The sequence below is a fragment of the Hemiscyllium ocellatum genome, chromosome 13, assembly GCF_020745735.1.
Source record: "Hemiscyllium ocellatum isolate sHemOce1 chromosome 13, sHemOce1.pat.X.cur, whole genome shotgun sequence".
NCBI classification, from domain to species: domain Eukaryota; kingdom Metazoa; phylum Chordata; class Chondrichthyes; order Orectolobiformes; family Hemiscylliidae; genus Hemiscyllium; species Hemiscyllium ocellatum.
This window is the reverse complement of record NC_083413.1, coordinates 79621142-79765320: the sequence shown is the minus strand read 5'-3', so window position 1 is coordinate 79765320 and position 144179 is coordinate 79621142. Positions and strand designations below refer to the sequence as shown.

The 144179-nt window shown below is 44.7% G+C and overlaps 2 protein-coding genes across 2 annotated transcripts; both read left to right on the top strand.

The window, feature by feature from the left end:
- The first annotated feature begins 72527 nt into the window (after positions 1–72527).
- LOC132821957 (single-pass membrane and coiled-coil domain-containing protein 1-like) lies at positions 72528–118401 on the top strand. Its single transcript, XM_060834979.1, has 3 exons — positions 72528–72897; positions 85925–86074; positions 114487–118401. The coding sequence occupies exons 1-3, from the start codon at positions 72764–72766 to the stop codon at positions 114932–114934; spliced, it is 732 nt and encodes a 243-aa protein (XP_060690962.1). The 5' UTR covers positions 72528–72763; the 3' UTR covers positions 114935–118401.
- A 4876-nt stretch (positions 118402–123277) lies between these two features.
- rnf168 (ring finger protein 168) lies at positions 123278–143306 on the top strand. Its single transcript, XM_060834335.1, has 6 exons — positions 123278–123815; positions 127479–127555; positions 131752–131928; positions 135360–135496; positions 138564–138636; positions 141604–143306. Exons 1-6 carry the CDS (start codon positions 123485–123487, stop codon positions 142708–142710), a joined length of 1902 nt encoding a protein of 633 aa, XP_060690318.1. The 5' UTR covers positions 123278–123484; the 3' UTR covers positions 142711–143306.
- Positions 143307–144179: the final 873 nt, after the last annotated feature.

Here is a 144179-nt window from a genome sequence, read left to right as displayed (position 1 = left end):
CTCAAAGACTAACTCCACGGAAGGGATCATTACCTCCATTCTCACAGACGGAACTCTGGTAAGGGATAGGCACCTCCATTCTCACAGACTGAACTCCATGTAAGGGACAGGCACCTCCATTCTCACAGACGGAACTCCATGTCAGGGATAGGCACATCCATTCTCACAGACTGAAACTCAACGAAAGGGATAGGCACCTCCATTTTCACAGACAGAACTCCACGTAAGAGATAGGCACCTCCATTCACACAAACTGAACTCCATGTAAGACATAGGTACCTCCATTCTCAGAGACTGAACTCCATGTAAGTGATAAGCACCTCCATTCTCACAGAGAGAACTCCATGTAAGGGATAGGTACCTCCATTCTCACAGACTGAACTCCACGTAAGGGATTGGCAACTCCATTCTCACAGACTGAACACCATTTAAGGGATAGGCACCTCCATTCTCACAGACGGAACTCCATGTCAGTGATAGGCACCTCCATTCTCACAGACTGAACTCCACGTAAGAGATAGGCACCTCCACTCTCACAGACTGAACACCATGCAAGGGATAGGCACCTCCATTCTAACAGACTGAATTCCACGTAAGAGATAGGCACCTCCACTCTCACAGACTGAAATCAATGTAACGGATAGGCACCTCCATTCTCACAGACTGAAGTCCATGTAATGGAAACGTACCTCCATTCTCACAGACTGAACTCCACGGAAGGGATAGGCACCTCCATTCTCACAGACTGAACTCCAAGTAAGGGATAGGCATCTCCATTCTCACAGACTGAACTCCATGTAAGGGATAGGCACCTCCATTCTCACAGACTGAACTCCACGGAAGGGATAGTTACCTCCATTCTCACAGACTGATCTCAATGTCATGGATAGGCACCTCCATTCTCACAGACTGAACTCCATGTAAGGGATAGGCACCTCCATTCACACAGACTGAAATCCACGTAAGAGATAGGCACTTCCATTCTCACAGACTGAATTCCACGTAAGGGATAGGTACCTCCCTTCTCAAAGACTGAACTCCATGTAAGGGATAGGCACCTCCATTCTCACAGACTGAACTCCATGTTAGGGATACGCACTCCATTCTCACAGACTGAAACTGAAGTCCATGTAATGGATAGGCAACTCCCTTCTCACAGACTGAAACTCCACGTAAGAGATAGGCATCTCCATTCTCACAGATTGAACTCCATGTAATGGATAGGTACCTCCATTCTCACAGATGGAACTCCACGTAAGGGATAGGCACCTCCATTCTCACAGACGGAACATCAGGTAAGGGATAGGCACCTCCATTCCCACAGTCTGAAATCCACGTAAGAGATAGGCACCTCCATTCTCACAAACTGAACTCCACGTAAGGGATAGGCATCTCCATTCTCACAGACAGAACATCATGTAAGGGATAAGCACCTCCATTCTCACAGACTGAACACCATGTTAGGGAAAGGTACCTTCATTCACACAGACGGAACTCCACGTAAGGGATAGGCAACTCCATTCTCACAGACTGAAACTCCACGTAATGGATAGGTACCTCCATTCTCACAGACGGAACATCATGTAAGGGGTAGGCACCTCCATTCTCACAGACTGATCTCAATGTCAGGGATAGGCACCTCCATTCTCACAGACTGAAGTCCAAGTAAGGGATAGGCACCTCCATTCTCACAGTCTGAACCCCATGTTAGGGATGCGCACTCCATTCTCACAGACTGAAATCAATGTAACGGATAGGCACCTCCATTCTCACAGACTGAAGTCCATGTAATGGAATCGTACCTCCATTCTCACAGACTGAACTTCACGGAAGGGATAGTTACCTCCATTCTCACAGACGGAACTCTGGTAAGGGATAGGCTCATCCATTCTCACAGACTGAACTCCATGTAAAGGACAGGCACCTCCATTCTCACAGTCTGAACTCCATGTAAGGGATAGGCACCTCCCTTCTCACAGACTGAACTCCACAGAAGGGATAGGCACCTCCATTCTCACAGACTGAACATCATGTAAGGGATAGGCACCTCCATTCTCACAGACGGAACTCCACATTAGGGATAGGCATCTCCATTCTCAGAGACTGAACACCATGTAAGGGATAGGAACCTCCATTCTCACAGACTGAACTCCATGTAAGGGATAGGCACCTCCATTCTCACAGACTGAACTCCATGTAAGGGATAGGCACCTCCATTCTCACAGACTGAACTCCATGTAAGAGGTAGGCACTTCTATTCTCACAGACCGAACTCCACCTAAGAGATAGGCACCTCCATTCTCAAAGACTGAACTCTATGTAAGGGATTGGCACAACCACTCTCACAGACAGAACACCATGTAAGGGATAGGCACCTCCATTCTCACAGACGGAACTCCATGTCAGTGATAGGCACCTCCATTCTCACAGACTGAAACTCCACGTAAGAGATAGGCACCTCCACTCTCACAGACTGAACACCATGCAAGGGATAGGCACCTCCATTCTAACAGACTGAATTCCACGTAAGAGATAGGCACCTCCACTCTCACAGATTGAACTCCAAGTAAGGGATAGGCATCTCCATTCTCACAGACTGAACTCCATGTCAGGGATAGGCACCTCCATTCTCACAGACTGAATTCCACGTAAGGGATAGGTACCTCCATTCTCAAAGACTGAACTCCACGGAAGGGATAGTTACCTCCATTCTCACAGACTGATCTCAATGTCAGGGATAGGCACCTCCATTCTCACTGATTGAACTCCCTGTCATGGATAGGCACCTCCATTCTCACAGACTGAACTCCATGTAAGGGATAGGCACCTCCATTCTCACAGACTGAAATCCACGTAAGAGATAGGCACTTCCATTATCACAGACTGAATTCCACGTAAGGGATAGGTACCTCCCTTCTCAAAGACTGAACTCCATGTCAGGGATAGGCACCTCCATTCTCACAGACTGAACTCCATGTTAGGGATACGCACTCCATTCTCACAGACTGAAACTGAAGTCCATGTAATGGATAGGCACCTCCATTCTCACAGACGGAACATCATGTAATGGATAGGCACCTCCATTCTCACAGATGGAACACCATGTAAGGGATAGGCAACTCCATTCTCACAGACTGAAACTCCACGTAAGGGGTAGGAACCTCCATTTTCACAGACAGAACTCCACGTAAGAGATAGGCACCACCACTCTCACAGACTGAACACCATATAAGGGATAGGCACCTCCATTCTCACAGACTGAACTCCACGTAAGAGGTAGGCACTTCTATTCTCACAGACCGAACTGCACGTAAGAGATACACACCTCCATTCTCACAGACTGAACTCCAAGTAAGGGATAGGCACCTCCATTCTCACAGACTGAACTCCATGTAAGGGATAGGCACCTCCATTCTCACAGACTGATCTCAATGTCAGGGATAGGCACCTCCATTCTCACAGACTGAAGTCCAAGTAAGGGATAGGCACCTCCATTCTCACAGTCTGAACTCCATGTTAGGGAGGCGCACTCCATTCTCACAGACTGAATCAATGTAACGGATAGGCACCTCCATTCTCACAGACTGAAGTCCATGTAATGGAAACGTACCTCCATTCTCACAGACTGAACTTCACGGAAGGGATAGTTACCTCCATTCTCACAGACGGAACTCTGGTAAGGGATAGGCTCATCCATTCTCACAGACTGAACTCCATGTAAGGGACAGGCACCTCCATTCTCACAGTCTGAACTCCATGAAAGGGATAGGCACCTCCCTTCTCACAGACTGAACTCCACGGAAGGGATAGGCACCTCCATTCTCACAGACTGAACTCCATGTAAGGGATAGGCACCTCCATTCTCACAGACGGAACTCTGGTAAGGGATAGGCACCTCCATTCTCACAGACGGAACTCCACATTAGGGATAGGCATCTCCATTCTCAGAGACTGAACACCATGTAAGGGATAGGAACCTCCATTCTCACAGACTGAACTCCATCTAAGGGATAGGCACCTCCATTCTCACAGACTGAACTCCATGTAAGGGATAGGCACCTCCATTCTTACAGACGGAACTCCATGTAAGGGAAAGGTACCTTCATTCTCACAGACGCAACTCCACGTAAGGGATAGGCAACTCCATTCTCACAGACTGAAACTCCACGTAAGGGGTAGGAACCTCCATTTTCACAGACAGAACTCCACGTAAGAGATAGGCACCGCCACTCTCACAGACTGAACACCATATTAGGGATAGGCACCTCCATTCTCACAGACTGAACTCCACGTAAGAGGTAGGCACTTCTATTCTCACAGACCGAACTGCACGTAAGAGATACACACCTCCATTCTCACAGACTGAACTCCACGGAAGGGATAGTTACCTCCATTTTCACAGACTGATCTCAATGTCAGGGATAGGCACCTCCATTCTCACTGATTGAACTCCATGTCATGGATAGGCACCTCCATTCTCACAGTCTGAACTCCATGTTAGGGATACGCACTTCATTCTCACAGATTGAAATCAATGTAACGGATAGGCACCTCCATTCTCACAGACTGAAGTCCATGTAATGGATAGGCACCTCCATTCTCACAGACTGAACTCCACGTACGAGGTAGGCACCTCCATTCCCACACACTGAACTCCACGTAAGGGATAGGCACCTCCATTCTCACAGACTGAAACTCCACGTAAGGGATAGGCACCTCCATTCTCAAAGACTGAACTCTATGTAAGGGATTGGCACAACCACTCTCACAGACAGAACACCATGTAAGGGATAGGCACCTCCATTCTCATAGACGGAACTCCATGTCAGGGATAGGCACCTCCATTCTCACAGACTGAAACTCCACGTAAGAGATAGGCATCTCCATTCTCACAGATTGAACTCCATGTAATGGATAGGCACCTTCATTCTCACAGACTGAACATCAGGTAAGGGATAGGCACCTCCATTCTCACAGACTGAACTCCATGTTAGGGATAGGCATCTCAATTCTCACAGACTGAACTCCACGTAAGGGATAGGCACCTCCATTCTCACAGACTGAACTCCACATTAGGGAGAGGCACCTCCATTCTCACAGCCCAACACCAATTAAGGGGTAGGCACCTCCATTCTCACAGACTGAACTCCACGTGAGGGATAGGCATCTCCATTCTCACAGATCGAAGTCCACGTAAGAGACAGGCACCTCCATTCTCCGAAACTGAACTCCACGTAAGGTATAGGCAACTCCATTCTCACAGACTGAACTCCACGAAAGAGATACGCACCTCTACTCTCACAGATTGAACTCCATGTAATGGATAGGCATCTCCATTCTCACAGATCAAACTCCACGTACGAGATAGGCACCTCCATTCTCACAGACTGAACTCCATTTAAGGGATAGGCACCTCCATTTCACAGTCTGAAACCCACGTACGAGATAGGCACCTCCATTCTCACAAACTGAACTCCATTTAAGGGATAGGCACCTCCATTTCACAGTTTGAAATCCACGTAAGAGATAGGCACCTCCATTCTCACAGACTGAATTCCACGTTAGGGATAGGCATCTCCATTCTCACAGACTGAACATCATGTAAGGGATAGGCACCTCCATTCTCACAGACGGAACTCCACATTAGGGATAGGCATCTCCTTTCTCACAGACTGAACACCATGTAAGGGATAGGCACCTCTATTCTCACAGACTGAACACCATGTAAGGGATGGGCACCTCCATTCTCACAGACTGAACTCCACGAAAGGGATAGTTACCTCCATTCTCACAGACTGATCTCAATGTCAGGGATAGGCACCTCCATTCTCACAGACTGAAGTCCAATTAAGGGATAGGTACCTCCGTTCTCATAGACTGAACTCCATGTCAGGGATAGGCACCTACATTCTCACAGACTGAACTCCACGTAAGAGGTAGGCACTTCTATTCTCACAGACCGAACTGCACGTAAGAGATACACACCTCCATTCTCACAGACTGAACTCCAAGTAAGGGATAGGCACCTCCATTCTCACAGACTGAAGTCCAAGTAAGGGATAGGTACCTCTATTCCCATAGACTGAACTCCATGTAAGGGATACACACCTCCATTCTCACAGACTGAACTCCATATAAGGGATACGAACCTCCATTCTCAAAGACTGAACTCCACGGAAGGGATAGTTACCTCCATTTTCACAGACTGATCTCAATGTCAGGGATAGGCACCTCCATTCTCACTGATTGAACTCCACGTAAGAGATAGGCACCTCCACTCTCACAGACTAAACACCATGTAAGGGATAGGCACCTCCATTCACACAAACTGAACTCCACGTAAGAGATTGGCAACTCCATTCTCACAGACTGAACACCATTTAAGGGATAGGCACCTCCATTCTCACAGACGGAACTCCATGTCAGCTATAGGCACCTCCATTCTCACAGACTGAAACTCCACTTAAGAGATAGGCACCTCCACTCTCACAGACTGAACACCATGTAAGGGATAGACACCTCCATTCTAACAGACTGAATTCCACGTAAGAGATAGGCACCTCCACTCTCACAGATTGAACTCCATGTAATGGATAGGCACCTCCATTCTCACAGACGGAACTCCACGTCAGGGATAGGCACCTCCATTCTAACAGACTGAACTCCACATAAGAGATAGGCACCTCCACTCTCACAGATTGAACTCCATGTAGTGGATAGGCACCTCCATTCTCAAAGACTGAACTCTATGTAAGGGATTGGCACAACCACTCTCACAGACAGAACACCATGTAAGGGATAGGCACCTCCATTCTCATAGACGGAACTCCATGTCAGGGATAGGCACCTCCATTCTCACAGACTGAAACTCCACGTAAGAGATAGGCATCTCCATTCTCACAGTTTGAACTCCATGTGATGGATAGGCACCTTCATTCTCACAGACTGAACATCAGGTAAGGGATAGGCACCTCCATTCACACAAACTGAACTCCACGTAAGAGATTGGCAACTCCATTCTCACAGACTGAACACCATTTAAGGGATAGGCACCTCCATTCTCACAGACGGAACTCCATGTCAGCTATAGGCACCTCCATTCTCACAGACTGAACTCCATGTTAGGGATAGGCATCTCAATTCTCACAGACTGAACTCCACGTAAGGGATAGGCACCTCCATTCTCACAGACTGAACTCCACATTAGGGATAGGCACCTCCATTCTCACAGCCCAACACCAATTAAGGGGTAGGCACCTCCATTCTCACAGACTGAACTCCACGTGAGGGATAGGCATCTCCATTCTCACAGACTGAACTCCAAGTAAGGGATACGCACCTCCATTCTTACAGGCTGAACTCCACGTAAGGGATAGGCACGTCCATTCTCACAGATCGAAGTCCACGTAAGAGACAGGCACCTCCATTCTCCCAAACTGAACTCCACGTAAGGTATAGGCAACTCCATTCTCACAGACTGAACTCCACGTAAGAGATACGCACCTCTACTCTCACAGATTGAACTCCATGTAATGGATAGGCATCTCCATTCTCACAGATCAAACTCCACGTACGAGATAGGCACCTCCATTCTCACAGACTGAACTCCATTTAAGGGATAGGCACCTCCATTTCACAGTCTGAAACCCACGTACGAGATAGGCACCTCCATTCTCACAAACTGAACTCCATTTAAGGGATAGGCACCTCCATTTCACAGTTTGAAATCCACGTAAGAGATAGGCACCTCCATTCTCACAGACTGAATTCCACGTTAGGGATAGGCATCTCCATTCTCACAGACTGAACATCATGTAAGGGATAGGCACCTCCATTCTCACAGACGGAACTCCACATTAGGGATAGGCATCTCCTTTCTCACAGACTGAAAACCATGTAAGGGATAGGCACCTCTATTCTCACAGACTGAACACCATGTAAGGGATAGTTACCTCCATTCTCACAGACTGATCTCAATGTCAGGGATAGGCACCTCCATTCTCACAGACTGAAGTCCAAGTAAGGGATAGGTACCTCCATTCTCATAGACTGAACTCCATGTCAGGGATAGGCACCTCCATTCTCACAGACTGAACTCCACGTAAGAGGTAGGCACTTCTATTCTCACAGACCGAACTGCACGTAAGAGATACACACCTCCATTCTCACAGACTGAACTCCAAGTAAGGGATAGGTACCTCCATTCTCACAGACTGAAGTCCAAGTAAGGGATAGGTACCTCTATTCTCATAGACTGAACTCCATGTAAGGGATACACACCTCCATTCTCACAGACTGAACTCCATATAAGGGATACGAACCTCCATTCTCAAAGACTGAACTCCACGGAAGGGATAGTTACCTCCATTTTCACAGACTGATCTCAATGTCAGGGATAGGCACCTCCATTCTCACTGATTGAACTCCATGTCATGGATAGGCACCTCCATTCTCACAGTCTGAACTCCATGTTAGGGATACGCACTTCATTCTCACAGATTGAAATCAATGTAACGGATAGGCACCTCCATTCTCACAGACTGAAGTCCATGTAATGGATAGGTTCCTCCATTCTCACAGACTGAACTCCACGTACGAGGTAGGCACCTCCATTCTCACAGACTGAACTCCACGTAAGGGATAGGCACCTTCATTCTCACAGACTGAACATCAGGTAAAGGATAGGCACCTCCATTCTCACAGACTGAACTCCATGTTAGGGATAGGCATCTCAATTCTCACAGACTGAACTCCACGTAAGGGATAGGCACCTCCATTCTTACAGGCTGAACTCCACGTAAGGTATAGGCATCTCCATTCTCACCGATCAAACTCCACGTACGAGATAGGCACCTCCATTCTCACAGACTGAAACTCCACGTAAGGGATAGGCACCTCCATTTTCACAGACAGAACTCCACGTAAGAGATAGGCACCTCCACTCTCACAGACTGAACACCATGTAAGGGATAGGCACCTCCATTCACACAAACTGAACTCCACGTAAGAGATTGGCAACTCCATTCTCACAGACTGAACACCATTTAAGGGATAGGCACCTCCATTCTCACAGACGGAACTCCATGTCAGTTATAGGCACCTCCATTCTCACAGACTGAAACTCCACTTAAGAGATAGGCACCTCCACTCTGTTAGGAAGCATTATTAAGGTTAGGTTGTGTTCAGAAACTTTATTGTTAGGTAGTGCTCACGTAAGGTAGTACTAGCAAGTCTGGAAACTGTTAGCTTCACTAGACAACAGTAAGCCATTATGTTACACTAAGAACAGACTGAAACACTGATGGCATGATGGGGCCACAGGGAGGGTGAACAGATAACAGGACATTGAAACCGTGTTAGATTGCACGTAGCTCATACTGAGGTAACTGAATCTTATCTCTTCTGGAACCAATACTATTAGAGAATACCGTTTCTTACCAAATAAGGATGTAGCACTGGGATGTGAGGGGCTAAAAGCTAGACAAAGAGAACAATAGCTCAGAACGCGCCTTCTCCAGTGAAGAGTAAATATCTCACTGTAATTTTGTGTACGTCTCTCTCATTAAACCAGCTTATATTTTGAATCAGATCCAGTGTCTCTCTCCTTCAAACGAACACGGGGACGGTAGCCCCGTCCTAACAACTCTCACAGACTGAACACCATGTAAGGGATAGGCACCTCCATTCTAACAGACTGAATTCCACGTAAGAGATAGGCACCTCCACTCTCACAGATTGAACTCCATGTAATGGATAGGCACCTCCATTCTCACAGACGGAACTCCACGTCAGGGATAGGCACCTCCATTCTAACAGACTGAACTCCACATAAGAGATAGGCACCTCCACTCTCACAGATTGAACTCCATGTAGTGGATAGGCACCTCCATTCTCACAGACTGAACTCCACGTAAGAGGTAGGCACTTCTATTCTCACAGACCGAACTCCACCTAAGAGATAGGCACCTCCATTCTCAAAGACTGAACTCTATGTAAGGGATTGGCACAACCACTCTCACAGACAGGACACCATGTAAGGGATAGGCACCTCCATTCTCATAGACGGAACTCCATGTCAGGGATAGGCATCTCCATTCTCACAGACTGAACTCCATGTTAGGGATAGGCATCTCAATTCTCACAGACTGAACACCATGTAAGGGATAGGCACCTCCATTCTCACAGACTGATCTCAATGTCAGGGATAGGCACCTCCATTCTCACAGACTGAAGTCCAAGTAAGGGATAGGTACCTCCATTCTCATAGACTGAACTCCATGTCAGGGATAGGCACCTTCATTCTCACAGTCTGAACTCCATGTTGGGGATGCGCACTCCATTCTCACAGACTGAAATCAATGTAACGGATGGGCACCTCAATTCTCACAGACTGAAGTCCATGAAATGGATAGGTACCTCCATTCTCACAGACTGAACTCCACGGAAGGGATCGTTACCTCCATTCTCACAGACTGAACTTCACGGAAGGGATAGTTACCTCCATTCTCACAGACGGAACTCTGGTAAGGGATAGGCACATCCATTCTCACAGACTGAACTCCATGTGAGGGACAGGCACCTCCATTCTCACAGTCTGAACTCCATGTAAGGGATAGGTACCTCCATTCTCACAGACGGAACTCCATGTAAGGGAAAGGTACCTTCATTCTCACAGACTGAACTCCACGAAAGGGATAGGTACCTCCATTCTCACAGACTGATCTCAATGTCAGGGATAGGCACATCCATTCTCACAGACTGAACTCCATGTAAGGGACAGGCACCTCCATTCTCACAGTCTGAACTCCATGTAAGGGATAGGCACCTCCATTCTCACAGACGGAACTCCATGTAAGGGACAGGCACCTCCATTCTCACAGTCTGAACTCCATGTAAGGGATAGGCACCTCCATTCTCACAGACGGAACTCCATGTAAGGGAAAGGTACCTTCATTCTCACAGACTGAACTCCACGAAAGTGATAGATACCTCCATTCTCACAGACTGAACTCCATGTAAGGGACAGGCACCTCCATTCTCACAGTCTGAACTCCATGTAAGGGATAGGCACCTCCATTCTCACAGACGGAACTCCACGTTAGGGATAGGCACCTCCATTCTCACAGACTGAACATCATGTAAGGGATAGGCACCTCCATTCTCACAGACTGAACTCCACATTAGGGATAGGCATCTCCATTCTCAGAGATTGAACACCATGTAAGGGATAGGAACCTCCATTCTCACAGACTGAACACCATGTAAAGGATAGGCACCTCCATTCTCACAGACGGAACTCCATGTAAGGGAAAGGTACCTTCATTCTCACAGACTGAACTCCACGAAAGGGATAGGTACCTCCATTCTCACAGACTGATCTCAATGTCAGGGATAGGCACATCCATTCTCACAGACTGAACTCCATGTAAGGGACAGGCACCTCCATTCTCACAGTCTGAACTCCATGTAAGGGATAGGCACCTCCATTCTCACAGACGGAACTCCACGTTAGGGATAGGCACCTCCATTCTCAGAGACTGAACACCATGTAAGGGATAGGAACCTCCATTCTCACAGACTGAACACCATGTAAGGGATAGGCACCTCCATTCTTACAGACGGACCTCCATGTAAGGGAAAGGTACCTTCATTCTCACAGACGGAACTCCACATAAGGGATAGGCAACTCCTTTCTCACAGACTGAAACTCCACGTAAGGGATAGGAACCTCCATTTTCACAGACAGAACTCCACGTAAGAGATAGGCACCGCCACTCTCACAGACTGAACACCATATAAGGGATAGGCACCTCCATTCTCACAGACTGAACTCCACGTAAGAGGTAGGCACCTCTATTCTCACAGACCGAACTGCACGTAAGAGATACACACCTCCATTCTCACAGACTGAACTCCATGTAAGGGATAGGCACCTCCATTCTCACTGATTGAACTCCATGTCATGGATACGCACCTCCATTCTCACAGACTGAACTCCATGTTAGGGATAGGCATCTCAATTCTCACAGACTGAACACCATGTAAGGGATAGGCACCTCCATTCTCACAGACTGAACTTCACGGAAGGGATCGTTACCACCATTCTCACAGACTGAACTTCACGGAAGGGATAGTTACCTCCATTCTCACAGACGGAACTCTGGTAAGGGATAGGCACATCCATTCTCACAGACTGAACTCCATGTGAGGGACAGGCACCTCCATTCTCACAGTCTGAACTCCATGTAAGGGATAGGCACCTCCATTCTCACAGACGGAACTCCATGTAAGGGAAAGGTACCTTCATTCTCACAGACTGAACTCCACGAAAGGGATAGGTACCTCCATTCTCACAGACTGATCTCAATGTCAGGGATAGGCACATCCATTCTCACAGACTGAACTCCATGTAAGGGATAGGCACCTCCATTCTCACAGACGGAACTCCATGTAAGGGACAGGCACCTCCATTCTCACAGTCTGAACTCCATGTAAGGGATAGGCACCTCCATTCTCACAGACGGAACTCCACGTTAGGGATAGGCACCTCCATTCTCACAGACTGAACATCATGTAAGGGATAGGCACCTCCATTCTCACAGACTGAACTCCACATTAGGGATAGGCATCTCCATTCTCAGAGATTGAACACCATGTAAGGGATAGGAACCTCCATTCTCACAGACTGAACACCATGTAAAGGATAGGCACCTCCATTCTCACAGACGGAACTCCACGAAAGGGATAGGTACCTCCATTCTCACAGACTGATCTCAATGTCAGGGATAGGCACATCCATTCTCACAGACTGAACTCCATGTAAGGGACAGGCACCTCCATTCTCACAGTCTGAACTCCATGTAAGGGATAGGCACCTCCATTCTCACAGACGGAACTCCACGTAGGGATAGGCACCTCCATTCTCAGAGACTGAACACCATGTAAGGGATAGGAACCTCCATTCTCACAGACTGAACACCATGTAAGGGATAGGCACCTCCATTCTTACAAACGGAACTCCATGTAAGGGAAAGGTACCTTCATTCTCACAGACGGAACTCCACGTAAGGGATAGGCAACTCCATTCTCACAGACTGAACACCATGTAAGGGATAGGCACCTCCATTCTTACAGACGGAACTCCATGTAAGGGAAAGGTACCTTCATTCTCACAGACGGAACTCCACATAAGGGATAGGCAACTCCATTCTCACAGACTGAAACTCCACGTAAGGGATAGGAACCTCCATTTTCACAGACAGAACTCCACGTAAGAGATAGGCACCGCCACTCTCACAGACTGAACACCATATAAGGGATAGGCACCTCCATTCTCACAGACTGAACTCCACGTAAGAGGTAGGCACCTCTATTCTCACAGACCGAACTGCACGTAAGAGATACACACCTCCATTCTCACAGACTGAACTCCATGTCATGGATACGCACCTCCATTCTCACAGACTGAACTCCATGTTAGGGATGCGCACTCCATTCTCACAGACTGAAATCAATGTCAGGGATAGGCACCTCCATTCTCACAGTCTGAATTCCATGTTAGGGATGCGCACTCCATTCTCACAGACTGAAATCAATGTAATGGATAGGTACCTCTATTCTCACAGACTGAACTCCACGGAAGGGATCGTTACCTCCATTCTCACAGACGGAACTCTGGTAAGGGATAGGCACCTCCATTTTCACAGACAGAACTCCACGTAAGAGATAGGCACCTCCACTCTCACAGACTGAACACCATGTAAGGGATAGGCACCTCCATTCACACAAACTGAACTCCATGTAAGAGATAGGTACCTCCATTCTCAGAGACTGAACTCCATGTAAGGGATAGCTACCTCCATTCTCACAGACTGAACTCCACGTAAGGGATTGGCAACTCCATTCTCACAGACTGAACACCATTTAAGGGATAGGCACCTCCATTCTCACAGACGGAACTCCATGTCAGTGATAGGCACCTCCATTCTCACAGACTGAAACTCCACGTACGAGATAGGCACCTCCACTCTCATAGACTGAACACCATGTAAGGGATAGGCACCTCCATTCTAACAGACTGAATTCCACGTAAGAGATAGGCACCTCCATTCTAACAGACTGAACTCCACGTAAGAGATAGGCACCTCCATTCTCACAGTCTGAACTCCATGTAAGGGATAGGCACCTCCATTCTCACAGACGGAACTCCACGTTAGGGATAGGCACCTCCATTCTCACAGACTGAACATCATGTAAGGGATAGGCACCTCCATTCTCACAGACTGAACTCCACATTAGGGATAGGCATCTCCATTCTCAGAGATTGAACACCATGTAAGGGATAGGAACCTCCATTCTCACAGACTGAACACCATGTAAAGGATAGGCACCTCCATTCTCACAGACGGAACTCCACGAAAGGGATAGGTACCTCCATTCTCACAGACTGATCTCAATGTCAGGGATAGGCACATCCATTCTCACAGACTGAACTCCATGTAAGGGACAGGCACCTCCATTCTCACAGACTGAACTCCATGTAAGGGATAGGCACCTCCATTCTCACAGACGGAACTCCACGTTAGGGATAGGCACCTCCATTCTCAGAGACTGAACACCATGTAAGGGATAGGAACCTCCATTCTCACAGACTGAACACCATGTAAGGGATAGGCACCTCCATTCTCACAAACGGAACTCCATGTAAGGGAAAGGTACCTTCATTCTCACAGACGGAACTCCACGTAAGGGAAAGGTACCTTCATTCTCACAGACTGAACTCCACGAAAGGGATAGATACCTCCATTCTCACAGACTGAACTCCATGTAAGGGACAGGCACCTCCATTCTCACAGTCTGAACTCCATGTAAGGGATAGGCACCTCCATTCTCACAGACGGAACTCCACGTTAGGGATAGGCACCTCCATTCTCACAGACTGAACATCATGTAAGGGATAGGCACCTCCATTCTCACAGACTGAACTCCACATTAGGGATAGGCATCTCCATTCTCAGAGATTGAACACCATGTAAGGGATAGGAACCTCCATTCTCACAGACTGAACACCATGTAAAGGATAGGCACCTCCATTCTCACAGACGGAACTCCATGTAAGGGAAAGGTACCTTCATTCTCACAGACTGAACTCCACGAAAGGGATAGGTACCTCCATTCTCACAGACTGATCTCAATGTCAGGGATAGGCACATCCATTCTCACAGACTGAACTCCATGTAAGGGACAGGCACCTCCATTCTCACAGTCTGAACTCCATGTAAGGGATAGGCACCTCCATTCTCACAGACGGAACTCCACGTTAGGGATAGGCACCTCCATTCTCAGAGACTGAACACCATGTAAGGGATAGGAACCTCCATTCTCACAGACTGAACACCATGTAAGGGATAGGCACCTCCATTCTTACAGACGGACCTCCATGTAAGGGAAAGGTACCTTCATTCTCACAGACGGAACTCCACATAAGGGATAGGCAACTCCTTTCTCACAGACTGAAACTCCACGTAAGGGATAGGAACCTCCATTTTCACAGACAGAACTCCACGTAAGAGATAGGCACCGCCACTCTCACAGACTGAACACCATATAAGGGATAGGCACCTCCATTCTCACAGACTGAACTCCACGTAAGAGGTAGGCACCTCTATTCTCACAGACCGTACTGCACGTAAGAGATACACACCTCCATTCTCACAGACTGAACTCCATGTAAGGGATAGGCACCTCCATTCTCACAGATTGAACTCCATGTCATGGATACGCACCTCCATTCTCACAGACTGAACTCCATGTTAGGGATAGGCATCTCAATTCTCACAGACTGAACACCATGTAAGGGATAGGCACCTCCATTCTCACAGACTGAACTTCACGGAAGGGATCGTTACCACCATTCTCACAGACTGAACTTCACGGAAGGGATAGTTACCTCCATTCTCACAGACGGAACTCTGGTAAGGGATAGGCACATCCATTCTCACAGACTGAACTCCATGTGAGGGACAGGCACCTCCATTCTCACAGTCTGAACTCCATGTAAGGGATAGGCACCTCCATTCTCACAGACGGAACTCCATGTAAGGGAAAGGTACCTTCATTCTCACAGACTGAACTCCACGAAAGGGATAGGTACCTCCATTCTCACAGACTGATCTCAATGTCAGGGATAGGCACATCCATTCTCACAGACTGAACTCCATGTAAGGGATAGGCACCTCCATTCTCACAGACGGAACTCCATGTAAGGGACAGGCACCTCCATTCTCACAGTCTGAACTCCATGTAAGGGATAGGCACCTCCATTCTCACAGACGGAACTCCACGTTAGGGATAGGCACCTCCATTCTCACAGACTGAACATCATGTAAGGGATAGGCACCTCCATTCTCACAGACTGAACTCCACATTAGGGATAGGCATCTCCATTCTCAGAGATTGAACACCATGTAAGGGATAGGAACCTCCATTCTCACAGACTGAACACCATGTAAAGGATAGGCACCTCCATTCTCACAGACGGAACTCCACGAAAGGGATAGGTACCTCCATTCTCACAGACTGATCTCAATGTCAGGGATAGGCACATCCATTCTCACAGACTGAACTCCATGTAAGGGACAGGCACCTCCATTCTCACAGTCTGAACTCCATGTAAGGGATAGGCACCTCCATTCTCACAGACGGAACTCCACGTTAGGGATAGGCACCTCCATTCTCACAGACTGAACACCATGTAAGGGATAGGAACCTCCATTCTCACAGACTGAACACCATGTAAGGGATAGGCACCTCCATTCTTACAAACGGAACTCCATGTAAGGGAAAGGTACCTTCATTCTCACAGACGGAACTCCACGTAAGGGATAGGCAACTCCATTCTCACAGACTGAACACCATGTAAGGGATAGGCACCTCCATTCTTACAGACGGAACTCCATGTAAGGGAAAGGTACCTTCATTCTCACAGACGGAACTCCACATAAGGGATAGGCAACTCCATTCTCACAGACTGAAACTCCACGTAAGGGATAGGAACCTCCATTTTCACAGACAGAACTCCACGTAAGAGATAGGCACCGCCACTCTCACAGACTGAACACCATATAAGGGATAGGCACCTCCATTCTCACAGACTGAACTCCACGTAAGAGGTAGGCACCTCTATTCTCACAGACCGAACTGCACGTAAGAGATACACACCTCCATTCTCACAGACTGAACTCCATGTCATGGATACGCACCTCCATTCTCACAGACTGAACTCCATGTTAGGGATGCGCACTCCATTCTCACAGACTGAAATCAATGTCAGGGATAGGCACCTCCATTCTCACAGTCTGAATTCCATGTTAGGGATGCGCACTCCATTCTCACAGACTGAAATCAATGTAATGGATAGGTACCTCTATTCTCACAGACTGAACTCCACGGAAGGGATCGTTACCTCCATTCTCACAGACGGAACTCTGGTAAGGGATAGGCACCTCCATTTTCACAGACAGAACTCCACGTAAGAGATAGGCACCTCCACTCTCACAGACTGAACACCATGTAAGGGATAGGCACCTCCATTCACACAAACTGAACTCCATGTAAGAGATAGGTACCTCCATTCTCAGAGACTGAACTCCATGTAAGGGATAGCTACCTCCATTCTCACAGACTGAACTCCACGTAAGGGATTGGCAACTCCATTCTCACAGACTGAACACCATTTAAGGGATAGGCACCTCCATTCTCACAGACGGAACTCCATGTCAGTGATAGGCACCTCCATTCTCACAGACTGAAACTCCACGTAAGAGATAGGCACCTCCACTCTCATAGACTGAACACCATGTAAGGGATAGGCACCTCCATTCTCACAGACTGAATTCCACGTAAGAGATAGGCACCTCCATTCTAACAGACTGAACTCCACGTAAGAGATAGGCACCTCCATTCTCACAGTCTGAACTCCATGTAAGGGATAGGCACCTCCATTCTCACAGACGGAACTCCACGTTAGGGATAGGCACCTCCATTCTCACAGACTGAACATCATGTAAGGGATAGGCACCTCCATTCTCACAGACTGAACTCCACATTAGGGATAGGCATCTCCATTCTCAGAGATTGAACACCATGTAAGGGATAGGAACCTCCATTCTCACAGACTGAACACCATGTAAAGGATAGGCACCTCCATTCTCACAGACGGAACTCCACGAAAGGGATAGGTACCTCCATTCTCACAGACTGATCTCAATGTCAGGGATAGGCACATCCATTCTCACAGACTGAACTCCATGTAAGGGACAGGCACCTCCATTCTCACAGTCTGAACTCCATGTAAGGGATAGGCACCTCCATTCTCACAGACGGAACTCCACGTTAGGGATAGGCACCTCCATTCTCAGAGACTGAACACCATGTAAGGGATAGGAACCTCCATTCTCACAGACTGAACACCATGTAAGGGATAGGCACCTCCATTCTTACAAACGGAACTCCATGTAAGGGAAAGGTACCTTCATTCTCACAGACGGAACTCCACGTAAGGGATAGGCAACTCCATTCTCACAGACTGAACACCATGTAAGGGATAGGCACCTCCATTCTTACAGACGGAACTCCATGTAAGGGAAAGGTACCTTCATTCTCACAGACGGAACTCCACATAAGGGATAGGCAACTCCATTCTCACAGACTGAAACTCCACGTAAGGGATAGGAACCTCCATTTTCACAGACAGAACTCCACGTAAGAGATAGGCACCGCCACTCTCACAGACTGAACACCATATAAGGGATAGGCACCTCCATTCTCACAGACTGAACTCCACGTAAGAGGTAGGCACCTCTATTCTCACAGACCGAACTGCACGTAAGAGATACACACCTCCATTCTCACAGACTGAACTCCATGTCAGGGATAGGCACCTCCATTCTCACTGATTGAACTCCATGTCATGGATACGCACCTCCATTCTCACAGACTGAACTCCATGTTAGGGATGCGCACTCCATTCTCACAGACTGAAATCAATGTCAGGGATAGGCACCTCCATTCTCACAGTCTGAATTCCATGTTAGGGATGCGCACTCCATTCTCACAGACTGAAATCAATGTAATGGATAGGTACCTCTATTCTCACAGACTGAACTCCACGGAAGGGATCGTTACCTCCATTCTCACAGACGGAACTCTGGTAAGGGATAGGCACCTCCATTTTCACAGACAGAACTCCACGTAAGAGATAGGCACCTCCACTCTCACAGACTGAACACCATGTAAGGGATAGGCACCTCCATTCACACAAACTGAACTCCATGTAAGAGATAGGTACCTCCATTCTCAGAGACTGAACTCCATGTAAGGGATAGCTACCTCCATTCTCACAGACTGAACTCCACGTAAGGGATTGGCAACTCCATTCTCACAGACTGAACACCATTTAAGGGATAGGCACCTCCATTCTCACAGACGGAACTCAATGTCAGTGATAGGCACCTCCATTCTCACAGACTGAAACTCCACGTAAGAGATAGGCACCTCCACTCTCATAGACTGAACACCATGTAAGGGATAGGCACCTCCATTCTAACAGACTGAATTCCACGTAAGAGATAGGCACCTCCATTCTAACAGACTGAACTCCACGTAAGAGATAGGCACCTCCACTCTCACAGATTGAACTCCATGTAATGGATAGGCACCTCCATTCTCACAGACTGAACTCCACGTAAGAGGTAGGCACTTCTATTCTCACAGACCGAACTCCACCTAAGAGATAGGCACCTCCATTCTCAAAGACTGAACTCTATGTAAGGGATTGGCACCTCCATTCTCATAGACGGAACTCCATGTCAGCGATAGGCACCTCCATTCTCACAGACTGAAACTCCACGTAAGAGATAGGCATCTCCATTCTCACAGATTGAACTCCATGTAATGGATAGGTACCTCCATTCTCACAGACTGAACTCCATGTTAGGGATAGGCATCTCAATTCTCACAGACTGAACACCATGTAAGAGATAGGCATCTCCATTCTCACAGACTGAACTCCACGTACGAGGTAGGCACCTCCATTCTCACAGACTGAACTCCACGTAAGGGATAGGCACCTTCATTCTCACAGACTGAACATCAGGTAAAGGATAGGCACCTCCAATCTCACAGACTGAACTCCATGTTAGGGATAGGCATCTCAATTCTCACAGACTGAACTCCACGTAAGGGATAGGCACCTCCATTCTCACAGACTGAAACTCCACGTAAGGGGTAGGAACCTCCATTTTCACAGACAGAACTCCACGTAAGAGATAGGCACCTTCATTCTCACAGACTGAACATCAGGTAAGGGATAGGCATCTCAATTCTCACAGACAGAACACCATGTAAGAGATAGGCATCTCCATTCTCACAGACTGAACTCCACGTACGAGGTAGGCACCTCCATTCTAACAGACTGAACTCCACGTAAGAGATAGGCACCTCCACTCTCACAGATTGAACTCCATGTAATGGATAGGCACCTCCATTCTCACAGATGGAACTCCACGTCAGGGATAGGCACCTCCATTCTAACAGACTGAACTCCACATAAGAGATAGGCACCTCCACTCTCACAGATTGAACTCCATGTAATGGATAGGCACCTCCATTCTCACAGACTGAACTCCACGTAAGAGGTAGGCACTTCTATTCTCACAGACCGAACTCCACCTAAGAGATAGGCACCTCCATTCTCAAAGACTGAACTCTATGTAAGGGATTGGCACAACCACTCTCACAGACTGAACACCATGTAAGGGATAGGCACCTCCATTCTCATAGACTGAACTCCATGTCAGCGATAGGCACCTCCATTCTCACAGACTGAAACTCCACGTAGGAGATAGGCATCTCCATTCTCACAGATTGAACTCCGTGTAATGGATAGGTACCTCCATTCTCACAGACGGACATCCACGTAAGGGATAGGCAACTCCATTCTCACAGACTGAAACTCCACGTAAGGGGTAGGAACCTCCATTTTCACAGACAGAACTCCACGTAAGAGATAGGCACCTTCATTCTCACAGACTGAACATCAGGTAAGGGATAGGCACCTCCATTCTCACAGACTGAACTCCATGTTAGGGATAGGCATCTCAATTCTCACAGACTGAACACCATGTAAGAGATAGGTATCTCCATTCTCACAGACTGAACTCCACGTACGAGGTAGGCACCTCCATTCTCACAGACTGAACTCCACGTAAGGGATAGGCACCTTCATTCTCACAGACTGAACATCAGGTAAAGGATAGGCACCTCCATTCTCACAGACTGAACTCCATGTTAGGGATAGGCATCTCAATTCTCACAGATTGAACTCCACGTAAGGGATAGGCACCTCCATTCTCACAGACTGAACTCCACATTAGGGATAGGCACCTCCATTCTCACAGCCCAACACCAATTAAGGGGTAGGCACCTCCATTCTCACAGACTGAACTCCACGTAAGGGATAGGCAGCTCCATTCTCACAGACTGAACTCCAAGTAAGGGATACGCACCTCCATTCTCACAGACTGAACTCCATGTAAGGGATACGCACCTCCATTCTTACAGGCTGAACTCCACGTAAGGGATAGGCACGTCCATTCTCACAGATCGAAGTCCACGTAAGAGACGGGCACCTCCATTCTCCCAAACTGAACTCCACGTAAGGTATAGGCAACTCCATTCTCACAGACTGAACTCCACGTAAGAGATACGCACCTCTACTCTCACAGATTGAACTCCATGTAATGGACAGGCATCTCCATTCTCATAGATCAAACTCCACGTACGAGATAGGCACCTCCATTCTCACAGACTGAACTCCATTTAAGGGATAGGCACCTCCATTTCACAGTCTGAAACCCACGTACGAGATAGGCACCTCCATTCTCACAAACTGAACTCCATTTAAGGGATAGGCACCTCCATTCTCACAGACGGAACTCCACATTAGGGATAGGCATCTCCTTTCTCACAGACTGAACACCATGTAAGGGATAGGCAACTCCATTCTCACAGACTGAACTCCACGTAAGAGGTACGCACTTCTATTCTCACAGACCGAACTGCACGCAAAAGATACACACCTCCATTCTCACAGACTGAACTCCAAGTAAGGGATAGGCACCTCCATTCTCACAGACTGAAGTCCAAGTAAGGGATAGGTACCTCCATTCTCACAGACTGAACTCCACGGAAGGGATAGTTACCTCCATTCTCACAGACTGATCTCAATGTCAGGGATAGGCACCTCCATTCTCACAGACTGAAGTCCAAGTAAGGGATAGGTACCTCCATTCTCATAGACTGAACTCCATGTCATGGATAGGCACCTCCATTCTCACAGTCTGAACTCCATGTTAGGGATGCGCATTCCATTCTCACAGACTGAAATCAATGTAACGGATAGGCACCTCCATTCTCACAGACTGAACTCCATGGAATGGATAGGTACCTCCATTCTCACAGACTGAACTCCACGGAAGGGATAGTTACCTCCATTCTCACAGACGGAACTCTGGTAAGGGACAGGCACCTCCATTCTCACAGTCTGAACTCCATGTAAGGCTTAGCTACCTCCATTCTCACAGACTGAACTCCATGTAAGGGATTGGCAACTCCATTCTCACAGACTGAACACCATTTAAGGGATAGGCACCTCCATTCTCACAGACGGAACTCCATGTCAGTGATAGGCACCTCCATTCTCACAGACTGAAACTCCACGTAAGAGATAGGCACCTCCACTCTCATAGACTGAACACCATGTAAGGGATAGGCACCTCCATTCTAACAGACTGAATTCCACGTAAGAGATAGGCACCTCCATTCTAACAGACTGAACTCCACGTAAGAGATAGGCACCTCCACTCTCACAGATTGAACTCCATGTAATGGATAGGCACCTCCATTCTCACAGACGGAACTCAACGTCAGGGATAGGCACCTCCATTCTAACAGACTGAACTCCACGTAAGAGGTAGGCACTTCTATTCTCACAGACCGAACTCCACCTAAGAGATAGGCACCTCCATTCTCAAAGACTGAACTCTATGTAAGGGATTGGCACAACCACTCTCACAGACTGAACACCATGTAAGGGATAGGCACCTCCATTCTCATAGACGGAACTCCATGTCAGCGATAGGCACCTCCATTCTCACAGACTGAAACTCCACGTAAGAGATAGGCATCTCCATTCTCACAGATTGAACTCCATGTAATGGATAGGTACCTCCATTCTCACAGACGGACCTCCACGTAAGGGATAGGCAACTCCATTCTCACAGACTGAAACTCCACGTAAGGGGTAGGAACCTCCATTTTCACAGACTGAACTCCACGTAAGAGATAGGCACCTTCATTCTCACAGACTGAACATCAGGTAAGGGATAGGCACCTCCATTCTCACAGACTGAACTCCATGTTAGGGATAGGCATCTCAATTCTCACAGACTGAACACCATGTAAGAGATAGGCATCTCCATTCTCACAGACTGAACTCCACGTACGAGGTAGGCACCTCCATTCTCACAGACTGAACTCCACGTAAGGGATAGGCACCTTCATTCTCACAGACTGAACTCCATGTTAGGGATAGGCATCTCAATTCTCACAGACTGAACTCCACGTAAGGGATAGGCACCTCCATTCTCACAGACTGAACTCCACGTAAGAGGTAGGCACTTCTATTCTCACAGACCGAACTCCACCTAAGAGATAGGCACCTCCATTCTCAAAGACTGAACTCTATGTAAGGGATTGGCACAACCACTCTCACAGACTGAACACCATGTAAGGGATAGGCACCTCCATTCTCATAGACGGAACTCCATGTCAGCGATAGGCACCTCCATTCTCACAGACTGAAACTCCACGTAGGAGATAGGCATCTCCATTCTCACAGATTGAACTCCATGTAATGGATAGGTACCTCCATTCTCACAGACGGACATCCACGTAAGGGATAGGCACCTCCATTCTAACAGACAGAACTCCACGTAAGAGATAGGCACCTCCACTCTCACAGATTGAACTCCATGTAATGGATAGGCACCTCCATTCTCACAGACGGAACTCAACGTCAGGGATAGGCACCTCCATTCTAACAGACTGAACTCCACGTAAGAGGTAGGCACTTCTATTCTCACAGACCGAACTCCACCTAAGAGATAGGCACCTCCATTCTCAAAGACTGAACTCTATGTAAGGGATTGGCACAACCACTCTCACAGACTGAACACCATGTAAGGGATAGGCACCTCCATTCTCATAGACGGAACTCCATGTCAGCGATAGGCACCTCCATTCTCACAGACTGAAACTCCACGTAAGAGATAGGCATCTCCATTCTCACAGATTGAACTCCATGTAATGGATAGGTACCTCCATTCTCACAGACGGACCTCCACGTAAGGGATAGGCACCTCCATTCACACAGTCTGAAATCCACGTAAGAGATAGGCACCTCCATTCTCACAAACTGAATTCCACGTTAGGGATAGGCATCTCCATTCTCACAGACTGAACATCATGTAAGGGATAGGCACCTCCATTCTCACAGACTGAACACCATGTTAGGGAAAGGTACCTTCATTCACACAGACGGAACTCCATGTAAGGGATAGGCAACTCCATTCTCACAGACTGAAACTCCATGTAATGGATAGGTACCTCCATTCTCACAGACGGAACATCATGTAAGGGATAGGCACCTCCATTCACACAGACGGAACTCCACGTTAGGGATAGGCACCTCCATTCTCACAGCCCAACACCAATTAAGGGGTAGGCACCTCCATTCTCACAGACTGAACTCCACGTAAGGGATAGGCAGCTCCATTCTCACAGACTGAACTCCAAGTAAGGGATACGCACCTCCATTCTCACAGACTGAACTCCATGTAAGGGATACGCACCTCCATTCTTACAGGCTGAACTCCACGTAAGGGATAGGCACGTCCATTCTCACAGATCGAAGTCCACGTAAGAGACGGGCACCTCCATTCTCCCAAACTGAACTCCACGTAAGGTATAGGCAACTCCATTCTCACAGACTGAACTCCACGTAAGAGATACGCACCTCTACTCTCACAGATTGAACTCCATGTAATGGACAGGCATCTCCATTCTCACAGATCAAACTCCACGTACGAGATAGGCACCTCCATTCTCACAACTGAACTCCATTTAAGGGATAGGCACCTCCATTCTCACAGACGGAACTCCACATTAGGGATAGGCATCTCCTTTCTCACAGACTGAACACCATGTAAGGGATAGGCAACTCCATTCTCACAGACTGAACTCCACGTAAGAGGTACGCACTTCTATTCTCACAGACCGAACTGCACGCAAAAGATACACACCTCCATTCTCACAGACTGAACTCCAAGTAAGGGATAGGCACCTCCATTCTCACAGACTGAAGTCCAAGTAAGGGATAGGTACCTCCATTCTCACAGACTGAACTCCACGGAAGGGATAGTTACCTCCATTCTCACAGACTGATCTCAATGTCAGGGATAGGCACCTCCATTCTCACAGACTGAAGTCCAAGTAAGGGATAGGTACCTCCATTCTCATAGACTGAACTCCATGTCATGGATAGGCACCTCCATTCTCACAGTCTGAACTCCATGTTAGGGATGCGCATTCCATTCTCACAGACTGAAATCAATGTAACGGATAGGCACCTCCATTCTCACAGACTGAACTCCATGGAATGGATAGGTACCTCCATTCTCACAGACTGAACTCCACGGAAGGGATAGTTACCTCCATTCTCACAGACGGAACTCTGGTAAGGGACAGGCACCTCCATTCTCACAGTCTGAACTCCATGTAAGGCTTAGCTACCTCCATTCTCACAGACTGAACTCCACGTAAGGGATTGGCAACTCCATTCTCACAGACTGAACACCATTTAAGGGATAGGCACCTCCATTCTCACAGACGGAACTCCATGTCAGTGATAGGCACCTCCATTCTCACAGACTGAAACTCCACGTAAGAGATAGGCACCTCCACTCTCATAGACTGAACACCATGTAAGGGATAGGCACCTCCATTCTAACAGACTGAATTCCACGTAAGAGATAGGCACCTCCATTCTAACAGACTGAACTCCACGTAAGAGATAGGCACCTCCACTCTCACAGATTGAACTCCATGTAATGGATAGGCACCTCCATTCTCACAGACGGAACTCAACGTCAGGGATAGGCACCTCCATTCTAACAGACTGAACTCCACGTAAGAGGTAGGCACTTCCATTCTCACAGACCGAACTCCACCTAAGAGATAGGCACCTCCATTCTCAAAGACTGAACTCTATGTAAGGGATTGGCACAACCACTCTCACAGACTGAACACCATGTAAGGGATAGGCACCTCCATTCTCATAGACGGAACTCCATGTCAGCGATAGGCACCTCCATTCTCACAGACTGAAACTCCACGTAAGAGATAGGCATCTCCATTCTCACAGATTGAACTCCATGTAATGGATAGGTACCTCCATTCTCACAGACGGACCTCCACGTAAGGGATAGGCAACTCCATTCTCACAGACTGAAACTCCACGTAAGGGGTAGGAACCTCCATTTTCACAGACAGAACTCCACGTAAGAGATAGGCACCTTCATTCTCACAGACTGAACATCAGGTAAGGGATAGGCACCTCCATTCTCACAGACTGAACTCCATGTTAGGGATAGGCATCTCAATTCTCACAGACTGAACACCATGTAAGAGATAGGCATCTCCATTCTCACAGACTGAACTCCACGTACGAGGTAGGCACCTCCATTCTCACAGACTGAACTCCACGTAAGGGATAGGCACCTTCATTCTCACAGACTGAACATCAGGTAAAGGATAGGCACCTCCAATCTCACAGACTGAACTCCATGTTAGGGATAGGCATCTCAATTCTCACAGACTGAACTCCACGTAAGGGATAGGCACCTCCATTCTCACAGACTGAACTCCACGTAAGAGGTAGGCACTTCTATTCTCACAGACCGAACTCCACCTAAGAGATAGGCACCTCCATTCTCAAAGACTGAACTCTATGTAAGGGATTGGCACAACCACTCTCACAGACTGAACACCATGTAAGGGATAGGCACCTCCATTCTCATAGACGGAACTCCATGTCAGCGATAGGCACCTCCATTCTCACAGACTGAAACTCCACGTAGGAGATAGGCATCTCCATTCTCACAGATTGAACTCCATGTAATGGATAGGTACCTCCATTCTCACAGACGGACATCCACGTAAGGGATAGGCACCTCCATTCTAACAGACAGAACTCCACGTAAGAGATAGGCACCTCCACTCTCACAGATTGAACTCCATGTAATGGATAGGCACCTCCATTCTCACAGACGGAACTCAACGTCAGGGATAGGCACCTCCATTCTAACAGACTGAACATCATGTAAGGGATAGGCACCTCCATTCTCACAGACTGAACTCCACATTAGGGATAGGCATCTCCATTCTCAGAGATTGAACACCATGTAAGGGATAGGAACCTCCATTCTCACAGACTGAACACCATGTAAAGGATAGGCACCTCCATTCTCACAGACGGAACTCCACGAAAGGGATAGGTACCTCCATTCTCACAGACTGATCTCAATGTCAGGGATAGGCACATCCATTCTCACAGACTGAACTCCATGTAAGGGACAGGCACCTCCATTCTCACAGTCTGAACTCCATGTAAGGGATAGGCACCTCCATTCTCACAGACGGAACTCCACGTTAGGGATAGGCACCTCCATTCTCAGAGACTGAACACCATGTAAGGGATAGGAACCTCCATTCTCACAGACTGAACACCATGTAAGGGATAGGCACCTCCATTCTTACAAACGGAACTCCATGTAAGGGAAAGGTACCTTCATTCTCACAGACGGAACTCCACGTAAGGGATAGGCAACTCCATTCTCACAGACTGAACACCATGTAAGGGATAGGCACCTCCATTCTTACAGACGGAACTCCACATAAGGGATAGGCACCGCCACTCTCACAGACTGAACACCATATAAGGGATAGGCACCTCCATTCTCACAGACTGAACTCCACGTAAGAGGTAGGCACCTCTATTCTCACAGACCGAACTGCACGTAAGAGATACACACCTCCATTCTCACAGACTGAACTCCATGTCAGGGATAGGCACCTCCATTCTCACTGATTGAACTCCATGTCATGGATACGCACCTCCATTCTCACAGACTGAACTCCATGTTAGGGATGCGCACTCCATTCTCACAGACTGAAATCAATGTCAGGGATAGGCACCTCCATTCTCACAGTCTGAATTCCATGTTAGGGATGCGCACTCCATTCTCACAGACTGAAATCAATGTAATGGATAGGTACCTCTATTCTCACAGACTGAACTCCACGGAAGGGATCGTTACCTCCATTCTCACAGACGGAACTCTGGTAAGGGATAGGCACCTCCATTTTCACAGACAGAACTCCACGTAAGAGATAGGCACCTCCACTCTCACAGACTGAACACCATGTAAGGGATAGGCACCTCCATTCACACAAACTGAACTCCATGTAAGAGATAGGTACCTCCATTCTCAGAGACTGAACTCCATGTAAGGGATAGCTACCTCCATTCTCACAGACTGAACTCCACGTAAGGGATTGGCAACTCCATTCTCACAGACTGAACACCATTTAAGGGATAGGCACCTCCATTCTCACAGACGGAACTCCATGTCAGTGATAGGCACCTCCATTCTCACAGACTGAAACTCCACGTAAGAGATAGGCACCTCCACTCTCATAGACTGAACACCATGTAAGGGATAGGCACCTCCATTCTAACAGACTGAATTCCACGTAAGAGATAGGCACCTCCATTCTAACAGACTGAACTCCACATAAGAGATAGGCACCTCCACTCTCACAGATTGAACTCCATGTAATGGATAGGCACCTCCATTCTCACAGACTGAACTCCACGTAAGAGGTAGGCACTTCTATTCTCACAGACCGAACTCCACCTAAGAGATAGGCACCTCCATTCTCAAAGACTGAACTCTATGTAAGGGATTGGCACCTCCATTCTCATAGACGGAACTCCATGTCAGCGATAGGCACCTCCATTCTCACAGACTGAAACTCCACGTAAGAGATAGGCATCTCCATTCTCACAGATTGAACTCCATGTAATGGATAGGTACCTCCATTCTCACAGACGGACCTCCACGTAAGGGATAGGCAACTCCATTCTCACAGACTGAAACTCCACGTAAGGGGTAGGAACCTCCATTTTCACAGACAGAACTCCACGTAAGAGATAGGCACCTTCATTCTCACAGACTGAACATCAGGTAAGGGATAGGCACCTCCATTCTCACAGACTGAACTCCATGTTAGGGATAGGCATCTCAATTCTCACAGACTGAACATCAGGTAAAGGATAGGCACCTCCAATCTCACAGACTGAACTCCATGTTAGGGATAGGCATCTCAATTCTCACAGACTGAACTCCACGTAAGGGATAGGCACCTCCATTCTCACAGACTGAAACTCCACGTAAGGGGTAGGAACCTCCATTTTCACAGACAGAACTCCACGTAAGAGATAGGCACCTTCATTCTCACAGACTGAACATCAGGTAAGGGTTGGCACCTCCATTCTCACAGACTGAACTCCATGTTAGGGATAGGCATCTCAATTCTCACAGACAGAACACCATGTAAGAGATAGGCATCTCCATTCTCACAGACTGAACTCCACGTAAGAGATAGGCACCTCCACTCTCACAGATTGAACTCCATGTAATGGATAGGCACCTCCATTCTCACAGACGGAACTCCACGTCAGGGATAGGCACCTCCATTCTAACAGACTGAACTCCACATAAGAGATAGGCACCTCCACTCTCACAGATTGAACTCCATGTAATGGATAGGCACCTCCATTCTCACAGACTGAACTCTATGTAAGGGATTGGCACAACCACTCTCACAGACTGAACACCATGTAAGGGATAGGCACCTCCATTCTCATAGACGGAACTCCATGTCAGCGATAGGCACCTCCATTCTCACAGACTGAAACTCCACGTAAGAGATAGGCATCTCCATTCTCACAGATTGAACTCCATGTAATGGATAGGTACCTCCATTCTCACAGACGGACCTCCACGTAAGGGATAGGCAACTCCATTCTCACAGACTGAAACTCCACGTAAGGGGTAGGAACCTCCATTTTCACAGACAGAACTCCACGTAAGAGATAGGCACCTTCATTCTCACAGACTGAACATCAGGTAAGGGATAGGCACCTCCATTCTCACAGACTGAACTCCATGTTAGGGATAGGCATCTCAATTCTCACAGACTGAACACCATGTAAGAGATAGGCATCTCCATTCTCACAGACTGAACTCCACGTACGAGGTAGGCACCTCCATTCTCACAGACTGAACTCCACGTAAGGGATAGGCACCTTCATTGTCACAGACTGAACATCAGGTAAAGGATAGGCACCTCCAATCTCACAGACTGAACTCCATGTTAGGGATAGGCATCTCAATTCTCACAGACTGAACTCCACGTAAGGGATAGGCACCTCCATTCTCACAGACTGAACTCCACGTAAGAGGTAGGCACTTCTATTCTCACAGACCGAACTCCACCTAAGAGATAGGCACCTCCATTCTCAAAGACTGAACTCTATGTAAGGGATTGGCACAACCACTCTCACAGACTGAACACCATGTAAGGGATAGGCACCTCCATTCTCATAGACGGAACTCCATGTCAGCGATAGGCACCTCCATTCTCACAGACTGAAACTCCACGTAGGAGATAGGCATCTCCATTCTCACAGATTGAACTCCATGTAATGGATAGGTACCTCCATTCTCACAGACGGACATCCACGTAAGGGATAGGCACCTCCATTCTAACAGACAGAACTCCACGTAAGAGATAGGCACCTCCACTCTCACAGATTGAACTCCATGTAATGGATAGGCACCTCCATTCTCACAGACGGAACTCAACGTCAGGGATAGGCACCTCCATTCTAACAGACTGAACATCATGTAAGGGATAGGCACCTCCATTCTCACAGACTGAACTCCACATTAGGGATAGGCATCTCCATTCTCAGAGATTGAACACCATGTAAGGGATAGGAACCTCCATTCTCACAGACTGAACACCATGTAAAGGATAGGCACCTCCATTCTCACAGACGGAACTCCACGAAAGGGATAGGTACCTCCATTCTCACAGACTGATCTCAATGTCAGGGATAGGCACCTCCATTCTCACAGTCTGAACTCCATGTAAGGGATAGGCACCTCCATTCTCACAGACGGAACTCCACGTTAGGGATAGGAACCTCCATTCTCACAGACTGAACACCATGTAAGGGATAGGCACCTCCATTCTTACAAACGGAACTCCATGTAAGGGAAAGGTACCTTCATTCTCACAGACGGAACTCCACGTAAGGGATAGGCAACTCCATTCTCACAGACTGAACACCATGTAAGGGATAGGCACCTCCATTCTTACAGACGGAACTCCACATAAGGGATAGGCACCGCCACTCTCACAGACTGAACACCATATAAGGGATAGGCACCTCCATTCTCACAGACTGAACTCCACGTAAGAGGTAGGCACCTCTATTCTCACAGACCGAACTGCACGTAAGAGATACACACCTCCATTCTCACAGACTGAACTCCATGTCAGGGATAGGCACCTCCATTCTCACTGATTGAACTCCATGTCATGGATACGCACCTCCATTCTCACAGACTGAACTCCATGTTAGGGATGCGCACTCCATTCTCACAGACTGAAATCAATGTCAGGGATAGGCACCTCCATTCTCACAGTCTGAATTCCATGTTAGGGATGCGCACTCCATTCTCACAGACTGAAATCAATGTAATGGATAGGTACCTCTATTCTCACAGACTGAACTCCACGGAAGGGATCGTTACCTCCATTCTCACAGACGGAACTCTGGTAAGGGATAGGCACCTCCATTTTCACAGACAGAACTCCACGTAAGAGATAGGCACCTCCACTCTCACAGACTGAACACCATGTAAGGGATAGGCACCTCCATTCACACAAACTGAACTCCATGTAAGAGATAGGTACCTCCATTCTCAGAGACTGAACTCCATGTAAGGGATAGCTACCTCCATTCTCACAGACTGAACTCCACGTAAGGGATTGGCAACTCCATTCTCACAGACTGAACACCATTTAAGGGATAGGCACCTCCATTCTCACAGACGGAACTCCATGTCAGTGATAGGCACCTCCATTCTCACAGACTGAAACTCCACGTAAGAGATAGGCACCTCCACTCTCATAGACTGAACACCATGTAAGGGATAGGCACCTCCATTCTAACAGACTGAATTCCACGTAAGAGATAGGCACCTCCATTCTAACAGACTGAACTCCACGTAAGAGATAGGCACCTCCACTCTCACAGATTGAACTCCATGTAATGGATAGGCACCTCCATTCTCACAGACTGAACTCCACGTAAGAGGTAGGCACTTCTATTCTCACAGACCGAACTCCACCTAAGAGATAGGCACCTCCATTCTCAAAGACTGAACTCTATGTAAGGGATTGGCACCTCCATTCTCATAGACGGAACTCCATGTCAGCGATAGGCACCTCCATTCTCACAGACTGAAACTCCACGTAAGAGATAGGCATCTCCATTCTCACAGATTGAACTCCATGTAATGGATAGGTACCTCCATTCTCACAGACGGACCTCCACGTAAGGGATAGGCAACTCCATTCTCACAGACTGAAACTCCACGTAAGGGGTAGGAATCTCCATTTTCACAGACAGAACTCCACGTAAGAGATAGGCACCTTCATTCTCACAGACTGAACATCAGGTAAGGGATAGGCACCTCCATTCTCACAGACTGAACTCCATGTTAGGGATAGGCATCTCAATTCTCACAGACTGAACACCATGTAAGAGATAGGCATCTCCATTCTCACAGACTGAACTCCACGTACGAGGTAGGCACCTCCATTCTCACAGACTGAACTCCACGTAAGGGATAGGCACCTTCATTCTCACAGACTGAACATCAGGTAAAGGATAGGCACCTCCAATCTCACAGACTGAACTCCATGTTAGGGATTGGCATCTCAATTCTCACAGACTGAACTCCACGTAAGGGATAGGCACCTCCATTCTCACAGACTGAAACTCCACGTAAGAGATAGGCACCTTCATTCTCACAGACTGAACATCAGGTAAGGGATAGGCACCTCCATTCTCACAGACTGAACTCCATGTTAGGGATAGGCATCTCAATTCTCACAGACAGAACACCATGTAAGAGATAGGCATCTCCATTCTCACAGACTGAACTCCACGTAAGAGATAGGCACCTCCACTCTCACAGATTGAACTCCATGTAATGGATAGGCACCTCCATTCTCACAGACGGAACTCCACGTCAGGGATAGGCACCTCCATTCTAACAGACTGAACTCCACATAAGAGATAGGCACCTCCACTCTCACAGATTGAACTCCATGTAATGGATAGGCACCTCCATTCTCACAGACTGAACTCCACGTAAGAGGTAGGCACTTCTATTCTCACAGACCGAACTCCACCTAAGAGATAGGCACCTCCATTCTCAAAGACTGAACTCTATGTAAGGGATTGGCACAACCACTCTCACAGACTGAACACCATGTAAGGGATAGGCACCTCCATTCTCATAGACGGAACTCCATGTCAGCGATAGGCACCTCCATTCTCACAGACTGAAACTCCACGTAGGAGATAGGCATCTCCATTCTCACAGATTGAACTCCGTGTAATGGATAGGTACCTCCATTCTCACAGACGGACATCCACGTAAGGGATAGGCAACTCCATTCTCACAGACTGAAACTCCACGTAAGGGGTAGGAACCTCCATTTTCACAGACAGAACTCCACGTAAGAGATAGGCACCTTCATTCTCACAGACTGAACATCAGGTAAGGGATAGGCACCTCCATTCTCACAGACTGAACTCCATGTTAGGGATAGGCATCTCAATTCTCACAGACTGAACACGATGTAAGAGATAGGCATCTCCATTCTCACAGACTGAACTCCACGTACGAGGTAGGCACCTCCATTCTCACAGACTGAACTCCACGTAAGGGATAGGCACCTTCATTCTCACAGACTGAACATCAGGTAAAGGATAGGCACCTCCATTCTCACAGACTAAACTCCATGTTAGGGATAGGCATCTCAATTCTCACAGATTGAACTCCACGTAAGGGATAGGCACCTCCATTCTCACAGACTGAACTCCACATTAGGGATAGGCACCTCCATTCTCACAGCCCAACACCAATTAAGGGGTAGGCACCTCCATTCTCACAGACTGAACTCCACGTAAGGGATAGGCAGCTCCATTCTCACAGACTGAACTCCAAGTAAGGGATACGCACCTCCATTCTCACAGACTGAACTCCATGTAAGGGATACGCACCTCCATTCTTACAGGCTGAACTCCACGTAAGGGATAGGCACGTCCATTCTCACAGATCGAAGTCCACGTAAGAGACGGGCACCTCCATTCTCCCAAACTGAACTCCACGTAAGGTATAGGCAACTCCATTCTCACAGACTGAACTCCACGTAAGAGATACGCACCTCTACTCTCACAGATTGAACTCCATGTAATGGACAGGCATCTCCATTCTCACAGATCAAACTCCACGTACGAGATAGGCACCTCCATTCTCACAGACTGAACTCCATTTAAGGGATAGGCACCTCCATTTCACAGTCTGAAACCCACGTACGAGATAGGCACCTCCATTCTCACAACTGAACACCATGTAAGGGATAGGCAACTCCATTCTCACAGACTGAACTCCACGTAAGAGGTACGCACTTCTATTCTCACAGACCGAACTGCACGCAAAAGATACACACCTCCATTCTCACAGACTGAACTCCAAGTAAGGGATAGGCACCTCCATTCTCACAGACTGAAGTCCAAGTAAGGGATAGGTACCTCCATTCTCACAGACTGAACTCCACGGAAGGGATAGTTACCTCCATTCTCACAGACTGATCTCAATGTCAGGGATAGGCACCTCCATTCTCACAGACTGAAGTCCAAGTAAGGGATAGGTACCTCCATTCTCATAGACTGAACTCCATGTCATGGATAGGCACCTCCATTCTCACAGTCTGAACTCCATGTTAGGGATGCGCATTCCATTCTCACAGACTGAAATCAATGTAACGGATAGGCACCTCCATTCTCACAGACTGAACTCCATGGAATGGATAGGTACCTCCATTCTCACAGACTGAACTCCACGGAAGGGATAGTTACCTCCATTCTCACAGACGGAACTCTGGTAAGGGACAGGCACCTCCATTCTCACAGTCTGAACTCCATGTAAGGCTTAGCTACCTCCATTCTCACAGACTGAACTCCACGTAAGGGATTGGCAACTCCATTCTCACAGACTGAACACCATTTAAGGGATAGGCACCTCCATTCTCACAGACGGAACTCCATGTCAGTGATAGGCACCTCCATTCTCACAGACTGAAACTCCACGTAAGAGATAGGCACCTCCACTCTCATAGACTGAACACCATGTAAGGGATAGGCACCTCCATTCTAACAGACTGAATTCCACGTAAGAGATAGGCACCTCCATTCTAACAGACTGAACTCCACGTAAGAGATAGGCACCTCCACTCTCACAGATTGAACTCCATGTAATGGATAGGCACCTCCATTCTCACAGACGGAACTCAACGTCAGGGATAGGCACCTCCATTCTAACAGACTGAACTCCACGTAAGAGGTAGGCACTTCCATTCTCACAGACCGAACTCCACCTAAGAGATAGGCACCTCCATTCTCAAAGACTGAACTCTATGTAAGGGATTGGCACAACCACTCTCACAGACTGAACACCATGTAAGGGATAGGCACCTCCATTCTCATAGACGGAACTCCATGTCAGCGATAGGCACCTCCATTCTCACAGACTGAAACTCCACGTAAGAGATAGGCATCTCCATTCTCACAGATTGAACTCCATGTAATGGATAGGTACCTCCATTCTCACAGACGGAACTCCACGTAAGGGATAGGCAACTCCATTCTCACAGACTGAAACTCCACGTAAGGGGTAGGAACCTCCATTTTCACAGACAGAACTCCACGTAAGAGATAGGCACCTTCATTCTCACAGACTGAACATCAGGTAAGGGATAGGCACCTCCATTCTCACAGACTGAACTCCATGTTAGGGATAGGCATCTCAATTCTCACAGACTGAACACCATGTAAGAGATAGGCATCTCCATTCTCACAGACTGAACTCCACGTACGAGGTAGGCACCTCCATTCTCACAGACTGAACTCCACGTAAGGGATAGGCACCTTCATTCTCACAGACTGAACATCAGGTAAAGGATAGGCACCTCCAATCTCACAGACTGAACTCCATGTTAGGGATAGGCATCTCAATTCTCACAGACTGAACTCCACGTAAGGGATAGGCACCTCCATTCTCACAGACTGAACTCCACGTAAGAGGTAGGCACTTCTATTCTCACAGACCGAACTCCACCTAAGAGATAGGCACCTCCATTCTCAAAGACTGAACTCTATGTAAGGGATTGGCACAACCACTCTCACAGACTGAACACCATGTAAGGGATAGGCACCTCCATTCTCATAGACGGAACTCCATGTCAGCGATAGGCACCTCCATTCTCACAGACTGAAACTCCACGTAGGAGATAGGCATCTCCATTCTCACAGATTGAACTCCATGTAATGGATAGGTACCTCCATTCTCACAGACGGACCTCCACGTAAGGGATAGGCACCTCCATTCACACAGTCTGAAATCCACGTAAGAGATAGGCACCTCCATTCTCACAAACTGAATTCCACGTTAGGGATAGGCATCTCCATTCTCACAGACTGAACATCATGTAAGGGATAGGCACCTCCATTCTCACAGACTGAACACCATGTTAGGGAAAGGTACCTTCATTCACACAGACGGAACTCCATGTAAGGGATAGGCAACTCCATTCTCACAGACTGAAACTCCATGTAATGGATAGGTACCTCCATTCTCACAGACGGAACATCATGTAAGGGATAGGCACCTCCATTCACACAGACGGAACTCCACGTTAGGGATAGGCACCTCCATTCTCACAGCCCAACACCAATTAAGGGGTAGGCACCTCCATTCTCACAGACTGAACTCCACGTAAGGGATAGGCATCTCCATTCTCACAGACTGAACTCCAAGTAAGGGATACGCACCTCCATTCTCACAGACTGAACTCCATGTAAGGGATACGCAGCTCCATTCTTACAGGCTGAACTCCACGTAAGGGATAGGCACGTCCATTCTCACAGATCGAAGTCCACGTAAGAGACGGGCACCTCCATTCTCCCAAACTGAACTCCACGTAAGGTATAGGCAACTCCATTCTCACAGACTGAACTCCACGTAAGAGATACGCACCTCTACTCTCACAGATTGAACTCCATGTAATGGACAGGCATCTCCATTCTCACAGATCAAACTCCACGTACGAGATAGGCACCTCCATTCTCACAACTGAACTCCATTTAAGGGATAGGCACCTCCATTCTCACAGACGGAACTCCACATTAGGGATAGGCATCTCCTTTCTCACAGACTGAACTCCAAGTAAGGGATAGGCACCTCCATTCTCACAGACTGAAGTCCAAGTAAGGGATAGGTACCTCCATTCTCACAGACTGAACTCCACGGAAGGGATAGTTACCTCCATTCTCACAGACTGATCTCAATGTCAGGGATAGGCACCTCCATTCTCACAGACTGAAGTCCAAGTAAGGGATAGGTACCTCCATTCTCATAGACTGAACTCCATGTCATGGATAGGCACCTCCATTCTCACAGTCTGAACTCCATGTTAGGGATGCGCATTCCATTCTCACAGACTGAAATCAATGTAACGGATAGGCACCTCCATTCTCACAGACTGAACTCCATGGAATGGATAGGTACCTCCATTCTCACAGACTGAACTCCACGGAAGGGATAGTTACCTCCATTCTCACAGACGGAACTCTGGTAAGGGACAGGCACCTCCATTCTCACAGTCTGAACTCCATGTAAGGCTTAGCTACCTCCATTCTCACAGACTGAACTCCACGTAAGGGATTGGCAACTCCATTCTCACAGACTGAACACCATTTAAGGGATAGGCACCTCCATTCTCACAGACGGAACTCCATGTCAGTGATAGGCACCTCCATTCTCACAGACTGAAACTCCACGTAAGAGATAGGCACCTCCACTCTCATAGACTGAACACCATGTAAGGGATAGGCACCTCCATTCTAACAGACTGAATTCCACGTAAGAGATAGGCACCTCCATTCTAACAGACTGAACTCCACGTAAGAGATAGGCACCTCCACTCTCACAGATTGAACTCCATGTAATGGATAGGCACCTCCATTCTCACAGACGGAACTCAACGTCAGGGATAGGCACCTCCATTCTAACAGACTGAACTCCACGTAAGAGGTAGGCACTTCCATTCTCACAGACCGAACTCCACCTAAGAGATAGGCACCTCCATTCTCAAAGACTGAACTCTATGTAAGGGATTGGCACAACCACTCTCACAGACTGAACACCATGTAAGGGATAGGCACCTCCATTCTCATAGACGGAACTCCATGTCAGCGATAGGCACCTCCATTCTCACAGACTGAAACTCCACGTAAGAGATAGGCATCTCCATTCTCACAGATTGAACTCCATGTAATGGATAGGTACCTCCATTCTCACAGACGGACCTCCACGTAAGGGATAGGCAACTCCATTCTCACAGACTGAAACTCCACGTAAGGGGTAGGAACCTCCATTCTCACAGACTGAACTCCAAGTAAGGGATACGCACCTCCATTCTTACAGGCTGAACTCCACGTAAGGGATAGGCACGTCCATTCTCACAGATCGAAGTCCACGTAAGAGACGGGCACCTCCATTCTCCCAAACTGAACTCCACGTAAGGTATAGGCAACTCCATTCTCACAGACTGAACTCCACGTAAGAGATACGCACCTCTACTCTCACAGATTGAACTCCATGTAATGGACAGGCATCTCCATTCTCACAGATCAAACTCCACGTACGAGATAGGCACCTCCATTCTCACAGACTGAACTCCATTTAAGGGATAGGCACCTCCATTTCACAGTCTGAAACCCACGTACGAGATAGGCACCTCCATTCTCACAAATTGAACTCCATTTAAGGGATAGGCACCTCCATTCTCACAGACGGAACTCCACATTAGGGATAGGCATCTCCTTTCTCACAGACTGAACACCATGTAAGGGATAGGCAACTCCATTCTCACAGACTGAACTCCACGTAAGAGGTACGCACTTCTATTCTCACAGACCGAACTGCACGCAAAAGATACACACCTCCATTCTCACAGACTGAACTCCAAGTAAGGGATAGGCACCTCCATTCTCACAGACTGAAGTCCAAGTAAGGGATAGGTACCTCCATTCTCACAGACTGAACTCCACGGAAGGGATAGTTACCTCCATTCTCACAGACTGATCTCAATGTCAGGGATAGGCACCTCCATTCTCACAGACTGAAGTCCAAGTAACGGATAGGCACCTCCATTCTCACAGACTGAAGTCCATGTAATGGATAGGTACCTCCATTCTCACAGACTGAACTCTGGTAAGGGACAGGCACCTCCATTCTCAGAGACTGAACTCCATGTAAGGGATAGCTACCTCCATTCTCACAGACTGAACTCCACGTAAGGGATAGGCACCTTCATTCTCACAGACTGAACATCAGGTAAAGGATAGGCACCTCCATTCTCACAGACTGAACTCCATGTTAGGGATAGGCATCTCAATTCTCACAGATTGAACTCCACGTAAGGGATAGGCACCTCCATTCTCACAGACTGAACTCCACATTAGGGATAGGCACCTCCATTCTCACAGCCCAACACCAATTAAGGGGTAGGCACCTCCATTCTCACAGACTGAACTCCACGTAAGGGATAGGCATCTCCATTCTCACAGACTGAACTCCAAGTAAGGGATACGCACCTCCATTCTCACAGACTGAACTCCAAGTAAGGGATACGCACCTCCATTCTTACAGGCTGAACTCCACGTAAGGGATAGGCACGTCCATTCTCACAGATCGAAGTCCACGTAAGAGACGGGCACCTCCATTCTCCCAAACTGAACTCCACGTAAGGTATAGGCAACTCCATTCTCACAGACTGAACTCCACGTAAGAGATACGCACCTCTACTCTCACAGATTGAACTCCATGTAATGGACAGGCATCTCCATTCTCACAGATCAAACTCCACGTACGAGATAGGCACCTCCATTCTCACAGACTGAACTCCATTTAAGGGATAGGCACCTCCATTTCACAGTCTGAAACCCACGTACGAGATAGGCACCTCCATTCTCACAAACTGAACTCCATTTAAGGGATAGGCACCTCCATTCTCACAGACTGAATTCCACGTTAGGGATAGGCATCTCCATTCTCACAGACTGAACATCATGTAAGGGATAGGCACCTCCATTCTCACAGACGGAACTCCACATTAGGGATAGGAATCTCCTTTCTCACAGACTGAACACCATGTGAGGGATAGGCAACTCCATTCTCACAGACTGAACTCCACGTAAGAGGTACGCACTTCTATTCTCACAGACCGAACTGCACGCAAGAGATACACACCTCCATTCTCACAGACTGAACTCCAAGTAAGGGATTGGCAACTCCATTCTCACAGACTGAACACCATTTAAGGGATAGGCACCTCCATTCTCATAGACGGAACTCCATGTCAGCGATAGGCACCTCCATTCTCACAGACTGAAACTCCACGTAAGAGATAGGCATCTCCATTCTCACAGATTGAACTCAGTGTAATGGATAGGTACCTCCATTCTCACAGACGGACCTCCACGTAAGGGATAGGCACTTCTATTCTCACAGACCGAACTCCACCTAAGAGATAGGCACCTCCATTCTCAAAGACTGAACTCTATGTAAGGGATTGGCACAACCACTCTCACAGACTGAACACCATGTAAGGGATAGGCACCTCCATTCTCATAGACGGAACTCCATGTCAGCGATAGGCACCTCCATTCTCACAGACTGAAACTCCACGTAGGAGATAGGCATCTCCATTCTCACAGATTGAACTCCATGTAATGGATAGGTACCTTCATTCTCACAGACTGAACATCAGGTAAGGGATAGGCACCTCCATTCTCACAGACTGAACTCCATGTTAGGGATAGGCATCTCAATTCTCACAGACTGAACACCATGTAAGAGATAGGCATCTCCATTCTCACAGACTGAACTCCACGTACGAGGTAGGCACCTCCATTCTCACAGACTGAACTCCACGTAAGGGATAGGCACCTTCATTCTCACAGACTGAACATCAGGTAAAGGATAGGCACCTCCATTCTCACAGACTGAACTCCATGTTAGGGATAGGCATCTCAATTCTCACAGATTGAACTCCACGTAAGGGATAGGCACCTCCATTCTCACAGACTGAACTCCACATTAGGGATAGGCACCTCCATTCTCACAGCCCAACACCAATTAAGGGGTAGGCACCTCCATTCTCACAGACTGAACTCCACGTAAGGGATAGGCATCTCCATTCTCACAGACTGAACTCCAAGTAAGGGATACGCACCTCCATTCTCACAGACTGAACTCCAAGTAAGGGATACGCACCTCCATTCTTACAGGCTGAACTCCACGTAAGGGATAGGCACGTCCATTCTCACAGATCGAAGTCCACGTAAGAGACGGGCACCTCCATTCTCCCAAACTGAACTCCACGTAAGGTATAGGCAACTCCATTCTCACAGACTGAACTCCACGTAAGAGATACGCACCTCTACTCTCACAGATTGAACTCCATGTAATGGACAGGCATCTCCATTCTCACAGATCAAACTCCACGTACGAGATAGGCACCTCCATTCTCACAGACTGAACTCCATTTAAGGGATAGGCACCTCCATTTCACAGTCTGAAACCCACGTACGAGATAGGCACCTCCATTCTCACAAACTGAACTCCATTTAAGGGATAGGCACCTCCATTCTCACAGACTGAATTCCACGTTAGGGATAGGCATCTCCATTCTCACAGACTGAACATCATGTAAGGGATAGGCACCTCCATTCTCACAGACGGAACTCCACATTAGGGATAGGAATCTCCTTTCTCACAGACTGAACACCATGTGAGGGATAGGCAACTCCATTCTCACAGACTGAACTCCACGTAAGAGGTACGCACTTCTATTCTCACAGACCGAACTGCACGTAAGAGATACACACCTCCATTCTCACAGACTGAACTCCAAGTAAGGGATAGGCACCTCCATTCTCACAGACTGAAGTCCAAGTAAGGGATAGGTACCTCCATTCTCACAGACTGAACTCCACGGAAGGGATAGTTACCTCCATTCTCACAGACTGATCTCAATGTCAGGGATAGGCACCTCCATTCTCACAGACTGAAGTCCAAGTAAGGGATAGGTACCTCCATTCTCATAGACTGAACTCCATGTCATGGATAGGCACCTCCATTCTCACAGTCTGAATTCCATGTTAGGGATGCGCATTCCATTCTCACAGACTGAAATCAATGTAACGGACAGGCACCTCCATTCTCACACACTGACGTCCATGTAATGGATAGGTACCTCCATTCTCACAGACTGAACTCCACGGAAGGGATAGTTACCTCCATTCTCACAGACGGAACTCTGGTAAGGGACAGGCAACTCCATTCTCACAGACTGAATGCCATTTAAGGGATAGGCACCTCCATTCTCACAGACGGAACTCCATGTAAGGGAAAGGTACCTTCATTCTCACAGACGGAACTCCACGTAAGGGATAGGCAACTCCATTCTCACAGACTGAAACTCCACGAAAGGGGTAGGAACCTCCATTTTCACAGACAGAACTCCACGTAAGAGATAGGCACTGCCACTCTCACAGACTGAACACCATATAAGGGACAGGCACCTCCATTCTCACAGACGGAACTCCATGTCAGGGATAGGCACATCCATTCTCACAGACTGAACACCATGTAAGGGATAGGCACCTCCATTCACACAAACTGAACTTCATGTAAGAGATAGGTACCTCCATTCTCACAGACTGAACTCCACGTAAGGGACTGGCAACTCCATTCTCACAGACTGAACACCATTTTAGGGATAGGCACCTCCATTCTCACAGACGGAACTCCATGTCAGTGATAGGCACCGCCATTCTCACAGACTGAAACTCCACGGAAGAGATAGGCACCTCCACTCTCACAGACTGAACACCATGTAAGGGATAGGCACCTCCATTCTAACAGACTGAATTCCACGTAAGAGATAGGCACCTCCACTCTCACAGATTGAACTCCATGTAATGGATAGGCACCTCCATTCTCACAGACGGAACTCCACGTCAGGGATAGGCACCTCCATTCTAACAGACTGAACTCCACATAAGAGATAGGCACCTCCACTCACACAGATTGAACTCCATGTAATGGATAGGCACCTCCATTCTCACAGACTGAACTCCACGTAAGAGGTAGGCACTTCTATTCTCACAGACCGAACTGAACGTAAGAGATACACACCTCCATTCTCACAGACTGAAACTCCACGTAAGAGATAGGCATCTCCATTCTCACAGATTGAACTCCATGTAATGGATAGGTACCACCATTCTCACAGACGGAACTCCACGAAAGGGATAGGCACATCCATTCTCACAGACTGAACATCAGGTAAGGGATAGGCACCTCCATTCTCACAGACGGAACTCCACGTTAGGGATAGGCATCTCCATTCTCACAGACTGAACACCATGTAAGGGATAGGCACCTCCATTCTCACAGACTGAACTCCACGTACGAGGTAGGCACTTCCATTCTCACAGACTGAACTCCACGTAAGGGATAGGCACCTTCATTCTCACAGACTGAACATCAGGTAAGGGATAGGCATCTCAATTCTCACAGACTGAACACCATGTAAGAGATAGGCACCTCCATTCTCACAGACTGAACTCCACGTACGAGGTAGGCACCTCCATTCTCACAGACTGAACATCAGGTAAAGGATAGGCACCTCCATTCTCACAGACTGAACTCCATGTTAGGGATAGGCATCTCAATTCTCACAGACTGAACTCCACGTAAGGGATAGGCACCTCCATTCTCACAGACTGAACTCCATGTTAGGGATAGGCATCTCAATTCACACAGACTGAACTCCACATTAGGGATAGGCACCTCCATTCTCACAGCCCAACACCAATTAAGGGGTAGGCACCTCCATTCTCACAGACTGAACTCCACGTAAGGGATAGGCATCTCCATTCTCACAGACTGAACTCCAAGTAAGGGATACGCGCCTCCATTCTTACAGGCTGAACTCCACGTAAGGGATAGGCACGTCCATTCTCACAGATCGAAGTCCACGTAAGAGACAGGCACCTCCATTCTCACAAACTGAACTCCATGTAAGGGATAGGCACCTCCATTCTCCCAAACGTAACTCCACGTAAGGTATAGGCAACTCCATTCTCACAGACTGAACTCCACGTAAGAGATACGCACCTCTACTCTCACAGATTGAACTCCATGTAATGGACAGGCATCTCCATTCTCACAGATCAAACTCCACGTACGAGATAGGCACCTCCATTCTCACAGACTGAACTCCATTTAAGGGATAGGCACCTCCATTTCACAGTCTGAAACCCACGTACGAGATAGGCACCTCCATTCTCACAAACTGAACTCCATTTAAGGGATAGGCACCTCCATTCTCACAAACTGAACTCCATTTAAGGGATAGGCACCTCCATTCTCACAGACTGAATTCCACGTTAGGGATAGGCATCTCCATTCTCACAGACTGAACACCATGTAAGGGAAAGGTACCTTCATTCTCACAGACGGAACTCCACGTAAGGGATAGGCAACTCCATTCTCATAGACTGAAACTCCATGTAATGGATAGGAACCTCCATTCTCACAGACGGAACTCCACGTTAGGGATACGCACCTCCATTCTCACATACTGAACATCATGTAAGGGATAGGCACCTCCATTCTCACAGACGGAACTCCACATTAGGGATAGGCATCTCCATTCTCACAGACTGAACACCATATAAGGGATAGGCACTTCCATTCTCACAGACTGAACTCCACGTAAGAGGTAGGCACTTCTATTCTCACAGACCGGACTGCACGTAAGAGATACACACCTCCATTCTCACAGACTAAACTCCAAGTAAGGGATAGGCACCACCATTCTCACAGACTGAACTCCATGTAAGGGATAGGCACCTCCATTCTCACAGACTGAACTCCACGAAAGGGATAGTTACCTCCATTCTCACAGACTGATCTCAATGTCAGGGATAGGCACCTCCATTCTCACAGACTGAAGTCCAAGTAAGGGATAGGTACCTCCATTCTCATAGACTGAACTCCATGTCGGGGATAGGCACCTCCACTCTCACTGATTGAACTCCATGTCATGGATAGTCACCTCCATTCTCACAGTCTGAACTCCATGTTGGGGATGCGCACTCCATTCTCACAGACTGAAGTCCATGTAATGGATAGGTACCTCCATTCTCACAGACTGAACTCCACGGAAGGGATCGTTACCACCATTCTCACAGACTGAACTTCACGGAAGGGATAGTTACCTCCATTCTCACAGACTGATCTCTGGTAAGGGATAGGCACATCCATTCTCACAGACTGAACTCCATGTAAGGGACAGGCACCTCCATTCTCACAGTCTGAACTCCATGTAAGGGATAGGCACCTCCATTCTCACAGACTGAACTCCACGGAAGGGATAGGTACCTCCATTCTCACAGACGGAACTCCACGTTAGTGATAGGCACCTCCATTCTCACAGACTGAACATCATGTAAGGGATAGGCACCTCCATTCTCACAGACGGAACTCCACATTAGGGATAGGCATCTCCATTCTCAGAGACTGAACACCATGTAAGGGATAGGCACCTCCATTCTCACAGACTGAACACCATGTAAGGGATAGGCACCTCCATTCTCACAGACGGTACTCCATGTAAGGGAAAGGTACCTTCATTCTCACAGACGGAACTACACGTAAGGGATGGGCAACTCCATTCTCACAGACTGAAACTCCACGTAAGGGGTAGGAACCTCCATTTTCGCAGACAGAACTCCACGTAAGAGATAGGCACCGCCACTCTCACAGACTGAACACCATATAAGGGATAGGCACCTCCATTCTCACAGACTGAACTCCACGTAAGAGATACACACCTCCATTCTCACAGACTGAACTCCAAGTAAGGGATAGGCACCTCCATTCTCACAGACTGAGCTCCATGTAAGGGATAGGCACCTCCATTCTCACAGACTGAACTCCACGAAAGGGATAGTTACCTCCATTCTCATAGACTGAACTAAATGTCAGGGATAGGCACCTCCATTCTCACTGATTGAACTCCATGTCATGGATAGGCACCTCCATTCTCACAGTCTGAACTCCATGTAAGGGATGCGCATTCCATTCTCACAGACTGAAATCAATGTAACGGACAGGCACCTCCATTCTCACAGACTGAACTCCACGGAAGGGATAGGTAACTCCATTCTCACAGACGGAACTCCACGTTAGGGATAGGCACCTCCATTCTCACAGACTGAACATCATGTAAGGGATAGGCACCTCCATTCTCACAGACTGAATTCCACATTAGGGATAGGCATCTCCATTCTCAGAGATTGAACACCATGTAAGGGATAGGAACCTCCATTCTCACAGACTGAACACCATGTAAGGGATAGGCACCTCCATTCTCACAGACTGAACTCCACGAAAGGGATAGGTACCTCCATTCTCACAGACTGATCTCAATGTCAGGGATAGGCACCTCCATTCTCACAGACTGAAGTCCAAGTAAGGGATAGGTACCTCCATTCTCACAGACTGATCTCAATGTCAGGGATAGGCACCTCCATTCTCACTGATTGAACTCCATGTCATGGATAGGCACCTCCATTCTCACAGTCTGAACTCCATGTTGGGGATGCGCACTCCATTCTCACAGACTGAAATCAATGTAACGGATAGGCACCTCCATTCTCACAGACTGAACATCATGTAAGGGATAGGCACCTCCATTCTCACAGACGGAACTCCACATTAGGGATAGGCATCTCCATTCTCAGAGACTGAACACCATGTAAGGGATAGGCACCTCCATTCTCACAGACTGAACACCATGTAAGGGATAGGCACCTCCATTCTCACAGACGGTACTCCATGTAAGGGAAAGGTACCTTCATTCTCACAGACGGAACTACACGTAAGGGATGGGCAACTCCATTCTCACAGACTGAAACTCCACGTAAGGGGTAGGAACCTCCATTTTCGCAGACAGAACTCCACGTAAGAGATAGGCACCGCCACTCTCACAGACTGAACACCATATAAGGGATAGGCACCTCCATTCTCACAGACTGAACTCCACGTAAGAGATACACACCTCCATTCTCACAGACTGAACTCCAAGTAAGGGATAGGCACCTCCATTCTCACAGACTGAGCTCCATGTAAGGGATAGGCACCTCCATTCTCACAGACTGAACTCCACGAAAGGGATAGTTACCTCCATTCTCACAGACTGATCTCAATGTCAGGGATAGGCACCTCCATTCTCACAGACTGAAGTCCAAGTAAGGGATAGGTACCTCCATTCTCATAGACTGAACTAAATGTCAGGGATAGGCACCTCCATTCTCACTGATTGAACTCCATGTCATGGATAGGCACCTCCATTCTCACAGTCTGAACTCCATGTTAGGGATGCGCATTCCATTCTCACAGACTGAAATCAATGTAACGGACAGGCACCTCCATTCTCACAGACTGAACTCCACGGAAGGGATAGGTAACTCCATTCTCACAGACGGAACTCCACGTTAGGGATAGGCACCTCCATTCTCACAGACTGAACATCATGTAAGGGATAGGCACCTCCATTCTCACAGACTGAATTCCACATTAGGGATAGGCATCTCCATTCTCAGAGATTGAACACCATGTAAGGGATAGGAACCTCCATTCTCACAGACTGAACACCATGTAAGGGATAGGCACCTCCATTCTCACAGACTGAACTCCACGAAAGGGATAGGTACCTCCATTCTCACAGACTGATCTCAATGTCAGGGATAGGCACCTCCATTCTCACAGACTGAAGTCCAAGTAAGGGATAGGTACCTCCATTCTCACAGACTGATCTCAATGTCAGGGATAGGCACCTCCATTCTCACTGATTGAACTCCATGTCATGGATAGGCACCTCCATTCTCACAGTCTGAACTCCATGTTGGGGATGCGCACTCCATTCTCACAGACTGAAATCAATGTAACGGATAGGCACCTCCATTCTCACAGACTGAAGTCCATGTAATGGATAGGTACCTCCATTCTCACAGACTGAACTCCACGGAAGGGATGGTTACCTCCATTCTCACAGAGGGAACTCTGGTAAGGGATTGGCACATCCATTCTCACAGACTGAACACCATGTAAGAGACAGGCACCTCCATTCTCACAGACTGAAGTCCATGTAATGGATACGTACCTCCATTCTCACAGACTGAACTCCACGAAAGGGATAGGTACCTCCATTCTCACAGACTGAAGTCCAAGTAAGGGATAGGTACCTCTATTCTCATAGACTGAACTCCATGTCAGGGATAGGCACCTCCATTCTCACAGACTGAAGTCCAAGTAAGGGATAGGTACCTCTATTCTCATAGACTGAACTCCATGTCAGGGATAGGCACCTCCATTCTCACTGATTGAACTCCATGTCATGGATTGGCACCTCCATTCTCACAGACTGAAGTCCATGTAATGGATAGGTACCTCCATTCTCACAGACTGAACTCCACGGAAGGGATCGTTACCTCCATTCTCACAGACTGAACTTCACGGAAGGGATAGTTACCTCCATTCTCACAGACGGAACTCTGGTAAGGGATAGGCACATCCATTCTCACAGTCTGAACTCCATGTAAGGGATAGGCACCTCCATTCTCACAGACGGAACTCCACGTTAGGGATAGGCACCTCCATTCTCACAGACTGAACATCATGTAAGGGATAGGCACCTCCATTCTCAGAGACGGAACTCCATGTCAGGGATAGGCACCTCCATTCTCACAGTCTGAACCCCATGTTAGGGATGCGCACTCCATTCTCACAGACTGAAGTCCATGTAATGGATAGGTACCTCCATTCTCACAGACTGAACTCCACGGAAGGGATCGTTACCTCCATTCTCACAGACTGAACTTCATGGAAGGGATAGTTACCTCCATTCTCACAGACTGAACTCCACGTTAGGGATAGGCACCTCCATTCTCACAGACGGAACTCCACATTGGGGATAGGCATGTCCATTCTCACAGACTGAACACCATGTAAGGGATAGGCACCTCCATTCTCACAGACGGAACTCCATGTAAGGGAAAGGTACCTTCATTCTCACAGACGGAACTCCACGTAAGGGATAGGCAACTCCATTCTCACAGACTGAAACTCCACGTAAGGGGTAGGAACCTCCATTTTCACAGACAGAACTCCACGTAAGAGATAGGCACCGCCACTCTCACAGACTGAACACCATATAAGGGATAGGCACCTCCATTCTCACAGACTGAACTCCACGTAAGAGGTAGGCACTTCTATTCTCACAGACCGAACTGCACGTAAGAGATACACACCTCCATTCTCACAGACTGAACTCCATGAAAGGGATAGTTACCTCCATTCTCACAGACTGATCTCAATGTCAGGGATAGGCACCTCCATTCTCACAGACGGAACTGCATGTCAGGGATAGGCACCTCCATTCTCACAGACTGAAACTCCACATAAGAGATAGGCACCTCCATTCTCACAGACGGAACTGCATGTCAGGGATAGGCACCTCCATTCTCACAGACTGAAACTCCACATAAGAGATAGGCACCTCCATTCTCACTGATTGAACTCCATGTCATGGATAGGCACCTCCATTCTCACAGTCTGAACTCCATGTTGGGGATGCGCACTCCATTCTCACAGACTGAAATCAATGTAACGGATAGGCACCTCCATTCTCACAGACTGAAGTCCATGTAATGGATAGGTACCTCCATTCTCACAGACTGAACTCCACGGAAGGGATGGTTACCTCCATTCTCACAGAGGGAACTCTGGTAAGGGATTGGCACATCCATTCTCACAGACTGAACACCATGTAAGAGACAGGCACCTCCATTCTCACAGACTGAAGTCCATGTAATGGATACGTACCTCCATTCTCACAGACTGAACTCCACGAAAGGGATAGGTACCTCCATTCTCACAGACTGAAGTCCAAGTAAGGGATAGGTACCTCTATTCTCATAGACTGAACTCCATGTCAGGGATAGGCACCTCCATTCTCACAGACTGAAGTCCAAGTAAGGGATAGGTACCTCTATTCTCATAGACTGAACTCCATGTCAGGGATAGGCACCTCCATTCTCACTGATTGAACTCCATGTCATGGATTGGCACCTCCATTCTCACAGACTGAAGTCCATGTAATGGATAGGTACCTCCATTCTCACAGACTGAACTCCACGGAAGGGATCGTTACCTCCATTCTCACAGACTGAACTTCACGGAAGGGATAGTTACCTCCATTCTCACAGACGGAACTCTGGTAAGGGATAGGCACATCCATTCTCACAGTCTGAACTCCATGTAAGGGATAGGCACCTCCATTCTCACAGACGGAACTCCACGTTAGGGATAGGCACCTCCATTCTCACAGACTGAACATCATGTAAGGGATAGGCACCTCCATTCTCAGAGACGGAACTCCATGTCAGGGATAGGCACCTCCATTCTCACAGTCTGAACCCCATGTTAGGGATGCGCACTCCATTCTCACAGACTGAAGTCCATGTAATGGATCGTTACCTCCATTCTCACAGACTGAACTTCATGGAAGGGATAGTTACCTCCATTCTCACAGACTGAACTCCACGTTAGGGATAGGCACCTCCATTCTCACAGACGGAACTCCACATTGGGGATAGGCATGTCCATTCTCACAGACTGAACACCATGTAAGGGATAGGCACCTCCATTCTCACAGACGGAACTCCATGTAAGGGAAAGGTACCTTCATTCTCACAGACGGAACTCCACGTAAGGGATAGGCAACTCCATTCTCACAGACTGAAACTCCACGTAAGGGGTAGGAACCTCCATTTTCACAGACAGAACTCCACGTAAGAGATAGGCACCGCCACTCTCACAGACTGAACACCATATAAGGGATAGGCACCTCCATTCTCACAGACTGAACTCCACGTAAGAGGTAGGCACTTCTATTCTCACAGACCGAACTGCACGTAAGAGATACACACCTCCATTCTCACAGACTGATCTCCATGAAAGGGATAGTTACCTCCATTCTCACAGACTGATCTCAATGTCAGGGATAGGCACCTCCATTCTCACAGACGGAACTGCATGTCAGGGATAGGCACCTCCATTCTCACAGACTGAAACTCCACATAAGAGATAGGCACCTCCATTCTCACAGACGGAACTGCATGTCAGGGATAGGCACCTCCATTCTCACAGACTGAAACTCCACATAAGAGATAGGCACCTCCATTCTCACAGACGGAACTCCATGTCAGGGATAGGTGCCTCCATTCTCACAGACTGAACATCTTGTAAGGGATTGGCACCTCCATTCTCACAGATGGAACTCCATGTTAGGGATAGGCATCTCCATTCTCACAGACTGAACACCATGTAAGGGATAGGCACCTCCATTCTCACAGACTGAGATCCAAGTTAGGGATAGGCATCTCCATTCTCACAGACGGAACACCATGTAAGGGATGGGCACCTGCATTCTCACAGACTGAACTCCACGTTAGGGATAGGCATGTCCATTCTCACAGACTGAACTCCACGTAAGAGATAGGCACCTCCATTCTCACAGACTGAACTCCACGTTAGGGATAGGCACCTCCATTCTCACAGCCCAACACCAATTAAGGGATAGGCATCTCCATTCTCACAGACTGAACTCCACGTAAGGGATAGGCACCTCCATTCTCACAGACTGAACTCCATGAAAGGGATAGTTACCTCCATTCTCACAGACTGATCTCAATGTCAGGGATAGGCACCTCCATTCTCACAGACGGAACTCCACGTAAGGGATAGGCACCTCCATTCTCACAGACGGAACTGCATGTCAGGGATAGGCACCTCCATTCTCACAGACTGAAACTCCACGTAAGGGGTAGGAACCTCCATTCTCACAGATCAAACTTCACGTACGAGATAGGCACCTCCATTCTCACAAACTGAACTCCATTTAAGGGATAGGCACCTCCATTCTCACAGACCGAATTCCACGTAAGAGAGAGGCAGCTCCATTCTCACAGACTGAACTCCACGTAAGGGATAGGCACCTTCATTCTCACAGACTGAACTCCAAGGAAGAGATAGGCACCTCCATTCTCACAGACTGAACTGCATGTAAGAGATAGGCACCTCCATTCTCACAGAGTGAACTCCACGTAAGGGATAGGCACCTCCATTCTCACACACTGAACTCCATGTAAGGGATAGGCACCTCCATTCTCACAGACCGAACTCTATGTAAGAGATGCGAATTTCATACACAGATTGAAATTGACATGTATACAGGTCTGCATTATTTTCAGGGTTTAGTTTTACACAGGGTGCTAGTAAAAAGGGAATGAAACATTGGCCACGATGTGTAGGTGCAACTGAAAATCCCAGAACTGTCATATTTTCCATTTGTGTCTATAAGTCCTTTTCCATCTGGAACTGGACTTCTGCTTTTTGCTTTGCAGCTTTACAACTGCCCATTTTAATTGCTCCAAAAGAATTTATAAACTGTCAGGACTTGTGGCTTGCAGATGGTGGACAAGTTTTATAGAATCAGAAAGTGAGTTACTCACCACAGTGTTCCTAGCACCTCACCTGCACTGGTAGCCACAGTATTTATATGGCTGGTTCAAGTCAATTCATGGTCAATGTAAACCCCCAGGATTTTTATTGGTTGGAGATTCAGTGGTTTTGTGTGACTTTGTCATGATTTAATTACAATGGGTAACTATCCTAGTGGATGTGAACAGCTTCCCAACTATCTAAACCTACTCATAATCTGAGAAAATCTATGTCAAGATGTTGTGCCTGGTGAAACTCCCAGTGATAGTGTTATGTTTTCTTTAGAAAACAAGTAATGCCATCTCTGCACAAACATAGAGACGCATCGGAGAGATGCTTTCTCGAGGAAGATGGAGCTCCCAACGTGCCATGAAAAAACATTGCTGGAGTTAATTCAAACCAATGAAAATAGTGGTTCCGAGGTTTTTGGCTTTACAGATCAACCATCACAGAAAATGTCAGAGATATGGGATAGTGATCAGCCACAGAACATCCTGTCACTGTTTGCCCAGTCATCATCTTTGTCATCCTTTCTTGGTTTCGAGTGTAGTGTTTATTTGTATAAAGAATGCCATGAAGAAACTACAATTTTTTTCATGTTCTATTTTTACCATAGGTCCTCTCTGGTTGCATACAGCTTTTTCAGTATGCTCACTTTAATGTGCCTTTTAGGAAAAGACCACCAATGTCAGCCTTTGCTCATCCAGATGCTGCAATATTGTATTGTATTGATATTCAATGGTGTTATTGTTGAATGTTAAGGGGAAGTGGTTAGTTTCTTTCTTGTTAGAGATGGACATTGCCTCACACATGCGTGATGTGAATGTTGCTTGTAATTTATCAGCCCAAGCCTGAACGTTGGCTATCGCTACATATGGGCATGATTTGTCTCAGTATCTGGGATGTTGCAACTGCTGCGGAACATTGTACAATCGTCAGTGACCATTCCCACTGCTGAATGTAGAATGGATGCAAAGTCATTGATAATGAAGCTGAAGGTGGTTGGGCCTAGTTTTAGCCCAAGATTGCATTAAAATCTGGAACCCACTGACCTTGGTGGACCCCAAACTGAGCAACTTTGTAATTGATAGCATTATTGTCTTGCTGTACATCTGAAATATCAACTTATTTTAGTTTCACTCCCTACTCCCCTTGTGTCCTCTCTAAGCTCATGTGATCCATGAAACCCATCTTCTGCTCCCATGAACCTCTTTCCACTGAACTCCAATTTCTCTTCCTGACCCCAGTATTAAATGCTATTGAAAATGGCTTTCTCTCTTTTGTTATTGTCCATCTTTCCTGCAAATCTGGCTTCAAAAGCACCTACCCTCAAAACCTTAATCTTTACTCCTTGCAAACTGTTGCTTCACAAACTCTCTTTTCTCTCTGAAATTCTTGAAAATGTTGTCACCTACCAGATTTCTATCCATCTTTTTCATAACTCCATGGTTGAACACTGAATCATGTTTCAATATCTGCCACAACACTGAAATATCATTGTGATTGTGAGTTTTTGATCCTCTTCTCTCCAACCTTTGACACAGTTGATTGCGCAACCCTCTGCCAACACATCTTTGCTGTCTTCCAGTTGGGTGGGACTATGCCCAGGTGGTTCTATTTTGTCTACCTCATCATAGCTAGAGAATCACTTGCAATGGATTTTCTCTTCTCATTCTTTACCATTACTTCTCGTGCCCCCCAACAATCTTGGCCTCCTTATTTCTCAGCTGCGTACTGCCCCATAGCAACCTCATTCAAAAATTAATGTTTACTCTCCCTTCTATATTGATGACACCCAGCTCTAATTCATCATCAGCTGTCCAGATCTGTCCACCAGCTAAAGTACCAGAGAGATGACTGATGGTTTAACCTGAAGGCTGACAGGTGAGGGCTGAGGTTGAGAAGGCAGATGTTTCATTGTAACCTCAGCTAGTGTGGGAATTGAACCTATGCTGTTGGTGTCACTCTGAAGTGCAACCCAGAGCTAACAAACCCCTCCCACTGTACCTACATTATCAGACTGCTTTTTCAACATCCACTATTGGATGTACAGAAATTTGTTCCAATTAAATATGAGGGTCATGGATAGGCAAGGTCTTTTCCCCAGTATAGGGGAGTCCAAAAATAGAGGGCATTGGTTTAAGGTGAGAGGGGAAAAGATTTAAAAGGGACTGAAGGGGCGACTTTTTCATGCAGAGGGTGGTGTGTGTATGGAATGAGCTGGTGGAGGCTGGTACAATTACAACATTTAACAGGCATCTGGGCCAAATGCTGGCAAATGGGACTGGGTCAGATTAGGATATATGTTCAGCAGACAAGTTGGACCGATTGATCTGTTTATGTGCTGTATGACGCTCACTTGACTTCACCCCTACCTGAGCTTATTCACACAAAGACAATGCCTTTGTTGTCTCTGAGCTCGATTATTTAATGCTGTCCTACATTCTGGACTGCATGAGGCCACCTGTTTCTTTTTACTGATACATGGAACGTATCAGCATTTCTTGCCAAAACTCTGCTACCCTCCTTCTACCAAGTCTCATTCATTCACACTTGGACTTATTAACCTACATTGGCTCCTGTTCAAGAAGCATCTCAATTTTAAGATTAATGTAATTGCTTCACAGTGTCACTCCTCAACTCCCCAGCTGCCTCCAGTCCCACAATCCTCCATGTTATTTATGTTCATCTAATCCTAAGCTTTAGAACACCTTTGATTTCAATCGCTGTCAAATTGATGGCCATGCCTTGAGCTGCATGGCTCCTCCACATTCTGTAACTCACTTACTGCACCCCTCTGACACTTTTCTCTTTTTAATACACTCCTTAAAACCTGCTGGTTTGACCAAGATTTGGTCCAGAATGGAGAGAAAGCAGGGACTGCAGATACTGGAGATCAGAGTTGAGAGTGCGATGCTGGAAAAGCACAGCAGGTCAGGCAGCATCCAAGGAGCAGGAGAATCGACATTTTGGGCATAAGCCCTTCATCAGGATGTGCTTTTCCAGCACCACTCTCTCAACTTTAGTCTAGAATGACCCAATAACACCACTTGTAGTTAAATGTCATTTTTCATTTCTTTAGAACATTTCTTGTTACTGTTCATCTTGGTCTTAATCTGAGGTCCAAGCTAAGTAGCTCCCATGTTGATCTGACATATCATAGATAGCAAGGTATGATGCACAACTCTCCAGAACTGTTAAAGTAATCTCCAGAGTATGTGAAATCACCTGCAACACAGCCAGAGGCTCACTACAGCACAGAAGGAACCCATTTGCCTCACTGGGTCCCAAGTCCCTCTTTTAGCTGTATCATGTTATTTCCCTCAAGTGCCCATCCAATTCCCTTTTGAAATCACTACCATTTCTGGCTCCGCCACCTTTTAGCTGGTGAGTTCCAGCTCATTGCTACTCATTATGCAAAATGTTATGCAGCCCCTGCATTATTTTCCCAATATTTTTGAAAGCAAATTCTCAGAACAAGTAATCTGAGCAAAAGCCTTTTACTCAATCAATTAAGAAAGCAAATGAGTTATCAGAACAACTGGAAACTCCTACCTGCCATCTCTTCAATTGCTTTTCGTGCTCTCATCTTGCTTTCACTGGCTCCCAGGTAACCTTTGCACCTCATTCAATCTGAAAATTCATGCTCCATGTGTTCTTAATTACCTATGTAAATCAAAGGGACCATCATCCTCATTAAATTGGCAACTTGCTCTTTCACACACAGTTAAATACAAAAGTCAACAGGTTAGAGCTGACTTCTCAATAAGGTCTAGTCAATTTTAACATCCTTAACTTACTAACCACTCAAAACCCATTTGAGCGCGGCGATTAGACTCACCCCCACGTTGTAACTATGTGCCTAGCACTTCCAATCATTTGTAACAGAATGCCGTCCATTGACTGAATAAATGATGCTTGTCCTTTTAGAATTCCCTGAAGCAATTTGAATGGTCTAGTTACGAGATTCTTCAGCCACAGTGAAACTACAAATATCACTGTAAAACAATGCTCCAGGACAAGTACACTCTACGTTTCGTGGAACAGCGAGAACTCTCTGTAGTGTCTGCTCCTTACCCTCCTTTTCTTCTCAGTAATAGCTTTGGACAGCTCTCAAATTTCTTCTGTCTACAATCATCCAACAAACCCACAGAGTGTACTAAATGCTTTAATTGGCCTCACAGCAACTGATAATAATCTCACCCCATCACAGGAATCAGAGACAAAATATTAGAATAGCAATTTATTGTTAAGTGTACTTTTACATGAAAAATACAGTGAAAACATTGTATAAGTTGCCATACCATAGCACCTATATTAATGACAGATGTCATACCTAATAAAAAAAGTAAAATTACGACAAAGTTGATCACAGTTCAGCTAACGGCTCCTGGGCTCAGGGATAGACCATTAAGGAACACTGGTCTACCCTGAAGACACAGCCAGGATGGCTGTCACTTTGCTCGAAGGATTTTATGGTGAAGCACACTGATTCACATCTTTGCATCTTACACAAATATCTATCCTCAACTAATTTACGGATGATGTGATGGAGCTGGTGTTGGACTGGGGTGTGTGAAGTTAAAGATCACACAACACCAGGCTATAGTCCAACAGGTTTATTTGGAAGTACTGGCTTTCGGAGGGCTGTTCCTTCATCAGGTGGTTGAGGAAGAAGCAGTGCTTTGAAAGCTAGTGCTTCCAAATAAACCTTTTAGACTAGAACCTGGTGATGTGTAATTTTTAAATTTACTGATGTTCATTGATTGTCTAATATAAAACTTGGAACTGTATTTTTCCTTTTCTATCTGGAAGTGTTACTTCACTTAACTAACCAACAACCAAGACATAGTACTTCAGTGCACATATTTACCTCACACCACACTTCCAGCAGGTGGGTGGCAATCCAGGATTGAGTTCCAAGCTCCTCCCAGGTTTTCAGCAGACTCCCTTCTCTTGTCAGGTTAGATTGAGTTTCCTGGAGTTCGATGAAGATTCCTCCACTCAGTCTTTCAGAGTTCCCCAATGAGCTTGCCACAGGATGGCTCACTTTAGCGACTCCTTGTTTCTTAATAAATCTCATCTCCTTGAACATTTCACTCTGTTCCTCACATCAGTTTCTTCTCACATCAGTAATTCTATTGGTTTCTTTATGTTGCTTAAAGAAACACAGCTGCACCTCTTTTATGTCAAGATGTGAAAACAGTCACTTGATTTTCAATAGGAAAAAAGGTTCAAGCCAGAATCAATGTCCAGGAAGAGTAGATTCCCTAGTGTGGAAACAGGCCCTTCGGCCCAACCAGTCCACACCGACCCTCTGAAGAGTAACCCACCCAGACCCATTTCCCTCTGACTAACGCACCTAACACTATGGGCAATTTATCATGGTCAATTCAGTTGGCCTGCACAGCTTTGGACTGTGGGAGAAAACCAGAGCACCCAGTGGAAACCCATGCAGACACAGGGAGAATATGCAAACTCCACACAGACAGTTATCCAAGGCTGGAATCAAACCTGGGACCCTGGTGCTGTGAGGCAGCAGTGACCCCACACCATCCATATTGCACAGAAGAATTGGTATGTTCATTGTCTCATGCTGTAGAACATTCGTTTTGCACACCTAACAACGGTTATGCATTCCAGATTAAGTCCCAATAATTCGTCCTGGCTCTGATGATCAGAAATGTTTAATACCACTTCTTAACTCTCTGGTCAGGGTAAGTGAGGGCTGCAGATGCTGGAGTTTAGAATCGAAGAGTGTGGCACAGGGAGACCACAGGCAGTCAGGCAGCTCAGAGGAGCAGGAGGATCGATGTTTCTGATGAACGTCTTATGCCTTTTCCAGCGCCACACTCTTCGACTCGTAACTCTCTGGTGCATGTGTTAAAACAGTCTAATCACAAGATCAAAGTGGTGTCAGCTTTCTGTAACTATTTATTGCCAAACTCAACTCAGCACATCCAAATTGAATCAACAAATCAAAAGCAACGAGAGAACATAAGACTACCTTAAAAAAGACATCACAGTATTCCACTAGAATTTGGGCTATTGCTATAATGCTGTGCTATATTAACTTATAATATTTAATCAGCTGGTTTCATATTATTAAACCTTCTTAAGTGGATGTTGTTGACCTTAAAATGACTGTGTCACTGGGGTGGCATACTGGAAATCAAGCCCTGTTATTCTCGGCCTATGTCACAAAAAGTTAAAGGTTTTATCAAGGTCTGCAAAATTCTCCAATTTACCTGACTTTTTAGATAAGGTTAACAGGCCAACTTTTGTACTTGACAAGAACTACTATTCGTTATAAATAAATAGATTCTAGCTACAGGTAAACAACTATGGACTGCTGACATATAACCCTACTGGTTAATACTTTAATTCCCCTTCTCAAACTCTCTTTACACACATATACAGATAGGCAGACAGACTCAAAAGATAGGTGTTACAGATGAAGGGAGAAAGTGGGCCGACAGTTCAGCATTCCATTGGTTCCACTAAGGTGATCTATTTTGGCTTGCAAGGACATAGAACATAGAAAAGTACAGCACAGAATAGGCCCTTTGGCCCATGATGTTGTGCTGAGGTTTAATCCTAAATATAATAACTTAACCTACGCACCCCTCAACTCACTGCTGTCCATGTGCATGTCCAGCAGTCACTTAAATGTCCCTAATGACTCTGCTTCCACCACCACTGTTGGCAACGCATTCCGTGCATTCATAACTCTCTGCATAAAGAACCTTAATCTCCCTCCTCCAGGTACTTCCACTTGCTTGCAGGAGGCATGGAGCAACTAATTCACAATTTATAAATCTCTGAAATGAAACTAAAGAACTGCAGATGCTGGAAATCTGAAACAAAAACAGAAGTTGCTGGATAAACTCAGCAGGTTCTGGCAGCATCTGTGGAGAGAAAACAGAGTTGACACTTCGGGTTCAGTCACCATTGTTCGGAACTGCTGAGTTTCTCCAGCAGTTTCTGTTTTTGTTATAAGTCTCTGACACAGCTTGCCCAAATGGTGAGAGAAAATAAATTGGCTTTCTTTAGATTTTAATAGATTTATTTTACTGCAGAACCTCCTTTTCCAGAGGTCTGAAGGTTTCTGCCTATTTCATTACCCCCAACCCTTGCCCACAAGCTGCTCAGTTACCTCAGAGCCAATCATGTATTTGTTAGCAGGCAGAAGACCATTGTCATTGACAACTGCACACTACTCCACAACCCAATCAGCTTCTTGATGCTGATTAAGTTCCCCTCCATTCACATGCCATGGCTCTAGCTCACTGCTTGAACTAACAGCACTTACAAAATGAATGTCAGTAACCTGCTTCCTCAAACATCGGTTTGAAAAAGTCCTTTACCCATTTCAGTCCACGATCAAAACTGCAGAAAAATAAAAAGACATGGTCTTTACAATTGCCTGACCTTTTAGCAACTTTGTCTTGCCAAGTCCATGGAAGGCCAAAGTGGATTACAAGAGAATATACTAAAAAAGATCCAGGAACTTTCACCATTGCTGATATCAAGGATTACTCCAAGAATAATTGGAACGCTTTCCTGACAGTGACTCAAAGCCTGCCAGGTACGAGGCAAAACAAACTTCAATAATGCCTTCAGGAGACTGTGAATTTGCTTTGTTTAGGAACAAAGGATTTTGGCCTATGTGGGGGTGAACCCAACTGCTTGATGGAATGACCGTGCTAAAGTATTTGGAACCATAACATTGCAGTTTGAAAGCCAGGTCAGGCAGCATTCAAGGAACAGGAAATTCGACATTTCGGGCATAAGCCCTTCTTCAGGATTATGCCCGAAACGTCGAGTTTCCTTTTCCTTGGATGCTGCCTGACCTGCTGCGCTTTTCCAGCAACACATTTTCAGCTCTGATCTCCAGCATCTGCAGACCTCACTTTCTCCTCCAGTTTGAAAGCCAGTCAACTGAAAAGAGCCTTCTTTACTGCCAAATATAGGAAAGGCAGGCCATGTAGCTCCCTCATCAGAAATACCTCCAGCCTAACAGCCAAGCCTTCAGCCCCTTGTAATCTATGTCAAACTCCATTCCTGATTTGGAGGTGCTGGTGCTGGACTGCAGTGGACAAAGTTAAAAATGACACAACATCAGGTTGTCAACCACGTGTTGAAGGAACAGCACTCCAAAAGCAAGTGTTTCCAAATAAACCTGTTGGACTATAACCTGGTGTTGTGTGATTTTTTAACTAACTGTCTTCCAGCAAAGAATTGTACAGGCATAGCCAAAGAGTTTCTACAGGAACATCTCCAGAATCGTGTGAAAGCAGACCATTCAGCCCATCTAGTCCACACTGACCTTCCGAAGAGCATCCCTCCCAGACCCACCCTTCTACTTTATCCCTGTAGCCCTGCATTGCCCATGGCTAATCCACCTACCCTGCACTTCTTTGGATGTAAGAGGAAACCAGAGCACCCAGACGGCTCCATGTGGACGTTGGGAGAACATGCAGACCCGATACAGACAGTTGCTCGAGGGTGGAATCAAACCTGGGATCCCTGGCGCTGCGAAGCAGCAGTGCTAATCCACTGAGCCATTGTGTCACTCCACTTTAGGGGCAAAAGGACATTTCAGCTACATGTTGGAATATTGTCTTTATTGGGAGGCAAAAACCTGTGAATTACCAGCCAGACCAGGCTGCTAGCCATAAACTACAAACTGACTCTTTAACTTAGTATTTGGCCATATTTAATTACCTCTACTTTTAATATGTAATTGTATGTGTGGAATTTGAGTCCGCTGCTGCATTCCAGAACTTAGAATAGCCATTTAATGTTTGTACCCATGGTGATTTCAGAACAATAAGCTTGTTCTCTTGCTTTGTATAAAATCTCAATTAAAAACTGTGTGGCTAATTCCTTACACTAACACATAACCGTTAGGTAAGCACACTGGAATAACAAGTTCATCTTTTGAATTATTAAACATACCTGTGACAATCAAAGAAAGAAGGGAGAAAACAGGAAAACAATTCTGTTCTTTCTACCTGGTCATAATAATATCCAATATAATCACATTTTCCAATACACATTATGACAATTCCAGTTACCTTATGTACACTCAACAGTCATACATCATAAAGCTGAAATTGTTGATTCCCAGTTATGGCTCATGAACTCATAAGTGCCAATTGTTACATGATAGCCCCATGTCGTGAACCAGAGGTTGTTCACATAAATGACATAACCAGTTTCTTAACATGACGAGTTTATACAATTTAATAATTTGATTTGTCAGTTAGTCTGTAAACCCAGATTACTTAACTCCAATTGCTCATATTTGGTTTGGAACTAACAGCAAATTTACAGAATTTGGACAACATAGCCAAAATGCAGTGGTTACAGTGCTTGCATTATTTATAATGTCAATGACAGGGACTACAGTTTCCATTCTGTGAAAAGGAAAGTGTTGAAGCCAGATGTGGCATGAAACCTCAGAAAACAGCATAAAGTTAAACACACAGATGTCCTGTAAAGATTAGCGTTACTGAAAGTTGGTAAGTCACCTGATCCGGATGAAATGCATGCTCAGTTTCTGATAGGTGCAGAGGTTGAAAATAGCACAGACATTGATCACAGTTTTTTAATCTTCATTGGATATGGGAGTGGTGCCAGAGGACTGGAGGGTTGCTAATGTCATATCACAATTCATGATAGTGATGATAAATCAAATAATTACAGGACAATCAATTTAACATGGTTATTGGAAGCCATTATCGAAATAAAATAAGTTTTTATTTGTAGAGACAAAGACTATTCAAAGAGAGCCAGCATAGATTTTTAAAGGAGAGTCATTTCTGACCGATTTGCTAAAATTCTTCCATGAGGATATAGAGAATGCAGCTTAATGCTGTTTTAAGAATCTGGGTTGTTTCAGTCAAAGGATCTGACTTTGCCCATAGATCACATAAAGTTGTCCCTTTACATCATGCTGAGAAGGCAACCATACATTCATTCAGATATTCTGTGTTTCCTGAATCTTTTATGTAATAGTCTATATAATTAGAGATCATGAGTCCAGCATAACATACTGAACTTAAAATGCACAACTGCCTCCTTCCTCTGCTGCCACGTGGATGTTTGGTTGATATGATAATGTAGCATATCTCTAACCCTCCATATGGAGTTTGTGTAGGATAGTGTCATAAATCATTTAATGTACATTTAAAAGACATAGAAAACACTAAACACATCTGGTTCAAATTCTTTATCGTAAGTCAAAGCGTCAATAAAACACAACCCTTTGCATGTAGTGTGTAGGCGATGTAGGTAGGCTCATTATTATCAACAACTCTTTCAGAATATTGCAATTCTTTGGTCTTGGCTATTTACGTTCGTCTCAACAAAACTCTTTGGAGGTTTCCAAGGAGGTTCATTGGGTTGTAAACATTTTCTGTTTCATTATGAAAATCAAATGTGAATACCATTTGTCACCACATTTTGTGTGTGTGTGCATGTGTGCTGTTAATTCAGCCTCTATCGTTTAGTTAAAGGACTCCTTTCTTATGCATATATTTTATGTCATATCTCCTACAATCCTCATGGTAAAAGACCTTATTTATACTGGAGACCATTCAATGATTACTATTCCCTTTTTATCCTCCCCTTCTGGTGATCTAAGACTATCTGGTACAAATGTTTATCTTCCTAATTGTTTTGATGGTACCTTAATATTAGGTTCTGTAAGCCCCACTTTAAAAATAGAATTGACTCAATATTGGTACAGACTTTACCTTCAAATATTTAATGCATTGTCTGAGCTGACATGACACTTATTATTAGATAAGCTGACCCCACCTTGAGAATGTAATTCTGGGATTTTCATATTAAAGAACCTAAACCACCATCTCCCATTTTAAAAGACGAAAGACATAATCTAAATTTGTTTAAGAACTATAACTATATGGCGTTGTGTGAATTTTAACTGAAGTTGTTTAATACATCATTACAACTCCATGACACTGTAACTCTTTTGTTATAAATTCTGTGTCATATGGTCATGTTCCACAACCACCTGATGAAGAGCCAGTGCCTCGAAAGCTAGTGCATCCAAATAAACCTGTTGGACTATAACCTGGTGTGATGTTTTTTTAAATTGGTATTTTTATTGAAAATTTAACATGTTTTTACAAACTTACAAAATAATACACAATACAAACATTAATACACAATTAAATATTAAATAAATAATAACCAAAACCTAACAGACAAAAAGAAGAGATAAAAAAAGAAAAAAATAGCATAATTAAATAGTGAAGTACATGCTCGGAACGAATTAATAATAAGTCATAATAAAACCCCTATTCATGTGGGATTCTTCCCCCAAGGGTCCCCAGACCACCCAGAACTGCTATCACAACTTAGATGAAAGCCCTTGACAAAATGGTCGAAATATCTGTATCTATATAATTCAGGAAGCGCCGCCATATTTTATAGAATAATTCGGTTTTTTGGTGCACCATATTTGTAAGGAAGTCAAAGGGAATACATTCCATGACCAATCTATACCAATTCGAAAGTCCTGGAGGGCCCTCAGCTACCCAGTTTACTAAGATATTTTTCCTTGCACAAAAGGAGAGAATGGAAAATAATACTTTGTGCATCCCAGTCCAACAGTGGCACCTCCAAATCAGTCATGATATGATCTCCGTGATGTCCTATATATTAGCTCAGATAACAAATACCATTATATAGACTAGGTTCTAATTGGTATAGTTGTTCTGTAGTTTATTAATAACACAAACTATTTACAATGCTAAATATGACAGATGTACACATATCTGGGTTCTGTGCTTCCTGGTACTCCTGTACATCACATATACATAACTGACTAGTTTAAGACAGTAGACTGGCTCCAATGCACCAAAGTCCTGGCTGAAGGTGAGAGGGTAGCTTTGTACTGGACTGTCTTGGGTCACAATATCATATAACTGTCTTAAAGGTACATTACCTGTCTGGGATCTATTCAATAACACAATAGTTTATGCTCTTTAAAGTGACTTAAAGTCAATCCGTTAGCTCCAAGTACAGAAGACACCATTCCAGCCGTCAAGTTTAAATTTAACTCAATTTCTGTTGCATCAACAACTTATATTTGTAGAACAGCTTTAATATAGCAAAATGTTCCAAGTTAGTTCACAAGAGTTTTAAAATAATCCTGGACATTGAGCTGCACAGGGTGCTATCAGGACAGATGACCAAAATATTGGTCGAAGTGATGATTTTTGTGGAATATGATATTATGTCTGACTGTGTAATGTGCTAATAAGTAACAGGCTACATCGCCACTGGAAGTGATGCAATGTCACATGATTGTGCCTTTCCATGCAGCCTTGCAGCAAGATGAAGCCACAACAAAATGTTTCTTAAACAAAGCCAATGTTTTCCTTACCTTAGAAGACTCTGGAAAGGTTATTTAACAGTAACAGAAACATCTTCCCTGTATCAGGTCTGTCTAGCCATTAGAATTTTATTTGTTTCAATCAGATCTCCTCTCATTATTTTAAATTCTCATGAACAGAGGTCCAGTTGAACCAATCTCTCCACATGCAATAGTCCTTCCATCCCCAGTATCAGCTTAGTGAGGCTTTGCTGCACTCTCTCTATGCAGGTTGAGGAAGTCTTCAAGCAGGTCACCGGTCCGAATCAAGCAGGAGCTTGGCTAAGTTAGCAGTAAGATTTGCCAGATAATGTATTGCATCCAGCCTTGCTGTGAGGCCAATCAATAATATTTGCAGTGTGGCGGTGCAGACAACATCTACTCAGGCAAGAGCTTAACAAAGAAGAAGCTATGTGAGGGGAAGAGATAAAAGCACTCAATCTGCTAAGGCATGCCATTGTTGGATGGGCTAAATTTAACAAGCACACCCTACAATGTATTTACATCTTTTCCAATGATTAGTACTGACTTGCAGAGAACTATAGTGCACCAAGCTAAAGGAAGAACGAATTGAGAACAGAAATGCTGTCAGAATCTTAGATGAAGCACTGTCTGACCGCATGTAATTGTGGGATGACTTTACATTAACAAAGGCAAATTAACTGAGAAGCCAGGTTGAGGTCAGGGATCAATGTTGATCAGTGGTTTGGGTTGACAAGGAGAACCATATCCCAAAAATGACTCACTCATGTGATTAAACAAAACAGGGAGGCAGGAAAACTGTTCATTTTTAACTAAAGCTAAACATTAACAATGTGACGGGAAAAAATAAGAACACTGAAATTGTCCCACGACAGAGTTCAGATGCTATTTTTGGAAGAGTGGTCACTTCCAAGCTGTACGCCACAGCAAGTTGTCTGTGCATAGTATGCACAAAGACATGTCTTTGAAATGCATCACAATGCATAAAAGCAATTAACAATACAAGTGTCACAAGTTCTTCAGCAAGGGTATGTTGAGATAGAGTCACAGATATAAATAAACTGTAACAATATGTAGACAGTTAAGGACTGGGCAGAATACAGAAAGAAACTGAGAGATATCATTTCCTCTCTCTTGTTTCCAGTGAATCATGTAGATTAAAATTGTAGACAAATAAACAGATATGCAAGTACTGCTTGTGATGAATTGAGGAATACAGTTTCCTGTAAATCTCTACCAGAATGGAGTCAACAGTTCATGGGTCCAATTCAGGATTATTTTACTCTAGCTATCTGTAACCTTGACATAATCTGTGTTTCTGGATCAGTGGTGCTGGAAGAGCACAGCAGTTCAGGCTGCATCCAACGAGCAGCGAAATCGACGTTTCGGGCAAAAGCCCTTCATCAGGAATCAAGGCAGTGAGCCTGAAGCGTGGTGAGATAAGCTAGGGGAGGGTGGGGGTGGGGAGAGAGTAGCATAGAGTACAATGGGTGAGTGGGGGAGGAGATGAAGGTGATAGGTCAGGGAGGAGAGGGTGGAGTGGATAGGTGGAAAAGGAGCTAGGTAGGTAGGACAAGTCTGTACAAGTCATGGGGACAGTGCTGAGCTGGAAGTTTGAAACTAGGATGAGGTGGGGGAAGGGGAAATGAGGAAGCTGTTGAAGTCCACATTGATGCCCTGGGGTTGAAGTGTTCCGAGGCGGAAGATGAGGCGTTCTTCCTCCAGGCGTCTGGTGGTGAGGGAGCGGCGGTGAAGGAGGCCCAAGAACCTCCATGTCCTCAGCAGAGTGGGAGGGGGAGTTGAAATGTTGGGCCACAGGGCAGAGTGGTTGATTGGTGCGGGTGTCTCGGAGATGTTCCCTAAAGCGCTCTGCTAGGAGGCGCCCAGTCTCCCCAATGTAGAAGAGACCACATTGGGAGCAACGGATACAATAAATTATATTAGTGGATGTGCAGGTAAAACTTTGATGGATGTGGAAGGCTCCTTTAGGGCCTTGGATAGAGGTGAGGGAGGAGGTGTGGGCACAGGTTTTACAGTTCCTGCGGTGGCAGGGGTAAGTGCCAGGATGGGAGGGTGGGTCTTAGGGGGGCGTGGACCTGACCAGGTAGTCACAGAGGGAACGGTCTTTGCAGAAGGCAGAAAAGGGTGGGGAGGGAAATATATCCCTGGTGGTGGGGTCTTTTTGGAGGTGGCTGAAATGTCGGCGGATGATTTGGTTTATGCGAAGTTTGTAGGGTGGAAGGTGAGCACCAGGGGCGTTCTGTCCTTGTTACGGTTGGAGGGATGGGGTCTGAGGGCGGAGGTGCAGGATGTGGACGAGATGCATTGGAGGGCATCTTCAACCACGTGGGAAGGGAAATTGCGGTCTCTAAAGAATGAGGCCATCTGGTGTGTTCTATGGTGGAATTGGTCCTCCTGGGAGCAGATACGGAGGAGGCGGAGGAATTGGGAATATGGGATGGCATTTTTGCAAGAGATAGGGTGGGAAGAGGTGTAATCCAGGTAGCTGTGGGAGTCGGTGGGTTTGTAAAAAATGTCAGTGTCAAGTAGGTCGTCATTAATGGAGATGGAGAGGTCCAGGAAGGGGAGGGAAGTGTCAGAGATGGTCCAGGTAAATTTAAAGTCAGGGTGGAATGTGTTGGTGAAGTTAATGAATTGCTCAACCTCCTTGCGGGCGCCAGTGCAGTCATCAATGTAACGGAGGAAGAGGTGGGGAGTGGTACGGGTGTAATTACGGAAGATCGATTATTCTACGTAGCCAACAAAGAGACAGGCATAGCTGGGGCCCATACGTGTGTCCATGGCTACCCCTTTGGTCTGGAGGAAGTGGGTGGATTCAAAGGAGAAATTGTTAAGGGTGAGGACCAGTTCGGCCAAACGAATGAGAGTGTCGGTGGAAGGGTACTGTTGGGATGTCTGGAGAGGAAAAAAACGGAGGGCTTGGAGGCCCTGGTCATGGCGGATGGAGGTGTAGAGGGATTGGATATCCATGGTGAAGATGAGGCGTTGGGGGCCGGGGAAACGGAAGTCTTGGAGGAGGTGGAGGGCATGGATGGTGTCTCGAACGAATGTGGGCAGTTCCTGGACTAGGGGGGATAGGACAGTGTCGAGGAAGGTAGAGATGAGTTCAGTGGGGCAGGAGCATGCTGAGACAATGGGTCAGCCAGGGTGGTCAGGCTTGTGGATCTTGGGAAGGAGGTAGAACCGGGCAGTGCGGGGTTCCCGGACTATGAGGTTGGAAGCTGTGGGTGGGAGATCTCTTGAGGTGATGAGGTTCCGTAATTTGTGTTTCTTCAGTTGTAGATCAGACAGAATGCTAGACACTTATGCCACACAAAACCTTTATTAAGATGTAAGGAAAATTCTGAAATATGTTTCTCAGACAATAACATCTATCAATTCAGCCAACATTTCGAACTCCATATTAAACACGTGTAAATTCACATGGCAGCTTGAACATTTAATGACTTTGTTCATGCACTTGAGGAGAATCTTTCTCACGGTATATTGTAATGCATGGTTTTCTGCACACATGTAAAACAACTCTAATTTAACAACATAGTTAATGCATGCATTTAAAACAGTCTGAACTTTTTGGATAAGTAATAACATAATAATTGTTATGAAGAATACTTCTTAGACTATGTAATGGAGGGACTTAATGCAATAGTACCAAGTAAACAGTGTGCTCCCAGCTTTAAGTTGACCAGGTGTTGTCACATTTTTGCAGGGCTTGTTGTCTTTAAACATAATGTCATTGACCACTGCTGTCAGTGAAGCTCACTTACCAAGTGAACCAGTCCCTAATGTTTGCGTTAAAGTTATCTTTCAAATGAGATGCCAAACTGTGGCCTCCTGTGTTCTAACAGGTGGGATATGAATGATCTAAACTTTTCCATGGAAAGTAGAGGAATGGTTCACACTATAGCATCAACCAACTTAAGTAAAACTACCACTCCTATTAGGGAACTTCAACTTACCAAGTGAGAGAGCAGGAGCTTTTAATTGTTTCAATTCATGAATAAGTGTGCAATGACTTCAGGAGAAGGAGAAAAGCAACTTGAGGACTCCTCACATCCCATACCGTCTTTCACCCTGTCCTCACCTCCATCCCATTGCCACCAATGTCAACATTTGCTCCCCACTTGTGCAAGTATGGGAATTGATTACATTTGTAAAATGTATGTTTCATTATTTGTACGTTCCTTGTATAATTGGTTATTCTGTAATATTGAAATTATTTCTGATTAATAGATTTATCCTGGGATTCAGATTTAAAATCTCACCCTGTGTTCCTTGCACCCAGTATCAACAGGTCAGAAGTATCAAGTCACTTATATCCTATTACAATAGTCACAATATATTTTGGCAAGTGTATTATTTACCTAATATCCCAATGGGAAATCCCACAAATGGGATTGGACGAATTCATCTGTGTTATATTGTCCTTTTCTGTTTGACCAGGATTGTGGCACCAGCAGACAGGAAAATCTATATTTGTAACTTCCATAACAGAATTAGCTTGTTACAGGAGTTGATAAAGACACATTTTCCCACATAATGCAGCAGTTCTCACAAGTTCCCCACCAATGTGTCAACTTGATACTCCAATTTAATTGAATACACAGGCCATCGAACATTTAAAGACCAGTTTGGAGGGACCTCCATCCAACAATAGTGATAGACATACATTAGAACCTTGTGGATCCAAAGGTGTGCTCCTATAGGTTGCAGAGCCAAGTAACAGCAAGTGAGTTTAAGCTGTGTCTAGAAAGAAGCCAGCCTGGGATGCTGGTCTCAACCTGCACAAGGGCCTCAGAAAGGTGAACCTCCATGGAGTTTACGAGCAGCTTGATGAGTTTAAGAGTTTGAACTGTGTATTCATACGATTTCTACAGAGAGTAATACCTCTCTGCTTCTTCTGCCAACCATAATGTTTAGGAAGACATTCCACCCACAGCATGACGCATGAGACAGCACAGCAGAGAAAGAAGTTATCTGGCCCATCTTATCCATGCCAGATTAGTCTGCTGGAACAATTTCCAAGAAATCACTTGGATTAATGTAATAATTTCACTAGGAGATTTTAAATCTTGTAGTCCTGGAAAGACTGGCTTGACATAAGGAAATGGAATCAGTCTGTTCCTACTTTGCAATCCCACTGAAAGTGGGTAACCTGGACAAATCAGGAGCAATGAAGGGGCACACGAGAGAGACTGAGGAGGAATCTGTTGTCTGACAGCTCTGGGCTGGAAGCTCTTTGGCCCTTTGAGAGCTTTAAGTTGGAAGTCTTGTGGAGGAGGTTCCTGCCCACTCCATCCAACCCTAATGACTTTGCACCCCTTTCGTTTCAGAACTCTTCTGAGAATGGAGCGTTGGAGGCTGACGGGTGACCTGACAGGTTTATAAAATCATGTGCGGTACAGATAAGGTGAATAGCCAAGGTCTTTTCTCAGGGTAGGGGAGTTCAAAATTAGAGGGCAGAGATTTAAGGTGAGAGAGAGAAATATTTAAAAAGGAACCTGAGGGGCAATGTTTTCATACAGAGGGCATGTATGGAACAAACTGCCAGAGGAAGTGGTGGAGGCAGGTACATTTTAAAAGACAGGTTTTAGGGATAAGGGCCATGCACAGGCAAATGGGACTAGTTCTGTTTAGGAGACCTGTTCAGTATGGACAGCTAGGCTGAAGGAGCTGTTTCAGTGCTGTATTACCGTAATTGATCAAATTCCCTCATTGGAGATGGCCAATGAGGACACTCTGGGAAGACTGTCCTGCAGATACTCCCCAGCTCCTCCCCCCAACAGACTGGGGACCTGGAACTAGGTTGAAAACTGACTAAAACATTTCCAGAAGATACCTCGGCCCAGTTTGAATGGGTTGCTCTTAGGCTGTCCGTTCGTGAGAGAAAGCCACATTAAAGTATCAGGTTTGAAAATTAAACGCTGGACTGTTTCCACCAGGCATTGATTACAGATGCCAAAATAAACCCCTCTCCGCTTACTTTATAAAGCTACAGATGCTTGCTACATTATTTACAATTCAGCATGCACGCCTTAGGAATTTACAATCACAGTGTTCCAGGGATTATAAGTCGATCTACTGCAGTTGATTTTCCAAGTCTCCTGAAACAATTTATAAATGGGGCACTTCTTATAGTTAATCACACGTCTGCCAGTCATCTGAATAGCGGCGTGGGCAGGGTTCCTCCTCCTGGCAAACGCACATTGGCGGTCAGCCGAGATAGCATTCTGTGCGAAGTGAGTGTTGCTGCTAAAGACGTTGCTTGCGCGGCGACTTACTGGAATAAGACGTTGAACGACACGTTTTTTACCTACAATCACATGACAGTCCCTCACCTCAGGCCGGTTGCAAATCTTAAATATATTCCTGAAGATCATTTTGTTTCAATTGCAACCAATCTAACTCAGAAGTTCAAACTAGCGACGAGAGCGGTCAGCGTGTTGTTGAACCTATCCCTGTGCCCTTGTAGTAAACACCGCCGTGGGTCAGACTTGAGTCCCAGTGACTGTCAGAGCGATGTAGGTCTGTTCTCAGTTCCGTGGATATTTGACAGCACCGCTTTCTTTAACGGTCCCCTGATTCTGAGTCGGCGGTCGGTGGGTAGTGATGTTGAAATCCACAGTTATCGATGGCTGCTTGTTAGATGGTGCTGTCCCAGCAGAGCACTCAGCACCGCGCCTCTGCCCGCTGCAAACTTATTGCTGCTTGTCAGATGGTAATCACTTTTAAATTTAGAATCATTTGATCAACAACAGGCTCAGGTTTCGCGAACAGCTATTTGCAAATAACAGCCCTCTCCCCTTCCCTCTCACCTCCAGCATAAAGCGATCGATTCCTGGCACTTTGATGGAATTATTGTTCTATTAAATTGCTGCACTGACCTCTCGGTGGAGGGGTGGCAGCTTTCTGTGCCCCAAGTTAGCCTTGATTGTTTATGGTTTAAAATAAATGGCATGGCTTGCAGCTGACACAACAGCTCTCTGTCTGTGTTCCCCCACAGCCTGGAGCACACGTTAAGGTGCCAACCTGGCTCAGGATGAACAGACGGCCGGTGAAGTCAGAGAGGCGGCGGGTGAACTCGCAGCAACACACGGACCCATCCGAGCGGCGAGAGCTGAAGGCCTCCCCTCAGAAAGTGTCCAGCGAGCTTCTCAGGCACAGGATTGACAGGTAAGGGGCAGGGGCAGGCCGACCGAGTAAAATCACAACCCAGCAATGGCTGCACAGACTCAGCAACACCAGTGGAGAGGGAAAAACAAGAGTCAACGTTTCCAGTTCTGTAGGGCTTAGTTTCTGAAAGAAGAGTTCAGCTGGGTTTCTCCAACACATCGTGTTTTATTTCCCACGGCCAGCATTTGCAACACTGCTTTTATTTATGAGCTGGAGTTCGACTTGGGGTGTACAAAGTTAAAAATCACACAACACCAGGTTATAGTCCAACAGGTTTGATTGGAAGCACTAGCTTTCGGAGCGTCGCTCCTTCATCAGGTGATTGTGGAGCACACGATTGTAAGACAGAATTTATAGCAAAAGTTTACAGTGTGATGTAACTGAAATTATACATCGAAAAATACCTTGATTGTTTGTTAATTTGATTGTTTATCTTTGAGAAGTGAGAATGTGCTCAGTTCAGTACTATTCCCCCTTCACAACCACCAAGCTCATTTTAATTCCAGCACCTTTCATGTTAGTGGAGGCCCCCAGTTCTGAGCCAGTAGGCACCTCATGAATGTAACTGTAGTTGACCGTGATGCGCGTCCAAGGAGAAACGACGAGCAGTCAATGCCAACCTTGCAGTCTGCTTGCCGTCTGCTCGGGATGTCTGTACTATAGTGGGCGGCACGGTGGCAAGCACTGCTGCCTCACAGCGACAATTCTCTCCGTTTCTGCGTGGATTTCCTCGGGCGCTCCGGTTTCCTCCCACAGTCCAAAAAATGTGCAGGTGAGGTGAATTGACCATGCAAAATTGCCTGTAGTGTTAGTTGAAGGGGTAAATGTAGGGGAATGGGTCTGGGTGGGTTGCTCTTCAGAGGGTTGGTGTGGACTTGTTGGGCCAAAGGGCCTGTTTCCACACTGCAAGTCATCTAATCTAATCTCCTGGAACAACAGCGGTTCTTCCCACTTAGATTCCCTCCCTTGTGGTAAGTAGTGTCTTAGGCTGCAGAAAGGTGGGGAGAGAAAAACCTTGCACGTGTGTCAGCTAATGAGAACGTGGTGCATAACGTGAGAAGGAACTGAAGCAAGAAACTGGGGGAAGGGTGTGTCTTGAATGAGAAGTTAGTTAGATTAGCAATGAAGGCATCATGGGGCAAGGTGCAGAATCAGAAATTGTCAGAAGACTAGAACAGCATGTCTTAAGTAGAATGAGTGAAGGCAACGTGAGCAGGAGGCGTATTAACAATGTGGTATTAGCAATGGTACATTCTGCTCTGATAGCAGAGTGAAGAATGTGATGCAGTGAACATCACCATCTGCAAATTTCCCCTCTAAATCACTCATCATCCTGACTTCTTTAAAGAGTCACTGGACCTGAAACATTAACTCTGCTTTCCCTCTGCGGGTGCTGAGTTTCTCCAGCAACTTCAGTTTTTCTTTCAGATTTCCAGCATCTGCAGTTCTATAGTTTCTTTTTGGAATTTTGTCAACGCTTCTTCAGTGTCACTGGGTTGAAATCCTGGAATTCCCTCCCCAATGGCATTGTGGGTCCAACAGCACATGGACTGCAGCGGTTGAAAAAGGCAGCGCACCACCATCTACCCAAGGGAAACTAGGGAGAGGCAGTAAATACTGGAGCCCCGAGGATGCCCATTCCCATGGGTGACTTAAAAAACAGGGTGGTCACTGTTGAAGAGAGAAGGGGAGTCACTGTGACCAGTTACGAGACAAGTGATGGAGGAAGAAGCTGTACTCATCTTCGTTTGCCTTATGAAGTTATCCAGTCCTTTCCTACACTGCACCCAGCTGCTTGGATGATCATACTGCAAGTGATTTCCTCCACTACCTCCAGCCTAGCTGCTTTTTATTTTGCATATTATAGAAAAGTACTTTCTTCCTGATCTCTATCTGAAAACCTACAAGCACAACACCTTCCAATATGATTCACCAACCAGCACCGGAAGAAATGAAGTACGTGAACATCAATGAATGCCACATCCCTTTAAAACCATGTCTTGGGCTTTTAAATGTCCTGCATCAGGAACTACAATCAGAAACTGTTTGGTAAAGGTATGTGGACAATTGCTCTACCATGGAAAATATTGGTTGCCCACCCACTATTCATACAGTGCAGTGCAGACATTATAATCTCTGTCCTCTAAGCACACTACCTGAGTATCATTTTGAGACCTCAGGTGATTGTCATCCCTGTCCTGTTGTGAGTCACATGAGAAAGGCAAAGGGAAACCACCTCATGTGTTATTTCCTCTTATCTTATTATTCTGACATTGAAAATTGGAGGCACTGAAGCAACTGAAGAGGAAAACACAAAATGTTGAGGCATGAAGAAATAAGCAAAAGACTTCACCCTTGGTCAGAGGCCTCTGCAACAATTATGTGACAAGTTTTAAAGTAATTTTGGTAAGCATTAAATTAGGATTTTAAATCAAAATAAGAAGCCTAAGGTAGACTGAGAAACGCCATTGAAAGGTATGATGGAATACAAAAAAAGGATAGTATTTCAATAATTAGATACATAATTTGTAACAAATGTACTTTTCTTCAAGACTCAGAAGCCCACAGAAAAGAGATCTAATCATAGTTAAAAAGTTAAAGATGGTACTGGGCCAATTAAGATGCTTAAAATACTGCCAATAATTGGTGATTTTTGAAACGATTTGTAGCTTAGGTTGAGGTTCTGGATGTAGGTTTGCTCACTGAGCTGGAAGGTTTGTCATCAGATGTTTTGTCACCATGCTAAGCAACATCAGCAGTGAGCCACTGGTGTAGCGCTGGTGGTATGTCTCACCTCTCTATTTATGCGTTTAGGTTTCTTAAGCTGGATGATGTCATTTCCAGTTCTTTTTGGTAGATGGGGTCCAAATCGATGTGTTTATTGATAGAGTTCAGGTTGAAATGCCATGCTTCAAGGAATTCTCATGCATGTCTTTGTTTGGCTTGTCCGAGGATGGATGTGTTGTCCCAGTCGAAGTGGTATCCTTCTTTGTCTGTATGTAAGGATACTAGAAGTCCTTGAAGCATGGCATTCCAACCGAAACTCTATCAATAAACACATCGATTTGGACCCCATCTACCCATCCTCTGAGAAAAAGAACCAGAAATAACATCACCCATCCAAAGAAACATAAACATATAAATAGAAAGCGGGACATACCACTCAGCTCTTCACAGGAGGCTCACTGAAGGTGTTACCCTGGTACGGTGACGAAATGCCTGAAAATGAACCTTCCAGCTCATTGTGCAAACTTACATCCATTGCCAATAATGGCAGTAAACCTAAAGATTGGAAAGATATTGGAATTCAGCAGAAGGTGTCATGGAGTTGGCAGGAAAATAGAAAATCAGAGTGGACTAGCAAGAAACATCAGAAACTTATTGTAAACATTTCTACAATGAAGTAAATAGGAAGAGATTAGTGAACTTAAACACAGATATTTTAAGTGCAAAGATAATGGGAAATAATGGAATGGCATTGACAGGGATTGTTTTCGCTAGAAGCCACACAAATCATAACTTTATTAATGGTTAACAGACAGTCTAGTAAGAACTGACAGAAATCAGTATAAAGAAATAACAGTTGAGAAACTAATGGGGCAGAGTAATGACAATTTCCTGCATCAGAAAACCTGCACTATTGGGTTTCAGAAAAGGCAGATGCATAAACAGTGAATACATAGATTTTGCTCCTCCAGAACTCTTTAGATTGTAGAGCAGTTTCCACAAATTAGAAGGTATCAAATATAACCTCACAATGCTGCACGGAGGAGTATCATTTCATGAGCTGAGGGAGAGTGGAAGGAGGTAATCAGAAAGGGTTTTCTTATTTACCTTTCAACTGAAGCAATCAGACTTCATGGGATGCTCTCCCAATATCAGGGATATTCCAACCAGACTATATACCATGTAACACAGATTGGTGGTTCTGTATCGGGCAGACAAAACTAGGAGGTGATGAAGGAATCAGGCTTTTGTTGGACTAGTTTGTGAGATAGCACTCCCAATGTTGGTACACATTTGCAAATATTAGTGAGGAAAACTTTGAAGGTTGACTGGACTTGGTATGCCTTTGTTGTTTCTGAACCTGATGCCAGGTAATCCAGTCAATTTTATGCTTGCCTTCCTTTTTGTAGCAGTACGGTATAGCTTAGTTGGTTGTTACATCATTATAGCGAGTTTGTAAACAATAAATTTCACTGGTCCGGTGCTGGAGTCATATATATAGATTTCATTTGATAAGAATGACAGGTTTGCTTCCCTGAAGAAAATTACTGAATCAGTCAGAATGGACCAACAGTTTAAAGGGCCAATTTAGATTAGATTACCTACAGTGTGGAAACAGACCCTTTGGTCCAACAAGTCCACACCGACCCGCTGAAGCGCAACCCACCCATATCCCTATACTTACCCTTCACCTAACACTACGGGCAATTTAGCATGGCCAATTCACCTGATCTGCACATCTTTGGACTGTGGGAGGAAACCGGAGCACCCGGAGGAAACCCACGCAGACACGGGGAGAATGTGCAAACTTCACACAGTCAGTCGCCTGAGGCAGGAATTGAACCTGGGTCTCTGGCGCTGTGAGGCAGCAGTGCTAACCATTGTGCCACTATGTAATCTAAAAATTTAGACTCAGCTACTTGTCATGCCAATCACATTAAGGTTTGTTAATTTGATTGATAAGGTTAAGAGTGAAAGTTGGTCTTTGAACACGTATAAAACAGGACATATCTGAGACACTGGTGTGTTAGATGAGATCTGTAGGACTGAGAAAATCAATACATTCTCTCTACAAAGAAAGGTTATCTCACCAAGTGACTTGAAATTTTTAATATTGCTAGCAGAGGGGGGTTGCTCAATGGTGGCGATTAGAAACAAAGTTATTTACGAAACAGAAGATTATAATTGGAATTACTTTGGAGAACGATAGCTGAAACCAAATGTAGATTGTGAGGACCTAATTTCTCACTAACATTCTGTGCAACTGAACCTTATCATCAATGGAAGAAAAGAATGGAAAATAGAATTAAGGAGAAGCCAAAGGGTTTTTACAAATACATTCAGGACAAAAGGGTAACTAGGGAGAGAATAGGGCCGTTCAACAATCAGCAAGGTGGCCTTTGTGTGGAGCCACAGAAAATGGGGGAGATACTAAATGAGTATTTTGCAACAATATTTACTGTGGAAAACGATATGGAAGATATAGAATGTAGGGAAATAGATGGTGTTACCTTGAAAATGTCCATATTACAGAGGAGGAAGTGCTGGATGTCTTGAAACGCATAAAGGTGGATAAATCCCCAGGACCTAATCAGTGTACCCTAGAACTCTGTGGGAAGCTAGGGAAGTGATTGCTGGGCTTCGTGCTGAGATAGTTGTATTATTAATAGGCACAGGTGAGCTGCCGGAAGACTGGAGGTTGGCTAATGTGGTGCTACTGTTTAAGAAAGGTGGTAAGGACAAGCCAGGGAACTATAGACTAGTGAGCCTGACATTGGTGGTGGGCAAGTTGTTGGAGGGAATCCTGAGGGACAGGATGTACATGTATTTGGAAAGGCAAGGACTGATTTGGGATAGTCAACATGACTTTGTGCATGGGATATCATGTCTCACAAACTTGATTGAGTTTTTTGAAGAAGTAATAAAGAGGATTGATGAGGGCAGAGCGGTAGATGTGATCTATATGGACTTCAGTAAGGTGTTCAACAAGGTTCCCCATGGGAGACTGGTTACCAAGGTTAGATTTCACGGAATACAGGGAGAACTAGCCATTTGGATACAGAATGGCTCAAAGGTAGAAGACAAGAGGGTGGTGGAAGGTTGTTTTTCAGACTGGAGCCCTGTGACCAGTGGAGTGCCACAAGGATTGGTGCTGGGCCCTCTACTTTTTTCATTTACATAAATGATTTGGATGCTAGCATAAGAGGTACAGTTAGTAAGTTTGCAGATGACACTAAAATTGGTGGTGTGGTGGACAGCGAAGAAGGTTATCTCAGATTACAATGGGAACTTGATCAGATGGGCCAATGGGCAGATGGTGTTTAATTCAGATAAATCTGAGGTGCTGCATTTTGGGAAAGCAAATCTTAGCAGGACCTCTACACTTAATGGTAAGGTCCTAGGGAGTGTTGCTGAACAAAGAGAACTCAGAGTGCAGATTCATAGCTCTTTGAAAGTGGAGTCAAAGGTAGATAGGATAGTGAAGAAGGTGTTTGGTATGCTTTCCTTTATTGGTCAGAGTATTGCATATAGGAGCTGGGAGGTCATGCTGAGGCTGTACAGGACATTGGTTAGGCCACTGTTGGAATATTGCGTGCAATTCTGGTCTCCTTCCTATTGGAAAGATGTTGTGAAACGTGAAAGGGTTCAGGAAAAATTATAAGGATGTTGCTAGGATTAGAGGATTTGAGCTATAAGGAGAGGCTGAACATTTTCCCTGGAGCATCAGAGGCTGAGGGGTGACCTTATAGAGGTTTACAAAATTATGAGGGGTATTGGTAGGGTAAATAGACAAAGTCTTTTCCCTGGGTCGGTCGAGGTTTAGGGTAAGAGGGAAAAGATAAAGAAGAGACCTAAGGCGCAACTTTTTCACACAGAGGGCGGTATGAGTATGGAATGAGCTGCCAGAGGAAGTGGTGGAGGCTGGTACAATTGCAAGATGTAAAAGGCATCTGGATGGGTATATGAACAGGAAGGGTTCGGAGGGTTATGGGCAGGGTGCTGGCAGGTGGGACTAGATTGTAGTATTCAGAGTATTACAAGGGGACATAAATTTAAGGTGAAGGGTGGAAGATATAGGGGAGATGTTAGGGGTGGGTTCTTTACCCAGAGAGTGGTGGGGGCATGGAATGCGCTGCCCGTGGCAGTGGTAGAGTCAGAATCATTGACGACCTTTAAGCGGCAACTGGATAGGTACATGGATGGGTGCTTAATCTAGGATAGATGTTCGGCACAACATCGTGGGCCGAAGGGCCTGTTCTGTGCTGTATTGTTCTATGTTCTATTGGGTTGGGATATCTGGTTGGCGTGGACGGTATGGACAGAAGGGTCTGTTTCCATGCTGTACATCTCTATGACTCTAAGTAGGTATGTGCTATAGGTGATGTTTTTACAAAGAAAAATGATACCTGGCTTTGACATTGTTGCTTTCTAGCAGAAGTGGGATCAGGTGTTATGAATTTTTGCAGCTGGAGGCTCAACCATTAGACAAATCCGTTCAAATGTATGGACAAAATCTGTAAGAAAAATGACTTACTAAATGCATACAAAGTATTGTGATACTTTGATAAACTTAGAAAACCAGACAGTTATACTATAGAAGAATATAGAATGAAATTTAATGGATTATATGCATGGTTACAAAAAAAATCTATTTAGAGATTCCTAATTCAGAGCTTGTCTTTGAATTGTTTGGACAACTGGAATTAGATTTTCAAAAGGAAGCATACTTTTGAAACAGATGACAAAAGTCTTGAGAAAAACTCTTCAGAAAACCTTCATTTCTAACAGCCTAAATGGTACAAATGGGACATTCAGCAGTAAAAGAAAAAATGGAAAAAAACACTAGCAGTATTTCAAGACTGTACACATTTGGGGCACTGTGAGAGAAGGATCATAACCAAAAGGAGCAAGAAAAGCAATAACTTTGCCAGTTATAAAACATGTTAGAAACTGGGGAACTGCAACAGAAAAATGAACCGAAGGAATTACCAGGAAATGATCAGATGTGACTTCAGATTATGCATAAGTCGTCTTCAGAGGAATAACAAGGTTTTTGATGTAATGACATGAGAAGTTCAGAAGGAGAATCTGGCAGATGAACAAGAAGCTTTAGCTCAGCGATGAATATTGTAGTTGCCGATGCTTTCAAGTACACAGTATTGGACAGCGGTTAACATCCAGTGTGTGGAGTGGCCTGGGCAAAATGCTATTTGGATTCTCAAAATAATAAGGGCCAAAGTAAGGTTGAAGAATCTGAGAGTTCTACTTGTTTCTGGTTTGGGGTGACAACATGCTAAAGTGTGATGATTCCATATAAAATAGTTGGAGTAAACCATTCTATCAGTTCTGACATGGTATCAAGTGAAATACTCTTCTTGTCAAGCAAGACATCCTTAAGAAGTCTCAAATGATCTGGATATGGAACACAAGGGAACTGTCTTTGAGAATGTAAATGGATTTACAGTTTACATAATCAAGATATTATTGTTTCCCTTTATTGAGTCCTAATTCTCTATTCAAAATATTAAGAAGTGTGAATGGCATCAGGGAGTAGGGGTTAAAAGGAAAAGAGGTAATTGTCTCAAAACCACAATGTCAGTCTGCCCATCCATTTTCTCACTGGCGAAGAATCCCATTCAAGGATACAGGAGTAAGGAGCTTGAGTACACTAAACCTGTAGACAAGATCAATCATAAATGTAATATTTATTAAAAAGGACACAATCAAAGCCCATTATGAGTCTCACATGAACATGAGACTTTAATGAAGGTTTAGCAATGGACCTGAAAGTTTGGAATAAATTAGAAAAACATTTTCACTTTACACTTCATTGATATGGTAACTAGACTAAGCCAGTCAACAATAACAGAAAGTTAAGAAAAACTGATTGCGGACAAGATAATGGAGAAAGTGGATAGGGACTGGACTGAGAACACCAGCTAAGTTCTTTATTAACAGTGATGAAATTTGACAATGATTAATTTAAAGTTATGTGTGAAAATATTAAAGCAGTAGAGAGTGGCTTAAGTGTTGGGAGTTATAAAAAATATCATGAAATAGTAGATTACATTTTTCATATAATGTTAGTGAACTAGCTAAGTTGTAAACTAAAACCGCCCTGATATAGGTCGACATGTGAAGAACTCAATGCAAACAGTGGCGGCAAGGACCATATCATTGGTTTTTTGGGATAAATCCAAAACTTCTAAGGTAATGAATGATCATCCCTGGCTTGTAAAAGATTATAATTAGCTCAATTTTTTCTAAGCATTGAAATGCTCTGCATTTGGGAGGTAGGCATTCATAAGGTCAAGGTTTCAGAGAAAATTTGGGAACCTCAAGGCAACGTACAAAGCTATCAGAATAAATTTTAATCCAGGAACACAGTATATTTCAAAAAATGGGCAAGAAGAATGGAAAGATCCAGGTATAATTATAGCTAGTTGTGAAAGACAGCAACTTTATGAGAGGGCAATCAAACTGTTAGGATACATTCCTTGAGTTTAATTGGCATTGATCAAACATTTATGAATCCAAACAAGTAAGAGAAAGGCACCATGTAGTTCACTTGCACAAAAATTGTACAGTTATGAGGACCAGATTGTGCCAGTTGAAGGGCTGACTGAATATGAACACAGTGACACTCAAGAACAGGATAAGGCATATCTAAGGAGGATATCTCAGAAGCCAATTATCAAAAGTTGACATTTGAGTATGTGGAGGGGCCAGTGAATGGAGGGATGACATTATTATAGTGGGGAAAGACAGCAGAAAGAACAAACATTGGCCAAATATGCAAGGTGAAAGGCAGGTAAGAGCAGGTAAAGATGTGGTAGCCCAAAATTTAAATAATATATGATAAATACAGTCAGAAAGGAGTTTTAGATTGGTAGTCGGGTTTTGGGGGCTTTTAAATATATAGTACAAAGCCATATTCCGCATGAGAGAAAAAGAGAAACAATTGGTTATGTGTAGCTTAAGGGTGACCAATCCACAAGTGTAGGTTAGACAAGGAGGAGACAGGGACTCCATGAACTACCAGAGCTGTAGGGGGAATGATTTGGAGATGTCAGTGTTGACTGGGGTGTACTAAGTTTAAAACTTACATAACACCAGGTTATTGTCCAACAGGTTTATTTGGAAGCACTAGCTTTGGGAGCGCTGCTCCTTCATCAGGTGGTTATGGAGTATAAGATCGTAAGACACAGATTTTATAGCAAATGTTTAGTGTGGTGTAATGGAAATTATATATTGAAAAAGACCTGAATTGTTTGTTAAGTCTAAAAGATGAGACTGGCTTTATTCTACAATACACCCTACTCAACTGAACTAACCAACGCTCCACCCCAATCCTACCCTTTATATACATTAGATAGTGTGCAGAATAAGTTGGGTGTTAACTTGCATCAACAATCTTATTTAGAACAAGTAAAATGCATCCCAATAATTAGGGATATGTCTGAAGAGGTTCCAATAGCAAATAAAGTATGAAAGGAATTAAATTCAGTCTCAAATGATTCTGAAGATTCGTAGTTAGCCATTTTTAGCAATTCTTTACATGCTAACCTTCCAGATAGATATTCCAATACAGCAAGGTTTATCATATTCTTGCTGGGAAAGAATAATAAATGTTGCTCATTGGCCTGGGAAACAAGGAAAACAAAAAAAAAAGTTGTTTAAAAGCCTCTTAGCTTCTGAAACATTTGCAATACTAGAAGCAACAGATACATATATTCATAGAATCCGTATAGTGTGGAAGCAGGCCATTCAACCCAAGAGTCCACACCGACCCTCTGAACAGCAATCCACTGAGACCCACCCCACTGCCCGATCCCTGTAACCCTGCATTTCCCATTTTCCTAGCTTGCACATCCCTAGACACTAAAGGCAATTTAACACAGCCAATCCACCTAACCTGCACATCTTTGATCTGTGAGAGGAAACTGGAGCATCCGGAGGAAACACATGCAGTCACAGGGAGAATGTGCAAACTTCACACAGACAGTCACCCAAGGATTAAATCAAATCTGGATGCCTTTCACCATGAGGCAGCAGTGCTAACCACTGAGTCACTGTGCTACCCATTGGTTAATTAATTGAAGGAAATCCTATTCAAGGAGCAATTTGACAAAATTTGCCCATTAAATATTATGTGGATAACCATTGTGTTTTCCATTCAACAAATAATATTGCATAGACAAGGATGAGAATTGACCCTGCTGGTGTGAAGGAAGTGTTGGAAAGAAAAGAGATTTCTAAAACTGAGTTCACTTATCACCATTGTGAGACAGTTTTACAAAAAGGAATGCTTGCATTAAGAAGTTATTAGATGTCCTTGGAGAGCGAAGTGTATACTTATGATCAGAACATAGAATATTGTGTACTGAGAATATAGATAACAAATGTTTCTCTAATGGGTTTATAATTATTTATACACAAAGTTGTTTCAGATAGGGGATAAGGGGTCTGTTAATTGTTCATTGCATTTTAATGTCAAACAAGTAGAAAAATCACTATTTCTTTTTGACTAATTTTGGAACATTTATCAAAAGTGTGAATTTAAAGAAGGGGTTAATCTTTCATGTCCGTCAGTCACATTCTTAATGTTTGTTTATGTCATTGTTAAGGTTGAATAACCAGGTCCTGAGTATTATTTGTCTTTGAGCATGTATGAAAGGGACACCTGGGATTCTGCATGTTAGGTGAGAGCTGCAGGACTGAGCAAACTAATAAACCTTCTCAACAAAGAAAATCCATGTGTCGTGGTTTCAATCAATTGGTGTGGAATCTTTTAACAGCTATTCCCCTATCTTAATGAGGATGCTATTATTTCTAGACTAAAGTGAGACCAATTACTATTTACACTTCCAATCACAGTTAAACCTAGCTGGCAAATTGTGCCAAGTTGCTAAGGTGTCACAATCATGAAATGATGTAATCACCAAATAAGATGGATACATTTCCTGCTAAAGGCCACTTCTCCTGACCAATCAGAGCATGCCTGAACTTTCAAAAAGCTCCCATGATCAATTTGAGGCTGTTTATTCTGAGATCAAGTTGTGCAGAGAGAAGATTCAAGACTCTTACAACAGGTGATGATATCAACAATATGAATTATAACATAGTTAAGATTCCTGCCAGCAATAGGTAACCAACAGATCTACTGTAATAACATTTACAGTAATTTGCTGGATTGCTACAGTAATCACCTGGATCTACTTGCTTACTATTGTAAGGTAATACAAATTGATTGCGACAGGACATAGAGAGCCGAGTAGACCACATAATTTTGTACAGAAGCGTGAAAGGAGGCATCTTTACAGAAGGGCTCAGGAGAGGCAATACAGACTTAATGGCACAATCCTAAAGACTATAGAGCAGAAACATCTCAAGGTCCATGTGCATAGATCCTTGTAAATGGCAGGATATATTGAGTGAGTAGTTAGCAAACTAAATAGGATTTAGGGCTTCATAAATATATATTTTGAAGTCAACACAGGAAAATTACATTTGACCTTTATAAAGTGCTGTTTAGACCATATCTGAGTTTTGCATCCAGTTCTGCTCACCATACTTGAAGAAGGATGAGGTGGTCTTTGAGATGATGCAGAGGTTTACTAAAACTGCTGTAGGCATGGAGGTATTTTAGCTCAAACATTAGGTTTGGGAAGATGGGGTTGTTCTACTTGGAACAAAAACATTGAGAGAATATTCGGTAGAGGTGTATAAGATTATGATGATTTTCAATAAATTAGAAAAAGAATTTTTTTCTATTAGGTTAATGTATAAGGGCTGAGAGACACATATTTAAGACTTTAGCCAGAGATGCTTGGGACGTATGAGAATGAACATTTTTGCCTAGTAAGTTAAAACAATCTGGTGTCTTTGCTGCCTGCAGTAAAGTGGACCTAATGAATGATTTCAAAAGGAAATTGAATAGGCACTAGAGGTAAATGATCGAGGAAGTTTACAGGATAGGTCGGGGAATGGTATTGATGGATTTCTCAACAGCAAACCTATATTGACTTGACAAGCTAAATAACCTCTCTATGCACAGTACACCTCAACTGTTCTTGAACCTTTTCATTTGCCTTACTACTGGTGAAACCCAAAAGGTATGTTCCCACCAATTCTGCAATAATCAAGAAATGGGCTAGTCTTTATAATCTGGTTTCTGCTGACCCGTTGCCATTCTGGATGGATTAGAATCAATTTATAGCCATAGATTTTTGTTCAGAATATATGACAGAGAATTTTGTGCAGTCTGAAGTCTGCAGATATTTTTGATTCAACTTTTCAGATTGGAGAAGAGGATAGAGGAATTGAAAGCTGAATACCAGAAACTCGATCAGAATGCAAAACAGCTCATTCAGTCATTTGAACCAAACTGTGAACACATTGCAAAGGAAGCTGGAGAAGAAGAGCTCTGGTCATCACTCGTGGAAGACAGGTGATATGCAGATACAGGAAACTGTGCAAGGACAGTAAACAGGGGGAGGACTGGAAGATCAAATACATTTGGACTGAACTTGAAATTCAGCTTGGGAGGGTGGGGAGGCTGTGGATGGGAATTGTACTCATCAACTAGGATTTGCATAAGCTTGGAGATTGGCTTTTTATGAAGTAGCTAACAAGTGTAGTTTTATAGCTGAAAGGTTGAGAAATTGCATAAGGTCTCTGGATATCTGGTTTCATTGCAATAGCAAAGAAACAGTGAAGTTTCATAATTGACATGGAAGGTGTAATATCTTCACATGCAGCTGTAGAGATAACTGATTTAGAAAAAAAATCACTACCTGAAACTACAGGAGAAGAGTAGGCCTTTGGTGTTTGAGCCTGATCAGCTAAGTGTTTGATTTTAAGACTTATAAAACTTCCATATCTTATTTCGTTTTTTTTGTAAATCTATAATAGTAAAGTGAGGGCATTTTTTTTCTTCTTTATACTATGTTCTCTCTCTTATTACAACATGGTGCAAATCCTCCTGCTTAATTTAAACCATCAACACAGAAAACGTTTATCCTGTGCAGTGATTTGTAAAAATTCAAGTGGCCAAGAACTATTTAAAGTAAAAATTAACAACTTTATTTCTTAAAATATAACAGAGAATAATTAACTAATGTCTATTTATAATTCCTTCCTCTAACCTATCTGTTACTTTCCCTTCTCTAATACCAGTCTGATAAAACTCCCAATTAAGATTTACAAAACAAGACTTCTTATTTCACTACCAGACAGCTTTTGGTTCTTCTATTCGGATGTTCCTGTGTCTTGTTTTTTTCTTCTTAGGGATTCTACTTCACAGATTACTGATTGAAAAAGGTACCTATTAAGAGAGCTATTTTTTCAGGCAGTCTGTTTACATGTGGAGGCTTGGCAGTTCTCCTTCCAAATGTTCAATTTTCCCCGGTCTTATACCCCAGAGCATTGGATTGTGTCATTGGCCTTAAGATTGTCAATATACTAAATTCAAACTTGATTGGAATTTGGTAAAATTTAAACTGATTGGCCAAATTCAAATTTTTTTTGGTCATTTCTAAGCAACTAGCTACTCCAGTAACTGGAGCACATGTTACATTGTGTCTTACTGAGAACACTTGGTGCTGTCACTGCTAGCTTTTACTCTCTTAAAAGGTATAGTTCACCCACATCTTCATAACACCTGCCCCCAAGAAAAATATTAACATCATAATGAAAAGATGGCTTCATTTGTTTTCTCTATTTTTTAAACACATTATCCTAACATACAGATAACTTTAATGTAAGTTCACCTTAACTTTTTCCCATATATTTGTGTATATAAAACATTAAATAAAGACAAATCTCTTATAAATTCTATCAGTTAAATCTGCGATAATGCATCTGCGATTACATTCTTCCAACCCGCAACATGTACGATTTTTAAAATTAAAAGTCTGTAACATAAGACTCCAACAAAATAGTATCATATTCTTATCTTTAAAACATTCTAAGAATCTATGTGGATTACGGTCAGTATACACGACCATCTCCGATACATTGTTCATGACATACGCATTAAAGTGTTGTAAGCCAGGACCAAACTCAATAGTTCCTTTTCGATTGTGGAGTACTTCCTCTGGTGGCAGTTCAATTCCAACCTCATCTTCCTGTAGGAGTACAGCTCCAACTCCAATGTTACTAGCATCGATGGCTAGTGTTTTTGAAAAGTTTGGTGTAGCAAAGACTGGTTTGGTGGTTAATATTGATTTCAAATGGTCGAATGCCTCCACCGACACTTTATGTTCTTCTTCAGCAAATTGGTTAACGGTGCCACTACACTGCTGAAGTTTGGAACAAACTTCCGATAGAATCTGCTGAGTTCTAAGAATCGAAGTACCTCTTTCTTCAAGGTTGGTCATGGAAATTCTTCGATGGCTTTCGTCTTTGCATTCCATGGGGTCAACCTTCCATGACCGATGTTAGGTCCCAAGAACGTCACCTCTGCTTTCATGAAGTCTGTTTTATTTAAATTTATCACCAGTTTTGCTTCTCATAGTCGTTCAAAGAGCTCTGCCAACTGTACCATGTGGTTTTTCAAGGACTTAAAGATCACTACATCTTCTAAATAGGTTTCACAGTTTGTCAACCCAACCACAGCTCTGTTCATGAGTATTTGGAATGTGGTGGGTGCGTTCTTCATTCCAAAGGGCATCACTTTAAACTGATATAGCCCATTTGGAGTTACAAACGCCGCAATTTCTTTCGCCGTCTCTGATAAAGGTACCTCCAGTAACCATACATTAAGTCCAACTTGGTGATGTAACTGGCTTATCCGACTTTCACAATACAGTCTTCCAATCTAGGAATTGGATATCAGTCTGATTTTGTAACGGTGTTGACCTTCCGATAATCCACGCAGAATCGTTGAGTCCCATCTGGTTTGGGCACTAAGACAATCAGCAAACTCCAATCGCTCTGGCTTAGTTCAATGACACCCTTGTCAAGCACGGCCTCTACCTCCATCTGGACCTGCCTGGCTTTGAAAGGATTAAGCCAATGGGGGTGTTGTTTTATTGGAGCAGTATTCCCTATGTATACTTAATGTACCATAGCATTAGTCCTCCCATCTGATTCTTACATATGTTCTTGTACTGTAGAAACAAATTTTTCAACTCCGTTCTTTGCTCCTGAGACAGATAGCTTACTAACCTATCCCAGTCCTCAAAATACTTCTTCATTTTTTAATCTATTTTGCGGCACCTTAAAATCCATATCATCTGAATTTGATTCCTCACTCTGCAGGCAGTAACTAACACCTATTTCTCCAGTTCTTTCTAGACTAGACTAGACTAGACTTACAGTGTGGAAACAGGCCCTTTGGCCCAACAAGCCCACACCGACCCGCCGAAGCGCAACCCACCCATACCCCTACATTTACCCCTTACCTAACACTAGGGGCAATTTAGCTTGACCAATTCACCTGACCCGCACATCTTTGTGACTGTGGGAGGAAACGGGAGCTCCCGGAGGAAACCCACGCAGACACGGGCAGAACGTGCAAACTCCACACAGTCAGTCGCCTGAGTCGGGAATTGAACCCGGGTCTACAGGCGCTGTGAGGCAGCAGTGCTAACCACTGTGCCACCGTGCCGCCCTTGTGCCACCGTGCCGCCCTTCTCTCTAGTGTAATATGACTTCAGCATGTTCACATGACATACTTGATACAGTTTTTTTTCTATCTGGCATCATTACAAAATAGTTCACCTGACTCAACTTTTTCTCAATTTAATAGGGACCACTAAACCTGACTTTGAAGGGATCTTCTATCACTGGTAACAGTGCTAACAAGTTTTCCTCTTGGGAAAACGTCCGAGTGACAGAGCTTTTATCTGTCACTTGCTTCATTCTACATTGTGCCTCTTTAGGTGCTGTTTAGCTAACCCACATACTCGATTTAGTCTCTCCCTCACCTCCGATACATAATCTAATTGTGAGATCTCCGACTTTGGTCCTGTCAATTTTTCTTTAATTAATTTCAAAGGGCCTCTCACTTCATGACTGAATATTAACTCGAAGGGAGTAAACTGAGTAGATTTGTTTGGGGCATCTCTAATGGCAAACAATACAAATGGGATACCTTTATCCCAATCATTCAGAATGCTCTCAACATGATCTTCAAGGTCTGATGCCACCTTTCCAAAGCCCCGCTGACTTCAGGATGATACACACTGAATTTAAAGTGCTGTATATCCACGCTATCCAAAACCTCCTTAAACAGCCTAGCAGTAAAATTTGACCATTAGTCTGACTGAATCTCTCTGGGTAACCCATACCATGTGCTACTAACTCATCTACTATCCTTTTTTGCCTTAATACTCCGTAATGGAACTGCCTCCGAAAATCTGGTGGACACATCCATTATGGTTAGGTGAAAGTGAGGACTGTAGATACTGGAAATCAGAGTCAAGATTAGAGTGATACTGGAAAAACACAGCAGGTGTTCCTGCCTGAAACGTTGACATTCCTGCTCCTCGGATTCTGCCTGACCTGCTGTGTTTTTCCAGAACCACTCTAATCTTGACATTCGTTATGGTTAACAAGTATTGGTTCCCACTTTTAGTTCTTGGGAGGGGACCTATACAATCAATTATAACCCACGTGACAGGTTCTTCAAATTGGCAACAAAGATGCTGGTTTTATTACCGCCTGTGGCTTACCTACCATTTGGCATGTATTACACGTATGGCAAAAGTTAACTACATCCTTGTGCATTCCAGGGCAATAAAAATGTTTTTGTACCTTAACCTGAGTCTTTTGTATCTCTAGGTGACCTTCTACAGGTAGTTCATGTGCTACCTGTAACACTTTCTGTCTGTATGCCACCGGCAACACAATCTGATGCACTTCAGCTCATTTCTCCTCTGCACTGACCTGTCGTGGGATCCTTCAGATAATAACCCACCAGAATATTCTCCGCCTCCTTTTCAAAGTACACATCCACATATATATCTTTTATCGTCTTGTCTTGCTGTTGCAAGTCTCTTAGTCTTTCAGGAGTACAGAGGAACTTCTGATTATCCAAATGAGGTGGGCGGGCACTATTTCGTTCGGATAATTGTTTAGTCGGTTAATTGACTCAATGCCTCTCCTCTGGAGCTCGGAGTTTTCTGAAGTTTCCTTTTTCCACACTCCGCCTGCCTTGCTCCCTCTCTGTCTCAGGGTTTGTTTCTGAACAGACACACACTTGTGTGTAAGGGATCTGCAGTACTGCTAAATTGGCCATGCTAAATTGCCCATAGTGTTAAGTGCATTAGTCAGAGGGGAAATGGTCTGGATGGGTTGCTCTTCAGAGGGTCTGCATGGACTTATTGGGCTGGAGGGCCTGTTTCCACACTGTAGGGAATCTAACCTAATCTAAACTCAACTTGTTTGGTTTTCCTTGGGCTTCTCCACAACATGGGGTGTCACTCCTATTTTGTATCCTGTCAAATAATTCCCAAGAACAAACTGAATTCCTGGAACTGATACTCTGTCAATCACTCCCACTGTAAGTTTGCCAGTCTTGAGTTGACACTCCAACCTGATCTTCCATAGGGAAAACTAAATTTCTGTTCATCGATCCCACAAATTACCACACTCTTGGGTAACATATCAGAAAGAGTGCATACTCGCTCATCCCTTACTATCAGCGACTGGTTAGATCCTGTATCTCTCAAAATGATAACTCCTTGTCCTTCTCCACCGTTCTTTCTGAGTAAACTTTATCCACAGAGACAAATTCTTTGTAGAGATCAGGTACTAAATCCATACCCTGCCCCTGTCTAGGCTGTGCACTCTCCTGCAGAACCTCGGCTCTTCTTGGGGTCTCCTCTACTACCTTCATCAATGCCACTGGCTTAGCTTCTTTTACCTCATCTTTTCCCACAACACCTTTCTTAAACAACTAGCACTGTGACTTTACCTGTCCCACCTTCTAGCAGTGAAAATACCTTTTCTCAGTGCCCTTCTGAAAGCACCTGTACTGTAATTCTGTGTCCCACTCCACTACAGTGAAAACACCCAATGCCTTTCATCTCCTGTCCGCCCTCTTGGGCTTCTTGAACCTGCAGTAAAATCCTACTGGTGCTCTCTACTCTTGGTTTAGTAGTGTAGGATCTCGCTTCGCCCAAGTTCTATCCCTCACTGGACGAAATTCTGGCCGGAATCTTTTCTTACGCACAGACATGTACTCACCTGTTAATTCTGCTGCCCTTCTCACTCCCCGAACTTTCTGTCCCTCCACATGAATTCTTATCATCTCTGGAAGTGAGTTTTTAAACTCCTTCAGCAGAATAATCTCTCTTAGAGCCTTAAATGCCCTATTTTCAAAACACTCACCCATCGATCAAAATAACTATGTTTAATTCTTTTGAGCTCAATGTAAGTCTGACCTGGCTCCTTCTTTGTGTTTCTGAAGTGCTGTCTGTATGCTTCTGGTACTAATTCATAAGCACTTAAAATAGCCTGCTTAACCTCTTCGTAATGTCTTGACACCTGATCTAACGGTGCGGCAAATATCTCACTAGCTCTGCAGACCAGTTTCGTCTGAACTAGCATTAGCCATAAATCCTCAGACCATTCCATCTGCCTAGCCAATTTTCGAATGAAATAAGGAAAGCTTCACCATCTTTCTCATCAGAGTTTTGACATATTTATATCTATCACCACCTTCTCTTTTTTAAAAATATATTTATTGAAAGAAGTAGATTTTTAAATATTACAACAAATACAAAACAATACAATTCAAGTCAGCACAAAAAAAACACAAGAAGTTAAAATAACCCAATCCACCCTCATGTACGAATGTATAAATATATATAGAAAAATATATAATAGAGAAAAAACTTAACCAACTATTTAACTAAATAAATAATAACCAACAACAAACTAATAAATAGTAGTAACTCAACTCAGCCAAACAAGACACTCATACTTTCACAGTTCCTCCTCACTGGATATTGGACTCGCAAAACACAATTGTTATGGCTATATAAAAGCCCTTATTAGTGTGGCAGATAAATCTATGTCCAGGTATTCCAAAAAGGACTACCACATCTTTAAAAATTCTGGTGTACCACACTTGTGAAAAAATCCAAGGGAATATGCTCCATAACAATCTTCCGCCAACCCAACAAGCCTAGGGGATTTTTGGATACCCAACCTAGCAAGATATTCTTCCTTGTGCAAAAAGTAAGGATATTGTAAAGTTTTTTTCTTATGCGCATCTGTAGGGAGCACAGTGGGCAAGTCCAGAAGAAGAGAGAATGGGTCCTTCTCCACCCTTACACCCAAAACCCTCTCCATTGCATCCACCATAGCACTCCAACATGTTTGAAGCCTACCACAAGACCAGAGACAATGGATAAGTGTGCCCATACAGACTTGTCATAGAGATGTACAGAACAGAAACAGACCTTTCTTTCCAACCCGTCCATGCCGACCAGATATCCCAACCCAACCTATTCCCACCTGCCAGCACCCAGCCCATATCCCTCCAAACCCCTCCCATTCATATACCCATCCAGATGCCTTTTAAATGTTGCAATTGTACCATCCTCCACCATTTCCTGTCGCAGCTCATTCCATATACATACCACCCTCTGAGTGAAAAAGTTGCCTCTTAGGTCTCTTTTATATCTTTCCCCTCTCATCATAAACCTATGCCCTCTAGTTCTGTACTCCCACAGCCCAGGGAGAAGACTTTGTCTATTTATCCTATCAATGCCTCCCATGATTTTATAAACCTCTATAAGGTCACGCCTCAACCTCCGATAGCCCCAGCCTATTCAATCTCTCCCTGACTTCTGACTTTGCCTATTTACCCTATCCATGCCCCTCATAATTTTGTAACATCATTGTAAATCTTTTCTGACCTCTTTCAAGTTTCACAACATCTTTCCGATAGGCAGGAGACCAGAATTGCATGTAATATTCCAACAGTGGCCTAACCAATGCCCTGTACAGCTGCAACATGATCTCCCAACTCCTATACTCAATACTCTGACCAATAAAGGAAAGCATACCAAACACTTCTTCACTATCCTATCTACCCGCGGTTCTACTTTCAAGGAGCTATGACCCTGCACTCCAAGGTCTCTTAAGAGTCATAGAGATGTTCAGCATGGAAACAGACCCTTTGGTCCAAACCGTCCACGTTGACCAGATATCCCAACCCAATCTAGTCCCACCTGCCAGCACCCGGCCCATATCCTTCCAAACCCGTCCTATTCATATACCCATCCAAATGCCTCTTAAATGTTGCAATCTTATCAGCCTCCACCACTTCCTCTGGCAGCTCATTCCATACCCATACCATCCTGTGTGAAAGAGTTGCCCCTTAGGTCTCTTTTATATATTTCCACTCTCACCCTAAACCTATGCCCTCTAGTTCTGGACTCCCCGACCCCAGGGAAAAGACTTTGCCTATTTACCCTATCCATGCACCTCATAATTTTGTAAACGTCTAAAAGGTCACCCCTCAGACTCTGATGCTCCAGGGAAAACAGCCCCCGCTTGTTCAGCCTCTCCTTATAGCTCAGATCCTCCAACTCTGGCAATATCCCTGTAAATCTTTTCTGAACCCTTTCAATTCCAGGTAATCCAAGATGGAGGACGGGAAAAATTTCTGGCTGTAACAGCTGCCCCTTTTTTGAGGTATTTTAGATGCTGGAGGTGATTTCCTCAAATTCCAGAAGCAGCAATTACTGTTTCATATGCTGTTGCATTGTTTTGGAACTTTGGAAAAAAAAGTCAAAACAACAGCAGTTTTAAAAGGGAGAAGAACAGACAAAGGAAGCACATGGCGAGGACAGTGCAGGAGAGAGAGAGAGAGAGAGAGAGAGAGAGAGAGAACCTGCACAGTTACTTCTTTTGCTGTTTTGTGTTCATGTACCGCTGGACATCGGAGTGCGTCAGGGAAAATGAACAAACAGTGAAATTCACAACTAATCTTGGAGGAACCTGTTTGGGGTGAAGTTCACAGCACAAAATCAGATAAGTTAATCATTGTTTTAAGTGTGTCCAACAGCAGTAGTGATTAGAGTGGGTTCTTTCTTGATTATATGTTTTTGGAGATAAGTCTCTTGATTAAACTTAAAATATAGCCATAACTATTAATTTAACCTGAGGCAGTGTTTTGTAGAGGAATAAGACCGTGTTATTTTCTGGATCTGTAGATTATGAAGGAGCAAAAATGGCCTTTTGTACAGTGATATGTGCTTCTTGTCAGATGTGGGAGTTTAAAGAGAGTTTAAGGGTTACTGCGGATTATATCTGCCATAAATGCTGTTGGATGCGAATCTTATCAGATTGAATGGATCAGTTGGAGACACAGTTAGAAGCAATGAGGAATTTGCAACAGCAATAGAATATGATGGATGGCAGTTATAGGAAGGGGGGAAAGTCTCAGATACAGTCCAATAGATGTGTTAACTCCAGGAAAGGTAAGAGAGGTAGGCACCTAGTGCAGGAGTCTTTTGTGGATATACCCATTTCAAACAGGCTGGATTCCCAGGGGAACGTAGCACGAACAGCCAAGTTTCTGGTATTGAGGCTGGCTCCAATTTAACGAGGGGTATGTTGGCTTCCAAAAGATCAATTGTGTTAGGGGATTCTGTAGTCCAAGCTACAGACAGATGTCTCTTTGTTCAGCAACACTCCCTAGGACCTTACCATTAAGTATATAAGTCCTGCTAAGATTTGCTTTCCAAAAATGCAGCACCCCATATTTATCTAAATTAAACTCTATACGCCACTTCTCAGCCCATTGGCCCATCTGATCAAGATTCCATTGTAATCTGAGGTAATCTTCTTCGCTGTCCACTACACTCCAATTTTGGTGTTATCAGCAAATTTACTAACTATATCTCTTATGCTCACATCCAAATCATTTATATAAAAGACGAAAAGTAGTGGACCCAGCAGTGATCTTTGTTGCATTCTACTAGTCACAGGCCTCCAGTCTGAAAAACAACCCTCCACCACCTCTTCTACCTTTGAGCCAGTTCTGTATCCAAATGGTGAGCTCTCCCTGTTTTCCATGAGATCTAACCTTGCTCATCAGTCTCTCATGAGGAACCTTGTCGAACACCTTACTGAACTCCATATAGATTACATCTACCATTCTGCCCTCATCAATCAATCCTCTTTATTATTTCTTCAAAAAACTCAATCAAGTTTTGTGAGACATGATTTCCCACACACAAAGCCATGTTTACTATCCCTAATCAGTCCTTGCCTGTACAAATACATGTAAATCCTGTCCCTCAGGATTCCCTCTAACAACTTTTCCACCACCGACATCAGGCTCATTGATCTATAGTTCCCTGGCTTGTCCTTATCACCTTTCTTAAACAGTAGCACCACAACGCCCAGCAATCACTTCCCTAACTTCCCACAGAGTGCTAGGGTACACATGATCAGGTCCTGGGGATTTGTCCACTTTGATGTGTTTCAAGACATCCAGCGCTTCCTCCTCTGTAATATGGACATTTTCAAGATGTCACCATCTATTTCCCTACATTCTATATCTTCCACGTCCTTCTCCACAGTAATCACTGATGCAAAACACTCATTTAGTGTCTGTCCCATCTCTCCCGGCTCCACACAAAGGCCGCCTTTCTGATCTTTGAGGGGCCTGTTTTCTCCCTAGTTACCCTTTTGTCCTGAATGTATTTGTAAAAACCATCTAGATTCTCCTTAACTCTATTTGCCAAAGCTATCTCATGTCCCCTTTTTGCCCTCCTGATTTCCCTCTTAAGTATACTCCTACTTTCTTTATCCTCTTCTAACAATTCACTCGATCTATCCTGTCTATACCTGACATATGCTTCCTTCTTTTTCTTAACCAAGCCCTCAATTTCTTTAGTCATCCAGCATTCCCTATATCTACCAGCCTTCCCTTTCACCCTGACAGGAATATACTGTCTCTGGACTGTCATTATCTTATTTCTGATGGTTTCCCATTATCCAGCTGTCCTTTACCTGTGAACAATCAGCTTTTGAAAGTTCTTGCCTAATACCGTCAAAATTGGCCTTCCTCCATTTTAGAATTTCAACTTTTAGATCTGGTCTATCCTTTTCCATCACTATTTTAAAACTAATAAGATTATGGTTGCTGGCCCCAAAGTGTTCCCCCACTGACACCTCATTCACCTGCCCTGCCTTATTTCCCAAGAATAGGTCAAGTTTTGTCCCATCTCTAGTAGGTACATCCACTAGAAAACTTTCTTGTACACACTTAACAAATTCCTCTCCATTTAAACCCTTAACACCATGGCAGTCCCAGTCGATGTTTGGAAAGTTAAAATCCCCGGCCATAACCACCCTATTATTCTTACAGATAGCTGAGATCGCCTTACAAATTTGTTTCTCAATTTCCCTCTGACTATTAGGGGGGGTCTATAATACAATCCCAATAAGGTGATCATCACTTTCTTATTTCTTAGTTCCACCCAAATAACTTCCCTGGATGTATTTCTGGGAATATCCTCCCAGAGTACAGCTGTAATGCTGTCCCTTATCAAAAACACCACTCCCCCTCCTCTTTTGCCTCCCTTTCTATTCTTCTTATAGCATTTGTATCCTAGAACATTAAGCTGCCAGTCCTGTCCATCCCTGAGCCACTTTTCTGTAATTGTTATGATATCCCAGTCCTGTGTTCGTAACCATACCCTGAGTTTATCTGCCTTCCCTATTTGGCCTGTTGCTTGAATAAATACAGTCCTACCTTGTTCTCTGCTTTGTCCCTGCCTGCCCTGACTGTTTGACTCGCCTTTGTTCTCAACTGTACCAATCTCAGATTGCTCTCTTTCCTCACTTTCTCCCTCGGTCCCACGCCCCCATCTTACTATTTTAAATCCTCCCGAGCAGCTCTAGCAAATCTCCCTGTCAGTATATTAGTCCCTTTCCAATTTAGGTACAATCCGAAGATAGCCCTGTTGAAATTTTGACAAACGCTCCGGAGCCAAGTAGACCCTGTGGAGAATCTTCAACTGTAAAGTATGGGTCCTATTGCAAACTGATATCTTCCTTGCGTTTTCCCAAATATCTTCCCATGCCTCTGAGAAGACTTCAACACTTAGCTCTCTCCCGCACCTTGTAGAGTCGATCAAACTTCTGAGGGGGCACCCCCCAAATGGTGATATAAAGTGCTAACGGAAAGTGTAGTGAGCACCCTCCTCTCTGTTAGATTTAAAATCAAGTGTGGTCTTTTTTTGAATAAAATCCCTAACTTGAAAAAAATGAAAGAGTTCCCTGTTAGATAGCTTTTATTTCCATGCTAACTGATCGAAGGACATCATTGCGTCTCCCTCAAATAAATCGCCCATGCAAGACACACCCCTAGCTGCCGAATATTTGAATCCTGAATCTATCATCCCCAGTTGAAAACTCGGCGTACCCACTATAGGTGTAAAAGAAGATGTTTTGCCAATATTGCCTTCCCTCTGCCGAATTGCCTTCTAGGCTTTAACAGTATTGATAACTATTGGGTTATGGCAATATTCCTCATTTTGTCCAGAAGCAGCAAGCTAGTAAGGAGGCACCTTGCCTGGGAGGCTGATATCTAACTACATTGAAAGAGGTTTCCCACAGGCCAATTACTCACATTGGGATAAAAGCGAGCTTAGTTGGTAGCTCTTAATGTCTGGAAGATCCACTCTCCCCAACCTGTGAGGCAGTTGCAGTTTAGCTAATTTAATGAGGGGTCGTTTCTAATGCCAAATAAAGGATCTGAACCAGCCGTTTAGTCGCCTGAATGTTTGCTTATTGAAAATCAGGGGCAGCATCCATCTAGAGTATAGCAAACGGGGGAGAATTTTCATCTTAATATGCGCTATCTGACCCATCCACGAGACCAGAAGCACCTCCCATCTTTGAAGATCTTGTTTGGTTTTGTCAAATAGTTGAACAAAATTGGCTTTGAACAACCGATCCAGAACTGAAGTAATGAATATGCCCAAATACACAAACCCCCACTGTGACTACTTAAATGGGAATCAATATTTGCCCTCAAGACTTAGCACCTTTGTAAGACCACCCATAGGCTTAGCCTCTGATTTTGCAAGATTAATCTTGTACCCTGAAAAAGCGCCAAACGAGCAGATGCATTGGATCAGGTGAGGTACTGAAACTGCTGGATTTGACAAAAAAATTAGGACATCGTCTGCATACAACAAAATCTTATGTAATTTTGACCTCACTTCTGGAGCTGATATATTGGGATCCCCAAGAATGGCCTCTGCCAATGGTTCAATCACCAACGTAAAATGCATTGGTGAAAGGGGACAGCCCTGCGACTGCCCCGAAAAATATTAAAATTGGTAATGACCACTGCGAGAGGGCCACCATAGAGAACCTTTATCCATATTATGAAGACTTCATCCAAACCAGACTGCTCCAGAGTATAGAAATGGTATGGCCACTCAATTCGGTCAAATGCCTTCTCTACATCTAGAGAAGTCACCAATCCCTGTATTGACTGTTGTTGGCAAGCTTGAATTACATTAAGCAGCCTCCTAATGTTATTGGAGGATCTGCGATCCTTTATGAAGCCCGTCGATCCTCTTTAATAATAGAAGGTAACACAGTCTCTAGCCTTAATGTGAGAGTCTAAGACAGGATTTTAAGATCCACATTAAAGAGTGAAATGGGCCTGTATGAAGCACAGTCCTCTGGGACCTTCCCGTTTTTAAGAATAAGTGAAATATTGGCCTCTCTCAGAGATGGCAGGAGACAATCATGGCTGTATGGTCATTAAACATATAAAGCATCAGGCCTGACAGCATGTTTATAAATTCCCTATAAAATTCGCTGGGAATTCCGTCAGGATCGGGCGCCTTTCCACTCTGAAGCTGCTTCACAGCTTCCTGCACCTCTTGCTCTGATAAGGGAACATTGAGAAAGGACTATTGTTCGGGGGTCACGCTCGGGAGCTCCAGATCCTTAAAAAAAGATTACATTTTGGCCTCCTTCTTCAAAGACCGCAATTTCCCCACAGACGTGATCGAAGATGCTCTCCAACGCATCTCCTCCACTTCCCGCTCTTCCGCCCTTGAGCCAAGCCCCTCCAATCGCCACCAGGACAGAACCCCACTGGTCCTCACCTATCACCCCGCCAACCTCCATATACATTGTATCATCCATCGTCATTTCTGCCACCTCCAAATGGACTCCAACACCAGGGATATATTTCCCTCCCCTATCATCGTTCCGAAAAGACCACTCACTCCGTGACTCCGTCAGATCCACACCCCCCACCAACTCAACCTCCACTCCCGACACCTTTCCCTGCAACCGCAAGAAATGCAAAACTTGGGCCCACACCTCCCCCTTTACTTCCCTCCAAGGCCCCAAGGGATCCTTCCATATCCACCACAAATTCACCTGCACCTCCACACACATCATTTACTGCATCCGCTGCACCTGATGTGGCCTCCTCTATATAAGGGAGATAGGCCGCCTACTTGTGGAACGTTTCAGAGAACACCTCTGGGACACCAGACCAACCAACCCAACCACCCCGTGGCTCAACACTTCAACTCCCCTTCCCACTCCACCAAGGATATGCAGGTCCTTGGACTCCTCCATCGCCAGACCATAGCACCACGACAGCTGGAGGAAGAGCGCCCCATCTTCCACCTAGGAACCCTCCAACCACAAGGGCTGAACTCAGATTTCTCCAGTTTCCTCATTTCCCCTCCCCCCACCTTGTCTCAGTCCCAACCCTCGAACTCAGCACCACCCTCCTAACCTGCAATCTTCTTCCTGACTGCTCCGCCCCACCCCCACTCCGGCCTATCACCCTCACCTTAACCTCCTTCCACCTATCGCATTTCCAACGCCCCTCCCCCAAGTCCCTCCTCCCTACCTTTTATCTTAGCCTGCTTGGCACACTTTCCTCATTCCTGAAGAAGGGCTCATGCCCGAAACGTCGATTCCCCTGCTCCTTGGATGCTGCCTGACCTGCTGCGCTTTTTCAGCAACACATTTCGAGTCTGAGTTAATGTCTAGGAACGCCCGAAATTCCCTAGAGAAATACTCCACAAACTTATTATCCTTGAGGATAAAGGAATCCATTTGCCAGTGCCTTGGGCCCACTGTAACGTATTTAATCTTAACTAACAGGTACACTGGAGCGTGATCACAGAGAGTAATATTACCAATTGTACAAGATGCCACCAAGTCCAGGGTTGCCACACGGGTCAGAAAGAAATTTAATCCTGGTGTGAGATCTATGCAGATTGAAAAGAAATCCCTGCCTGTAGGGTGGAGACACCTCCAGACGTGCACCAACCCTAATTCCACACACAGATCCACTAATTGTTTAGTTTGTACAAAGGGTATTGAGGGGCTCTTGGGCAACTTTACTGTGGGATCCATGAATCACTTATAATGACATGCTGAGAGGCTGATCAGTTTGGAAAATGCATCTACCAAAAATTTGAGGGGATGAGTTGGAGGGCAATAAACATTTAAAACACCGTATTCTTCCCTATTTATAAGGACTTTATGAATTACAAACCTCCTGTGTGTGTCTTTCACACACTCTAGTAACTTAAATGGGAGATTACTCCTAACCAATATAGCCAATCCCCTACTTCTGGTATTAAATGATAAAAAGTAAACCCGATCAAAGCCATTCTGCTGTAGTTTTGAATGCACCCTATCATCCAAGTGTGTCTCCTATAACAAAGCAATATCCACCTTCTCCTTTCTAAGACTTAAAAATACCTTCTTCCTCTTAATTGGTGAGTGACTTCCCTTAATATTCCAGGTACACCATTTAATCAAGTCATTAGCCATAACCTTCTGCAGTAACATTTAAATTCCAGAGAGGAGGAACTCAAACCCAAATTGCTGAGCCTGTGTCACATGATCCATCGAAAATGAAAACTGCATAAACTAAAACCACTACATTTAACAAGCCTACAAAACTATCAAAGATTAAAATAACAAAAAATCCAAAAACAAACCAACATATAAAGCGCTGAATAGGGGAACTCAGCCCCTACCCAAAGAGGGCAACTACCCATCCCAAACTGTCCATAAGTAGGCATCTAGCCATCCCAGTGTTGAAAAGTGTGGTACTGGAAAAACACAGCAGGCCAGGCAGCATCCGAGGAGCAGGAGAATCGATGTTTTGGGCATAAGCCCTTCTTCAGGAATGAGGCTGGTGTGTCAAGCGGGCTGAGATAAAAGGTATGGGGGAAGGAATTTGGGGGAGGGGTGCTGGGAATATGATAGGTGGAAGGAGGTGAGGGTGAGGGTGATAGGCCGGAGAGGGGGTGGGGGCGGAAAGGTCGGGAAGAAGATTGCAGGTCAAGAGGGCGGTGCTGAATCCGGGGATTGGAACTGAGATAATGTGGGGGGAGGGGAAATGAGAAAGCTGGAGAAATCTACATTCATCGCGTGTGGTTGGAGGGTTCCTAGGCGGAAGATGAGACGTTCTTCCTCCAGGCGTTGTGTGGCCAGGGTCTGGTGATGGAGGAGGCCAAGGACCTGCACGTCCTTGGCGAAGTGAGAGGGGAGTTAAAGTATTCAGGCACGGGGCATTTGGATTGGTTGGTGCGGGTGTCCCAGAGGTAGGCGGCCTGTCTCCCCAATGTAGAGGAGACCACATTGGGTGCAGCGGATACAGGAAAATGATGTGTATAGAGGTGCAGGTGAATTTGCAAAGGATATGGAAGGATCCATTGGGACCTTGGAGGGTAGTGGGGGGGGGGGGGGGGGGGGGGGAGGTGGGCACAAGTTTTGCACTTCTTGCAGTTGCAGGGGAAGGTGCCAGAAGTGGAGGTTGGGTTGGTGGGGGGTGTGGGCCTGACAAGGGAGTTGCGGAGGGAGTGGTCTCTCCAGAACACTGATAGGGGTGGGGAGGGAAATATTTCCTTGGTGGTGGGGTCTGTTTGGAGATGGCAGAAATGGCGGTGTTCTCACTTTCATCTCGCCATCCCAACCATTTCCCTCCTCCTAGCTAGAGCCACACTGCAAACACAAGCAGAAAAGAAAGTAAATATACCCCCAAAAAAATGAATAAAGAAATTATTTTTAAAGAAAATAGGGTGTGAATACCCCCCCACCCCTTTATATAACTTAACTTAGAAATTGAAAGTCCACGTCTCAACACAGTTTCAACCAAATTATTACCAATAGAAAAAAAGGGAAAGAAAGCTCTAACTGGACTTCCTCTGTTTTCTTTTTTTAAAAGACATACCCAAACAACACTTATATTTGCACAAACAAAATTGTTCAGATTAGGTTAATTTGTCCACAAAGTCTCTTGCCTTCTCCAACGTGTCAAAGAGATGTGCAAATCTATCTATGGTTTACCAAAGTACCGCCGGATACCTCAGAGAGTACTGAATCCCAAGCTCCCTCAATCTTCTCTTGACACCGTCGTAAGATTTTTTCTGGATCACTGCCGCTGAGAAGTCCTGGAAGAACATGATCTTAGAGCCTGCATAAATTAGGGCCTTCGAATCCTTTCCCTTGATTCTGGAAGATTCCACAATTCTCTCCTTATCTCTGTAGTGATGAAACCGCACCAGGAGAGGACGAGGATGTTGACCCAGACCTGATTTCCACGCTGCAATCTGGTGTGCCCTCTAGATCTTCAAGCCTCTCATGCCAGCTTCCAAGTTAAGGAATTTTGGCAACCAGTCCTCAATAAATTCTGCAGGCCGTTCACCTTCCTTACTTTCAGATAGATTGACGATCAGAATATTTTTTCTCCTGCCCCTGTTCTCAAGATCATCCACTTGGTCACACAAACTACGGACCTGCGTCTCCAAGGCTTGGATCCTATCCTTGGAGGAACTGGCAACAGCTTCCACCACTGTGACTGTGTTCAACCTCGTCCGCCCTCTTTTCCAGGTCCCCCAGCTGCTGTTCACGCTTCTGCAGCATTAAAGAGATCGGGGCCAGCTTCTCCTCTATCTGCTTACCTAGCATCTCGCAAGATTTTGCAAGCTCGCTCACCAGGGCCTGGTAGGTAATTGAGTCTGAGGAACCTGCAGACTGGACTGCGGACTTGGCCTTGGATACTCCTCTTCCCTTCTTTGGCATCTCTGGATGGCAGAAGCACAGGTAAGTCAATTTATCACCATTTCCTGGGACTCCACAACTTTCTACAGTCCCAGAACATCACGATGATCTGGGTTAGGTGAGTTAAAAATTCATCCTGCTTGTGCTGTGGTGCGGAGCTCTGCAACGTGATCCTCCTAGATTACTGCCATCTTGGATCTCCCACTGCCTTCTCCTTTAATCTCCATCCTGTTAACTTGACTTTGCTGACTAAGTCGCAACTTTTCAAGTTCAAATTCTCTCTCCCTTTCTTCTCTCTCTCTTTGCTCAGCTCAGAACCTTCTCTCTCTCTCTTTTTCCTCTTTTTCTCTTCTCTTTCCTTTTCTCTCTCCCTCTCTCTTTTTGTTTATTTTCTAACTCCATTTTCCTCAACTGTAATTTAAGTTTTTCTACCTCTACTGCACTTGTCTGTTTCTCTGACACACCCAAGTGTTTGAGTAACCCATGTACAATTTCAGCTTTACTTTTGTCCTTGGGTAAACCCACTTCTAACTTATTTGCTAATTCTAAACATATGGCCTTTTTCCTTTCTTCTAAACTTTCTTGGCAAATTTGAGAATCATTTTCAAATCCAGAACCTCTTTAGCAATTTTAAGAGCCATTTCTCTCACTTTAATTTAATCAATCACAAGTCACCGAAAGCAAATAAATTGTCCAACCTATGTTTTATTTAAAGATCTAGGACACTAACCTGCAAGTGTTTAAATCTGCTGGAATTTTTTTGTACCCCGAAATCGATTCAAATCTGTCTAAACCAGTTTAAATCCTGATGATGAGCCCTCAAATTGTTACATCATGGGGTAAACCCTCCTGCTTAATTTAAACCACAACACAGAAATAATTTATCCTGTGCAGTAATCTGTGAAAATTCGAGAGGCCAAGAACTAGTTAAAGTAAAAGTAACAACTTTACTTTTTAAAGTATAGCAGAGAATAGTTAACTAACAACTATTGACAACTCCTTCCGCTAACCTATCTTTTACTTTCCCTTCTATAATACTAGTCTGATAAAACCCCCAATTAAGCTTGACCATAATTCAACTTTTCAAAAACACAGCCAGATGTGGAATCTTCTTTTCTTCTTCTCAGGGATTTCTGCTTCACAGATTACTGATTGATAGAGGTATTGCAGATGTTGTTGGTGTGGCAGTTCTCCTCCCAACTGTTCAATTTTCCCCAATCTTGTTACACTCCCCACCCTCCCCACGACCAAAAGCATCAGATTGTGTCATTGGCTTTTAAGATTGTCAATATACTAAATTCAAACTCGATTGGAGTTTAGTACTTTTTAAAAGTACAATTTAAACTGATTGGCCTAATTCAAATCTGTTTTGTTCTTTTCAGGCAACCCAGCAAATCTAACTTTCGACCAAGTGTTACATTGTTATCTTATTCGGAACACTTCGTGCTGTCAGGCAGTTCTGCTCACTTTTAACTCTTTTAAAGGTACAATACACCCACATCTTCATAACAAATGACTTGGAATAATACAGTAACTTTTACTAATTAACTGTTCCAATGTAGTAACATCCCACAAACACACTCTTGGTAAAAGGCAAATTCAGAAAACAAATGGTCTCATATGGAACTCTCTAGCAGGCAGAGGATCCCCCAGCTTTTGGCTATAACCAAGTGAGAGGAAAAATAGCTTTAATTTCTTCAAGAAGCCAACAGCAACTGCTGAAATCTAAAGATCCAGGTTCTGTGAAAGTTTGGCCATACTTATTCTGCCTGCTTCTATTGTTCCAGTTTATAAAAGAATCTCAAGGCCTCACAGCCTTTACTCTCTTACAGAGAATCTCTCTTTAGAAAAAATAACATAATAATCTCCAAGGTTCACAAGGTCAATTCCCAGAATGGCAGGACTATCATATGTTGAAAGATTGGAGTGACTGGGCTTGTATATACTTGACTAAAAACAATGACTGCAGATACTGGAAACCAGATTAGAGTGGTGCTGGAAAAGCACAGCAGTTCAGGCAGCATCCGAGGAGCAGGAAAATCGACGTTTCGGGCAAAAGCCCTTCATCAGGAATACAGGCAGAGTGCCTGAAGGGTGGTGAGTTTAGAAGGATGAGGGGGGATTTGATTGAGACGTATAAGATTATTAAAGGATTGGACACTTTGGGAGGAAGGAAGCATGTTTCCACTGATGGGTGAAGCCAGAACCAGAGGACACAGTTTAAAATTAAAGGGTTGGCCATTTAGAACAGAGTTGAGGAGAAACTTCTTCATCCAGAGAGTGGTGAATATATGGAATGCTCTGCCCCAGAAGTCAGTGGAGGCCAAGTCTCTGGATACTTTAAAGAAAGAGATTGATAGAGTTCTTAAAGATAGTGGAATCAAGGTTTATGGGGATAAGGCAGGAACAGGATACTTATTGTGGATGATCAGCCGCAATCACAATGAATGGTGGTGCTGACTCGAAGGGCCGAGTGGCTTACTTTTGCACCTATTGTCTATTGTCTTACAGTCACAGCATCATCACACGAGCACCAAGGAGATCAGAGGTGTGTTGGTTGATTAAATGTTCTGGTTGATCAAGAAGTCCACATAATCAATTCAAATTGACACTAAGTAATTGAAATGTAATGCAGGGGGTATACGCATCACTGTTATACTTTATTTACAGCATACATCACTTAAGTAATAATGCAACTTTGCCTTAAATAAAACTTACTGGCAGAGAGCCTTCTCACTCACCCTTGATTGACTATTTGGACAGCGTCAAGATCAGAATAATGCAATACAGTAAACTTCCAGTATTTCAGGTATATGATTTTTGCCTGTTTATCTTGAGTTCTGGTTCATAAGGTGCTGGTTAAAACAAAGTTTGCTGTACTAACATTTGACTGAATGGTGCATCAAAAGCTGGTATGGGTATCAAGGATGCTGGTTTGATTACACCTAAGAGGATTTCATACCAGCTGACAAGTATGATTTGCTTTACAGGACTGCACTAGGTCTTGAACATGTAAAATACCTGTTTATTGATGCTTGCAAATTCCATTTTTCTTTATGTTCTAACATAGGAATTTCATATGCTTCTCACAATATTTCCTTACGCTATCTGGGATGTACCACTGTTTGTCAAACAACTGTCCACTTTGCATCCACAGATCTGAGAGGATATCTTTACTTCCTCATCAGTTTATAACTGAATAACACTCTGTAACTCCTTCAGCTTCAGACTGAGTTATCTAAGATAATTTACTCTAGACCTGCTTCTTCAGCCTCAACTGAAGACATTCTAAACACCTCTTCTAAGTTATCCTCATTCTTAAATAGTTTCAGCTAGCAGAATATCTGATTGTGATTTCACTCTGGCCCCTGCTAATGGACTTTGTTTAGTTATTACTTTGATCACAATGGAAAAATACCCCAAACCTATTCTTGTTGCATCTTTTTAGCCTCAACTGGACTTTTCATGATTATGTACAAAGCTGTAACTTTTAATTCTGCCTAATCATCCCCCAGAAGTAAATTAACTCCATCCACAGATAATTTCCTAACTACCCTGACTTCCACAAGTGCAGATAACAAGCCACACTGAGCTGGGAAATACTCTCCAATCATCCCATTGTCCAACACTTTGGCTTTTGCTGAATTCTCTGGAGTGAATACTGAATCCTTCTCCAGCAAGTGTTGAGTAGGCCCTATATCTCTTAATACAGCTATGATCTTGGACACTTCCTTGAAGTAAAATGGATCATCTTCCCTTTAGATAAAAACCCTTCCTTAGCTCTCAGCTACTCTGCATACCTCAGCACTCACAGCAGTATCTACATACAGTCTTTTGGTTAAGGTTAATGTGACAATCTGATTCATAGCATTTATCTTTTGAGTTTCCTTTTCAGATCAATTCTTATAAGCTTCAGTAAGTCATATGAGCTCCCCTCAACTTCCAGCCTTCTGAGTGAATGTGTCCCACATTGTCACAATGAAAGTACCATTTGTCTAATTTTTAATTTCATCAACCATGAGTCACCGAAATTAAACAAATTGTCTCGCCCATGTTTTAGGTTTTTAAATCTGCCGGCATTTTTCATACCTCCAAATCTATTCAAATGTGTCTAAACCAATTCAAATCACGGACCAAAGCCCCAAACTGTTACGACATGGGGTAAACTCTCTTGCTTAATTTAAAACCATCAACACAGCCAAGATTTATCCCATGCAGTAATCTGTAAAAATTTGAGTGGCCAAGAACTATTTAAAGTAAAAATTAACAACTTTATTTCTTAAAGTATAACAAAGAATAATTAACTAACAACTATTTACAATTTCTTACTATAACCTATCTGTTACCTTCCCTCCTATAATACAGTCCGATAAAACTCCCAATTAAGAATTACAAAACAAGACTTCTTATCTCAAAATCAGGCAGCTTTTGGTTCTTCTATTCGGATGTTCCTGTGTCTTGTTTTCTTCATCTTAGGGACTCTACTTCACAGATTACTGATTTGAAAAAGGTACCTATTAAGAGAGCTATTTTTTCAGGCAGACTGTTTACATGTGGGGGATTGGCAGTTCTCCTCCCAAATGTTCAATTTTCCCTGGTCTTATACCCCAGAGCATCGGATCGTGTCATTGGCTTTTAAGATTGTCAATACACTCAATTCAAACTTGATTGGAATTTGGTATTTTTGGGGGTATAATTTAAACTGATTGGCCAAATTCGAATTTGTTTTGTTGTCGTTTCCAGGCAACCAGCTACTCCAGTAGCTGGAGCACATGTTACATTGTGTCTTATTGAGAACACTTGGTGTTGTCACTGCTAGCTTTTAACTCTTTTAAAAGGTAAAGTTCACCCACATCTTCATAACTCTCTTGACTGACTTTTAATATTAAGGATCAGTATTAAGCTATCACCAAGGAACTGTATTTGATCAGCAAAACTATGCTAATGCTGCATTTTTGAACAAAGTGTGTGTGTGTCTTTGTTTTTAGGCAATTTCTGGGTGTATAGACTGCTAAAGAGGTAGAAGTGACTTTTAATAGGTTGATGTGTTCTAACTGTCAACTGTGGAAGATTGGGGAGAACTTAAATATTCCTGGAGACTATGTCTATCAGACTGCATGGATCAATTAGAGTAGCAGTTACAGGCATTGATGAGTTTACAAGAGCAAGGGCTATGATATGGCAGTTTCAGCAAGGTAGAAAACCACAGCTGGTTGGCTGCTGTGAATGGTAGGAGAGGTAGCCAGCTATGGCAGGTCTTTCCTCTAGCTATCCCCATCTCAAACAGGTATGCCATTTAGATACTGTAGGGATGGCCTTGCAGGGTAATGTAGCACTGACAGGTAGGGGGAAAAGTAGGTATGGGGGACAAGTTAAATAGTCAAGGCAAAAATAGCACCTGGTAGGACTGACAAATTAAACTGCATTTACTTCAATGCAAGAGGCCTGACTAGTAAGGCAGGTTAACTTAAGGCTTAGTTGGGAACATGGGATTGGGATATCATAGCTACTATTGAAACATGGCTCAGGGATTGACAGGACTGGCAGTTTAATGTTCCAGTATATCTATGCTGCAGGAAGGATAGAAAGGGAGGCAAGAGAGTAGGGAGTGGTATTTTTGCTTAGGGATAACATTACAATTGTACCTGGGAGAATATTCCTGGGAAATCATCCAGTGAAGTTATATGGGTGGAACTGAGAAATAAAAAAGTGATGAATTCCTTGTTGGGATTGTATTATAACTCACCTCCCTGACACGCCACCACCCCCCCCCCCCCAATCCCCAATCCACCCCTCCCATTAGTCTGTGAGAAATTGAGAAGCAAACATATAAGGAGATGTCAAATATCTGTAAGAATAATTGGGTTGTAATGGTGGGGGATTTTAATTTTACAAAGACTGGGGTCATCACAATGTTAATGGCATGGATGGGGAGGAATATGTTAAGTGTGTATAAAAAAAACTTTTGGATTCAATATATGAATGTACGTACGAGAGAAGGAGCAATGTTGGGAAATAAAGCAGGTCAAGTGACTGAGGTCACTTTGGGGCAAGTGAATACAATTCTATTAGTTGTAAAATAGTTATGGAAAAGGATAAGAACAGATCAAAAATTTAAAGTTCTCAATTGGAGTAAGGTCAGTTTTGATTGTATTAGACAGAACTTTCGAATGTTGGTTGGGAGAGGCTATTTGCAGGTAAAGGGATGGTTTGGAAGTGGGAGGCCTTTAAAATGGGATAATGAGAGTTCAGAGACAGTATATTCCTGTTAGTGTGAAGAGAAAGTCTGGTAGGTGCAGGGAATCCTAGATGACTGGAGAAAGTGAGGCTTCGGTCAAGAAAAAGTTGGCATATATCATGTATAGACATCTGGGATCATGTGAGTACTTAAAGCAGTACAAGGGCAATAGGAGTATATTTAAGAGAGAAGTCGGGGGAGGGGGAAGGGGACATGAGAAAACTTTGGCAAATAGAATTAATCAGAATCAAAAGAGATTCAATAAGGACATTAAGGACAAAAGAATAACTCGGGAGAGTTGAAGATCAAGGTGGCTTTTTGGATGGAATCACAGGAGGATGGTGCGATACTAAATGAATATTCTGCATCAGTGTTAACTGTGAAGGACATGGAACTTAGGGTACATGGGGAAATAATTAATGATGTCTTGAAAAGAGTTCATATCACAGAAGAGCAGGTTCTGGAGGTCTTAAAACATATAAAGGTAGATGAATCTCCAGGACATGGTCAGGTGTACCCGAGAACTCTGTGGGAAGCTAGGGAAGTGATTGCTGAATCTCTTGCTGAGATATCTGTATCATCGATAGTCACAGTTGAGGTGTCAGAAGACTGGAGGATGGCTAATGTGATACCATTATTTAAGAAAGGTGGTAAGGACAAGCCAGTGGACTATAAACCGGTGAGCTTGACGGTGGTGGGCAAGTTGTTGGAGGGAATCCTGAGGGACAGGATTTACATGTAATTGGAAAGGCAAGGACTGATTAAGGATAGTCAACATGGCTTTGTGTGTGGGAAATCATGTCTCATGAACTTGATTGAGTTTTTTGAAGAAGTAACAAAGAGGATTGATGAGGGCAGAACGGTGGACATGATCTGTATGGACTTCAATAAGGCATTTGACAAGGTTCCCCATGGGAGACTGGTTAGCAAGGTTAGCATGGAATACAGGGAGAACTAGCCATTTGGATACAGAACTGGCTCGATGGTAGAAGACAGAGGGTGGTGATGGAGGGTTATTTTTCAGATTGGAGGACTGTGACTAGTGGAGTGCCAAGGATCAGTGCTGGGTCCTCTACTTTTTGTCATTTATGTAAATGATTTGGATATGAGCATAGGAAGTATCGTTAGTAAGTTTGCAGATGTCATCAAAATTGGAGGTATAGCAGACAGTGAAGAAGGTTACCTCAGATTACAATGGGATCTTGATCAGATGGGCCTATGGGCTGAAGAGTGGCAGATGGAGTTTAATTTAGATAAATGTGAGGTGCTGCATTTTGGGAAAGCAAATCTTAGCAGGACTTATACACTTAATCATAAGGTCCTAGGGAGTATTGCTGAACAAAGAGACATTGGAGAGCAAGTTCACAGTTCCTTGAAAGTAGAGTTGCAGGTAGATAGGATATTGAAGAAGGCATTTGGTATGCATTCCTTTATTGGTCAGAGCATTGAGCATAGGAGTTGAGAGATCATATTGCAGTTGTACAGGCCGTTGATGAGACCACTTTTGAAATATTGCGTGCAGTTCTGGTCTCCTTCCTATCGGAAGGATGTTGTGAAGCTTGAAAGGGTCAGAAAAGATTTATAAGGATGTTGCCAGGGTTGGAGGATGTGATCTTTAGGGAGAGAATGAATAGGCTTGGGCTGTTTTCCCTGGAGTGTTGAAGGCAGAAGGGTGACCTCACAGAGGTTTACAAAATCATGAGGGGCATGCATAGGATAAATAGACAAAGTCTTTTCTCTGGGCTGTGGGAGTACAGAGGTAGAGGGCATAGGTTTCGGGTGAAAGGGGAAAGATACAAAAGGGACCTAGGGAGGCAATGTTTTCACAGAGGGTGGAAGGTGTATAGAATGAGCTACCAGAGGAAGTGGTGAAGGATGGTACAATTACAACATTTAAAAGGCATCTGGATGGGTATATGATTAGGAAGGGTTGAGAGGTATATGGGCTGAAAATGTGTTGCTGGAAAAGCGCAGCAGGTCAGGCAGCCTCCAAGGAGAGGAGAATCAGCGTTTCCGAAACGTTGATTCTCCTGCTCCTTGGAGGCTGCCTGACCTGCTGCGCTTTTCCAGCAACACTTTTTCAGCTCTGATCTCCGGCATCTGCAGTTCTCACTTTCTCCTGAGAGGTATATGGGCCAAGTGCTGGCAAATGGGACTAGATTAGATTGGGATAGTTGGTTAGCATATATGAGATGGACCGAAGAGTCTGTTTCCGTGCTGTACACGTCTATGACATGCAGGTCCTGAGCCTCCTCCATTGCCACTCCTGAACCACCTAACACCTGGAAGAAGAAGGCCTCATCTACTGCCTCGGGACTCTCCAACCCCACAGCATCAATGTGGATTTCACCAGTTTCCTTATTTCCCCACCCCCCACCTTATCCCAGTTGCAACCTTCTAACTTGGCACTGTCCTCATGACCTACCCTACCTGTTCATCTTCCTTCTCAATGATCCTCTCCACCCTCCTCTCTGACCTATCACCAGTACCCCCACCTCCATCTATCTATTGCAATCTCAGCTACCATCCCCCCAGTCCCACCCCTCTCCTATTTATCTCACCACCACCTCGGCTCACAGCCTCATTCCTGATGAAGGGCTTTTGCCCAAAATGCTGATTCTCCTGCTCGTTGGATGCTGTCTGACTTGCTGTGCTTTTCCAGCACCACACAATCCAAATCAAACCTTGGTTACAAGTATCTCTAGCGTAATCATTGTAATCAACGCTTGTGCTTTTCAAATGGCACACCTATTTTTGGGATGTGCTGTTCTTTTGATTGAATATAACATGTTCTTCCTGCACAGACCTGCTGTACCTTACAGGACAATTTTTTGGTGTGAAACTGTTAATTTCTTGAGGCCTTCCTTATAAATGACAGATATTCTAGCTAAAGGTCGGTGCATCCTGCTTTCTACTGAAGATTATTTCAAGTCCTTTTCCACCAGGCTGAAGCTTCTCTGCTCAGGACCACATTTTAACCTATTTGCATGTGATGTGTTCCAGTTAAGTAATGCATCCCAATTATCAATAGATAGTTTTAGCCAATGATGACATTTAATTTGATCTGTACCAGTTGCCTTCAATTAGTTTTATATTTATTTAATACCCTGACCTTTAGTTTACTGACCGTCTTAGAATTAGAATTAGCTTTATTATCGTATGTACTCAACTGAGTACAGTGAAAAGATTACATGCGCCACTCACAGCGCCATCTTTGGGTATGAAGATACCTAGGTACAGCTTCTTGAGTACAAATTCTTAGGGGGAACAAAATTAAAGACACAAAGAAATAATCTGACAAGTTGAAACAGTTTCTCTTTGTTTACTGTATCAGAATTCTTCATCATTTTGAATACCTTTGTAAAATCATCCCTTATACCCACTGCTGCTCCAAGGAAAACAATCATGACCACTCTGGTCCAAGGTAAACTACATGACTCACATAAGTGAAATTTCTCATTCCTATTACAATTCTGCTAAAGCTCCTCTGCAAATTCCCAAGCTGTGTAGTTTTTGACAGAGTTGACCAAATTTTTGGGAGTCAACTTTTAAATAACAGGTGCTTTTAGAGCACAAGTGTCTGATGTTGCTATTTCCAACATGGTGGGATGTGTGGGAGAACCCTCCAGCTGCATATACAAAATCCTTAATCACGGCATCAAGAGTCTTGGAGTAATGGTCAAGAAATTGTGATAGGAGCTGGCAGATATGTTGGCACAGCGTTAAAAATATCTCCGCCCTGTCTGAAGCAGCAATGTACTGCCTGAGAGATCGAGTGACATTACAGTTAAAGGCCAGAGTGTTCTTGATAGTCACAGTTGCACCTTCTATGTGAGACTTGAGCTGCAGCTGATGATGGTGACACAACTTTCTGATGGCTCCTTTGTGAAGACATTCAGATATTGCTCCTTAATGAAGGTCAGGCGGGGAAATGCTCCTTGATGAGTTACTGTAGATATGGCCTTCATGTAATGCGCTCCTTCTGCTCCTCTTTTGTGGCAGCTATTTACACTTGTACTATCCTCTTTCCTGCTGCTCTCCTTTGCCTACTAGTCTCAAAGAAATTTGAAACTACTCAGGACAGCAGCCAGACTATCAGGCAGAGAGTGTCAACAGTATAACACCAGTTACTATCTTTCAACAAATACATGTAGAGAGAAAGTCAAAAGTTAACAGAGCTGGGAGTAACCAAGCAATAACTAACCTTAAAATAACTTTGAAGTTAAAAACAACGTCCTCATCTAAATAAATTTCAGTAGGATTTTCTTACTCCAACAGTGCAGCCTACAGCAATCAAGTAGGTAGTGCACTTTCAGCTTCTAAAGTAAGTGTGGTTTTCATCTGCCCTTTTGTAGGGTTAGGAGGGCATTTAGTGTCAAAAAACCAGACACTGTATGATTAAATTGCTAAGCCTATGTGCTTAATATTCCATAAGCTGAATCTGAAGCTCAGTTTCCAGAGATGAAGGTTGATATTTCAAACCATTTTTTTAATGGTCTGAATTTTTAAATTGTATTGGTGTTCCAAACTCCTTTATATCCACCAGTCTCACACCTTACTGTGCTTTCATTTCTACCTAATAGGTTCACACGTGTGGAAGCCAACATATTCTTCGGTTATGTTGTTGATATTCTTCAGTCTTTGCATCTTCGTGTGTTGGAGAAACAGCCAGGTTTTGCCAGCTTTCTGCCCACTTTGTCTTCTATTTTGAGGAGGAAACTTTGGGATACGGAGCTTGAAGCCACATGGACAAGTGTGCTCTCAGAATTTGGACTGAATGAATCTGATATAAAGGCTCTATGTGCATTCTTTGTGACCTACTGTAAAGATGCTGAGTATTACCCATTAATAGAAAGAAAAAAGTACAGCCTAAATATCAAAGAAGTTTTAGACAGAGCTGTGCCCAGCCGCATTCTACATCATTGTCTTCTCCATCTTGTGCAGTTAGCAGACAAAGAAAGTAGTATGATGGCAACTGAGCAACAACAAGTCAACACTGCAAGCACACGAAACAAACCAAGACCCAAGTAAAGATAGATCTCAAACCTCCACATCTGGAGATTGACCTCATCGTTCCACAATTTAAAACCCTTTGCTTTGAGTTAATAAAATCAAGTCATTGATTCTTTGCAAAATAGTCAAGCTAAAGTGGTATATTGATATTGGTAGTAAAATTCCCCTTGTATCTCATACTGAATGTTGAACGGATAAACATCCATTCAATGTTTGTCAGTGCGATATGGCAAAAAAATCCAGGAATGAAACAAATATTAAAATCACAACACTGCAGACAGAAGGGATGCCAAAATTTGGTGTGTGAAGTTCAAGACTCTGTAGTGATATAAGATTTCAGTCAGGGAATGGACAGGTCCTTTGGAAATTTCCAACCAGCGCCTAAATGTTTATACATGAGATATTCCAGTTGTGACGAAGGATTCTATAACTGAAACATTATGTAGGCAAAAGTGAAGACTGCAGATGCTGGAGATTAGAGTCAAGATTAGAGTGGTGCTAGAAAAGTACAGCAGGTCTGGCAGCATCCAAGGAACAGGAAAATCAATGTTTCAGGCAGGAGCTCTTCATTCCTGACGAAGGGGTCCTGCCCGAAATGTCAATTTTACTGCTCCTCGGATGAAATATTATGTACTTTATCAATTGACTATTGAGTCTTTCCAGCATTAACTTAACATTTTTGCTTCAGATTTCCTGCAGTATCAGTATTCTTTTATGATAAAGTTCAGTCTGCTGAGAAGCACCTGAGAACATGCAAACAGTTAAAACTATCCCAGGCATGGTTTGTCTGAAGTGGATTTCAATGCCAGTTACCTGTGATTAAACAGCTTGCTTTATGTTTTATGTCCCTCGGTTTCAAAACATTGTTTCTAATTTCAGTCTGCAGTTTTAAAAAAAAGCCTTTGCAGTGGTGGAACACGGACCATTGTTGGGCCTCAACTGTTTATAATCTATATTAATGATTTGCATGAAGGGATTATGTTTGCAGTAGCCCGATAGATAGGAACTCAAGTTTCAGGAGATGATGAATAGATATAGATTGGAAAAATGTAAAATGGAGGAAGTGGAAAAAACAATATTATTCAATTGGAAAGAGACTGAAGAATGCTGGAGTACAGGGGATCTTGGTGTCCTTGTGCATGTGTCACTGAAAATTGGTATGTTTGTGCAGGAAGTAATAGGTGGTCAAATTGATTGTTATTCTTTGTAGCAAGTGCATGGACTATAAAAATAAGAAAGTCTTGCTACAACTGTACAGGGGTCTGGTGAGATTGCATCTAGAACACTAAATATAGTTTTGGTCTCTTTTTAATTGCACTGGAGACAATTTAGTGAATACTCTATAAGTTCAATAATGAATATTCAAAAAGTTGATTCTGGGGATGAAGAAGTTGTCTTATGATCTTTCTCCTCATGGTGCTACCTGCTAAAGCACAGTTTCAAAATAAGGAGTCCCCTATTTAGGTACAGGGGGAATTTCTTCTCTCAGCAGGTTGTTAATCTTTGGCATTCTCCACCCCATAGGAGTAGAGAGTATGTTATTGAATATATTGAAGACTGGGTTAAAGATTTTTTTGTTACACAGATTAGTGCAGGTTTATTCTGAGCTTCTGGATCTCGCCACTGACTTTTTCAGTCAACCTACACGATACTACTGGACTCATCAACTTCTCCTGGGGACTGCTGGCTCTGGGTCCTTTTATAGCTTTCATCCAGATCCAGTCACCTCAAATGTTTTAGGTTCCAATCTCAGATTCAGTTTTAGCTCCTTAAGAAACTGGAAGTGGCACATTCCTTTGTCGGTTTCATTTTCAATTAGGGTCTACTTCAAAAAAATACAAGCTTTAACAGCAGATTATACCACACAACAAAAACTAAAATGTTCAGATCATGATTTAGACACTGGTTGATGGGATTACAATGGTATGTGCTATCTTTTGCATCTATATACTAGTTTCATGTGTAATCTAAAAGATTGCACCAATGACCTGTGCAGCACTGAAGTGTCAGGCTGGATTTTACAATGAGGTACCTGCCCTTGACTCAAGCCAAGAACTTTCGGATTCAGGAACAAAACTGATAACAATAGAAGTAGAATCCCTATTGTGTGGAAACAGGCCCTTTGGCCCAACAAGTCCACCATGATCCTCTGAAGAGTATCCCACTCAGACCCATTCCTCTACATTTACCCTTGACTTATGCACTTAACCTATACATCCCTGAACACCACGAGCAATTTAGCATTGCCAATCACCCAACCTGACAATCTTTGGATTGTGGGAGGAAACCAGAGCACTGGAAGAAACCCACGCAAACATGGGGAGAATGTGCAAACTGCACACAGTCACCCGAAGCTGGAATCGAAACCGGGTTTCTGGTGCTGTGAGGCAGCAGTGTTAACCACTGAGCCACTGTGCTGCCCTTGATCGACTAGGAGAAAGTGAGGACTGCATATGCTGGAAATCAGAGTAAAAAAGTGTGGCAGTGGAAAAACCACAGCCAGTCAGGCAGCATCCAAGGAGCAGTCAAGTCAATGTCTCATACTCCTCAGATGCTGCTTGACCGGCTATGCTTTTCCAGGGCCACACTTTTTGACTGCTACCATTAATCCACTGCTGACATCAATAAAGAAGAGCCAGAGTGAAATGCTTTCAGAATGACATCAAAAAATCAGTGTGCCTCAGAAGTGTAAGCTAAGATTGATGTTGCCTCTGTTCAGTGGAACCACAAGTAAATAGGTTAGAATAATCAATTAGCATGATGCTTCCTAGCAATCACCTCAAACTGCCAAAGATGTCCCACATGATGCATCTGGGATGTCCTCAAATGAACTATGAGGCAGTGAAATACTTTTCTTGTGTTTCGCAATCAACTTTTGCTTGCAATTTTAATTACCTAGCAGTCTGAGCCAGGGAGGGGAGGAGTTAAAAAGTTGTGGACAGTCATGCAATGGAAAGCTCTTTGGACACTTATTACAATGAGTTGAACTCATCTGAATACTTTGTCATGAAGAACCAAATCCTCAAGTGTACATCCAGAATTTAAGATCAATTTAACTTAGAGACAACATAGTTAGTCCCTGTCTGAGGGGATAAGGGCAGCAGATACATAGTATCACCTGCAGGTTCTCCTCCAAGGCACACATCACTGTCACTGGAATTACAATCAACCAACCTTTGGCTGTCACTGAGTTAATATCATTGAACTCACTTCCAATTACACTGTGGGGTGTATCTAAATTGCATGAACTATAGCGGTTCACCACCACCTTCTTGGAGATAATTAGGGGTGGACGATAAATGCTGGCATACCTAGTGATATCCACATTCTGTGAAATATCTTAAAAGTCTAGTACTGGTGAAGGTGCTGACAAGCTTGGTGGAATGAATGAACTATGCTACAATCCTGATCTATATTCATCTTAAACTGTTTGCCTAAAAAGCCATGAAACACTTGCTGTCAAAGTTTTGTTTTGTTCAGTCTTGTAATATTGTCACATTTTTGAATGCAAATTCATGACACAATAAATTGCTCCTGTGAATATCAGGCCAATTGATTGAAACAACTGAACTACTAATTTTGCTTCAGTGCAAGGGTCTCTCTGCAGCCACACATATGCCCTCGTCATGCAGTCTGGTTGAGAATTTAGAATAGTGGGAATGGAAGTTAGGGCAGTTGAATGTTCCTCCTGCAGTGTATGTGGGAGGTAAAGATCACTTCTAGTGTCCCTGCTGACTTCACTTGTGGGAAGTGCACCCAACTCCAGCTCCTTGAGAACACTATTAGGGAACTGGAGCTGGATGAACTTTGGATCATTCAGGAGGTATGGGGATTGTTGAGAAAACTCTGCTGACTGTATTTGTGGGATGTGCACCCAATTCCAGCTTCTTGAGGACAGTGTTAGGGAACTGGAACTGGATGAACTTTGGATCATTCAGGAAGTGGAAGGGGTTATTGAGAGGAGTTACAGGGAGGTAGTTGCTCCACAGCCACGTGAAGGTAGATGGGTTACCGTAAGGGGTAGGAAATGGGACATGCAGGCAGTGCAGGGATCTCTTGTGGTAGTTCCCCTCAACAACAAGTATACTGCTTCAGATGCTGTTGGGCGGATGACTTACCAGGGGTAAGCAATGGGGCACACGTCTCTGGCACAGAGTCTGTCGCTGTTGCTCAGAAGTGAATGGGGAAGAGGAGCAGAGTTTTAGTCATTGGGGACTCCATAGTTAAGGGAAGATATAGGAGGTTTTTGTGGGAACGAGAGAGACTCACAATTGCTGTGTTGCCTCCCAGATGCCATGGTTCAGGATGTCTCTGATCATGTTTTTGGGATTCTTGAGGGAGAGGGGGGAGCAGCCCCAAGTCATGGTCCACATAGGCAACAACAACATAGATTGGAAGAAAGGTGGGGACCTAAGGCAGAAATTCAGGGAACTAGAATGGAAGCTCAGAGCTAGAACAAACAGAGTTGTTATATCTGGTTTGTTGTCCATGCCACATGCTGATGAAGTGAGGAATAGGGAGAGCATGGAGCTGAACATGTGGTTGCGATGGTGCAAGAGGCAGGGATTTGGATTCTTGGATAATTGGAGCTCGTTCTGGGGAAGGTGGGACCTCTAAAAACAGGATGGTCTTCATCTGAACCAGAGGGGTACCAATATCCTGGGGGGGGAATTTGCTAATGCTCCTCCGGGTGGGGTTAAGCTAATGCAGCAGAAGGAGGGGAACCTGAATTGTAATTCCAGTGTACAGGATGTTGAGGGGAGTGAGGTCAGGGGTGGTTTACAAGGTTGCAAGAGGGCACTGACAATCAGGATGTTGGTTTCAAATGTGTGTACTTCAATGCCAGGAGCATCCGGGGTGAAGGTGGGTGAACTTGCAGCATGGGTTGGTACCTGGGATTTCGACTTTGCAGCCATTTCAGAGATATGCCTAGAGATGAGAGAGAAATGGTTGTTGCAGATTCTGGGATTTAGATGTTTCAGTAAGAACAGAGAAGATGGTAAAAAAAAGGGAAGGTTAGGTGGGGTGGCATTGTTAATCAAAGGTAATGTTACAGTAGCTTAGATAATGTTTGAGGACTCATCCACTGAGGTAGTTTGAGCAGAGGTTAGAAACATGAAAGGAGAGGTCACCCTGTTGGGAGTCTTCCAAATTGTTCCAGGGATGTAAAGGAAAGGACAGCAAAGGTGATCTTCGATAGAAATGGGAGTAATGGGGTAGTTGTTATGGGGGACTTTAACTTCCCCAATATAGACTGGGAATACTATAATTCAAGTACTTTAGATGAGTCAGTTTTTGTTCAATGTGTGCAGGAAGGATTTCTGACACAGTATATAGAGAGGCCAACAAGAAGCAATGCCATATTGGATTTGGTACTGGGCAATGAAGCAGGCCAGATGTTTGCTTTGGAGGTAGGTGAGCACTTTCGCAATAGAGATCATATTGGTTATGTTTACCATAGCAATGGGCAGGGATGGGTATGTAGTGCAAGGAAAGAGGTATAACTGGGGGAAAGACAATTATTGTGCGATTAGGCATGATTTAGGATGCATAGGATGGAGAAGGAAACTGCAGGGGATGGAAACACTTGAAATATGGAGCTTATTCAAAGAACAACTATTGCAGGCCCTTGATAAATATATACCTATCAGGCAGAGAGATAGTTGTCAAGAGAGGAAGCCATGGTTTACTAAAGAAGTTGAAGCTCCTGTCAAGAGAAAGAAGAAGGCTCATGCATGGATGAGGCATGAAGGCTCAGTTATGGGGCTTGAGAGTTATACATTAGCCAGAAAAGATTTAAAGAGAGGGCTAAGAAGAGCCAGGAGAAGTTGTTGGCGGATAGGATCAAGGAAAACCCTAAAGCTTTCTATAAGAACATCAGGAACAAAAGAATGACTAGAGTAAGATTAAAGCCAATCAAATATAGTATTGGAAAGTTGTATGTGGAACCTGAGGACATAGGAGAAGTGCTTACTGTATACTTTTCATCAGTATTCACATTGGAAAAGGGCAATGTAGTGAGAATATGGAGATACAAGCTACTAGATTGGATGGGATTGAGGTTGACAAAGAGGACGTTTTAGCAATATTGCAAGATCTGAAAATAGGTAAGGCCCCTGGGCCAGATGGGATTTATCCTCGGATTCTCTGCAAGCCCAGGGAGGAGATTGCAGAGCCTTTGGCTTTGATCTTTATTGTCATTGTCTACAGGAATAGTGCCAGAACTGGGGGACAGCAAATGTTGTCCCCTTGTTCAAGAAGGGGAGTCAGGACAACCCCGGTAATTATAGGCCAGCGAGCCTTACTTTGGTTGTGGGTAAGGTGTTAGAAAAGGCTATAAGAGATAGGATTTATGATCATCTGGAAAGGAATAATTTGATTAGGGATAGGCAACACGGTGTTGTGAAGGCAATGCGGTTGTATCTCACAAACCTATTGAGTTCTTCAAGAAGGTGACAAAACAGGTGGATCAAGTAAAGTGATTGATGTGGTGTATGTGGACTTCAGTAAAGCATTTGATAAGATTGCCCACGGTAGGCTATTGCACAAAATAGAGTTTGGGAATTGACGGTGATTTAGCAGTTTGGATCAGAAATTGGCTAGCTGAAAGAAGACAGAGGTGGTAGTTGATGGGTGTGCTGCAACGAACTGTTTTGGGGCCACTGTTGTTTGTCATTTATAAAAATGATCTGGATGTCAGCATAGAAGGATGGGTTAGTAAATTTGCGAATGACACTAAGGTAGGCAGAGTTGTGGTGGTGCCGAAGGATATTGTGGGTTACAGAGGGACGTTGATAAGATGCAGAGCTGGGCTGAGAAGTGGTAAATGGAGTTTAATGCAGAAACGTGTGAGGTAGTTCACTTCAGAAGAAGTAACAGGAATGCAGAGTACTGTCTTAATAGTAAAATTCTTGGTAGTGTAGCTGAACAGAGAGATCTCGGAGTCCAGGTGCATAAATCCCTGAAATTTGCTACCCAGGTTGACAGGGTTGTTGAGAAGACATATGGTGTGTTGGCATTTATTGGTAGGGGTTTGAATTTCAGATCCATGGCGTCATGCTTCAGTTGTACAAGACACTGGTAAAGCCACACCTGGACTATTGCGTATAACGAGGAAATGGAAGTTTTGGAAAGGGTTCAAAGGAGATTCACTAGGATGTTGCCTGGTATGGAAGGAAGATATGATGAAGGAAGGCTGAGGGAACTGACATTGTATTTGTTGGAGAGAAGGTTGAGAGATGACTTGAGATGTATAAGATAATCAGAGGCTGATATAGGGTGGACAGTGAGAGGGTGAAGGCTAACAGAAGGGGATATTGCTTTAAATTGAGGGGTGATAAATTTAGGATAGATATCAGGGATAGTTGCTTTACAGAGAGCAGTATGGGCGCAGAATCGCCTGCAACAGCAGTAGACTCACTGAATGGGCACTGGACATACATAGGCATAATAATGGAATGGTGTAAGTTAGATGGGCATCAGACTAATTTCATAGGTTGGCGCAACATCAAGGGCCTAAGGGCCTGTACTCCTCTGTAATGTTCTATGTTTTTATGTTCTATGTACACTGTGCAGCAGAGATTAAATTGCAGCGCACCAACTGCTAGCACCTCACTTGCCAGTCATACCTTATCTGCTGACTGTTGCTGGGCCTGAAACTTTCTCCTTATGAGCGACGTGGATGTATTTTCACGACTAGGACTATAGCAAGGTGGTTCACCACAATGAACAGTCAATGCTGGGACGACCAACTCCCCAGGGGAGGGAAGACACCCACAGTATTGTATGGGGCAAGTTCATTCAGGGAGATGATTTGAGGACTGACAGCACAAACAGGTGATCTGACAATCCAGTGCAAAGCTAAACAGTTGGTAACCGGGACTGGCTGGAGCACACGGAACTTTCCAGAGTCGGTTTCTGACGAATGGAAGCCGCCAACCCCACTCTTCTTCTCCACGGTGCTGCCAGACATGCTAAGCGAACTTCCAGCATTTAATGTTTATGTTGCATGTCAACGCCATCCACTGCCTTTCAGCGAGAGATCTGCGCTGACAACAAACATGGCGCACAGTTCCCCGCTCGATGACAACGCACAGCCGCGGTCAGGACGACGGTTGAGGGAGCGGGAGACCGCGCGCAGCCGCAGTCAGCAAGAGGGGGGTGAACGGTGTTGGGGGATCGCGCGCAGCCGCAGTCAGCAAGACGGTTGAGGGAGCGGGAGATCGCGCAGCCGCAGGCAGCAAGAGGGGGGTGAACGGTGTTGGGGGATCGCGCGCAGCCGCAGTCAGCAAGACGGTTGAGGGAGCGGGAGATCGCGCAGCCGCAGTCAGCAAGACGGTTGAGGGAGCGGGAGATCGCGCAGCCGCAGTCAGCAAGACGGTTGAGGGAGCGGGAGATTGCGCGCAGTCGTAGTGCAGGGTTTGCGCTCGAGAGCGGGAGATGGCGGTGTTTTGAAGAGAAGATGCTGTTGGCGGTCGTTTAGACTTTGCCCCTCACCCGCTCTGAGGGAAATAACTTGGGGAGGAAAAGGAACGGGCGAGCGCTCGTCAGCTGGCCCGAGCGACCACAATGGGCCGTAAGAGACGGAGCGGTGTGTCCGAGGGCCCCTCCCCGGGCGCTGTCCCCGCTGCGGCCCTCAGCCTGGCCGAGTGCTTGTGCCCGGTCTGTCAGGAGCTCCTGGCCGAGCCGGTGACACCGCCGTGCGGACACTCGCTGTGCCTGGGCTGCTTCCAGCAGACGGTGGAAATCAGTAACCTCAACTGCCCGCTCTGCCGCCGCCGCCTGTCCAACTGGGCCCGGGGCAAGGCCCGAGAGGGCACCTTGGTGAACGCGGAGCTGCAGGAGCGCATCCAGCGGCAGTACCCCCTGCTCCAGGCCGAGGAGAACAACCAGCGAGAAGGTGAGGTGAGGGGAGGGGTGAGGGGGCAGGGAGACGGAACGGGAAAGTGCTGGGGCAACGGGTTGTGCGCTTCAGGAACCGTAATGACGGCTCAAGGCAGGAGGCATTCTTCATATTCCCGCCCCCCCCCCATACACCACTGTTCAAGATACACTCCCCCACTGCACTCATCCCCCCCCGCACTCTCCCCCTCCCCCCCCGCACTCTCCCCCTCTCCCCCCGCACTCTCCCCCTCTCCCCCCGCACTCTCCCCCTCCCCCCCCGCACTCTCCCCCTCCCCCCCCGCACTCTCCCCCACCCCCCCCGCACTCCCCCCCCCCCCCCCCGACTCCCCTTCCCTCCTCTCCCCCCCACCGCACTCCCCTTCCCTCCTCTCCCCCCCCTCCTCTCCCCCCCCTCCTCTCCCCCCCACCTCTCCCCCCCACCGCACTCCCCTTCCCTCCTCTCCCCCCCCACCGCACTCCCCTTCCCTCCTCTCCCCCCCCACCGCACTCCCCTTCCCTCCTCTCCCCCCCCACCGCACTCCCCTTCCCTCCTCTCCCCCCCACCGCACTCCCCTTCCCTCCTCTCCCCCCCACCGCACTCCCCTTCCCTCCTCTCCCCCCCCACCGCACTCCCCTTCCCTCCTCCCCCCCCTCCTCCCCCCCCTCCTCCTCTCCCCCCCCCCTCCTCCTCTCCCCCCTCCTCTCCCCCCCACCGCGCTCCCCTTCCCTCCTCTCCCCCCCACCGCGCTCCCCTTCCCCCCTCCTCCCCCCCACCGCGCTCCCCTTCCCTCCTCCTCCTCCCCCCCACCGCGCTCCCCTTCCCTCCTCCTCCTCCCCCCCACCGCGCTCCCCTTCCCTCCTCCTCCTCCCCCCCACCGCGCTCCCCTTCCCCCCTCCTCCTCCCCCCCACCGCGCTCCCCTTCCCTCCTCCTCCTCCCCCCCACCGCGCTCCCCTTCCCTCCTCCTCCTCCCCCCCACCGCGCTCCCCTTCCCTCCTCCTCCTCCCCCCCACCGCGCTCCCCTTCCCTCCTCCTCCCCCCCACCGCGCTCCCCCTCCCCCCCACCGCGCTCCCCTTCCCTCCTCCTCCCCCCACCGCGCTCCCCTTCCCTCCTCCTCCCCCCCACTGCGCTCCCCTTCCCTCCTCCTCCCCTTCCCTCCTCCTCCCCCCCCACCGCGCTCCCCTTCCCTCCTCCTCCCCCACCACCGCGCTCCCCTTCCCTCCTCCTCCCCCCCACCGCGCTCCCCTTCCCTCCTCCTCCCCCCCGCACTCCCCTCCCTCCCCCCCGCCGCACTCCCCTCCCTCCCCCCCGCCGCACTCCCCTCCCTCCCCCCCGCCGCACTCCCCTCCCTCCCCCCCGCCGCACTCCCCTCCCCCCCCCGCCGCACTCCCCTCCCCCCCCCGCCGCACTCCCCTCCCCCGCCGCACTCCCCTCCCCTCCCTCCCCCCCTCCCCCCTCCCCTCCCCTCCCCTCCCCCCTCCCCTCCCCTCCCTCCCCCCCGCCGCACTTCCCTCCCCCCCGCCGCACTCCCCTCCCCTCCCTCCCCCCCGCCGCACTCCCCTCCCCTCCCTCCCCCCCGCCGCACTCCCCTCCCCTCCCTCCCCCCCGCCGCACTCCCCTCCCCTCCCTCCCCCCCGCCGCACTCCCCTCCCCTCCCTCCCCCCCGCCGCACTCCCCTCCCCTCCCTCCCCCCCGCCGCACTCCCCTCCCCTCCCTACCCCCCGCCGCACTCCCCTCCCCTCCACCGCACTCCCCTCCCCTCCCTCCCCCCACCGCACTCCCCTCCCCTCCCTCCCCCCCACCGCACTCCCCTCCCCTCCCTCCCCTCCACCGCACTCCCCTCCCCTCCCCTCCCTCCCCTCCACCGCACTCCCCTCCCCTCCCCTCCCTCCCCTCCACCGCCCTCCCCTCCCCTCCCCTCCCTCCCCTCCACCGCACTCCCCTCCCCTCCCCTCCCTCCCCCCACCGCACTCCCCTCCCCTCCCCTCCCTTCCCTCCCCCCCCTTCCCTCCCCTCCCCTCCCCTCCCCTCCCCTCCCCTCCCCTCCCCTCCCTTCCCTCCCCCCCCTTCCCTCCCCCCACCGCACTCCCCTCCCCTCCCCTCCCTCCCCCCACCGCACTCCCCCCAACGCACTCCCCTCCCCTCCCCCCCACCGCCCTCCCCTCCCCTCCCCTCCCCTCCCCTCCCCTCCCCTCCCCCCCACCGCACTCCCCTCCCCCCTCCCCCTCCCCCTCCCCCCTCCCCCCTCCCTCCTCCCCCTCCCTCCTCCTCCCCCCTCCCCTTTCCTCCTCCTCCCCCCTCCCCTTTCCTCCTCCTCCCCTCTCTCTCTTTCCTCCTCCTCCCCCCTCCCTCTTTCTCTCCTCCTCCCCCCTCCCCTTTCCTCCTCCTCCCCCCCTAACCTTTCCTCCTCCTCCCCCCCTCCCCTTTCCTCCTCCTCCCCCCCTCCCCTTTCCTCCTCCTCCCCCCTCCCCTTCCCTCCTCCTCCCCCCTCCCCTTCCCCCCCCACCGCACTCCCCTTCCCCCCCCACCGCACTCCCCTTCCCCCCTCCACCGCACTCCCCTTCCCCCCCACCGCACTCCCCTTCCCCCCCCACCGCACTCCCCTTCCCCCCCCCCACCGCACTCCCCTTCCCCCCCCACCGCACTCCCCTTCCCCCCCCCCCACCGCACTCCCCTTCCCCCCCCACCGCACTCCCCTTCCCCCCCCCCCACCGCACTCCCCTTCCCTCCCCGCCACCGCACTCCCCTCCCCTCCTCCCCCCCCCACCGCACTCCCCTTCCCTCCTCCCGCCCTCCCCTTCCCTCCTCCCCCCCCCGCCGCACTCCCCTTCTCTCCCCCCCGCCGCACTCCCCTCCCCTCCCCCCCGCCGCACTCCCCTCCCCTCCCCCCCGCCGCACTCCCCTCCCCTCCCCCCCGCCGCACTCCCCTCCCCTCCCCCCCCGCCGCACTCCCCTCCCCTCCCCCCCGCCGCACTCCCCTCCCCTCCCCCCCGCCGCACTCCCCTCCCCTCCCCCCCGCCGCACTCCCCTCCCCTCCCCCCCGCCGCACTCCCCTCCCCTCCCCCCCGCCGCACTCCCCTCCCCTCCCCCCCGCCGCACTCCCCTCCCCTCCCCCCCGCCGCACTCCCCTCCCCTCCCCCCCGCCGCACTCCCCTCCCCTCCCCCCCGCCGCACTCCCCTCCCCTCCCCCCCGCCGCACTCCCCTCCCCTCCCCCCCGCCGCACTCCCCTCCCCTCCCCTCCCTCCCCCCACCGCACTCCCCTCCCCTCCCTCCCCCCCCACCGCACTCCCCTCCCCCCCCCCCACCGCACTCCCCTCCCCTCCTCTCCCTCCCCCCCCACCGCACTCCTCTCCCCTTCCTCCCCCCCCCACCGCACTCCCCTCCCCCCCCACCGCACTCCCCTCCCCTCCCCTCCCCTCACTCCCCTCCCGCCCCCACTGCCTGCCCCTCCCTCTCCGCCCCCACTGCGCGCCCCCCCATCCCCGCCCACTGCACTCCCTCTCTCTTCCCCTCCCCCCCCACTGCACTCCCTCTCTCTTCCCTCCCCTCCCCCCACTGCTCTCTCCCCATACATCCCTCCACACACACCCTCACTGTACCGCCTGTACCCCTCCCTTTGATGAAAACGTTTCGGACTGGGTAACGTACCACAAATTGACCTGTTCGTTCTTTTACAAGTTGACAGATTGTGTTCACGACCTCAACTGTGCAAACCCGGTGAGGTTCGGAAGGAGTACGAAGAGCAGATTAGTAAGGTGAGAGATTCTGTAGCTTTCTGTTCTGTGCACTAGATTCAACTACTGGCATGATCTCAGCTGGTAAACATGCTGGATGGGTTGGAGTCTAGACTGAAACCTGGCATGATAAATGAAGGTTTTAGTTTTCGAATTTAATGGTCAGTCACTGCATAAGTGCATGAAGCTCTTCATGTACTTTACACTAAAGGGACATAAGGTTGGGGTTATCTTATTAATAACAAACAGATTCATCCTTTTTATCTCCAGCAAAATGTTTTACGGAAAGTTAATATCAGTGAAGTATCACTTCTATCTTTACTCTAATGTCTCACTCAACTGATGAAGTCACAAGCATTTGCCTTTGGTGACTGCAGATTCACCAGGTTTGGTTTGCACCATCGCTCCCCAAGATACATTAGTAATTTCTCTCTAACTCTGACTACTTTAAAACTGTTGAACAACATATGCAGTTCAGAGAAAAAGATCTATCATCTGCTTCTGCCTTTTCTAAGCTTAACTTTAGTAATCGCTTCAGTAATTACCTCATCAGTTAGCAATACTGATTTGACCCTTGTTTTTAAAGAGTTCTTGACCCTTATAAAAAGCCTACCTTCAGTGAACATAAAAGCCCAGATTTTGTAATGCCAAATGATATCTTAACTTCAAAATTGAATATTTTTGAATTCATTGTTTTCATGTTTCAGAATAGTACTTTTTACCAGAATAATCTCTTGGAGTGGGCTAACTTAACCAGTTCTGTAGGTTTGAGATGGACAAGGCTCCCACTACTCGGCCATCCTGAAGAAGGGTCATGCCTGAAACGTTGACTCTCTTGCTCCTTGGTTGCTGCCTGACCTGTGCTTTTCCAGCACCATGCTTTCTCAAGTCTGACTTTTTCCCTACAATGCTATTATTCCCTGTGCATGGTAGTGATTTGTGATGTACTTGTTGAAAGCAAAGGACTGTCCCCCTGACCTCTGACTACCCTCTCCAGTGAATAGTCAATAGGCTTATATATAAATCTGGCTCCTTGTCAATCTGTCCTGCTCATGGGCATGTGTTTAAAGAAACCGACCAAACTTTAAATAATCAACAGTTAAGATTAGAATCCCTACATTGTGGAAACAGGCTCTTCAGCCCAACCCTCTGAAGAGTAACCCATTTCCCTCTGACTAATGCACCTAACACAATGAACAATTTGGCATGGCCAATTCACCTGGTGTGCACATCTTGGACTGTGGAAGGAAACCGGAGCACCCTCGCACACAGACGGGGAGAATGTGTAAATTCCACACAGTCACCTGAGGCTGGAATCGAACCTGGGACCCTGGTGCTGTGAGGCAACAGTGCTAACCACTGAGCCACCATGGTAATGAGTTCAGTAGAATGTGCCTTTCCTTTACAGTTTGACCTTGGGAAATGTTGATGAATTTCATACTCAAAGCCCTGTCTGAGAAATGATTGGGCTCCTTTAATGGTTCTTCATCTGGTTTGGGGTGTCTTTGTGGAATGTAATTACATCCTTCCAGAAGAAATTAAAGGCAAACTGATGCATATTGTCAAATCTCAAAGAACAGGTAAAAGTTCTGCACCATTTGTGTTGCATGAGCCTTGTCAGCTCACTGTATTGGCTGATCACATGATTAGAAATGTTATATTTCTCATTGGTTTTTTTGCATTCAGAAGGCATGAATGCTAGAAATAATTAATTCTGTTCACATATGCAAAATCAATCTTCATTGAGCTTGGTCCCAGCAGTTTGCTATTGAGCTATTTTGATATCAAAGCTCTTGGGTTATTCTCCTAATCTGTCCTTCGTCCTCAGGCTACTGTAAAGCTTGGTATGGTGATACATCACCAACCAAATTGTGTCAATGTGCTTCGTTTAAAAAAAAATTATATGCTTATTGTTTAATTGCAGTGAGAAATTGTTACTCAAAGTAAGGGAGTTCTTAATAAAAAGTTCCTGCTCTTAATCATTATCTAGAGTTGCTTGGGAGGAGCAGATGTGTATGGGTAGGGATATTTTGCTATCCATCTTTGACCTCAGATGAAGTGGAAAATGGCATGGTGATTGCACAGTGCAGGTTTGGGAATTGGGCCAAACCTGCGACACGTGTAGCAACGCTGAGAGTACTTCACACCTATGCTGGTGAAGAGACTGTCGTATATCTTGTGGGATGTGCCTTTGCAAAGGAGGGCTGGCGAAAGATGCAGTGATTTTTGTTGAGGTTCGTCCCTAACACTTTGTGATGTTCTCTATGGGCTGCACCCCTCAGCATGCACTGAGATAAATGTTGACTGCGGAAGACCATCAACTGTGTGAAAGATGCTCTGATCTATCCGAAAGCTGTTGGGCCTCCAAGTGTAGAGTGGACATCCACCAAGTGTTGCAGACTGGCATGTTCCAAGACCCAGGACTGCATGCTGCACTAAAGCTTGGAGCAGCTGCTGCCAGGGTACACAGTGAAGAAAATCTGCTGTCTAAGGTCTTTCAGCTGAAGTATAATGAGGGTCTATAAGATTATTAGACACTCTTACTGCTTCAATATATGTAAACAGTGTCTTGCATGAAGAGGAAATGCCTTTTGATTTTTGCAACTGAAGAGAATGTCAAATTCCTATTGTTTTTCTTGATACCCAAAGACTGTGCAGAACTGCTTTAGCACCTGTGAATGCTGATAAAGAAGCTTTTTTATGAATAAAGTAAATTTTTGCATATTAATCTGTGTTGCATGCTGCAATGCCTACTGAGTTCATTTGTCATTAAATTTATTTAAAATTAATAAACCTTTTTCATTGTAGTCAAGAACCAAGTTAAGGTAATTAATCATATTCCCAAATAACAAAACTGAAGAAGAGGGTAGGATTATATTTGGAGTTTTTTTCTAGGTTCACACAGAAAATGTTTGGATAAGCAGCCACTTATGTCTCGGTAAGGGGTCAATGTCATCAGCAGGAGAATGAGAAAAGGCCACCATTCTGTGTGGCTTTCAAGTTTAAATGAGAACAAAAGAACAGTGCTTCGCTGGAAAGATACATTGAAATTTGGATAGACTGCAAGTGAACATTACAGGTCAAGATGTGAGCTGCAGTTTGAGCAGTGCATCAGGAATTCAGGTTGTTGCACTGCTGATTGGATCCACACAGTATACTATTATGGATGGTCAATGTTAAAGACCACTGGAAGAATTGTTTTATTTATTAAATTTTATGATTCATCTGTGAAATTCAGCCTACTATAAGGCTTGGATGGCTATACATTACCAACCAAATTCTGTCAATGTGCATAGTTTCAAAAGAATTGCAATTGCTAATTGTTTAATTGTAGTGAGAAATTGTTAAATTGAAGGTGAACGCAGTGCCTCCCTAAGCAGCACTCTCATCTGGTGACCCCTGCGGTCTGCATTTGCAGTATAGTTCTAGTTCTGGTTTTGGTCCATGTAAAGTCGTTTAGGTCATGCTATTGTAATGTGCACATGTCTTATCTGCACTCGCCTTTATTTTCATGAATTTTTTTTTAATTTTGGAGCAATGAAGATTGTACTTGTTGGACATTCCAGTAAAGCAATTTATTTTGTTACACTCAGCTGTTAGTAAGAAATGTCAAATGAAATGCTTCAGTCTCGTGACCGAATGCCTTAGGAGGGGTTTTAAGAACTCCCGCGCAGACCCTGTCGTGATTTGCCTTGGTCTGGCAGCAGTCCTGTCCAGAGGCTGTCAGATTACAGAAGGCCAATTTCTATAATTCTTTGACCCTTCATATGATACAGTATCTAAACATTGAAAGTGAGCTGATTTCACATCACGAAGACAGCTTATCTTCTAATTGCTGTGGTAATATGCATCTGATTTCCTCAATATTGTTTCACCGTTTACTTTGGCTGTTGAACAAATGTTGAACTCCTGCTTACCTGTGGGAATACTGTTATGAGTTGAGATAGAAGCTTCTGAGTCCTGGAAAACTTCCATTGGATTATCTCTGGATGTGTGTGCCCCTAGATCATTTAGAATTAAGCAGGTGAATGATTTGGATGAAAATAATAAAGGTGTATGATTGTAAGAATGTTGGCTTGGATAGCAGCAAACTGAGAGCTCTTATGAAATACCTCTTTATAAAATGGGTTCAAAATTGCTTGCAGGAATTTATGTGGATTCTGTAATAGAATCTAAAATTTTTCAACCACACATAATGAGACTGAATTACTTCACAGCTAAGGGCAGAGCGTCATGCTCGTGATGAGGAGGAACAGCGAGCCAGTGAAGACTTAATTCAGAAAATACTGGCAGAGGAGAAGGAGCGACTAATATATGAGGAAAAGCAGAGGAAGGAAGTAGGTGAACAATTAAAAAGAGATGAAGAGCTAGCTCAAATGCTAAGTAAGGAAGTGGTAAGTAATCATCAAAGTTAACCCTGAATTATTTTGGATGTACGGGGGGGACATGGGAGCGGTGTACTGGTGGTGGTCATTCTAAATATTTTTAAGTTCTTTGGAGCATTAAAATCGCTTAAGGAAAAGGGTTGATTTATACACACCTTGTACGCGTTTTCGGGTTTCTCTTCAGAGCATTTGCAGAGGACCATCAACCTTTGTAATAGATTTCTGACTTGTACATCTCTGGTAGATTTTCATCCGGCATTCAAAAGGAAGCTGGACAGGTTTGTAATTATGGTTAGTATTGTATCATTGAAAAGTTTGAGTCTGATTGCTTTCAGGAGTGAGGTTTTCCACAACACATTTTACCTTTCAAATTGAATTAAAAAAACAATTTTTGTATTTCTCAGGGAAATCTGCGACTTGATTACTCGGGCATTCTCTGATTCCTGATACTTCGTTGCACTGTGAACATATGGGCCATTTTCTAGCATTCAACTATTATAGGAAGGAAATTAGATTAGATTAGATTTACAGTGTGGAAACAGGCCCTTCGGCCCAACAAGTCCACACCGACCCGCCGAAGCGAAACCCACCCATACCTCTACATTTACCCCTTACCTAACACTATGGGCAATTTAGCATGGCCAATTCACCTGACCCGCACATCTTTGGACTGTGGGAGGAAACCGGAGCACCCGGAGGAAACCCACGCTGACACGGGGAGAACGTGCAAACTCCACACAGTCAGTCGCCTGAGTCGGGAATTGAACCCGGGTCTCAGGCGCTGTGAGGCAGCAGTGCTAACCACTGTGCCACCGTGCCGCCCACAATATGTTTGTTAAAAATGGAAAGTCTGAATGTGACAACTGTTCTGACATATTGATTTTGATTAAAAATTTGATTTTTGGTAGAATTCCAGTTTCACCTTCTAATACCATAAAATTTGGTGTTAGCTACATTGCTTTTAGTTGTTGACATTTTTCGTTTGCACTTATTCAGTGTCAGTTTGTTTTGAGTATCTGAATATCTTATCTCCTGTTCCCCTGTACTTCAAACTATTGCCAACTAAATATTTCATAACTCCTTATTTAAGTTCTTCCAAATTATTAATTTTTTTCTTCCTCCCACAGCACTGAAAAGGCTCTGATGATGAAAAGCATAAAAGCTTTTCAGTGACTAACTGTAATATGTTGCTGCACATAGTAAACTCCACTGTTGTCCAATGTGGAACAGAAAATCACTTCCTACATTGTCCCTTGTCCATCTGCTGCCACCTTGGGATTTCCCCAACATCCATTCTTGGATCTTTGAAGGTTAGAATTAGTAACCACAAACGTAACGTCAGCTTCCATGAACACTGACATTCAACTTTTTCTCTGGTCCCCACTATCCCTACTATCAGTCTACTTGGATTTGATGATGTGGTTATTTTTTCTGGCTTCGAAGATTGGAGTTGCATCCTAGAGCATGATAATTTGAATTCAGTTTATTTAAAAACTAAAAGATTGGTAATAAAACCACAAAGCTGATTGATTCTTAAAAACATAACTGGTTCACTAATTTCAGCAGAGGAAACTGCCATACTTAGAAGGTCTGTCTGAGATTCCACTCCCCACACTGCAGCGTGACTGAACGTTCCTAGCAAACTACTCAAATGTATTAAATTGCTGCAACATCAGCCAGTCAAGTAGGCAGCTCACAAAAACCTCCTCAGGACAACTTGGAATGGGCAATAGATTTTGTCCTTTCATTGGATGTGGGCATCACTGGCAAGGCCTGTAACTGTTGTGCATTTCTAATGCAGAAGGTGTTTTTTTTTCTTCTTCATTCACAGGGTGAGGCCATTGCTGGCTAGGCCATTATTTTTTGCCCATCCTCTAATGTTCAGAGGGCAGTTAAGCATCAGATGTCAGAAAAGATGTCAGCTTCCCTCCCTAAAGGGCATTAGTAAACCAGAAGGGTTTTTTTAAATGACAATATACAATGGTTATGGTCATCATTAGAGTCTTAATTCCAGGTATCTATTCAATTCAAATTCCACCATCTGGCCTGGTGGGGTTTGTATCTGTGTCTCCAGAACATTACCAGAGGCTGAATTAATAGCCTTCTAATTTGGGTGAGCTACAGCTGTCATAACTTGAAGATAACTAATTTTCTGGTACAGCAAACTGAGTGACCTTCTTTGTAAATTGATTTCTTGTGGGTGAAATCCTCCTTGTAACACGCCCCAGATGCAGGAGTATATTCACCACAAAATGATGCAAGTTATGGGCGACTGAGGAGTTTTAATTACAGAAGATCTATTAATAACAGCAATGAAAAATATGGTCTTTTCATTGTCTGATGTCACATAGTAAAAATGTAACTTTCTTTCTTTATAGATTATAACATCTGAACTGATTTACTTGCTGTAATCATAAACAAAAGAAGTCCCTCAGCCAATTTAACTTGCACAATGCTGATGATTCTGACTATTGGCAGTAAAGCTCTCTTTCTGATTTCTTACTGAAAACTCGTGCTGGTTATAGCCTTAAACTGTGGTGCTGGAAAAGGACAGCAGGCCAGGCAGCATCCAAGGAGCAGGATAATCAACAATTCAGGCATGAGCCCTTCATCAGAAATTCTCCTCCTGGAATGCTGCCTGACCTGCTGTGCTTTTCCAGCGTCGCACTTTTCAACTTTAATCTCCGGTCTTTACTTTTTCCTAGTTGCTGGTTGTGGCCTGTCAGTGTCACCCCAAGAGGGGTGATTGTGACCTCAAACTTTCATAACTGGGTACCATTTGATAACCTCTTGCTGGTTAAAAGACTTCACCTTAGAATAGAATTCCTACTGTGTGGAAACGGGCCATTTTGGCACGAGTCCACACTGACCCTCTGAAGACTATCCCACCCAGACCCATTTTCCCATACCTATTACTCTATTTCCCCTGAGTAATGCACCTAACTTATACATCCCTGAACACCATGGGCCATTTAGCATGACCAATTCATCTAACCTGCACATCTTTGGACTGTGGGAGGAAACTTAATCACCTGGAGGAAACCCACCCAGAAGTGGGGACAATGTGCAAAGAGAAGTGCCCCAGGCTGGAATCAAGCGCTGGTTTCTGGTACTGAAAGACAGGAGTGCTAACCACTGAGCTGCTGTGCTGCCTGTTCTATCTATTCTACGAATATATTGTAAATTTTATTAGCAAATGGCAGAATGGTTTGTCTTGTTTCTGAATACATTAACCCGAGCAACATGGACTCTAACACGCGTGTAATATGCTGAGCTGCAAGTGTAACTCTGCAAAAGGTTAATGACTGGATACAAGTATAGTGAACTTTGTTAAAAAAAAAGTAAAATTAGTGTAGCTTATTTATTCTCACACTTAGATAATGAAATGCAGCGTGTTCCTGTAATATATCTCATTTTATAGATGCCTGTTTTCTTTGTAGAATTCAACACCTAAAACCCATCCAGAAAGCGTGACAATTCTTTCAAGACGCACTTCCTTGAAATCTAATTCTTCATCTGTCACCAAGGGAAATAGATTGATTCCACACAGTCCCAGTTCTACGGGAAATATACAGAAGTAAGTGCTGTTACAAAGGGGATCACGAACTCAACTACATCTGGATAATTGAAGCGATCATTGTTTACTCATTCCTGTGCCTTCAAGCAAGAATGTGCTTGATTGTGAATGCGAAAACTCTAAATTGATAAAAGGCTTGTCAAAAATTTGATCCTGGATCGTGTCAATTTCCTGTTAAACAGTGGCTTGCCCAGCACTGCCAGTCCCCACCACAAACATCACACCTGCAGCACTGATGCTATTGGCCTCTGGTTGCTGATGTAGACTCTTCATGATATTAGTGTTCTGTTGGATCCAGAACTGAGTTTTTGGTCATCGCTACCAAGAACCCTGACACTTGTTTACCTACACTGGCTCCAATCCTCCTCTCCAATTTCCTTCATCATGTCACCTCTTCCTATCTCTAACTTCAGGTCTTTGTGCACTTCCAACATGAGTCTCTTTGGTCCCCATTTTTAATTATTCCACCATAGGTTGCTTTGACTTGAATGGCTAAACAAAATTCTAAACTCTGGAATTTCTTTCCTAAACCTTTTTGCCACTGTACCTGTTTCCTTCTTTAAGATGCCTTTTAAGACCTATTGTTTTAATGAAGTTTGATCATCTGCCCTTATTTTCTTGTATGACTTGATGTCAAATGTCATTATGCTCACCTGGGTGTTTTATCGTGCTTAAAAAGTCTTGCAAAATGCAAGTTGTGAACATCCACTACACACTTTGATCTAGCATTAGCAGCTATGCTTTCAAGGCTCTTAACTCAAATCCTTTCTTAATCCTTTTGCCTTCTCCCTTGCATCTTTCTTTAGATCCTCCACTTTGATCTTTCTAATATTTCCTTTCACTTGTCTTTTTTCTGTGATTTTACTTATCTGTAATGCCTTGGATATTGGCCTATCTTCATGATGTTATATAAATACAAGATCATATGATGCTGAACAGAAGTGGACTTTGGTTTCCACTCATGGGAGAGTCTGGCACAAAAAGGCATATACTCAATTAAGTGCTGCTCATTTAAGACAGGGGTGAGGAAAAATTTCTTCTGAGGTTAGTGAATCTGCAGAATTCTTTATCACAAAGGCCAGGTTATGAAGTATATTGGAGGCTGAGAGATTTTTAATCATTATTGAAATTGATAGTTATGGCAAAAAGGCAGGAAAGTGGCATTTAGGATTATCAGATCAGCTGTGATCTCATTGAATGGCAGAGAGACCTGATGGGCTGATTGGCCTACTGGCACCTATGTTCCTCTCCTTGGTAGAACTTTCAGTCTACAGTGCTGTTTTACCCCATGCGTCTATATTTAACTTCAATAATTTATTCTGTTCCCTTTTGAAAAATGTTATTCTATCTCTTCCTGTCATTCATATGGACAGTGCATTCCTGACCTTCATGACTTGTTTTGATTTTAAAACTGTTTGCATGTCATCTCTGGTTCCTTCATCATTCACCTTAAATTTGCATCTTTCAGTCTCTGGAAGCAGTTTATCCTTTACACTCATTATGCTTATTGCACCATTTGTGAGCGAAGAGGACAACTGCAACTTGTCTCTCCACTTGCTGGCTATGGTTTGGTAGAACACTTTCTTTGAGTGAGAGTTTGGATTCCATGTACCAAATTGTTCAGAGAGGCTATCTTTCAAACATAATGTTAAGCTGAAAAACTCTGCACCCCTTCAGGTAGATTTCAAAGTTCTGGAGATACCATTTCCAAGAGTAGACGAAGGAATTGTCCTACGTTTACTGTTTGTTGATTATCCCACAAACAACGTCAAAAAGCAGATTATCTAGTTTATTGTACAGATTGTTGTTTGAGGGAGCTTGTTATGTGCAAATTGGCTATTTTCATAACAGCAGTGACAATTCAACAACTTCACTGGTTGTAATTTATCTTAGGCTGTACTGTGGTTATGGGAGGCTCTGTATAAATGCAGAACTTGCCTTTCTGCTCTAAACTCTAGAGTTGAAAAATAAAAACTCCTAAGATTAAGAAGCATCTGTATGCAGGGAGCCAGAGTAACCATTTCTCAATGACCTTTTATCAGATGCAAGGCCATCCTCTTGAAATGTTAACTGTTACTCTTTCCACAAATACTGTCTGACTAGCTAAGAATTTCCAGCATTTTCTGTGTTCTCCCCATTATCTGTGAAACTGCTCTGGAAAGTCATGAATGCATTTTCTTTGAGGCCTTTTACTTTGTTGCAAGGTATCTTGCTTTCGTAACGATACTCTGCAATCAAACAGGGTATTTACAATGATTTTAATTCTGCTACACTGTTGAGTTGAAGGCATGTGCTGTACCTTTGAGAGAGTGAATGCTGTTCTGAACTGAGAGATTGCAAGCACCTGTGTATATGACAATATGGCACTGTCTACTGGTAAATTGAAAGTATGTAATATTCGGCTGTGAAGTGGATATCTGAGTTTTGGTTGCTGTTTTGACAACAATTTGAATTTAATTCATCAGTTTAAATTACGCCCCAGGGCTGTGAAACCCAGTCAAGTTTGAATTTATTGTCTTGCCAACATCGAACCAGTGAGACAATCTGATGTTGGGAGTATAAAAATGCAGGCATTTTGAAAATTGCAGAGAGCAACTGCCATTAAGAGAGACCCAAGATATTAGCAAACTCTCTCTCAAAGGTACCTTTTTCATATGAAACATACTTGCAGTAAAAAGAAAGACGACAACAGCCCAGGGAATTCAGCAGTCGGAAGAGTGAAGTCACAGAAGGTGACAGCAGCCGGGTGCTTTTGAAATTAAGTTGATGTAATTTTAATAAGTATCTTATTGGAACAGCATATTGTTATAGAGTTAGAGGCAGATAATCAGTTAAGAGAAAGGGGTCTTAGAGTTGTGAATAGTTATTGTTTAGTGTTCACTTTTAGTGTTAAAAAAATTGCTGTTGTTTTCTTTAAATAATGGAACTTGAGTTCTCTGTCACTCATTTTAACAGATTACAAGGCAAGGTGAGCTTTTCTAGGTGTTTGGTTTAATTAACAGAAGGGTTCACCGCAGTATCAGCTTCCGGTTAGTAGAAACATCATTCATATTTATTTTTCTTTTAGGTACTTATCTCCCACTTATCAGAAGATTCAAAAAGCTGAAAGCACTAGGTCGAGAAATGATCCTTCTGCTATAGTAAGTGTTTCTGGAAATTTAACATTTTACTTTGCATGCAAAAGTTACACAGCATTTTAATTTACAAGGACAAACTCCGATGTTAAATGCAGAATTTGAAATTGCAGTAGTTTCTAATTAAAATTTCAAGTCTGCTTCAATTGCCTTTTCTAATTTCTGAGAGCAGATGCAATTAAGTCTGCGTATCCTGATAACATCCCAAGAGTAGTCTACAAGATTTGTGCTCTAGAACTAGCAGTGCCCCTGGCAAGCTATTTTAGTACAGCTACAACACTGGCATCTACTTGACAAGTTGAGGGAGGTGGTTAGGCAACTGGATTAGTAATCTAGAAGTTCAGGCTACTGCTCTGTGGCCATAGGTTCAAATTCCACAATGGCAGATGGTGGAATTTAAATGAAATCAATTAAAATCTAGAATTGTAAACGAGTGTATGGTGAAGGTCAATCACATCAGCCCAAGGGCATTACCCTGGATTGCACCTATAGTAATGTCCTAGCCTCTATTGTCTTCAACTGTTTCATCAATGATATATCATCCGTCACAAGGCCAGAAATGGGAATGTTTGCTTATGGTTATGTGATGTTCAACACTGTTCAATATTACTCTGAAACTTAAACTGTCTATATCCATTTATGGAAAAACACGTGGACAGCATCCTGGTTTGGACAAGTAACATTAGTGCCACACAAAGGGCAAGCAAAGCCATCTCCAACAAGAGAAAATCTTAATCTTCTCCCCATGACATTGTGATTTCACTGTTGTTGAATTTACCTCTCATTCAACATCCATATAAATGTTGTAGCTACAAGAACAAATCAGAAGCTGGGAATTCTGTGCTGAGTTACAGTAGCCTTGGTTGTCTAACGTTTGTCCTTTATCTTGTCACAAGTCAGGAAGGAGTGTGATGAAATACTGTATGTTGACACTTCTGTGGATCAGTGTATATCCAACAACATTTAACAGACATCATCATATCCAGTACACAGACTGGTTGATTGGCATCTCATCCATCTTGGATGTTCACTTCCTCCTCCTCTCACTCCACAGTCTTAGAGTTGCCCATACACAAAATACAACAGTTCACTAAACCTTCAAGACTTGCCAATTCTGCAACCTTTACCACTGGGCAAATGAGGGCAGCAGATGCAAGAGAATATAACCAGCAAGTTTCCCTCCAAGCCTACAACAGCCTGGCTTGGAACTATATCACTGACCTCTCAAAATTGCTGGATCAAAATCCTGCATTTCCCTACAAATATTGTAGGTGTATAATGAATGTTGAAGGTGGTGGATAGGGACCAATCAAATGGGTTGTTTTGTGTTTTAGGGTGTTGAGATTTGGCAGTTGTTGCTGTTATTTTCATCCAGGGAAGTGCAGAGTATTCCTTTACATTCTGGATATAGGTTGCTTGCTGAGCTGGAAGGCTCATTTTTAGACGTTTCGTCACCATACTAGGTAAAATCTTCACTGAGTCTCTGAAGAAACACTGCTGGTGATTCCTGCTTTCTAAATTTTATGTTTGGGTTTCTTTAGGTTGGTGATGTTGTTTCCTGTGGTGGTGTCATTTCCTGCTCTTTTTCTCAGTGGGTGGTAAGTAGGGTCAAAGTCAAAGTGTTTGTTGATAGAGCTCCGGTTGGAATGCCATGCTTCTAGGAGTTCTCTCTAGTTGACTTGTCCTAGAATGAATGTGTTGTCCCAGTTGAAGTGGTATCTAATATCACTGATATCCTTTCATTCAGATGAGGAAGAACAACACATCCATCCTAGGACAAGTCAAATAGAGAGAATTCCTAGAAGCATGGCATTCCAACCGGAACTCCATCAACAAACATTTTGACTTGGACCCTGTTTACTACCCCCTGAGAAAAAGAACAGGAAATGACATCACTATAAGGAAACCACATCACCAACCCAAGCATATAAATAGAAAGCAAGAAACATCAGCAGTGCTTCGTCCAGAGGCTCACTGATGATACCTAGTATAGTGACCAAACATCTGAAAATGAACCTTCCAGGTCAGCAAGCAAACCTGCATCCAGAACCTCAACCTGAGCTACAAATCTTCTCAAAACTTGCTAATTCATTTACATTCCTGACAGAATAGATGTTCCATAACAGATGCACAAACATTGAGAAGGTGAGTTATGTGTCTCTGAATTCCCATCCTCTAGTCACCATTTACAGGCTGGTCTGGTTCCATCTTTAATCAATAGTAATTTATGGATCCTGAATTGATGTTGAGGACTCCCTTTTCTATAAATATAAATTGAACCTTGAAACCAAACTAAGAACTTCTAAGATCGTGCAGCTTTCTTTGTACGTGGTTAGGCCACTACCCATTAGAGGATAGCAGAGTTGCTTGCACTACAGAAACTGCTCAATTCCCAAATTCAAGCCAGAAAGAGAAATGTAGGTGAGAGTGCCAACAATAGCAGCAGTGTTACCTCTAACCTGTGTGGCCGTACAGTGATTAGCGCGCACCTGTTGTTCTGAGCATTGATTTCAAGTTTCGGAAGTCAGTGTCACACAGGTGGATGCAGAAGAACAAAATTAGAGGGAGCAGAGATAGCAGTCCTGTTTCTGGTATCATCTTGCAGAGCTGCCAAGTTTATCAAATGTGGATCTATAAAGCTTAAGGTTTTGAGTTCCTGAAACATGGGGAACCAATCCTGCAACAACACAATGGAGCCCAGTAGAACTGTCTCCAGATGAGGAAAATAAAAGGAGACTAATGAGGTAAATAAAACAATAAATGTGCCAATACTTTGGGTGCCTTCAACTCCGTATCCCAGTGGTAACACAACTATGTTTCTGTAAAAAAAAATTATGATTTGTAGTCATCCGATTAAATAAAGAAACAAAATCTGCGTGAATTCACTTAAGTAACAGGAGGTCGCATGTGTAATTACATTAGTTATGTACTCTTTATACTCTAAGACTTTTGAATTTGTATGTTTTTATTCAGGAGAGTGAATCTACAGATGCAGATGATATAATTTCAAATAGTGACTCAATTTCCAGTATTTCTCTACCTCATTATGAAGAGGAGCAGGAGCCAGTCTGCAGTTCAGCCCTACCACCACTTGCCCAATGTATTGGAAGAGCTAGCATGGCAGACATTAGAGATTATCAGCAGGAAGATGAGAATGCTGTTAAGCACAGTCAAGGGGGTGATGAAAGTGAGATGGTGGGAGTTTGCAGTGGTGAACGGAAGGGCAAAGAGAGCTACAAGGAAGATGTACTACTTGCAGAATTGAAGATTAACTCTATCAACAGCCATGGTGAAGGTGATCAGTTAGATTTTGCAACCCTGCCAAATTTAGGTAGCAAACATGATCATGCACGTACCAGTGCCAGTTGCTTTGATGTAGATAGTCCAAACTATGAAACAGTATGCTATGATGATGATCTTGAATTAAAACAAAAGTCTTGTCCAAATCAAGGGTCAAAATACCAGGTTGGAAACCAAGCTCCCATTAAATTTCAAGCATTTGTGAAAAGAAAAACGTGGAACTCCTCTGAAGTAGAAGGAGAAACTTGCTCAACTGTTAAAAAGAGAAAGATCTGTCCTAATGAAGCCTGTGAAAGCATTGAACTCTCCCAAGGAATCTCTCATGAAGAGCTACTCTTGGACTGGGAAAAAAGTCAAGCTGAGAAACTCAGGATGGAAGAGCAGGACAGATTGCTGGCAATACGCATACAGAGGAAACTCGATAAGGAGATGCTTGTTGTTAACAGAAAAAGGGGATCACCTGATGAATATCTGCTTCGGGCCAACAAATCATCTATAAATTGTGAGAAAAGGATACGAGGAAAGGAACAAACTTCTAGAAAGTTGCAGGCATTGCAGTCTGGTTACTCGGCAGTAGGTAACAAGAAAAGAGAGTGCTCAGATTCTTTTGCTATAAGCAGTCGGAAAAATAAAAGCTGGACAGGACGCAAAGTTAAAAATCAAAGGCCACTTAGATGTATGGATGCCAACTCTGCAGCATTGATTCCTGTGAATGAATTGAGCAACAGTAAAAAACAACAGACTATTGTTGAAATGTTCCAGAAGCATGTAACTAATTAACGGCATGTGTCAAAACTCAGTCATTATTTTAATTGACAGTATATTAGTTGGACGAATATGGCTTTCATGTTACTGTTGAGCTTGCATTTATTTGTGTAATTTGGTTGTTCTTTGCCAGATTTTCCCATTCGTCTCAATTCAGTTTTGTAATATTATGAAACTTCGCTGTAGACTATACCCACAGCTTTAATTCACCATTAAATGTATTAAAGCAGTCTTTTTCGTTAAGAGCATTGTATGTTATATAATTGAGCTGTTTGTGAAATTCAAAAACTGAATTGATTCTGTAGCTTATCTTTATTAACATCTGAGATGTATTATCTTTCAATTTGGGATCCTGAATTCCTTTTAAACCAAATAACATATCCTCAAATACTGCATTAATAAGAGGAAAACTTCACACAATAGTGCTATGTCATACTTATGCCTGGCCTCCTTGTAGTTTGACACTTGTGATTTGTTTCATCTGTTTATACAAAAACTCAAGAATGCTATCTTCCATTTCATCATGAATCTGAAATGTCATAGTAGTTCAATATAGTTGCATTATCCTTCCTTGTTTAAAAGAAGCTGGTACCAATAATTTGTCTTTATCTGTGTTGTTTATATGGATGGATTCAATATTGTTAAAAACTTGCGATATTTGATTTTGGATCAGTTTCAAATAGTTTGATTAATAAAGAAAAGCAAACCATTCTGGAAATCTTAAATAAAATCAGAGCTGTTGGCATTACACAATAGTTCCAGTGAGGAAGGTAGATCAATATTTCTGATGTTCTTAGGTTTCAACCACAGATTAATAGAACTGAATAAATAGGAGGAAAGATGACAAATGATAATTGGACTTTATTTTAAGAAGGAGGAAGTGAGGTCTGCAGATGCTGGAGACCAGAGCTGAAAATGTGTTGCTGCAAAAGCGCAGCAGGTCAGGTAGCATTCAAGGAACAGGAAATTTGACGTTTTGGGCATAAGCCCTGCATCGGGAATCATTCCTGATGAAGGGCTTATGCCCGAAACGTCGAATTTCCTGTTCCTTGGATGCTGCCTGACCTACTGCGCTTTTCCAGTAACACATTTTCAGCTTTATTTTCAGAAAGTGAGCACATGGTGCAAATTGAGGTGGAGTCAAAAGCTAACACACGTAAGTACCAATCCAAAGACTTGCACGTAATTGAAGCTAGTGGTTCAGAGCAGAGCAAGTGATGTATTCTAAAATACTCGAGCAGCTGAAACTCGAATGCAAGTTTTATCTAAGTAATGAAGAAAATAAGATGCAGATGTTTAGAGTGAATAGTAGGGATTGGACGTTTTGGATAACAATTGCCTTTTTAAAGGAGAACAGACCATTTGCCTTTTATCAAAAAGCAGTCATGCTCTTAATCCAAAAGCTGGTTATAAGCCTTCAGTAGGGACCTGTTTTTCATGTGTAGAATCCCTATTCTTAAAACTGAAATGTTAGATTTCCTCTG

Bases quoted from the DNA above. Each gene is read 5' to 3' on its own strand.
- LOC132821957 (XM_060834979.1), top strand. From the start codon at position 72,764: ATGAACAGACGGCCGGTGAAGTCAGAGAGGCGGCGGGTGAACTCGCAG. The intron at 72,898-85,924 runs GTAAGGGGCAGG...TCAACTTTTCAG, and splicing joins CTCAGGCACAGGATTGACAG to ATTGGAGAAGAGGATAGAGG. The intron at 86,075-114,486 runs GTGATATGCAGA...TCTACCTAATAG, and splicing joins TCATCACTCGTGGAAGACAG to GTTCACACGTGTGGAAGCCA.
- rnf168 (XM_060834335.1), top strand. From the start codon at position 123,485: ATGGGCCGTAAGAGACGGAGCGGTGTGTCCGAGGGCCCCTCCCCGGGC. The intron at 127,556-131,751 runs GTGAGAGATTCT...ATTACTTCACAG, and splicing joins ACGAAGAGCAGATTAGTAAG to CTAAGGGCAGAGCGTCATGC. The intron at 135,497-138,563 runs GTAAGTGCTGTT...TTTTTCTTTTAG, and splicing joins TCTACGGGAAATATACAGAA to GTACTTATCTCCCACTTATC.